The sequence below is a fragment of the Strongylocentrotus purpuratus genome, unplaced genomic scaffold (assembly GCF_000002235.5).
Source record: "Strongylocentrotus purpuratus isolate Spur 01 unplaced genomic scaffold, Spur_5.0 spur5_scaffold_9, whole genome shotgun sequence".
NCBI lineage: Eukaryota > Metazoa > Echinodermata > Echinoidea > Camarodonta > Strongylocentrotidae > Strongylocentrotus > Strongylocentrotus purpuratus.
In genome coordinates, this window is record NW_022145615.1 from 6,853,444 (window position 1) to 6,997,622 (window position 144,179).

General features: G+C 37.8%; 6 protein-coding genes and 1 long non-coding RNA gene across 8 annotated transcripts; 3 read left to right on the forward strand and 4 right to left on the reverse strand.

Annotated features, from left to right (window-relative positions):
• Positions 1-4,824: 4,824 nt before the first annotated feature.
• On the forward strand, positions 4,825-26,083 carry LOC105438491 (arrestin domain-containing protein 4-like). The gene is made up of 7 exons (XM_011666378.2): positions 4,825-5,070; positions 17,553-17,672; positions 21,047-21,270; positions 22,628-22,810; positions 23,555-23,749; positions 24,676-24,817; positions 25,207-26,083. The coding sequence occupies exons 1-7, from the start codon at positions 4,944-4,946 to the stop codon at positions 25,890-25,892; spliced, it is 1,677 nt and encodes a 558-aa protein (XP_011664680.2). The 5' UTR covers positions 4,825-4,943; the 3' UTR covers positions 25,893-26,083.
• Positions 26,084-27,237: 1,154 nt separating this feature from the next.
• On the reverse strand, positions 27,238-37,345 carry LOC100888318. The gene is made up of 3 exons (XM_011666379.2): positions 37,083-37,345; positions 29,830-31,721; positions 27,238-29,371 (listed from the first exon to the last, which is right to left on the reverse strand). The coding sequence occupies exons 2-3, from the start codon at positions 31,703-31,705 to the stop codon at positions 28,965-28,967; spliced, it is 2,283 nt and encodes a 760-aa protein (XP_011664681.2). The 5' UTR covers positions 31,706-31,721; positions 37,083-37,345; the 3' UTR covers positions 27,238-28,964.
• Positions 37,346-46,130: 8,785 nt separating this feature from the next.
• LOC100893521 (thioredoxin-interacting protein-like) lies at positions 46,131-76,131 on the reverse strand. Of its 2 annotated transcripts, XM_030976711.1 has the most exons (9): positions 76,063-76,131; positions 70,158-70,205; positions 66,861-68,343; positions 60,054-60,153; positions 54,477-54,543; positions 50,578-50,728; positions 49,176-49,272; positions 48,321-48,577; positions 46,131-46,309 (listed from the first exon to the last, which is right to left on the reverse strand). In XM_030976711.1, exons 3-9 carry the CDS (start codon positions 67,008-67,010, stop codon positions 46,268-46,270), a joined length of 864 nt encoding a protein of 287 aa, XP_030832571.1. In that variant the 5' UTR covers positions 67,011-68,343; positions 70,158-70,205; positions 76,063-76,131; the 3' UTR covers positions 46,131-46,267. The 2 variants fall into 2 exon arrangements, with proteins under 2 accessions (XP_030832571.1, XP_030832572.1); XM_030976712.1 differs by lacking the exon at positions 76,063-76,131 and having other exon boundaries at positions 70,158-70,294.
• Positions 76,132-77,761: 1,630 nt separating this feature from the next.
• On the forward strand, positions 77,762-84,970 carry LOC581573 (glycosylated lysosomal membrane protein A). Its single transcript, XM_781562.4, has 7 exons — positions 77,762-77,928; positions 80,040-80,315; positions 81,044-81,226; positions 82,221-82,451; positions 82,976-83,086; positions 83,530-83,690; positions 84,686-84,970. Exons 1-7 carry the CDS (start codon positions 77,842-77,844, stop codon positions 84,873-84,875), a joined length of 1,239 nt encoding a protein of 412 aa, XP_786655.3. The 5' UTR covers positions 77,762-77,841; the 3' UTR covers positions 84,876-84,970.
• A 6,115-nt stretch (positions 84,971-91,085) lies between these two features.
• LOC100893225 lies at positions 91,086-116,497 on the reverse strand. The gene is made up of 11 exons (XM_030977062.1): positions 116,005-116,497; positions 109,188-110,497; positions 107,695-107,841; positions 106,284-106,520; positions 97,667-97,747; positions 96,711-96,905; positions 95,728-95,865; positions 94,723-94,857; positions 93,690-93,838; positions 93,120-93,279; positions 91,086-92,486 (listed from the first exon to the last, which is right to left on the reverse strand). The coding sequence occupies exons 1-11, from the start codon at positions 116,066-116,068 to the stop codon at positions 91,086-91,088; spliced, it is 4,017 nt and encodes a 1,338-aa protein (XP_030832922.1). The 5' UTR covers positions 116,069-116,497.
• Positions 116,498-133,470: 16,973 nt separating this feature from the next.
• LOC105440826 (fibrinogen C domain-containing protein 1-like) lies at positions 133,471-135,759 on the reverse strand. The gene is made up of 3 exons (XM_030977064.1): positions 135,595-135,759; positions 134,488-134,704; positions 133,471-133,793 (listed from the first exon to the last, which is right to left on the reverse strand). The coding sequence occupies exons 1-3, from the start codon at positions 135,757-135,759 to the stop codon at positions 133,471-133,473; spliced, it is 705 nt and encodes a 234-aa protein (XP_030832924.1).
• A 2,539-nt stretch (positions 135,760-138,298) lies between these two features.
• On the forward strand, positions 138,299-140,807 carry LOC115920636. The gene is made up of 2 exons (XR_004062442.1): positions 138,299-138,742; positions 140,046-140,807. It is a non-coding gene; the product is annotated as an uncharacterized LOC115920636 (long non-coding RNA).
• The last annotated feature ends 3,372 nt before the right edge of the window (positions 140,808-144,179 follow it).

Sequence of the window (144,179 nt, forward strand, 5' to 3'; positions counted from 1 at the left end):
GTTGAATATTGCTTCAAGGTGAAAAGCTCCCTCTACGGACGAGGGACGGAAATCTATGATTAAATAATGACAAATGTGAGTTATTAGTCTGAAGTCTTATAACTCCGTGTTTAGATAAACACAGAGAAAGATAGATGGTTTTATTGACAGGACTTTTTATGCATGGAGAGAGGAGGGGGTGAGTAATGAAAGAAAACAAAGTAGGAAGGACAGAAAGATACAGATTAATAGACAGACAGACAGACAGAACGACAGATAGGAAGAAAGGCGCACATAAACAAACAAACAAACACAATACCCCCCCCCCCCCAAAAAAAAAAAACAATTCATGTATTCATATATTTATCTACTTCTTTATTTCTTCATTTATATAAATTAATGTAGCATTAAAATGTTTTAATAGATTTTAAAAAGGTGAAAGACGTTGAACAAAATAGTACTATATGATGAACAATTTAGAAGCAATTTTTCTTTATTTTTCTTTATTTTAAAGAGAGAGTATACAAAAGATAAGCATACACCGTTTAGCCTACAAATCCCCTTTTTAGTTCAATGTTTGCATTTGCCAATGGCACAGACGATTATCCTAAGTTGGATTAACGATGGACTGGGAAAGCGCATGATTTATGAAACTGAGCAAGATTGAAGATTCATTATCTCACTTTAATGAGCTTAGTATACACTGGTTGGGTGATTTGGAATTAGCCTTCTGTTAAGCCTGAAACGAATAATGGGCAGCTCATGCCAGTGAAGAGTTAAAATGTGCATTGTTATTTGATTATTGGAATAAATTCATGATTATATTATTTTTGATATCATTGTTATTATTGCTATTATTATAATAATTGTTGTGATTACTACAAGTAATACTAATACTACTACTACTACTACTACTACTACTACTACTACTACTACTACTACTACTACTACTGCTGCTGCTACTACTACTACTACTAGGCTACTCCTACTGTTATTATTATTATCATCATTATCACTGTTATTATTATTATTAGAATTATTGTTAATATTATTATCGCAATTACCTTTGTTATTATTATTAATGTTTTTATCATTAATATTATGATTATCGCTATTAATATTATTATTATTACTATCATTTTTATTATTATTATCATCTTCATCATACTTTATCAGTGATATTAGCAGTATTAGTATTAGTATTAGTATAACGTTATCGGCAGTAACAACGGCATCGATGTACTCGACGTCACCTATGCCTGCGGGGAAGATGGAAGTGAAATAAATCACTATTAATGTAACCTAGTGCTTTCTCTCCCATGTAAATATAAAAAACATTGTAATTTTCTAGAAATTTGCTTAACAATAAACACTAAGGATGATACAGTGTCATGTACGCCTTGAATTCAGACTAATCATTGAGACACATATCTTATCCATATTAACGCTGTTTACGCTGTGTAAGGAAAATTAATCATAAAGTCTTCGCACACTATATCAATCGATGAAAAAGAGTAATAACCCATCTTTGCTTGGTAGGTTAGTCTGCTATTCTAGGCACTTTATCGATTTAGTCATCGCTCACGTTACTTTGCTGCATGCCCATGCTCTCTCCTCTAAATTCCTATGTCGTTTGAAAATATATCATCACCCCCCCCCCCCCCATACTGAAAATTAGTATAACATGTCTTAGATTCCATGTATATATGATACCTGAGCTGTTTTTGAAGAACACAAATTGAATATGCTATATTTAGGCCTATATACCTGTGATAAATCATTCTTACGATTTGTTAGTGTATCAAAATGATGACTTTGTACGAGAAGCATTATTCCGGAATATACTCTGGTATTTTAAATCTCTTTAAAGAGAGAGGGGGACAGAGGGACAGAAGACATAGAGGAGGACGAGGAGGAGGGGGACGAATAAGATTCGGAAGGAGAAGAAGAATAAAAAGAATCAGAGGATGTCGAAGGAAGATATGTGAAGAAAATTAAAGAACAAGAAAGGAAGACAGTGGGCACTTTGGAGCATAGATTGTAATTCACCCTTAAAGGCATTGTTTATCAACATTAAATTTGAGATGCCTACGTGTTATCAGTGTCTGTAATATGTTGTAATATTGAAGCCTTCAAAATGATCAAGAAGTGCCTCAAAATGATCAAGGATTTTGTTTCAAAATCTGAAATAATGTTACCTAGTCATTTTACAAATATGAAGAAGCATGCAAAACTTTCCAGTTTTAAAGCGAATCATTACTTGAGAAGACATCGGCAATTTAAGACTATACATGCATAATCTCCAGGGCAAAAGCAAAAAATCCCCCCCCCCCCCACCCACCCCCCAATACAGACTATAGAAAGCGAAGAAAATATTCTTGATAATATGAATCTTTAACAAAAATATTTATTCTTTGTTTTCAATCATTGTACAGATTGCTGTTCACACAATGTCATGATATCGCATTCCAAACAAATCACATGATAAACCATGACAACATCGTTGCCATGGCTGCAACAATTGTGCTATCATTGGTGTGCACAAACCAAGTTGACAAATTTAATAAAGATAAGTTTTCTACGACCGGTCAGGGATATTAAATTTTCCTATGTGTGTTTTCGCCGCCAGATGCACACGGCTAAACCATGTCAACATGTTGGTTTGTTTTACTGGGATTGTCAATTCTACAGGTAGTGCACAATATTATAAGAGTATCCATGTTATGCACTGCATTTTAGCTTTGGTAGTTCACTGCAATAATGTCTAAACTCCAATCATAGCGATTCATAACTCTTTGTGAGCTTTGTCTTGATCATTTATATTCAATGTACCCGATATCATCACTGCTTTATATTCTGCTTTTTTAGTCTCGACAGCTTTGTAGACTCACAACTATATTACCCTTTGGAGCCATACATGTCTTTCTATCGGCTTAAATTTAGTCTGTAATTTTAAAGTAATTGTTAGCAACACAAAATGATTCACATTTTATGTGATTTATGCTTGATTATAACTCCTTGCAATATATTTCTTTAAAAATTGTATTCATTCTTGTATTTCTTTATTTTTCAGCAAAACTGACAATGTGAAACTTGAAATATGAAATAGGCGTCGCAGTTTTATAAAAAACTTATTTACGAACTTGGCTATTTGTTAATATTTTGTTTAATAGTGAACAAGAGGGGAAAGTTGTGGTCAGAGGACTGGTTTATCAAAAGAATAATATAATTATAATTATGGACTGAAAATTCAACTGATTCAAAAGCAGATCGCCAAAACTCTTGAGAAATCAACGCAAGGAAAATTAGAATATAAATCAGTTTGAATGACAAAACACTTCTGACTTATTGTATTGTGCACATGTTTGGTAGGTTATGTACAAAGCTATTGGGTCTGCTCATTTGGCCTTAAATTGAGTTCTTGAAAGTCTTGGCGATCGCATTGGTCCTAGAGAAGAGGCTTATATCATGTATATAGCGACATTGTAATATTGTATCAATGCATAATAAGCTACTAAATACAATACCATGAGCTACTTAATACACGAATACAAAAGGTCAGTAATTCATGATTTCAACTATCTTTATGATGTTAATGTATGCTCTATTCTGGCCCCAAATTTTAAATACTTTCCTTTGTTGGTGAGTATGATGAGCATAAACCTTTCTGACTATCTATAAAATGCACTTTAAAATTAAAGATTTCAACTCGTTTTGTAGAATATTACTGGTGTAATTGTCATTTTTATGTTTACAGCCTTTTCATGTAGACCTACTGGGATCCGTGGCAAAGAAAAAGAAGAGAAGCATTGGTTATGTACTAATTTAAAATTATTACCATGAAGTAATCGTTGACATATGGGGGGGGGGGCGGAGGAACACGTGCCAGAGTGGCAGGGAAAAAGAACAAGTAAGCACCAAAAAAAAAAGCAACAGCCTCAAAGTGGGGAACAATAATGGGAAAAGAGAAGAATATTCACGTGTCTTAACGGAAATTAAAATACATTCTGCCTGCCTCCCACTCCCCTTAAGAGAAGTATCCTCGATCTGCGCTGCCACGACGAGTAGTGATGTCATCGGTTGCTCTTATTCCACGAGCACACATATCACATACATCAATGTTCCATTTCCTGTTTGCAGAAGAAGACCACCTGTTTATGTGAGTTTGGTCACGCCAGTCACACTGTCAAACCGACGCGTCGCGACGCCACCCGTTCCAAACCCCCGGTTCTTTAGCTCATGATCATGGGGGTTGTGTAGGAGTTTGTGGACGGTCTGGCGTCGGTCCCTTCGGTGTGACTGAGGTGTATGCGATCGAAACCCTAGATGACACTGTCTTTCTGCAGTCACTCGCACCCATCACTCTCTGTTCTTCAGAGTCAGGTCACATACCCGTGGTGATTTCACGATTCATTGATAATGCTTGATAGGTTATATTCAACATTTATAGTATGATTCATGAAATGATATTGATGCTTACATGATGTGTTTATCATTTTTAGTGATGATAATTAACTGAATAAAAGTAAGAAGACATTTAATTGAACAGGAAAACCTAAAAAAAAAAAAATTGTATCATCTTTTCAAATCATTTAGAGATCAAGATGAATTTAGTTCTCATTCTAGTGTAAATTGATATGTATACCGAACACACATGCGATATTACTAATCACAGAGTAAATTGTGCACAACGAATGGGTACCTTTTCTGAAGCTGAAAACTAATAAACCAGAGGCAGTTATATAAAGCCTGAACTTATTAGACTATCACTTGATGGCGCACGCACGCTTTCTACAAACACGACACACACGCACACTCACACACACACGCGACTTCGGTTCATCCCATATCCCCTCAGGGATTCTCTCTCTCTCCCTCTCTATCCTCCTCTTCACCTCACTCGCTCTTCCGACCATGTCACCGAGTACCCACGACCACCACCACCACCATCACCCACTCCCACGATGAGCAGCAAGTTGGAGGTCTTCGACATCGTCTTCGAGAACAATGACGTCGACATCTTCAAACCAGGCGACGTCATTCAGGGATTCGTACTCGTCGTCCTCTCGGCGGAGAAAAAGCACATTCGAGGTGAGTCAAGTTATTTCCCAGGTTTCTTTTTATTAGGAGTAGCGTTATTCACGAACGGGATGATAACATTAACAGTCCTCTTCGTAGGGCTATGGAAGCACTCTCTACACCGGTAATATCTCGGGTAAATATTAACCCCTTCGACCGAACACACCCGTCGATATAATTGGAGAGTTCTTCCTGGACGTGATGGAATTATCAACTTCACCATCCATCCATCCTCGTCCGTGGAATGCATCACATTGGCGATGTTAGTCGGGAGACCACGAAAATCCATCTCCGTTAAAGGGAAAGGTTAAGTAAATCAATAAATGTCGTACCACAAGAAGGTGCATCTCTAGTTGTCGCAATGACACTATTTTGATTAAAACTGGCACTTACAGTTATTCTTAATCGTTGGTCATATTTTTCTAAAGCAATCATAATGAAGTGTTGTTTGGCCAGCAAAATACAAACGGTATTATTCATCAATATAACGAATGGTGTCAATATTATCATAAACTATGGTAGACCCGGCATTCTCATTATCATTGTTTAATTGGCTCACTTTATTAATCTGCTATTTACTTCGCAAATCTAAGTCACACTATGGAAGATTTCATATATTTCTGTAAGCAATGCCAGACGTTCTGAGGGAAATTTGTAAGATTCCTTTACTTTTTCGCTATAGCCAGAAATGAAGATATTATCAACATTATCGAACCCACAATCACATCAATCGAAATTTGATATTATACTCCGGAAAAAAATATTGTTGAGAGTAACCAGATAATCGGAGTAAGGATCGAGAATGAATATTAATATTCAAAGCTCTAAACAAAATCTTCAATAAAATGATCGTTGGAGTAAAACTCAAAGGGATTCTACACTTTTTTGACCATCGCTATATTGTGATATACATAGTATGGGATTATTTACTAGTATTACTAGTAAATAATCCCAACTACTTTGTCGATATGTATTCCTCTAAGCTGAATGATATTCTTAAAGTAAGATAATATGTGTGATACTGTCTTGTTTAACATTTTCTTTGTTTAAACATAAAATAAGACTTTTAACCGTTTTCATCTCTGCTTTTGAGGCAAGAGAAGCACAGGTGATTTCCAATAAGAAAAAAGTTCAAGGACAGCCTACAATATCAATATTTTAGTAGTGTAACGCAAACAGCCAGGATAATAATGTTGTAACAGGATAATATGCTCTCTTTGTTCTACTGTTCTGTCGACATCAGACGTGATTCTACGAAATGTTGTATTATTGTGTCCTATAGGCAAAAACATAAAAACGAAATGTAGTAGATATGTTAGAGTGGGCTCTTTGAATATAATTTTTCCAAATAATCAAAACGAACATTTTTCTTCAAATATACACTAGTTTCGTCACAAATACTTATTATAATTATAGAGCTAGCAGATTAAACTTGGCCCTTTTTCATATATTTAACAGTTATTGTAGCTTGTGTAATATTGATAACAAGTTCTCTGGAACAAGGCCTTGGTCACGTCAAGCTGTCAACCATCAATCTACAACTCAATGCTTAGATAAAATTGCATGACATTACCGTCACTTGCGGGAAGTCTTCAGGTTATTTTGATATAAGTCTAGAGCCCGTGCGAAATCCATTTTTAATTGATTGTCCAGCGTTATGAAAGCAATTATAATTTCACGCATCAGGGGAGCTCGCTTTCAACCAAACGAATCCTTTACGCCATTCTTGTCATGCGGTTGGTCACTTATTTGCAGAAGAAACTTTTGGGATTGAAATTATGCAAATATTCGAGGTTAGTTTCAGTGCCTGATGGTATTATATTGTTCATGTTGTTGTCCTGGTCAACGTAGTAGGCCTATATATATTTTCATTCACCGATGTATGAACTTACTGTGTTCGCATTGCTTTGCTGAGGATTGAAACATGCCAAGTGACCCTCTTGAAAAACACACTGTGTAATTCACACGTCATACTACTAAGGGACAGTGTGTTCTCCCATTAAGGCTACATACAGGGACACGCCGTGTTCGCACTAACGTCGTTCTAAATGGACAAGCTTAGTTCACACTCACAGTCATGATACTGACTTTGGCACACGAAAATAATTTGTCCTTTTGCCACTGATACACCCCACACTGGGTAAACGATGTGTACAATGTGACCTGCATGTCCACACCATTGTTAGACCGTGTTAGACACACCGTGTTAACGTTGCTTCATAGTGTTTTACAATGTGGAACATAACGCTCTCTTTTATCGATATTGCATACACATTGCTTTTTTTTTTTACTGTGGACAACCATACTCCTGTTTCATTGTTCCACACTATGACCACACTATGACCACACAACTCTAGAGCACTGCATGTGCTTATTATAGACGACATGTCTGCTGATTAAATTTCTAGCCCTCTGGTCACGCAGTGGTCATCAAAAGGCACAACCAGAAGAAAATGGAATGTTTTGTCAATTAAATATGGACGTGTGGTGGCCGCATAATAGTTCATTAAAGATAGGTGAGTTCTGGTCATCCGATTGTATTGTGAAAGAAAAGATGTGGAATGGAAGAGAAAAAGTTGATCATGTAGCATATAAGTATTGGTGTGTACTGCAAAGTTCTTGAGTCATCAAAATCATAATAAATTTGGCCCATGCAGTCTTGGTAAAGTAACAAGCACTGTACACAGAAAGATGTACATGGGACTACACAAATGGTGTCGGGGCTACTAACCTTGATTTCCTAATCTTGCTATGCTCATTACTCAGCCAGTATACATTTTCTACCAAAATTGTTTGGCAAATGACATTTATTTGTAATCTTGAACATTCAGTGTAAGTTTCGTTTGATTCTGTGAGAATTCTTCCTTTTTTTTTAAACCAAAACCTACCTTTATCTTCAACTTTATTGTAAATCCAATTGTTCAGGTTTCGAATCTCAGTCCGGCCTTCCGTCCTTTGGGAAGATATTAAACCACATTTACCACTCTCTACCCATGTATTAAATGGCTACCCGGTAAGATGGGAAAGCCACTGCAGTTTGCTCACCATTGTGAGCTCCTGACTAGGATGTACTCCAATGAGGGGAGAATGTGCGTACTTTGTGCGTGGGCAACCGTGAGTACGATGACCGGGTTAATTACAAAGGCTTGGAAACATCGTCGATGGATTAAAGCGCTATAAAACCCAGAATATCATTATGGTTATTAATTTAATGGATTAAAGGGATATTTTGGGCAATCGCATCAATCCTATTAGTAGGCATATTATAGGGAAATAGACTGTTCGTAGGCTGGACGTTATTAGAGATGTGGTCGCAAAACAGTTCATATTTAAAAATTGACCTATGGGACATTAATAACGACTTCATTTACGAGGTGTAAAACCAGATATAAATGTGTATAGGCCTATTAGGGGTGCATTATTGCTTTAGATGTATACAGACATAACGTTATAAATGTCACAGCTTGGATAATCAGAAATAAATTGGCTATTTAAAATGATGGATTATTCATCTCAATAATTATCATTCCGGTCAGTAGATGTTCATGACAGTATAATCATACGAGATAGAAAATGAAAAATGACTATACGATAACTATCTCGTTATGTGATACAAGTAGAACGCGGTAGCAATATCAGTACATTTTTTTTTATAAAGAAAAGGTTTTGTTCTCTAAACATTTTAATTTGATGGTTAGGAAGGCCTCAATTGTTAAACGTCCTATAACATGTATGTATACAATATATAAGTCCATCCGTCTGCAAAGGATCGCATTTACCCCTAGCGAAGGAATTTATCTCCCAACACCTCTATTAAAAACAGACAAACTGTTTCTCTCTTATGCTCTTCTTCCGTCAAATGCGTGGTATATTAGAGCACACAGAGGCGGTCTTACTCTTAAAATGTAATGCGAATTAACTGCCGACCTTTACCTAATGCAATTACATTTTCACCTCACCTTTCCCCTTTATTTCCACTTCATTTGAAGTCATTTATAGATTCTTGATTTTTTACTAGAATATTGTTTCTCCAAATTGATCAATCGTTTGTGTCTCGTCAATTAATATGTGCATTTTAATAAGTTAGATGTTCAAGAAAGGAATACCCTTTCTACGAATAACATGTTTAAAGTTTTAATCAAATTATTGAGGCCCTGCTTGTGAAAAAGCACAGTAAGTTCCATTGAATTTTGTGATATTGTTCTTGATTACCAGAACTCCAGATTATTCTATGTCTATTCTTTTGTTTACAATTGGGGAATAAATCATACAATTACTGACACCCACGTCACGTAGTAACGTCACTTAATGGTGATTATTGTTATTAAAGCTCCGCACGAAAAGAATTAGGCCTTGTTGAGAAAAAAAACACCGCTAACGTCTGCTGCAAGCGATCGATTGCTTCAATTTGAATGACAGTCAATTGCACTAGAAGATGCAGTAATTGTTCTTAATGTGGTTTTAATCATTCTACAGTGGTATGATCTCTAGCGCAGTCGTGGTTATTGGATACAGGGGTAGATCCAGGCTTTGATAAAGAAAATGGGGGCACACTCCATCAAATTACTAAAGGGAGATAATACCAGAGTTGTTGTGCAGCACATGCTTCGTGTACACTGCACCGCGGTCAATACCCACCACTTAACCGACGTCCGAACTTCAACCTTGGACCTGACGTGCACCTAACAGTAACCGTTACCCAAATTAACCCCTGAACCAAATTGCAACCCTAACCATTTGTTCTCTGACGACCGAAATCCCGGGACATTAATCGAAGAATCGAGGTCGGAAATTTGAAAAAGGGTCGCATATTTTTCTTTTGTGTACTTAAGCTATGCCGCATTTGTTTCAAGAAAGGAGCACCGGACGGTTGTGACACCCACCCACCCCCCCCCCCCCTCTCCATTCCTTAATCCGCCAGTCACATGATTGGCTCTGCTTGAAAGTGTGATGCTTTTCTAACAATTTAGTTTAGCATTTATTAACCTTCACGTTATAGTTTAGTGTCTGAATTTAAAGACTAATACGACAAATTGATTAACTATGGTGTACGCTTTTCTCATTTGCTAGATCTCCCACGATACACTAATTCACACATTACTTCTCGTGAAGACCTTACATCTACGGTAGATCTGAACTTAGTCCTATTTCTTGCTCGAGTGAAGGGGAAGGGTTATGTCCCGACGTTCAGTCCGGCGACAATCGCTATGGACTTTATTTCGACATACGTACAATACATGGTCAGGCTTACGGTTGCAATTGTGTTAAAAGGTATAGACCAGTTCTGGTCATGCGATTGCATTGTGAAAGAAACGTTGTGGAATCGATCAGAAAAGGTTGATCATCTAGCATATAAGTAATTGGTGTGTACTGCAAGGTTCTGGAATCATCAAAATGATAAGAAATTTGGCCCAGCCTTGGTAAAGTTACAAGCACTGTACACAGAAAGATGCATATGGGACTACCCTATATTTCTCCAGTCCGTATAGATATAATAATTTACCAAATATATCAATTAGTAGGTGGTTTCCCGGCAAAATTGGTATCGTCACGTATTAGTCAAAACATATTCTTTCACATGATTGGTAATAAGAGCTTTCATTTTCATTTTTTGAGAGGGGGATGTTTCCCAAACTGATCTTTAGTCTTTACCATTAATGTTAGGTTTAGAATTGTTGTAAAGATGTAGTATTTTGTCCTTGTTTACAGTTATAAAGATTAAGTTAAAAATTCGGGTATTATAATGATACTTACCGTAGAGCAACATTCGCCAGAGCATGTGTGTCGTACAACTAGAATGGTGCATCATTTTGTAGATGATGAACAAGAAAATAGTATTAATATCCCAAGCACGAACCAATGCCGATAATATTACAACATCACCAACATTCTAAATGGGGTCTTATGATTCAACTGAATGTTAATGAGTGTACATTATAAAATTGTATTCCATACATGTTACTGTTATCCCGACTCGAATTCGTCTGGAATGACGAGTTGGAGACGGAATGGCAAACGGCAAGAATGCAGAAACATAACGGATGCAAATCAATCCAAACAGCATAAATGAACTAGGCCTATATTTATATATATGAGTTTTGTTTATTTGTTTGTTGCCCTAACAAAAGCCAACAGATATTCCTACTGTCTATAATAAAAGAACAGGTGAACCTGCTCAATACACTTCTCCCCCCTCCCCCTCCCCAAGTCCATTGCCTATCCATACTCTCACCACAAATAAACCGACCGATCTATAGTCGTAACAAAATGCATGTTCGCGAAGTATAGAGAGAAATCAATTGCTGAATACAATTCATCTCCGCAACGAGATAAATTGATATCCATAAAGGTATATTGGATTGTATCTTGGCCACGTGACCTTTTAGGTTTCATCCACTGTAATAGGCAAGGATATGTTCGGATTTATCTCCAAGTATACACAGCCTCTTAGCAGTGTATGCTAGCCATGTAGATATTTCTTGATTTCTATACGTGCTTACGCTTTCTATATTTCTGTTATTTGGAAGAGACTGCCAGACAATATTCAGCAGTTGTTCTTTTTTTCTCATATATCTGTTGCACGTTCTTTGATTCTTATTTGGGGACATGTTTTCATTCTGCTGTCCTTTCGTTTCGTATATTAATGTCTGATTTCTCTATTTCCTCTTTGGAACACTTTTGCCTCTATTTATTTTCAAAAGGCTTGCTCAAATTCATAGCACGTATGGCAAATCGCGTGAGCCTTTGCCATTAAAACTATATGGGAGTCTTGTTATACACCCCCATCTCCAGAATCCGTAATGGGTGTTAGGGATGTGGTGTATTAAATTATCGTTAGATAGAAGATGAAAATTCCCTTAGTAAAATCCACCCCTAGTAGGTCATTATAAGGAAATTGAAATATATTATATTGCCATGTAACATTCTTTTGATGTAATATAAATATTATTATCATTTTTACAGGAAATATCTATTCGAGATATTCATGATATATTTTTAGTTGTTTAGACTTAACTGACACTTGAAATACTGTGTTTTAAGATGAGGACTATCCTATTACAAAAGTTTTTTTGGTACTAGCGCATATTTTATTGTAATCGTCACGCTGGTTTTGATTCCATGTTCCTTGTAGAAGAAAAAATGACTTATTGGATAAATAAATAAATGCATATGTCACCGGTTGTAAGACGTGCTAACGATTACACTAAAAATAAACTGATCTTTTCTCAGCTTCTAATTGTCCTCTGTTGCAATCCACATAACCACCGGAGGTAAGAGTATGAAAGGGTGTCCGTAGGTCATTCCGAGCCAAATCAAAACACAATTAGGAAATCACACCGTGCTCGTCACTCGAAATAAGACAAACGAACATCCAATCAGTATTGATTTCCAATTACGATTAATGTTTACTTAGATTTATCTTTCGCATGTAAAATGGATTACTCAATTGATGCCCGCCTAGAAGGGGTATATTAAATTCAATGATAGGAGCACTGCATCAATATAGGTGTCGCCGTGTAATTCAATAAAGGAGTCACTTTGTTAAGACTTGGATTGAGTCGGCCCTGGGTAAATAGCCTATGCATGTGCCAGGGCATAATTCCTTGAGAAAGTAGCTACCTGAGATTAAAGGGGAGAGCCTATATAGACAGCCCGGGCTCTAATGATAGAAACAGACTCGAGCTAATAATTAGTTAATGAATGAATTATAGATGCGGGTATGGGTAGAACGGTGTACATGTAGAATTATGGCATTGATAATTTATAGGTTAATGAATTATATTATCGTTAGATGTTTTTAAAGCCTTCTGTCGTGGTGTTATTTCCAGGAACTCAAAGCGCGGTGAAAGTTTATAAAATTAAAAGATACAGGTTTAATTAATACATTGATAGATAGATAGATAGATAGATAGATAGATAGATAGATAGATGAATAGATGTCTGGTGATGTTTGGTGGATAGCATGCCTGACATGTTAAGGCCAATAAGACTATAAAGAAGTAGAAACTATACGATAGATCGACAGTAATATATGGCTTGTTGCATAGTTAGATAGACAAATACGATAAATAAATGAATAATTATTGATACGGGGAGAGAAAAAGAGAGGGGTGGGATGGAGAGAGAAAGAGAGAGGATGAGAGAAAATGAGAGAGAGAGAGAGACAGTGAGAGAGAGAGAGGGAGAGAGAGAGACAGAGAGAGAGACACAGAGAGAGAGAGAGAGAGAGAGAGAGAGAGAGAGCAGATTATGATGCAGCAAATTCTCCCGGCTTATAATTTGGTGGATGTCATGTCACACCTATTCCGATACACTTACAGGAGTATCTTTAATAACAAAATAATAAACAAAGTTGTCGAATACGAAAGGGGGCGGGGTTTGCATTGTGATCCCCTTACCATTCACCTTTCACTACGCCGCTGCCCGTCCCTCTCGGGGGCATCTTCAAATTTGAACAGCACCACTATTATGGCCGAGTGAAGTGGGGGAAAGTGTTTAGAATGGCTTATGGGTGTCCGGGTCTTATTTTGTCAGCTTTCTCTCGGCTTACCCTCCGAGGTTCGAGGGACTTCGGCCGTGATAAGGAATTTCTTTTAAAACACTTGATCGAGGGGGAGCAGCGAATAATGACGCAGAGTCTCTCTTTTTATGACCAGTCGTAAGATTGGCGTTTTGTCGCAACTCATCGAAGTCGCGTTTAAATAAAGTGCGGAGGATGTTATATACATCAGCAGATGTATAAAAGGAGAGGTATGAAAAGAAATGAGGAAAGGAGAGGATACAGATGGGAGTATTAATTGGAAATGAAAGAGGAGCAGTTTACAAGAAACCGTCATAAGATAACAGGAATGTAAACAGGGAAAATGAAATAAAGTAGATTGTTAGGGGATCCTGATATTTTACAACAGTCAAGTTGTCGTCTTTGCTGTTCGATTACAAAAATACAAGTAGGTCTCTCTATATACCATGAATGTTTATTCTTATTTGTATAATATCGTCAGTTTTCTTTTGAAAGATTCATAAATGCCGATTGCACATTGACTTGTGCAAATTACCCTCTTAATCAGCTGTCTGAACATGACGACCGGTACGGAGATACAACGTGTACATGGTGGTGTAGTAGAATCAATTTAGAAAGAGGAGAGAAAGAGCGAGAGAGAGAGAGAACGCAAGAGAGAGGGGCGACAGAGACACAGACAGACAGACACAGACATAGAGAGAGGGGCATACAGACAGACAGAACCGAAGGAAGCATTTTGTTAAAAGAGAATATAGTATTACAAGGTACAAAGCTCCAAAGCTCATCCGGTCATATCTGCTTCCTCTCGATGACCGAGTAAAGTTGCAAGCAGAACTTCCTTACCCGAAGGCATACACCATCCATATCAGAAATGTAATTTGCAAAATTGATAATAAAAATTCTTGCTGTCAAGTAGCTGTTGACTTTCGAAGGATCCATTTCAGCCCCCATTGAGAAACTACTTTGCCCCGAATGTGGCGTTTTCATTTACAAACTCCCCGTCGGGACCTTAACCTAGATATTTAGACCCAGAAGGGCGTTAACTCCGTGTTAAAGTATCAGTTAACACCCTTCTGGCTCTCAACATTCGTTGTACAGTTCACCTTGTAAGACTAGTGACCCATCGAGGAATAGGAAGCCAGAATCTTTCGTCTCTTTTATCTTCAGGCTGACGACATTGATATTTCTTTTATATTTAAATTCGTCAGACAAAATACATGTATGCATCGCATGCAATGATGTTGTACGAATGAAATTATATCCCCGTTGCACATGGTGGATTCATTACAAAGTGTATACCCATGTTGATTTGAAGAAGAAGACATCCCACTATGCCCATAGACATTTCGGGGAACACAGAGAATGGAGACTATTGTGACAACGTCCAAGATGCTCTGTTTATAGATGCCTATGTCATTATGCACTTATGTACAAATGTATTACTTGAGTATGTTGATGATATGGAAACACAAATGAAAGATGAATTGAAGAATTGAAAATCGGAGATGCTTTGCAATATAGAAAAATCCACGATTTCTCTTCAATTGATCAATTGAAATTGAATGGTAAACAAAGTCCGTTATCATACACAGATTAGGAGTATGTTCAGTGTAACTTAATTTGTGTAAACGATATGAATTAATTGGTAGAATTATAAAATACAACAATATCTATAGCAATCACTGATCTGTGTGGATTACGCGGATATTAAGTTATTTCCTTGAAAAAGGCATTTGATCTATAAAGATTCTCTTTACCCTGGTGTATAAATGGGTACCCAAGATAGGATTCGAACGTCTCTGTTTTTAATGTGAGCATTAAGTGTGGAATTTTAATGGAATTCAATGATTGGACAATTGGAATTATTGGACGATTTATTTAATAACATTTCAAACACACATCTGACCGGCATTATTGGATGTGTTTTAGCGGTGTAAAGGAACGAAAACACTATCATTATTTCTACTTTAACGTACATTGACCTACCAATTCCCTGGGTGGGTGGATCATCGAGGGTTAAATAGATCGTAAAAAATGAGAACAACTCCTGCGGCCAGGCGTGATGAAGCTCATCTTAGAGATAGGTCATTAGGCCAACGTCTTGGAGAGGGAGAGAGTGAATGAGTGTGTGTGTGTGTGTGTGTGTGTGTGTGTGTGTGTGTGTGCGTGGGTGTGTATGTGTGTGTGAGAGAGAGAGATAGAGAGAGAGAGAGAGAGAGAGAGAGAAGGGAGAGAGAGAGAAAGACAGACAGACAGCAAGAGACAGAGGGAGACATATAGAGACAGACACAGATAAAGAGACAGAAAGACAGATAGATATACGGACAGACAGACAGACAGAGAAGGGGGAGGGAGAGGAGAATGATTGGGAAGGGAATTAAGAGAGAAGGGAGAGAAAGGGCGTGAGAGGAGGGATGGGGGACATCGGCCCGTGCCCCCCCCCCCCCCCCAAAAAAAGAAGAAAATCCCAGGTTTTCCGACCCAATCGGCACACATTAAAGTGCATAATGAAGTAATTCTTCCCCGAATTTTCGGAGTTGTACTTTTTTTTAATACAAAAAGACCTCGATCCGCCCCTGTGTGGGATATTGTGTAATAAACACTGATACAGAAAATGTCCCCACCATCCAGCCCCCCCCCCCCCCCCCTACTGTCGCGGCTTGCATGATGGATCGGTAAGGCAGGTGAGAAGGTGCGCTAAACATAGCTTTTTTCACGGGAATACATCACCATTAATCATCATCTCCCTCAGACTCAGATTCTGAACTAAACTACTGTATAGAGGTTGCTACGTGTCGGTCGAGGGTGGTGCTTAGGGGAATCGGTAGATCAGTTTTAAGTGAACGAGTGGAGGGGGTTTCATTAAAATCTGTCGAAATGTTGTTACGTTCCCCTTTTACCTTCCTCGACACGGCATACTCACACACCCTGCGACAATACCCCTACTTTTCGTAAATTAAATTCCGATGCGTTGGAAATCGAGCCAGAAATACCAAGCTACCTTTTCAAAATAGACATAAGATTCTTTAGAAATGTACTCAAAGTCAACATAAACAAAATGTATGTTGTAGCACAATGGCCAATTAATACTCACGAAAATGTATGTTTCATGATGTCAGGTTAATACATCATTAAATTTTGACCAATTATTTGGTTTATTTGTTTTCCAAAAAATAAATGATCTGCTTGTGCTTTATTTTTTCTTCTTATTGTTGCTGTTCATACATTTCAGTAACATCGATTGGAAATACAATATTTGGATGGAAATAACATTGGACATAAAATAAATACATACTCCATTGACATTCCAATGCAGTAGTGCACTCGCATTATCAGATAAAAATCTCATTAATTCTTAATGTTGTATGCACTCGCAGGGATTTGATTTCAATCGAACTATGATTGAGGCTTTGTTAGACATGATTGTTCAATCCGTTTGCCTGTGAATTGCAAATTGATTGATACTCCGTGGATTGTCAATTTAATGAATCCATGGCCGTCCAGTAAATTTTATTTATTTCGCGCATGTAATAGGTTGGTCCACTGATATGATTGGAATTGTCTATAAATGAAATGAGCTGAAGAAGCGCGAATCGTTGTGGATTTTCATAGTTGCATTGAACTCAACGATAGGTGATAGAAGGGGTATCGCCGAGGATGGGGTAATAGGCGTGGTGGTGGTGAGGGTGGGTGTGGTGATGGTGGTGTTGGTGATGGTAGTGGTGGTGGTGGGGCGGGGTAGATGAACTTATATGAAGTTATATTTTGATGCAAAAATGAACGTGTTTGGCATATACCTTTGCACACACAAAAAAGTTATTCATGCTTTCGTGCCCATTTGACAAGAAAAAGCTGATCAACTTGCTATTAATTTTGTTGTCGTGGTTCATTACTAATTCTTTGATGAATACAATTTTGTATAACAAATGTCATTATTTCGTGTGTTGACCTTTGACCTTTTGTTCTTTGCCAGGTATTCGAGTGAAGTTCAAAGGAAAGACTAAGACGGAATGGAGGAACTTTCACGATGATGGAGAAGACTTCTTATGGAAAGAAGTTTTATTCAAACACACTGCTCTTGTCTTTGGTGAAGGTATTTTCACATATTCTTTTTTTTTTACATTTCAGTTACATTAATTCTTCAAAATAACAATGTACATATGAACATAGGGTTTTTTGGTAAAGAGGTGGATACTGAACTTCTGTCCCCACTCACCCATAAAAAGAAATACTTATACACGCATGTTATTTGTGTGCGAGCGCGATCGGAATCTATTTCCTTGTTTTAAACACCAGAACATGTAATTTCTGCTAGTGAAGCCTCCCACCCCCTCCCCCCCCCCCCACAATTTTTTTTTTTTTTTTTAAATCGTCACAATAATTTGGTATTTGTTTGATTGATTGTTTCTTGCCTTTTTTAAAGTATGCTTTCTTTCCGGGGCCTGTAGATTTATGGTTAACTACGCATTTAGGTCTATGGTGGAAGATATGTTTTTCTCTTTAAAAAATAAATATAAATATACAAGATCCCTTCAAACCACTATTTTAACTGAATAATTTCAACAAAATTTTAAGCAAACTCGAATTCATTCTCGTGACGAACATTGCATTCACTTGTTAAATTCAAGTCTGATAATGGTGTTTCATGAATTATTAATGTTGTATTCAATTGAAATTGGGTAGAATTGTCACTTTGTATTTTCTGGTTGCCCCCTTTAAGTTAATCAAGCTAATTCTTCGTCTCACTGACTGATCATATTAACACGTGCACAACCCTCGCTCTAATGGAAACCAGTCTTGTCAATTCAGACCACTTTCCAAGATGCCCTCATATTTCAAATGAGAATGGAAATAAGATCTCTTTAGCTTGTCGAGGCTGAATGGCTAAAATCTGTCGCAGATGTAAGCTTATAAAAAAAGACATTCTCATATTCTGCCTTGAAATACAGACAGAACTATCCGTGACTGAAAATACATACTAGTCTAAACTTGTCTGAATTGAGAGACTACAATACTTCAACACTAGCTGTTTGGGACACTCATCCAGTAGGTGGTCGTGGCCTAAGTTCAGACGTTAAGATTTATGTTCATTTCGTAGTTGCTGAATGCAACTCATTTTATCCGATATCAGCACATGCTCTCTTTCTCTATTCTATATTTCTTGGCTTTTTACGAAACCATTGAAGTATTTTATGCATTTACCCGGACTTGCATAATTATTATTTTAATTTTTATTCTAGGACACAAATATAACGCGTCGTATTAACGGTATTTCATAAAAATCTAGTAGAGTACTAGGGACAGAGACTAGTCTTGTTGGGCTAGATGACACATAATCAGGGAAGCTGCTTATTCCATTCTTTGCTCAGTTCTTGAGCCCCTCTAGGAGTGAAATTGCAAATATATTAAGCCGATTCCACCGCGGGTCATAACGCCTGTTATTCGTTTATAAATATCCCCGATATTTCAATTTCTTAGAAGTACGCCTACGTATGGGACTACACGTATATACAGTGATGTATACGTGAGATAGAAGAAAGATGATATTATCAGGGAGTTGTAATGTTGTCATCAGAGACAGCAAATATGCATAGATGCTTATTCCTTCGCCATTATGCAGAATGTTTTTACGATCAATGTGATAAGCATAAAAAACTAAGCGTGAAAGTAAAGAATAAACCGGAGAGAGGGAGAGAGGTGGGAGGGTATAAACGAGGGGGAGAAAGAGAAAGAGGGATGGGGGTATTGTGTTCAATATAGTGGTTCTGCAATCACCTATTAATAAATCTCAATCCGAAGGTTGAGGGTTCGAATCCCAGCCGCGGCTATTGGCTAGTGAAATCCTTGCTTCTGATTGGTTATCAGCAGATTTGTCCCTAATTTTTGTAATTTATCATTGGAAAAGGTCTTTGTGAAACAGGTCCCAGATGTTAAGACTGATAGACCTACGTCTACCGTAGATATGAACACATCAATATTTCCCCGATCGGTCCTAAATTTGTTACTCCCTTTTATTTTCATCACGAAATTGTTTCACAATAAAGTCGTACATGTCATTAACAGTCATCATTAGTATCATTATTATCATCAACATCGTCAACATCACCTGCCTCCTCCTCAGCGTTAACGCTGTTTTGTTTTAGATGTCTTTTCAATACAATCATTTCGCACATAACGTTTAGAATTATTAGAAAGATTTGTTTAAATCTATTTTTGCGTTAGTGATTGAAGAATTGAGAATTGGGGGATTCAATCATGACTTAACTTATTTATACGCCCACTCGACGTTTTCCTCATACAAATACACGAACCATCAGAGAGTGCATCGATTTGCCCTCTGTCGTGGGAAACGTTCGATGTCCGGCCAAAGCGTTTGTTCGTTACACCTGAACAACCAATTCCATCAATCAAGCCGTAATTGTTTTCTCGCTTCATTGGGGTCTAAAAGTCATGAAGAAATATTCCCGAATTATACAAAGAGTGGGTAGGAGATAGACAAAGCAACGCCATGCAGCATACATTTTCCGTACCATTTAATTTAAAGGAAGCGTCTACCATTTGAAGAGACATCAACAAGAAATGTGCTCGAACCACTACAATGAGCAACCAAATCTGTAAAAAAAAAAAACTATCACAAAATTTGCGAGAAAACATGATTTGCAATCGTAACTTAATCTACAAAAATAGTTAACCCCTGCGCAACAGTTTCACTTTAAAAAAAAAAACGTCGATCTTCAAAACCAGTGGAAGGTGGTATGTTTCTATCAATATATTTTATCTTTAAATTTACCTTGGGAAGCTTAAGGCTATACCTGGAAAGTCAAATAAAGAACAACCTACCACCATTTTGAATTTTTATAATGCAGAATTCAAGATACTTTTTTTTCGTGGGTACCACGGACCTGGTGGAAGCGTTCAGAAGATGAAAAGTAGCCCATTTAGTAATCACTAGTTGTATAGGGAAAGAAAGAAGAGAAAACTTAAGGGAAAGGAGAAAAGCAAGGTGAAAAGAAGACGATACGACCCAGTGGTGTAGGCTGTGGCGTGAGTCTACCCACTGACAATGCACTTTCATCATTGGAGAAGAGATGGGGAGGGGGGGGGGGCACCGGTCTTGCTCGGGAAATAGAATAGGATTTTACAAGGCTTCTGATTAAGGGGTTGGGGTCCTATCACCCCTCTCTCTCTCTCTCTCTCCAACTCTCTCTCTCTCTCTCTCTCTCTCTCTCTTTCTCTCATTATTTCCCTTTCCCTTCCTCGTTCCCTCTTTTTTTCTTCCTTTTTGTGTTGCAATTCGGTTAGAGGACCCCTTCCTTCACCCTCACCCTCTTGGATGACCTTTACTCTATCTAATTTACTGGTACCCCCCCCCCCCCTCCCCCTATACTGACTGGATCCTTGCTATACCACCATCATAACCATGGCACCTAAACCCCATTTATTTCTTCTCCTCTTTTTACCCCCCAGATGATGCGTGTGATCGCAGCTACATCCTTCCAGCCGGGGAGCACAAGTTCCCCTTCCGCTTCCGTCTACCTCTTGGCCTCCCTCCGGAGCTCTACTGCAAGTTCGCTCAGGTCTCTTACATGGTGAAAGCAGTCATCGACCGTCCTCGAAAGTACGACCACTCGGCCAAGAGAGCCTTCAGGATCAGACCCGTGGTCGACCTCAATATCATCCCTGAAGTCCTGGTGAGTAGCAGTGTGTCCTCAGTGAAGAGTTCGTTAAAGTCCCGCTGCACTACTTATAGCTATTCGCGCCCTCTATATAGCAAACAATGTCTAATCGGTGACCGTTGGTCCCCCATGATCCCCTTTTTCTTATTCTAATTGAGAACTAATTTGATGAGATAAACACCTGTCAGTGACCTTACAGGGAGGTCTAATCCCTCCTGGCTAAACTAGTGCAGATGGGCTTTAAAGAGTCATTAGCATGGGTTCTCATTTGGGAATTGGACACCATTCTGGTGATTACCTGATAACAGATTTTATCAATCACTAGAACTGGCAATCACGTTGACGACAAACGGGTCTCATGTAAGGTTCTGCAATGTCCATCAATAAGGAAACATCATCATCATCATACATGATCCCTACCCCGAAGACTCTCCGTGTGCGAGACTTGTGCACCCATTAATGGTTGTCCCATACCCGGTGTCAGCGAATTATGACATACTGCACATGGAAACTGCCGATATCCCTTTAAATGATTACCAAACTACCTACGACGAGCATGAGCGATAGGAGCAGAAAATAAGTCATACACCAAAGGCGCTCTGATAATATCGCATACTTTCCTTTTATCAAATAATTTTGTATCCTCGGATTTGAAAATTAAAAAAAAATAAAAGTCATGGGATGTCGATAAACCTGTACTTGTGAGATGGTTCGGTGAAACGAAACCCAGATTACCTATAATCGGTTGAACAGCCGGTGAGTTCGACAGAATCAGTCATACCCCAAAATGGCACTGCGATGACAAACACAATTTTATTTAATCAAAGCAGCTTGTATCATCGGATTGAGAAAAACGAAGAGGAAATTAAGCCCCTTTTTTGATATTATAATGATAAAATGTGTTCTTATTCTTTTAATCGCCAAATACTACTATAAGGTGTGCTTATATTACGCTCCATGTCCAACAAGAAGTACAGGGTCACACCCTAATAATTTTGAATTTTCATTGACGTACTATAGAAGACAAGTATCCATTATGCCTGATTATTTAAGTCTGGGACCGACCTTTAACGTCACCATCCAAAGACATATCGCAGATTCGAGTCGGGGTCCGTCCCAGTCAGTTTGTAGGCGAAGAAATAAAGCTGACCGAGTAGACTTACCGTTAGACCAACTCACACCTCCCTGCAAGGTTGGAAAAGTTTTCATTGAACAAACTAAAGGATAAATGTCACCATATCTATAGTAATAACATCACCGTCAATTTAATATTATAAAATCTGTTCAGATTTTGACCTCAAAATGTATGAAAGACCCTCAGTCTGAATTCATTCTTGACGTTTTGTTATATCATCTTCCTTTACAACGTCAGCATCCGATCGGTGATCAGCAGACGACGAACGAGGGATGCTTGTGCTGCGAGACTGGTCCGATCACGCTCGACGTCAACGTCAACAAGCGAGGTTTCGTGGTCGGCGAGTCCATGTGGGTCTCAGGCTGTCTCGACAACCAGAGCAACAGCGACGTGTCTGTCATCTCCTGCACCTTGACTCAGGTATGCCTGCTCTTTCAACGTCTGTATCTGTTCTGATACCGGCGATTGCTTTAATGTAAAAATGAATTATCATTCGCCAATGATTTCTTTTTCTTTTTCAAGAGGCATCAAAAGAAGATGCGTTTACCCCTATCCACACCCTATCCCAATCGATAGCCTATTTCGCTTTTGATCCGCCTTGTACGACCGATGGCCCTCCCCAACACTAGTGCCCTTTCAATGTCTTGATCAGTGCTACATCACTGTTTGAAAGAAAACAAAATCTGAATCGTTAAATAGGTGGTTAATGGATAGTATGAAATATTCATACTTTTTTCATCCAAAATATTATGTAATGCTTGAACTGTAACAAAGGATAATGTTACAAATTTGATCGCAAAGACTTATAACAAATCAACCTAAGGCAATTATAATAGCCTCATGTATCACCGTGTGAAACGTGGGATCATATTACAATAGCATGTTACATAATCCATAACTTGAGATCTGATGGAATTTAAAACATGCTCTTGAAAGTCTTATCGATCATGTTAACACATATTGATTTTGGCAAATGGGCGCTGTACTACTTACCAGCTTGGCTCTTTTTGTTCGTTTCTCTTTTCTTTATCAATCTCTATACTATCTCATCATTGTACATGCATACACCTGTAAGTCTAAATTTTCGAATTTATTTGTGATGTTATAATGATTTGGAATTTAAACTGATTTGATTTGAAATATATTTTCATTCGAACCTTCCAGACGTTGACATTCTTCGCCAAGTCGGGATGGCGAACAGACGACAAGCGCATCAGAGATGATATCGTGGAGATCGAAATCGAGGGGTGCCCGTCGTATCAGAAGAAGGCGATCGAACCCACGGCCTTCAGGGTTCCGCCCATCGTACCCTGCGCTTTCGAGACATGCCCTAATATCTTCCTCGAGTATTCACTTCAGGTCGGTCATTTACAGATTGAACTTTCCAAGTTTAAAAATTAAAAAAACAAAACAAAACAAAACATACAGATCCACAGTAAATGTTTTGAACTTTCATACTCCATCTTCTGCCTAAATTTCACAACATAATTTATTCTTATTATAATTGTACTCTCTGGTGGTAATGTCTTACACAGATTGGGTGAATGGATAATGAAAGAGTAATCAACTCCTTCCCGCTCACTTACATATGTTGTTGTTGCTTTTGTTTTAAAACAGATTAAACTGTGTCACATTTTAACCACTATACCTGTAATTGAATGATGAGAGACAAATCGCTAGTTCATTTTTAGCATTTTTGCACGTTGAGTATAGTATTTATATTAGCTTTCATATCATTTGTGATATTTGAAAAATGATTGACTACTTATCATGTTTATAGCAAGGATCAGCTTGAGTTGATTTGCCCATTTTTCCGCATTCATTAACCTAAATTAAAATAAACCAGGGGCTTATTTTATTAAAAGTAAAAGAATCATGTTGTATAGTATTTTTTTACTTTTGAGAGAGATAGTGGGATGAAAAAACTGTATTAAACAACCAAATACTTACAAAGAACGTGATCCTAACGACTTTCGAAAATCAACTTATGGGCCAATTCGATACCCTATTGTATTGCCTTGAGAAAGTATGTTCTGATTATGCAATACGTCATTTGCACTGTTCGCTAACTATTTTCTACCTTCGACACAACTTTCTATTGAAATTGACTTGAGGCTTTGAAATGATGTACATGATTGTATGAACGAAATAAATATTTGGAACTGCCTCGAAATATTTATCAAGAAACATGGCATAAACTTATAATATACGAGAAATCATTGTTTGTCAGAAATAAACCGATTAAAAATAAATGCTTCTTTTTCAATTCGGTCATATATCTACAGATTTCTGCAATAGTAGGGTTCGAGACTCCAGCGTGTTCATTGAGGTTACCTATATCCATTGGTACCATTGCCGCCCTCAACACCATCCGCAGACCATCGGTTAACATGGCCGTCACGCATCAGTCTGAACTCAAACGAATGGGTACGTGAGAAGTATCATAATTGTATACACGATTGTCACTATAAAGAATTCCCTTTACAAGAAAGGGGAAATGAGAAATGCTGAGATGGGATAGAATGAAATAGAATACATAGAAAGATAGATGGATAGAGTGATACACATTTACATAGATAGAGATATACATAGATCATACAGCAGGTTTACGGTTGCACCATGTGAGAGAGAGAGAGAGAGAGAGGGGGGTGGGGATTGGGGAGTCCTGAAAAGGACTGTTGTTAATCTTTTTTTCTTGAGTGTGTGTAGTCCTGAGAAAAAGACTAGATCATGTAGAAAGATGAATAATAAATAGAAAGATGTATGTGTTTTGTTTCAAATTGATTTTACTTCTTCCTTTTTTCGTTTATTGTCAGTGCCACCACCTCCATCATACGACATTGCCGTATCTGGCTTCAGAGAGGTAGAACCCGTTCAAAGCAACCCTTCAGCAACAAGAACAAATCCTGCGAGACTGTTTCCTGACTTACCCATCATATCCAACTATACCGCATCGGACAGCAACGTCCTACCGGTGTCTTGCAGTCCGCGGTCACCCTCAGGAAAAGGAAAGTACAGCACTTCCCCAACGTCAGAGAAAAACAGGCAACGTAAAACAACGTCGCCGGCTGCAGGGAACTTTGCGACGTTACCAAGTAACCCCTTACCGGCGTCATACAGCCCCATGTCGCCGACATCGAGAGCAATGTATGACACTCTGCCGTCGGCTAATGACAGACGAAGCGGTAAAAGTGCTCCGGTAATGGCCAACCCGGTAACAACGTCACCAGCCCACGTTATACCTCCGCTGAGCAGTCCGAGGTCTTCGACGCCGCGGTTGAGGTATGATTCGACGCCAACGTCGGAACGCGGCGAAAGCGCGTCGCTCCTCTCAAATAGAATGACAGCCCCTGACGCAAACACATATTACGATACGTCGTTGGGTTATGGACAGTTACCTCTTGCCGATCCTTGGCGAACACAGAATCAATTCATCCGGGATGATCCCCAAGATCAAAGTATGGCACGGACTCGGGGAAGAATTGCAGAAGCATTCGTGTGACGATGCATGATTATGACGTGGTATAGTGAGTGATATAGTGGCTCATTCACTTGACTCTCAATCCAAGAGTCTCCGCCTGGTACTAACGTCCTATGGCAAGACGTAAATCCACTTTTGGAATTCTCGACCTAGGTGTATATGGGTACCTTTGTGTAAATTACTGGGGTAATTAAAACAAATTGCAGGGCCCACTGGAAGAGGATAAAACCCTGGTTAAATAGAGTGGTGAAGTGTGACGTCATCAAAAATCTAATTTTAGAATTTCTCAATTTTTTCTTCATTTTCCGAAAGAGCATACAAAATAATGTCCAAATGTCGAAAACCAATTGAAAATGTTATGTATTGGCTGAGATATGACCATCTGAATAAATATATGTCCTATGGGAACTCAGTGTTACTGTATATGCTCTGGCCCCTAGTGGTTAGGAGCCAGAGCATATAACACTGAGCTCCTATGGGGAGTATATTTATTCAGATGGTCATATCTCAGCCAATACTTAACATTTTCAATTGGTTTTCGACATTTGGACATTATTTTGTATGCTCTTTCGGAAAATGAAGAAAAAATTGAGAAATTCTAAAATTAGATTTGTATGACGTCACAGCTTCTGTACTCTATAAGACCCGATTATAATAATTAGCGTGTAAATCTCAGGACGGTAATTCCCATTTGGGCACGGGGCGTCAATGTACTGACGTAGTACCGCGTCAGCGAATGACGCAGTCTTTAGTGTCCTATTTAATTGTAAAACTAGAGTTGGTCTCATTGACGCTGTCACCATTTCAGGATTAGGACGTGTGCCAGTGTCATCCATAATGCCTATGAATCTAGTATTATCAGTGCATTATTTTTTTGTTTTGTTTCTCCCTCTCTCTCTCTCTCTCTCTCTCTCTCTCTTTCTCTTTCTCTCTCTTTCTCTCTCTCTCTCCCTCTCTCTCTCTCTCTTGCTTCTCTCCTCCCGATTCTCGTATCTCTCTCTCTCTCTCTCTCTCTCTGTCTCTGCTCTCTGTCTGTCTCTGTTCTCTCTCTCTCTTTCTCTCTTTTCCATCTCAATCTCTTTCTCTCTTTTTCAGTATTTTCAATTGCCTTCCATTGCGTCAGATAATCTGACTCAAACTGTTTCGAGGGAGTTGCCAAGATTATTCTGGTGGACAGCGCTCATGGTAATCATCCAGGGGTAATTGTCCTGTTGACAGTTGTCTTGGGTAGTCATTCCATATTTTGTCTATTGGCGGTTTACTTAAATCGATTATTCCTATTTTGACGATGAGAAATGAAACTCTGTGCCATGTTTAAATCGACTGTATTCCATTATTGCTCAAGGAAAGAAAATTTGAAATTATCTTGACATGTTTACCATAGTTGTTTTATTAAGAAACCAGGTACAAAAGAGGATAATATGATGAAAGTAAAATAACACATTACTTTATCTTACCCAGACAAATCTCCAAATGGAATTTGCAAAAATGACATGAAATTAATAACATACATAATGAATAATACGTTTCAACGACACCAGTATACTAACCCTAGAATTATAAAGTCCAGAAATATTTTGTTAGCGAATTGTAGTATGTGTAGAATGAAGTGCTTGGTATTCATTGTGTTAATGGTAGTCTATGCAGTTTTATAATTATGTTACGATCTTGAAACATTGCAGGAAGTAATAATGTACATAATGACTAAGTTGTAAATAGCTTTGACAAAATGATAATAAAAACACACTAATGCATTGGACCTTAGACTTTCGATCGCGTTTATCAACGTCTCCACGGCGTGTTTTAGAATCCGATGTGTCTGTCAAAGACGAGTGTGTGGTCAACAAATGCATTTCAGTTTCAATCCATTTCCTATTATCTAATCTACATTGATTTGATTTATATCATCACCAAATTAAAAAAGATTTACAAAACATACTTATTAGAAATGCGAGTCCATTAACATGATTAAACATAACATTCAATTCAATTCAAAATGCAATGTATATTTTCCACTCGTAAATGCTGAGAATGATGCTGCTGTAAGGCGTATTACTCTCTCGAGAAAATTAAAGCACATACCCCAATATTGCATTCTCGTCATTGGCTTCCCATATTTACACCATCGTATAACATTTAAAGTTCTTCTTTTGACATACAAAATTCTCCATGGACAAGTCCCTAAATATCTTTCGGATTTGATTTCCTTATGTTGGTCTAGGTCTTTAAGACCTCTTCGATCATTATCAACTTTAAAGTAAACACTTGGACCTCGTTTTGTTACAAGATATGGCGATCGAGCTTTTTTCAGTAAATGCCTCTATTCTTTTGGACAATTTACCAGCGCATATTCATGATACTCCTTCCCTTGATCAGTTTAAGACCTTGATGAAAACGCACCATTTTAAGTCATGAATGATATTCTACATGGGCTCAGTTGAAAGTCGGTCAAAGGAGGTGTACACCAACGTATTCCTTGTATGATTGATCTTATGTTTGATCTCATTTTCATTATCATATCTGCATGATTAACTGAAAAAGAACAGATTTATAATTCGTGTGTTCATTGGAAGTTTTGGTTAGTAATTTGTAGAGAGACAACGGTGCGCTTTATAGAAACAACCATATTAAGCGCCTGATAAATGTTGTGTATTATTACTATTATTACTTAATTATCAAAATGGATAATGAGTGATGCAAATGATAACGGTCATTTAACGAGAGTTGTATATTATCATCATTGCTAATTTTTACATAGAAACATGAAGACTTGACACTTAATCCAGGGACCGAGGGATCGAATCCCACCCTAAAACTAACACCCTTTAGTAAGACATTAATCCACATTTGCCACTCTCCGCCGATGTGTGAATGGGTACTGATGGTGTTTTGCTCCCCAGGGAGTGGAAAATGTGCATACATTGTGTTGCGGGTAAGGCCTGAATCCGATGACCGGGGCAATAATATGTGCTGCCCCTAGAAACAAAGTATTAGGCTCATTATAAATGTGAGCTATTATTATTATTATCATAATTGCAGCGCCCTCAACTTTTTTTTAGAAACCCTCAACACATTTTACGTTCAGTGGTGTTTTTACAATGAAATCTCTTTGCTACGCTCAGCCCCTTCCCTGGGGTCATCTTCTGGCCCTAACTGAACATGGGTTTCTATCAAAGGAGAAGAGGGTGACGGTGGATCTAGCACTTCCGATGACGACAGCAAAGAAGCAGCAGCTGAGGTTCTGTCCCCGGCATCCCCGGCCATGTCTCGCGGTGGGACGCTTCTGCTGGCCGACGTCGGAGGTGTACCTTGATCTGCAGCTGATCCCTCGGGTGGGTTCGTAGACTGATTGACGGATCCAGCAGGAGCGGCAGGAGCTTGGTCCTGTGTCTGGCCCTGGTCTAGATCCTGCTGATCTGGTTCTTCTGAACAGCATAGAAGCCATGATACCCACCTCTGGAATGACGTCCAGCAACGAGCCTCATGCGGCGGGAATTCACCTGATTTTACATGGAAGAAACAAAAGGTTCAGACCTACTTACAAATGTTCACATCATAATGTTCAGGATCCACTAAGCCACTATGTCTTTTAGAGTATTGCATGTTCCACTAATAACAGATCTTCAATTTTTACCATGTACTTTTTCACTTGCCTACAGGGCTCCCTTGGAAACGGCAGGCCTTGCGACTCAGATTAAGGGACTACCCTGTATTTTAAAGAAGACTGAAGAAAACAAATAACAAATCTACTTTTAAATAAAAAGAGTATGGAAACTTTGATTAAATAAATAAATGATAAAGAAGCTTTTGTATTTTAAATGTTGACAATGCTGATCCATTTATATACAACTTGTAGGGCATCCGGGTGGTTTTACTAATTATCTTCTCTGCATATAACTTTAATTTTATATAGATTTGTTAATTTCAGTTATGTCTTTCAAATTGAGGAATCCCTTACCTGTTTGAGCATACTCTCTGAAATCCTGTTCGAGTATTAAAATTTTGTCCTGTGCACGGTTCTTGGCCCTCCCACCAGCGGTGAGAGCACTTCCTCCAAACTTCCCTATGGCTGCGAAAACAAAGGGTACTGCCGTGATCACGTATTCGACGAATGAAGTGACTTGGGTGGTTCGGTCTATGAAGACAACGACGACGGCGATAACGGCGAGAAATGCGAATCCGACGATGATGTACATGATGGTATATAAGAGATGGCTATGTAAAGGTAGCCATTTCCGGATGATGTCACGAAGAAGACTAGATTTGATCTTGAATACCAGTTGTGGTGATCCGTCATTGGTTTGCTCAAAGAATTTATTCGGGTAATCATCCTTGTCCACTTTTGTTCCAACAGAGTAGATCTTGGTGAAGAGGAATTGGTAGCTGTCGAAGAATTGCATGATGTTTGCGAACAGGAAAAACGTACCAATGATGACATTGACCCAGATGGGGCTTCCATACCTGATATTGATACTTATCCCAATGACAGTTAAAACCACAATCTCGACCAACAACATAGCCGTCGCAGAGAACCGGAAGAAACAAAGAACTGCCACTGCAGTATACCAGAAGAGCCTCACTTTCTTGCTCTTCCAATCGTACGGTTCCTCAATAACCTGAACTTGGTTCCCGACGCGGTACTTGTGAATAAAGTACAAGTACACAATAGCTCCATCGATGTACAAGATGTTTGCTAATGCAAAATCGAGACCCCAGGCATTGGTCTGCGTGAACATCCCTCCACGTAGGTAGCTCCGGTATGTATATTCCTCAACCCTGGTGACGTACCACAGGAAGGCAACGAAATAAATAATGAACGGTATAGCGTAAATCACGGCCCTGTATGTCATGTAGAATATTTTGTGATGCCGTGGATTATTCGAAGCAAGCATGAGCAAAATGGGTGGGATCAGATTGATTCGTAAGATGTTGACAGTAAATGTATCTCCGAAGTCTTCATCCTGGTAGTTAAAAGCTCCAGAGTAGATAACCCACAGCTCATAGATGAGGGCCAAGAAGATCAGTATGTACGTAATCCCAAAAGCTATATTTACTATAGTACAGTAGATAGGAAAGGAAGGATAATTTAAGCAATTGTCCTGGTCACATGTCTTGATATTCATTATACTCCAACATTCGTAGTAGGTGCTCGATTGCAGATCAAACAGACTATATCCCGGGATCGACGTGGCTCGAAACGCTGGCGCGTTCAGGTACCTTTCTTTGCACAAGACGTCGTCTGTGGCATCCTCTAAAACAACACCTGAAATCTGTAATTGCAGTCTAACTTTCCGTACCAGTTTGGACAAGGTGTATCCCAAGCAAGTATCAGAGTAGGAATCGTTTAGTGACTCACTGTTGTTAATCGTGATATAGACCGTGTGCAATCCATAACTCAAGGTGTTCAGAGACAAGGATTTATTGTCGTAAGGGAAATTGAGTAGAGTTCGACCTCTTCCTCCTAAGCCCCAGTGCCAGATCGATGGGTTACTCTGTTCCGAGTCGTCCGGTAGATTGTCATCGGTGAAAGTGATGTTGATTCGGACTAGGCTGACATAATCGTTGGTTACATTGACTCTTGTCACTATGGCCCCTACCGTTCCGTTCCCGAGCACCAGTTCTTGAGTACATGGCAAGCTGAACAGTGTGTCATTGTTATTGAGCAGCATGTCATTATCCGACAGAGAACGGCGGAGTCGGGAAGAATCCTCAAGGTCCGAAGACATCATCTTTCGCTGCGTTGTACACACCATCAGCAGCATAGCGAGGAGAACGGTTAGGGAGATGCATACCATCGACTTTCGTTCAACTTTTGAGAGTCTTCCTCGAGTCATGCTGGATATTCTTAACCTGCGAATAAAAAAGAAACTTTTTAATTTTTTGCCTGGTGTGAATTCGTTTATTAGTTACTCCAATTCTGTTTCAGGATTGAAAAGAACCTTTTAAAAGTAATCAGTCTCCATATCGATTGAATAAATGATTTTATAAGATGATGAAGCGGATCCTAATCAAAAATGATTAGTTGCGAGCGTACACGTGACCAGTCATTTATTTTGCCTCACACCTGATTTTACTAATGCCCGGTTATTAGTAAGTGCTAATGACCGGTCAATAGTTAAATCATGTTATCAAACAAATAAAACATCATCTTATAAAACAAATAATACACATCACTTTGTTCGGGCATAAGTAATATTATCCACACTCGGTACCTTCAAAACAGCCCGAACACCTTCGGCTATCATCTCGGGCGTGTTCGACTGTTCCAAAGGTACCTTGTAGTGTGGTACGATATGTCACTGAAACAGCTCCCGTAGGATTTGTGTGCCAAAGTTGATTTTTTTTTGCTGTTTTGGCTTCAAAAGGGTCCCAATTAGCCAAAAATGATGGGGTGCAAATTTTCAAACCCCTCCTTCATTTCCTGGGGTCCTAGACGACAGGAGAAGAACTTATCAATTGAACTCAGGGCTCTAAAATCCTTTGAACTTTCTGCACTACTAAATGTCTAATCACTTTTGTCCAGTTGATATACCGATATACTGGCAAAAATCAATATCCACAATAAAGCACCTTTTTGGCTCAAAATTTATATTTCACACACTACATCACTCATTGAAATTGATATCAGAATGAAGGTATTTTAATTATCCATCTTTAGACATCAAATACATGGTGATTAGAGGTTTTAGTTCAAAGTTATCTTAAAAACTCGATGTAAACACACCAAACAGGTCCTTAATACACTTATGCACGTTTATGCATACAGTTAATACACATGTGGCCAAATGTTGTTTTTGTGGAAATCAAATCAATAACTTTGGATTGCTATAAATTTTTATTGAAATGATATATAAACCTCTCCCTCGCACAGGATATTGTCGTTGTACATAAGCAAATTCCTGGAAAGTTATGAAAAAATGCAATTCTCCGATTTTGATATATGGAAAATAATGTTTTTTGATAAAATTCAATTTTTCGAAAAAACATATTGCTCCGATTGTCTCATTTTCGCTCGCGTGAACATTGCCAGCTCAAACCACTGACCTCTACCTCCTACACGGATCATCGCACATTCCCATTCACTATACGTTACGTACTAAAAGGCTGTATTGTCTGACCGTTCATGAATATTCATGTTTTTGCTAAACTCGGCAAAATGTTTGCTTTTACTAAATGGAAAATTTACGGTGGGGGTTGGATGAAATGGACAAAACGAAATAGGCAGAAGTGATCTATGATAATTCATGCTTTTTATGTTTCGTGTGCTCGACCTATAATCTTCAAATCGCTTGGTAAACCGAGTCCAAAGTTAGACTTGTTTCACATGTGTATTATAGGCAATGACGAGCTTGCAACCTATTTTGAAAAATTACGGTGGGTGAACTTTCAAAAGTCAATGAGACATGAGGGCTCCAATGAAAGAGCTAGTGATAACGTACGTCGGGGTGGATGTGCTTTTCGTTTAAACAATAAATGAATTTTTAACGATTTTTTTTTAAAAACGTCCATAGGCTAACATGTTAGGCTGCTGAATCTGATCATGCTCTGACGATAGGGGGCGTTGTGAAATGAGACTAAACGGAGCCATATGATCACAAAATCATGTTTTTACTTAAATTTGCGATGTTAATTAATCCCAAATTCTTTGAAATTTAAATCAAAATGTAGATAATTTAACTCTCTTTTATATGACACCAAACTCATGGTGGTTCAAGGTTTCCTTAAAATATTATTTACATAATACTATTTTGTCGTCAAAAGGGCCACTTTTTCGGTTGGGGCGTCCCCCTGGCCACACCACCACTTAGAACATGTCAGACGGTCAATTTGTTATGTGGAGCTATGCGATCTTTACATCTGTGCTCATGAAAATTGGTTTCCATCCCAGCTAGGTTGACCCCCCCCCCCCCCCCCCCCCCCCCCGGCTCCCGGTCTAGGACCCCCCAGGAAATGAAGAAGGGGTCTGAAAATTTGCACCCCATCATTTTGGGCCAATTAGGACCCTTTTGAAGCCAAAACAGCAACAAAATTAACTTTGGCACAAAAATCCTACGGGATTACATACCATACCGCACTATTGTGTGGGTAAATGTTACTAATGCCTTCACTGATGTTTATTATTTCTATACTCTTCAAAGCCAGAAAGGCTTTAACTCTATATTAAAGGTACTATGTCCCTTTTGCAGCCAACCTCAAATTCTGTAGAATTTTGCAGGAATTATGAATATGTCATGTATGTCCTATCTGTGAAATTTAAACGTTAGCAGTGTCCTCATATTCAAATTATGCAAGGAAACCCGTTTACTTGCTAGACTTCACTGTCAGACACTATTGAGTGACTGATTGGCTTTTTTCTTCTTTGGTAATAACATACATGAAAAGAGTTGTAAAGGGTACATGAGCATTTGTCTACATCAATAACCCGCTTCTTGTGATGGCCAAGATTAACTGGTTGAATCTTTGCTCAGCATAAAACGTATGACTATTCGGTACGATTGTCTGAAAATCAAGACTATTACTTTTGGGCTCTATAGCCCTAAAGTCGATTTGACAACTAATAGTCGTTATTTTCCCACTTGAAAACATTTTCAAGCCCCACCTTTTTTAGGGAAGTTCTAAATTAGTATTATCTTTCAAATGCAGTTGGAATTTAACTTTTTCATTTTTTTTGGCCTGTCAAATGGGACATAGTACCTTTAAAGTATATGAATTAACATACTTCTTGCTCCATACAAATGAATGTGAATGAAAAATTTTCATTTATAGTGAGGACTATTTTGCTTTGATTCTCACTCGACAAACACACTCGCACGCACACACCCATACATTTTTTTTTTTTTTTTTTTTTTTAATAATAATTTTGTTTTATTCCTCCAATAGTGTAATACAAACATACAATTGAATAAAATAAATAAACGTTTTCAATATTGATTGCTTATACATAAACATAATTAAACAAAACTCATATGCATTATAATGCAAAAATTGAAAGTAAACTTAGAGTACATAAACAAGTTAGAAGTCAATTGTACATATTATTCACTTATAATAACAACAACAAAAAATCATATATATTAAAAAAACTTTTAAAAATGGAGGTTATTTTACTGGTACTCCCAGGTCCCCCTCCCTCACACAATCACAAAAACACACACACCACATCCATACACACAAGACAAAACACACACCCCAAAACACATCCTATCACACACCACAACAAAAGTTTCCACGCTGTGAACATATTTTGCGCAATCTTATATTCCAAGAGCTCCCCCCCCCCCCCCGTTCCAAATGAAACATAAAACTATTATAGGCCCCTAGTTACAAGCAACCAAATCACATGAACCAACATACATGCACACGCACACATATATCGCACACCCACAAACACACATCTTGTTAGACTGTAAACCACTGTGTCATTATCGTTTGCGGTGTTATCGTTTGTGGTGTTATCAAAATTGTTTTGTGGAGTCAGTAAAGCACTATACAGGACCATGATAGGACTAACCATTATGACTCCTTTCCGTCTTAAACCCATATTTTTAAAATACGTGGATATTAGGAAACATCCTGTTTCCGCGGTATCCAGTACACAATAGCTCATCTGTAGGGTAGTGTAGCAGAACTGCCCTTGCAATAATAAGAGCTCTATTGTTTTTCTACAAAGAGCTATACGTTTTTTTCTTCTCTCAATATTGAATTCGTGCATTATTTACGAAACTTTAACTCAAGGCACACCTCGTACGCACCCCTCCTAAATATTGTTTGTTCAATGTCACGTTGTTAGTAGCAGGTAGCCGTTATAACGATTAGGAATAGTTTAACAAAAATATAGACATCATAATGTTGCAGAAATATCTAATTTAATATATAGTTGTACATACATTATTTTGAAAAATTGCTTTTTCTGGCCATTCGGGTGATAGCCTATAGTAGTATATTAATTAGGGCACGCCCCCCCCCCCCCCCCTAACAGGAATGCCAGAAAACGAAAGAGGTAGAAAGAAAGAGAGAGAGAGAGACATGGAGAATATCTCGATAAGATAACATTATCAATACGACACCCTTTTGCATTTCATTCTCCTATAATTGATACACCACGTCTGCCCTCATTAGTAGACATAGGTTAAGGCACTTTCAAATCGCTTTAAATTTAAGAGGAATTCGTCTGTTGAGAACCAGAAGGGCGTTCCCTCTGTGCTCAGTGATATGAGTTAATGCCTTTCTGCCTCTGAGCAGACGATTTGCTTCAAATCTCTGAACATCTTAAAAGATGAAAACCCTGAAAGGACGTGACCGGTATCTTTTTGTTGTATATTCATTTGGAAATATCGCAATTCGCATACTCTTTTCACACTGGTTTTGCTTAACCCCGTACTTTGCTTAGCCCCGTACTATCCTTAACCCCGGACTATTTTTTTTGGCTTTTCACACTCGCTGTTTTTAGTCCCGTACTAGCGCCTATTCCGGAATAAGAAAATTCCAGCTGTTCTCACTGCATTTCGTTAACCCCGGATATCGTGAATGTTATTATTGGACACACTTCGCATCTGGCCAGCTGCGATACGCTCCATTGCTTATGACTATTTTTCGTTTCTGTTCTCATTCATTTGCTTAGCACCGCAATTGCGGGGTTAGCAGGAGTTAGCACCACAATTGCGGAGTTAGCCCTGCTATTTTGCAGGGTTAGTTAACCCCGTACTATAGGTGGGGTTAGCCAACTTTAGCCCACTTTGGTAAAAACCAGTCTGAACAGAAAGTGGAATAGGCTTAACCCCGTACTATAGGTGGGGCTAAGACCCCCCCTTAACCCCACCTATAGTACGGGGTTAAGCAAAATATTGCCATTGTGAAAAAAGTATGATGAGTTTTATAGGATTTGAATAATAGTGCATAATTTCACCGCACTGCATATTTTTAAAGGATCTAACATCTCCATGACTTGTTTGGAATAATTCCAAATTATATCCCGATGCTTATGGATTGTTTTCCCTTTACCGTCATATAGTTAGGCCTACATTGTATAGTTGAGTGTACACTTTCATGCAATTATGACTATTAACAACATGGATCATATCATTGGATGTCTGCCAAATAGTTACAAATTTACGAACATTTAGCAAAATACACTATAATTCAAGCTGGTGTACTGATAAAGTACATGTATGTCATAGCATAATCAAGTAGGCATATAATTAAGAAACTTACCGCACGCTTGCGCTGAAAAATGAGGCGAAACGAGACAACGACTAGACGTGCAAAATACTGCACTCAATGTAACGGTAATGTTTAGAAGCTATACCAGTAGGCGTGGTGGACTCTCACTATTCAGTGGAGCTGAGCATGCATGGGCCTACTACGATAGCTAGTCCTTGAGCTGACTGATTGATAGTACTTCAATTGGCAGTTTATCACACCACACGACTACTCCAGAGAACATTCGCGTGACTGGCCTCCTGTTATTGTGTTCAAGGAAGTATGATACCAAGCTAGCATAACCGGTTACCAGGAGGTGGATCCAGGACTTGTAAAGTGGAGGGGGGGGGGGGGTGTTGCCGGGGGCATTAAAAAAGAAGAACAGGTCATCCGATTAAAAATGTATAATATTGCCAAAATTCTCTGGCTAGCCGAAAATATAATTTCCAATAAAATGCCACATGGTTCTTTTTAATGCTTTTTTTCAAATTGTTCCCCATCAAAAGGAAATTAAAAAAAAGAAATTCTGATGTGCCTTTTGAACCTTAAATTGAAGGTTTTGTTTGAGGTTTTAAGAGGTCGACATAATTACTGGCCTGGGGGAAAGGCCTTTTGTGCCATTCTAGAGAGAGTAATACGAAATCTTTGAGAGAGATGGGAGAGGGGGATTGAGACAGAAGAGGGAAAGAGGTAAAGGGAGGAGAGAGAGAGAGAGAGAGAGAGAGAGAGAGAGAGAGAGGGGGGTATATATAGAGGGAAAGAGAGGGAGAGGGAGATATCGAGAGGGAGGGAGAGAGAGAGAGAGAGAGAAAGATGTGATCGTATTTACCAGTAATGAGAGCGCAAAGAAAGGTCTTCAGATTTTAGCATCATTGAAATTATGGCTCGACAGAAACATGAGAGCTACCCCCCCCCCCCCCCCATGTCTTCTTTCTCGTTTTTACATGCTAAGGGTGTGACGTTCCCATGACCCGCGTTACTTTTCCATTTGGAAAATCCAATTCACAGTTAAGTAGCTTGAAAACACTGGTATTAACCGCGAAATGAACATGGCCCCGAACTTGGCACACTATGGCTGACGCCTCGACGGGGTAGACCTTTTGACCTCGGTTTTTTTTTTTTCGTTGAACCCCAAGCCAAGAGAGAAAGGAGGATAATTGTGTTTTTGCCATTTCACTAATAAGGGCAGTCCCCCATGTTACTCCCGGGCTGAATGCGGTATGCCGAAGTAAGAAAGCAATTGATTGAAACAGCCAAGAGATTATCATTTCCCATAAAGTATGCATTTTCCTTTTGAGTGACATGCATTATCACACCGTTTTAAATTATTTATTTTATTATTAATTTTCTGTATGTTGCCTCCCCACTCTGTTTTCCCTCTCCCTCTCTCTCTCTCTCTCTCTCTCTCTCTCTCTCTTTCTCTCTCACTTTGTCATTCTCCTCTCACTCATTTCCTCTGTGGTTCTCATCGCTCTCTCACATTCCTTCATGCTTCTCTCTCTCTCTCTCTCTCTCTCTTTCTCCGTCATATATATCCTCTTCCTCACACAATCTCCTCTCTCTCTCTCTCGTAAAATATTTTGTAAAATAGTGGTAGATCTGATATTTATTTATAGTCTGTATAGGTAACTAGTTTAGTATTAGTCCCCCTCCCCCTGTAATATAACCTACTTAAAAAAAAAAATGTTGTTTCTGTAAAGGTGATCTGTGTTTTAACAAGCTGTGCTTTTTTAACAGACCACCTCTTTTTCCACATTTGTTAAAGTCTTTATAACTGTTTCATTGTTAATGTATTTATGCTAGTTTACGATGAACTTGTTACTACTGTTACTGAATGAAATGTTTTTGTATGCAAGTGGAAAGAAATAAATACATCTTGAATCTTGAATCTTGAATCTCTCTCTCATTTGTCAACTTTTTTCTCCCTCCCCCACTCTTCTCTCTCTCTCTCTCTCTCTCCTCCCTCTACTCTCCACCCCTCCTCGCTCTCTCTCTCTCTCTCTCTCTCTCTCTTCTCTTTGTCAACTCTCCCCTCCTCCTCTCTTTTTGTCAACTTTCTCCTCCTTTGACCTTAATACCTCTCTCTTTCCCTCTACCCTCACTCCCCATCTTCGTGTAATCATCTCTTCTTTTCATACAAGATCATATCTTTCCATTTTCAGCTTAATGGATCACCCTTGTTTCTCTATATTTTCTTCTCTGCAGAAATAGGCAATACCATTGCTATATATAGCAAATTAAACCTTGCAAGGAAAATGCATTCTAAAAATACATGAACTGCATCCCATATACTACAGTCAAGTGAAAAAATAACACAAAGAACCCTGAACCACCTCTTAAATCTTCACCAACAATGGGCAAAAAACTGTCACATTATTTGGAGTATATGGTATAGTAGACCGGAAATCGGTTCAGGGTTATTTTCTGCTAAAACTACCAAATCCTTCTAGTCAAACTGAAACAACAAAATATATTTTAAAAAAACCTCCTCCAAGCAGTGAGATTATTTTTCTGATGGTTAATATACGCTGCATGCTTGGCAAAGGTTAATTGTTGCAGTCTAGTGTTTGTTCCATCAGTCGACCAAAGCAAGTCAAATATTGAATAAGAACAAAATGTTACATGGAAGATACTCAGAAGAGATATATTTTAATATTCATGTTATATAGCTGTACACAGACAAAACAAAATATACATAGTAAATCCTTTGTAAATCAACATGATTCCACATCATACCACACATTCAAGTAGTGCATTAATGGAAACACATAAAATAGTGTTAAATGTAAATATAAAAGTTCAAAATGTACAGATCATTCAGCAAAACCTATCTTGCTGCAAAATAATATAATATAAACTGGCTAGCTTAATAGAGTTGTTAAGAGCATATACATTAAATGACCTTTCTGTATTTACAAATATATCTGTATTTATGTTTAGTAGAATAAAAATGTCAACCCATGGGAAATGCCAGTCTGCCCGCCCGGCCTTCTCCTCACCCAACAAAATCCTTTTTGCCCTTCATATGTCTATTTCAAATACTTGATTGTTATTGCTAACCCCCCCCCCCCCCCCTCCCCACTCACACACACACACACACACACACATCACAGAGCAAATAATTATAGGCAAAGCCCGGCTTGAAATATATGAGAGTACATCATTTTTACCACAGCACCGCCTTATTTTTGCTACATCCCTCCCCCCCCCCCCTCCTTCCTCTCTAAAAAAATTATCCTAGACATTTGCCACTGATTGCAAAATGTCTAAAAGGAACAGAAGGTTCTTTTCAGCTTGCAACTTTTATCTTTATATTTTGCTCATACTACAGATAAATGTATAATCATAGCAATGTCAATACAATTCTTTCAAGAAGTACATCATTATTTCCAAAAATGACTTTATTCGAATAGGACATTATAGACTTTTATATAAACTACAATCTGATATACTATTCATTAAAAAAATTGCATTGCACTCTGAGTACATTTTATTGCCCATACCTTGAAATATATTTAAACTTTTCTTCATATACAATAAAACGAAAGTCCAACCATCTTAGCATTATCATTTCATCGATTTACAATTATATAACTGTAGTAAGTGCTAAAACTCTCTGGCTAAAGATTTACAAGAACATGTGGATATATAAGGATGATATATGCATCCACATACAAGATTTGACTTGAATACAACTAAGTCAGAGTTAACTCACAATAAAAAGCATGAGATAGAATTATTTGTAGAAAAATATTGATTTAAGTAGCATCATACAGATATATATTCAGATTCTAATGAAATATGTCAAATTGACTCGTTAATTCTTTACAACATATGTTTTTAACATATTAGTACTGACATTACATACAATATTGAGCTTGATACATAAAAATATGCACACATTATACAAGTGTAAGTATTAACACCTCATATTAGAGCAGATGCCTCACTCATAAGAAAGACGTGTAAAAAAATCTGAAAATAGAAAGTCTTCATTACATTTTTTGTAAAGCATTTTACAATAGCTTAAAGCCTGACTGCACTACTTTTTGTGTGTTGTGTGTGTGCTCTCACCTCAGCATTTTTGTGGGGTTTTATGTGCGCTTCACATACCCCTTGTGAGGCATTTTTACTTTGTGGGGTATTTTTTTCAGGACCCCACAGAGTAAAGTCTTTCAAATGACTGTATATTCGGTGTCCTATGCCCTGCGGGGCATTAGAAGTGGTACCCCATAAATGACATTTTGTGAGCGTGTGCTAAAACTTGCACACTTTTTATGGTAACATCGTAAGCACACCGCCGGGTTGTTTATCGCCAGGTTGTACATACCCCACTAGTAGGGGACCACAAGGTATATCTGGAACGCACAGAAATACCCCATAATCAGGTGCCCCACAAAGGCCCTGATGTGAGAATGCGTGTGTGGGTGTGTGTGTAATTGGGTTTTTACAGACGTATAACAATCAGATATGATTATTTACGTCTGGGGACCGACTTTTAACGTCACCATCCGAAAGACGTGCGCCGTCTATATAGCCAACAATGCCTAAGCGGTACCCGTTGATCCCCATGGTCCCCTTTTTTATGTTAATTGAGAGCTGATTTGATGAGATAACCACCTGACAGTGACCATGCAGGGAGGTCTAATCCCTCCTGGCCAAACTAGTGCAGATAGCCTTTATAGCAGGACTGCACTACTTGTGGCTACTCGCGCCCTTTATATAGCCAACAATGCCTATAAGCGGTACCCAGTAATCCCCCTTGGTCCCCTTTTTCTTACGTTATTGAGAGCTGATTTGATGAGATTACCACTTGTCAGTGACCATGCATTGAGATCTTATCCCTCCTGGCCAAACTAGTGCAGATGGGCTTTAAATATTAGATTCAAGAATAGCTAAATATTATTTGATTCAATATTATTTATAAATTGATGAAAAGTCTGCACACTTTCATCACAGGCCGACACTACTACTTCTACTACTTATAAGAAAAATATGTCTTGTTTACCCAGGGTAGCCTCATCACTGTTAACACTGTTCTCCCTCAGGGCCCTGCAATCAGATCACTACCCAAGATTTAGCAATACTGAAGTATTATTTATAAATCTGTTCCACCCTTCCATTTAATTTGGGGCCATCTTTCCAGGTTTAACACTAAATTTTGTTTAGTTTTGAATCAACATGTAAAACTTACAATATCTTTTGAAGATTTATCAATATGTATCCTTGTATCATGTCAAAGTCTGGATGGTGATGGTGGTTGTGGGGAGGGGGCTAGGGGGGGGGGGGGGGGGGTACTCATTTCAATTCTAGGCAGAGGGATTCCTCAAGTAGTCTAAAATATAAGCTGGCAAATTTTAAGGGAGCAACCTAATCATGCCTCCATTTAAATCAATTTTTAGCATATCATAAATACTCAAAAGCCAAAAAAAAAAAAAAAAAATTGTTATTTTCAACCGAAAAGGCACCCCAAAATCTAAGAACATCAATGTAAAACACTGCACATGGAACCCAAGCCTGACTTGATTTCATTGCGCAAGGTTTATTCAACAGGTTTATTCCATGCGAGTGCATATTTATGCATCGACATCAACAAATATTCTAAGCTCATGTTTTGAAGACAGTTTAGCGACATGGAACCCCTTTTTCTATTATTATTATTATACCAAATTATGCTCAAACTTTCAATAATTTGTTATTTTCATTTTTCTGCTCCTCTTAATGATACTATGTCCCTTTTGCAGCCAATATCAAATTCTGTAGAACTTTGCAGGAATTATGAATATGTCATGTATGTCCTATCTGTGAAATTTAAACACTTGCAGTGTCCTAATATTCAATTATGCAAGGAAACCCATTTACTTGCTAGAATTCACTGTCAGACACTATTGAGTGACTGACTTTTTTCATCTTTGGTAATAACATACATACAATGAGCTGTAAAGGGTACATGAGCATTTGTCTACATCATAACCAACTTCTTGTAATGGCCAAAATTAAACTGATTGAATCTTTGCGCAGCATAAAAAAACACCATTCAGTACAATGGTCTGAAAATGGTCTGACTATTACTTACTGGCTCTATAGCTCCTAAGTCGATTTGACAACTAATAGTCGTTATTTCCCCACTTCAAAACATTTTCAAGCCCCCTTGTTTTTAGGGAAGTTCTAAATTAATATTTTCTTTCAAACGCCGTTGGAATTTAACCTTTTCATTTTTTTGGCCTGCAAATGGGACATAGTACCTTAAAAGCAACTACATTCATGTAATGTATCGGGTGGACCTCCCCTTTGAGTGGGTTAAATGTGGGAGTGTAGTGGCCGAGTGGTTAAAGGCACTTGACTGGAGATGCGAAGGTCGAGGGTTCGAATCCCGACATGGCACTAATATCCTTTGGCAAGATATTAACCTGCACTTGCTACTCTCCACCCAGGTGTTAAATGGTACCAGGTAGGATGCGACCATCATTGTTGGTCAAACAGTTTTGAGCGTCAAGTAACGCCAGGCTGGAATACTCCCTAGGGAGTGAAGATTGTGCGACAATGTGTGCGGGCAAGCATTGAATCCAATGACAGGGGTAATAGTATATCTGTAGAGAGCTTAGAGACATCGTATTAGCGCTATGTAAAAGCAGAATATTATTTTATTAAAAAAAACACTTGTTCCGTTGGCTTGAAGATTTGGCATGGAGTAGGCATAGATTGGAACATAGGTATAGCAGTCTGGATCCTGATCTTCAACATCATCATCATACTCTTCCACCCTTCCTCCTCCCCTCCCCTCCTCCTCTCCTCCACTTCTCCTCCATCTCGTGATCACCTGACGAAAAGATGCACTCCGCATAGGCATGAGCACAGTCTGTGGAAGGAATTTTGAAAAGGAAAATGACATCACTGATAGTATCTATGCGTGAATGATTTAAATCAAAAGAAATCATACACAATATTACCTGTATTATTATTATTATTATGTAAAAACAATATAGCAACATGGACATGCACATGTACTCAATTTAAAGGTAAGACCATTATGGTCATGCGATTGCATTGTGAAAGAAACGTTGTGGAATCGATCAGAAAAGGTTGATCATCTAGCATCTAGCATCTGCAAGGTTCTGGAATCGTCAAAATGATAAGAAATTTGGCCTATTCTTCATAAAGTTACAAGCACTATACACAGAAAGATGTATATGGGACTAGACCATGAGAGAAACAAATTTACCAAATATATGATTAGTAGGGGCGGTTTCCCGGCAAATTTTTTATCATCATGTATTAGTCAACAACATATTCTTTCACATGATTGGTAATGAGAGCTTCAATTTCATTTTTGAAATTGGGGCGTTTCCAATACTGGTCTTTACTTTAACCTTACTGTACTGGGCTATTTTGAGCACCTCCTGACTGGGGGGGGGGGGGGGGGGGGGGGGACCTGGGAGGCCCCCCCCTATGATCTCGGCTATCTCGTGCGGTCGTTGTCATGAAACGAAAATTTGCATGTTTGTAGATATTTACGTACGAACAAGATGGTGTAATTAGTTTTTTGTGAATATGCAATTTTTTGTCGTTATAGCCTAATTAATTATGCAAAATGCTAATTTTATGCATTTTACAGAAAACGTGTCAAACTTCACTTTTTGAACGTTGAAACTCATTATTCATATGAAACTTCTTTTCTAACACAAATATTTATTTTGGATGTAATTAATATGATAAGTTATGCAAATTTGATGCGATTTTCAAATATTTATTTTCTTATTAGTATTTTATTGTTTTTTTATTTCTTTATATTCTATTGTTTTTTATTTCTTATGATTCTTTTGTTCTGGAATACATCAAGTTACTTTGAGAAACATATAAAAGCAATTCGATATCAATTCATATCACCCACTTAGGAAGGAATACATCTAAACCTGTATTCACATTTTCTGCTTGTACATGAATATATGCAATTATAGCATATTTTTGATGACACATGCGCATACTAATTGTTATGTAACACCTCACAGGTATATCCGATTGCGACGAAAATGGTATCAAAACGTGCGTAAGACTTGAGGGAAAAAAGTCATAAAATGACAATTCAAAATTTCAAGCGGTTGCGGCGCAATCTCCGAAAATGTCGAGGGGGGCCTCCCAGCCCCCCCCCCCCAGTACAGTAAGGGTTAAGATGGTAAGATGGTGAACGATGCATTTTGTGAACACACATTAACACATTGTGATGAAGGCAAATAGGTGGAAAAGAGAAAAGGAATAAAGCGTCCTTTGTCAAAATGTAACATCTACTCCTCAATTCTATTTTGATATTTAGAGATTGGTAGATAACTGTTCATATATATATATAGATATATATATATATATATACTATGTTGTACCTATCAACTTTAATTTTTAGTTTTAAACTTGATATTTTTTGTAATTAATTTAATGATTTAAAACAATCAAATAAAATAGAAGGAAGAACCCTGAAAGTTCATGTTTTAACCAAATTGTTTACAAATCTAAATGTATGTTAAGGGACCATTCAGCAATCGATCCAACAAATATTTCTATCATTGAACTCACCATTCCCTCCTTCCTGAAAGATGTGACGACCCTGTAAGATATTTGGCGGAGGTAACTGAGGAGAGCCTTGCTTTCTGCCTTTCGCTATCTTAGGAGCAGGTCTAGTCGGTCTGAGGGGGTTACCATTAGGAGTAGAAGGAGAAGACCGACTTGTCCTCGGTGAGGCGGGCTTGGGAGCGACGGGCGGGGCTCGAGGATGGATCCCCGCATCGTCAAAACCCAGCTGGTAGGAAGGCACCCATTGATCCTGCCTTCGGAGGCCGACTTGGGGAACTCTGGTAGATCAGGGCATTCCGAAGGGGTGTGATTGCCATCCTTTGGATGCCATAAACGTCCCCGACCCGGATTCGTACTCTGGTAGCGGGGGTGCGCTGGGAAGGTTAGGCCCTTCTGGTAGAGGTCCACCGGGGTACTTTGGGGGTGCGCAGGACGGGTAGGGGTTAGGTGCTAGGTAAGTAAGGGGACCAAAGTCTCTGGAGGGCCAGTCTATATGAGTGGATATCTCTACACAGAAACCTCCTGGGTCAGGACCAAGACCAGGACCTGGACTAGGTTGGTGAGCAGGAGGGCTAGGGTGATGGTTGATAGCAGGACCTTGTCTGAATGGGATGGTACCAACAGCAATGGGGCAATCAAACGTCACTTTCTCTTTGGTGCCAGGTACTGACTGTAAACTGTAAGAAAGAATAACAAAACACATTAAACATGTACAGGTACAATGTTAATTCAATTCAATTCAATTCAATTCAAATTAACATTTATTTTTCTCCATTCAATTTGAAAACATATTTGACATCTGTTTAAACAATACAATTGATACATAGGAACATAAATATAATTTCAGGGGGGTGTTTCCAAAAAGATCTTAAGTTGAACTTATCTCTAAGTTGGACTTAAAATTATGGAAAGCCGTTGCATCTTTGAAAATATTTTGTAAAAGTTATTTTGAAAGGCATAAAATGTTGATTCAAATCATTTATTTTTCTATCATCAAGGAGATTTAATATTCTAGATGTGGAATTTATAAAAAGTCTGAAATACTTGAATTTCTGCTTTTGAATATATTTCATTTTAGGCTCCAATGGCTGTCCATAATTTTTGAAGTCCAACTTAGTGTTAAGTTCTACTTAAGATCTTTGTGAAACACCCCCAGAACTTGTATTACAAGTTATCCTGTGAGTAAGGCGGAGCCTCTATAACTGATATGCTACCTTGGGTTTTCAGAAAGATATATATTTCTGTTCATCTTTCACATGGTAAAATATAAATCATGTCCAGGGTCTTGAGCATTACCGTCTACATCAATCATGTTAGTATACTTGAAGACTTTCGGTTTACAGGCCTTTGAAAGAGTGGATAAAAAATATCCCAAAATATGATATATTGTATGTTGATCATCTTCATTAGTCCATTATTCTTAGTAACGTACAGGGCACAAAATGACTACATTTACATCAGCTGATTTCAAACTTAATATCACATCGTCTAATATAACAGACTGTGATGATTCCATGATATAAGTAAAGAGACTCTGAATTCAGAAATAAGTTTCTTTTTTTTTATAAATGTCTTAATTGGAATTTTTTTTTAAAACTTCCCTCAAGAGAAAGTCTTCATGTTATGATGGGATCCAGTTTTTCTACTTAAACAATTTTGTATGGGATATCACAAATTAGATAGCATTACAGATATAAAAAAATTAGTCTGTGGGGAGCACATAACCACAGAGAAAGAAAAGAAACCATCATTCCAATCTAAAAACAGACAGCCTCTAATATCCTGTTTGTCTCTAAATAACAGCTAGGTACTCTTATCAAAATGTTGAAATGTCATCTGAACTTTTGACTTGAACAAAATATGACAGTTGACTCTCATACGAACCCATTCCACATGATATTTATATCAAGCTAACACTAATTCATGATATCCTGAGTGAACCTATCAGGACTATTGCTATGACTATTTCATTTATAAAGGAAGATCGATTAAAGGTAATATGTTTAATTTTGGCTACATGCTAACCCTTTGCCACTGGGAACCCAATGGCTCCTGTATTTAGCCTAGTGGAATAAGAGAATTTGGTAGTCAATGGGCTACACTGCTCACATTCTGACAAAAGCACCATATCTACTATTTTTCCAAGGTCAAAGAAATCCAAACTCATTTGCGAATTTAGATACCATGGTCTTATGAAATTATCACAATGACACATGACTGAAGAAGGCAAATAAAGTGCAAGTTTGTTAGCCAAAATCACAGTCCTGAAATACATGTATGATTACAAACATGGAGGCACTGTAAGTATTCACATTTTTTCAGATTTCTGGATCATGTACATAAAGTCAAAAAGAGCCCTATATAACATCATGAGTTCTTTGGCTAAATCCAATCCAATCCAGGAATTTAGATGTTAAAATCTAGTTGCCCTAATCAAAGGTGCTGATGAGACTGAAAAACTACCAAAATGTCATGATTCTAACTGGGAAATACAAAAAAGTTGTGACTAATTGTAAGCAATCTGAAATAGGTATGTCTTTAGTTGAGTTCTGAAAGTGAAAACTGGTGGCAAGAGCGAGGGATTTGGGGAAGATCATTCCACAATCTGGATAAACAAACTATGGAGGAAATAAATAAAAGAACTTGGAGAAAACAACTCTCAATCCCCTACGAGCGTGAGTTACTAACCTGCAAGACGTAACCGACGGTGATGATCTTACAGGAGTTGATAGGGGGCGCTATGGAAGGAACTTGGATGTAAGTAATTTCCTGAGAACTGGCGCTGCGTTCGCTGCACCAGGCCGAGATCCAGGGCATTGATCTGCTGGGAGTCCGTGTGCGTCCGACCTTTGACCCTGTACTCGATCTTCTGGAGGAACGTCGTCTGGGACTGGAGAGACTTCTTGGTGCCGTTGACGAGCTCCAAGTTGATTTGAATGCCTCTCCTGTAAAGATAGGAATCCCACATTTTTGTTGTATAGACTGAACGTTGAAAATCATTGTTAACACATTTTCTTGTTTCACATGTTATGTTTGAAATAGTAATAATATTAAGAGAAGAAGAAGAAGAAGAAGAAGAAAGAAGAAGAAGAAGAAGAAGAAGAAGAAAGAAGAGAAAGAAGAAGAAGAAGTAGAAGAAGGAGAAGAGGAAGAAGAAGAAGAAGAAGATGAAGAAGAAGAAGAAGAAGATGAAGAAGAAGAAGAAGATGAAGAAGAAGAAGAGGAAACAGGTCTTGTACAACACACATCACTATTCAGTCCCTATGCACTCTGAAGGATAAGGAAATTCAATTCAAATTACATGTACAGTTGTACATACCAAATGAATTTAAACTTATTGAACAATACTCACGAACAAATTAGTTATCAGGCTGTTTTTTAAATGGTCAACTGTGACTGCCTCCAGTTTCTAAGTAGATTAGTACCGGAAAAAAACATAATCCTTTTTTTTTCTCTCTCTTACATGTACTTGCCAGAAGTTTGTGGAAATACCTGCCCCTCCCCCCCCCCCCCCTCTGAATCTGGCCCTAAATATGTACTTACCAGGACAGAAGCCTTTTCTATGCAATGTGACGGTGGCCTGGAATGACTTTCTACATAGACATCCAATGGTATGCTCTCTTGATTCTTGCACTGGCGCCTGCGGAAAGAAAAACAAATCAACAATGAAAATAGTACAATTGAGAGCTTTAAAGATGAAGTTGAGTTCTAGTCATGCGATTGCATTGTGAAATAAAAGGTGTGGAATCGACCACAAAAGGTTGATCATCTAGCATATAAGAATTTGTGTGTATTGCAAGGTTCTGGAATCATCAAAATGATAAGAAATTTGGCCAAGTCTTGGTAAAGTTACAAACACTGTACACAGAAAGATGTATATGGGACTACACGAACACGTGGCGTAAAAATCCTACCCCCAAGTTTTACGATGTTACATAACATATGTAGTATATGAAGGCATTTGAAGAGCCATGCCTTTCAGGGAACATGTCTTATATGATGTTCTTCCACACTTGCATAATAAGAATGATAACGCTCACAAATTATTTTTCACCTCTTCCCAGAACTCAACCTTCTCTTTAAAGGTAATACTACAGGTAGTAGCATATATCATAAACAATTCTCGCTACCCCAAATAGCGATTCTGCCGAGATCCGGGGAAAATCCTGAAAACGCGCATTGCATTATGGGATAGCTTTTCGACATTACAGCTTCCTGTGCAGGCGTTCGTGATCACAACCCTCTCTTTCACGGTAGAGTTTAACGGCCTTTTGTGCTAAAGTCACTAATTCTGCCCGAAGCTTTCCATTGCATATTATAATCTGTACAAATTACACTGATTGGCATCGATTTTAGCGTGCGTGAAAACTCTGCACAGCGAACACAGGCGCTAGCGCCAGCGGGATGGGACTCTATACCGGAAGTTGTAGTGACGACCCGAGAGAGTGAAAATTACCTCGTCTCGCGAATTTCGAGATTTTCGTACCTATTTAGGGTAGCGAGAATTGTGGTACTTTTCTTTAAATGCAGTTTATTTGTTTAATGAATTTTAAAGCCCCACTGCACTACTTATGGCTACTTGCGCCCTCTACATGTATATGGCAAACAATGCTTAAGCGGTGACCATTGGTCCCCCATGATCCCCTTTTTCTTATGTTACTTGAGAGCTGATTTTGATGAGATAACCACCTGACAGTGACCATGAAGGGAGGTCTAATCCCTCCTGGCCAAACTAATGTAGAGGAGCTTTTAGGTCAAATGATGATACAAAGGGGAAATTAAACAAGATAAACATTTCAGCATAGACTGCATTGATTTGAAATTTTGTCTTTTTCAATCCAATTCAATTCAACAATGGCTTATAAGTGCAATCAAAACTTTTTCAATGTACATGTAATACTTGCACTTTAAACTAATATTTTAAACAGAGACAATTTAAACTTACCAGGAGATCTGGATGGTTGACATCGACATGCTCGATGACAGTAAAACCTTGAACAGTCCTCCTCTTGGACTTGAACCATGATGCTCTGATGATGACTGCCTCCAGCCAGTATCGTATCCTCGCATGCTTGGACTCAAAAGATGTCGGCAACCTGCAGAGTATTGGAAATGTAAATGCTGCATTGTTAATTTGAGTTGATTTGATTAATATCAAGATTCACAAGCTAACCCCGGGATTGAAAATATTTGAAGGGTTTAAATAGGGAGATGTGAGTTCGTCTAGCGGTGGGTTCACTCGGTCAGCTCTCTGTCATCGCCTAAAAACTGGCTCAGACGGACCTCAGTTCGAAGCCGAGTCATATCTTTTGGATGATGACGTTAACAATCGGTCCCCAGACGTAAATCATATCTGATTGATACACGTCTATAAAACCCAATTAAATACACATACCGGTACATGAATTGAGACAATTTAAAAGGGACCCCCCCCCCTAATATATATATATATATATATATTGAGAACAAAGAAGACTCCGATATCTTGCAATAAACCCTTAAATAGAATAGTTTCAATCCTAGGCTGATCCTACTTCACACTAATTTGTTTAAATATATTGATGAAAGAATATCATCAATTGCTACAGTCGTGATTAAATCATATGCTTATTTCTATGAATTCACAAAAATGGATGGGCCAATTTCTTGAAGATTTGGTCATATAATACATGAATGTGCACTTCTAAAATACTTCAAAGCTATTTTCTTTTAGCAGGGCAGTTTCTTGTCAATTGACACACACAGATACATGTACAGGAAGAAGCCCTAAATACAAACACATTCCTTTTCCCGAAATGGGAACGATGTCTTTTTTTATCTTCCCTAAATGTCATTGGCAAAACAATTTCAATCTCTTGGCGTCTGTGGGACTGCTCAAGTCCCTATTCGTATTATGAGGTGAACTCATTACGATCCAAGGGGAATCATTATGCTCTCTTTATTGGCAACCCTTGTATAAGATCACATGACCATGTGCATGAGTCATGTTATAAGTAATGACAGATAAAGTGAGATATCAAACGCGAAGCCAGGATTTCATTTTAGGGGGGGGGCGGAAGCGAGCACGTGAAGCATGTGAATCACTTACAAAGCGCGCTATGCGCGCTCCCTAGGTGGATGGGTGCAGGGAGGGGGGAGTTTCCCCCCTCCCGCGCAAAGCGTAAAAGCTTTGTGGTTTCATTAAATTATTAGAGAAAGAAGACGATTCCTTGGACCGTTCTTGACTCTTAATCCTTATCTAAATTCAATTCTTTTGACGTTTCATTAGAGAAAGAAGACGATTCGTTGTACCATTCTCGAATGACTCTTAATCCTTGTCTGAATTCAGTCCCCCCCCCCCCCCTCCCGCGCAAAGCGCGGAAGCTTTGACGTTTCATTAAATTATTAGAGAAAGAAGACGATTCGTTGTACTGTTCTCGACTCTTAATCCTTTTTCTTCCTACGTCCTCTTCCTTTCTTCTTTTTTCTCTCTTTTTTTTGGGGGGGGGGCCAGAGTTTTTTGTTTTGGGGACGACCGCCCCCCACCCCCCCCCCTCCCCTGCATGGTTACACGTCTGTTCTGTGAGATGTGATTCCTTTTTTCAAATACTAACTCCCAGATGTAAAGTGTAGGTTTAAGGTGAATGTTCAGTATACTACATTGTACATATATCTCACAATCCTGAATCCAAATTCACCTACAAATCTCTAAAAGTAAAAATCTACATTTCACTACAATATTCTTTTTTAAAGACAAGTGATAAGAAATCCATGTTTGTAATACTTATGCAGACAGAGGTACTTTCAATGTGGGGTGGCAGGTGTTCACAAGGGGCACATCTGCCCCCCCCCCCCCCCCCCTAACTTAAACCCAAATCTGGCATGCATATGGTAAGTACAGAAACAATGTGCACCCAATAATGTGCTCTAGTGCCCCCTTTAACATTAAGACCTCAAAATGCACCTAAAAATAAATATGTCACAAACCAATCTCTTTATTAGCTTTGCCAGAGATTTTTAAACTAAATCAGCACATACAAATTGTGATTGTCAATTCTTCCCCTCCTTTCCTTCCTTTCTTTTATTAGCACCATAAGTGTGATAACCTTTTTAGATAACCTCAAATCTTTCAGACACTGCCGGGGAGGATATGTCAAAATCACATGACACCAAATGACGCTGCCGGCAAAAATAGAAGACTGGATTCGACAGTAATCTTCTTGTGAATCTGTAAAAGCCACAAATATTCCCACCTTGCCACAGGCTGCATGTACAGGATCACTTTGTTTAAAGAACCCGATCAAACTTCTTAAAAGTTTAGGATGGTAATATTTATTTGGAGGTTAAATCAAAGAATAAATCATGGGTTTTTTATTATTATTGTAATTATTATTTATACCATGCTTTTCCCATTAAAGACCCAAAGCCCTGAGTTTCTTTGACTCCCTCCTTTAATTCAAAATAGCAAGAGGCATGTGTACAGTATGTATGTACATGAATCCATGAAGACAATTTTGAAAGTTATTACAGTCAGTAACAGACTGAAGGTGGAATTGATCTCGGGGAGAATGAATTACTTCATAGAATATGGGACAGAGAGTTGTGGCACTCTATGGTCGCCAACGTCTCAGGATATGGCACGTAGAGAGAGAGAGAACAGACTCATACTTTCACTCACATAGCTTGTAGAAATTGTCTATATGAAATTTTCAAGAGTTAGGACTGTTACAAGAATTTTCTCTACATATTCTTTCTTTATTACTCAGCACAATCTGGGCATATAGACAATACATTTCACATACACTCTTTGAATTTTTCTTTTACACTACATATTTCTTTCACCACAATTTTTTTTTAGATATTTGGCCTCTCTTATTGGTCAGATCTGGAAGCATGAAATTACTTTTGTCATAGGAACAATAATCAAGAAATATCACTTGTAATTCATACTGCCACCATCATCTGCTAGTTTACCTTACAGATAAACTTTAGTACTGGTAATGCGATTGCATTGTGAAAGAAAAGGTGTGGAAAGGATCAGAAACAGTTGATCATGTAGCATGTAAGTATTGGTGTGCACTGCAAGGTTCTGGAGTCATCAAAATCATAATAAATTTGACCGAGTCTTGGTAAAGTTACAAGCACTGTAAACAGAAAGCTATATATTGGACAACACACATGGTGTCGGGGCTAGTACTACCTTGATTTCCTTGTCTTTCTATACTCATTACTCAGCCAGTATACATTTTCTTCCAAAATTGATTGGCACATGTCATTTATTTGTAATTTTGAACATTCAGTGTAAGTTTCGTTTGATTCTGTGAGAATTAATTTTCTTTTTCTTACCAGAACTCAAGTTTATCTTTAAATGTGTCCCCTATATAACTGTACCTTTCAGTATTGTACCGTAAAAAAATGCATACTCACATGATCACATCTAAAATGTACACAGAACTTAATTTGGCATTCTAATCAAATGTCAGGTCTACTCAAGAAAAACAAAGATAACCCACTCTCCCCAAACCAAACACAAACGAAATGTGTCAATTTCAGCCAAACCTGAGTTCCTTAAAAACAAACCCATATCCTCCAATTCATGGACAAAATTAATTGTTCTCAATACTTTGGATTTGCGTCATAACGCAATTATGAATGTATGTACAATTTATGGGCATACCTCTATTTCACTAGATATGTACAGGAACCAAATATCATTTTTATCATACTATCATATTTATATTTTAAATAGTTGCCCCCCCCCCCCTCCCCTGCAAGAGAAACCTAGATCTACCACCAGTTTTCAGAGAATTCCTTTTCAAACCTGTAACAGAAGAAGAAAAAAAATATGATTTTACGATCTCTTACCCTTCTGGCAAAAGAAATGAGAATGGCAATCTGCTCTGTCCAGCTGGTAATGTCGCTGAAGACCCCGCTGTAAATTAAAAAAGTAAAGATAAGAAATGCCTTGCATGGTAAAAAGATAGCTATACAAGTATTTCTTCAAAAAAAAGTGAATATGAAAATTTGACAACTGTAAAACCAGAAACTGAGAAACACAATGTCAATGACAGCCAATATCACAAAATGTTTGCAAACCTGAAACCGTAATCACAAAATTTGCCCATATTTTTTTTTAAAGCCCCTCTAAAGTGTTGGGAGCCCGAAAATTTGAAGGCAAAATTTCACTCAAATTGTATTATAATATGAAAGAGGATGCCATCTATTAGACACATTTCTGCAAGGATTTTCAAACAAATGTGTTTAAAGTCGAATATTGATGAAGGAAAAAATTTAGATTTTCTGCATACAATAGAAAACCAAAATTATGTATTCTTTTATCAATATTTGTCTTCAAACACAATTTTTTTTTTTTGGGGGGGGGATCTTTGCAGAAGTGTGTCTTAAATGACATCCTCTTTCACATTTTGATACAATATAAGTGAATTGTTGCCATCAAATTTTTGGCAAAACTTGGGGCTCCCAACACTTTAACTATTCCATGGTTTAACATTCATAATCATTGAGTTTTGAGCAGATGGGAAATTAATTTGGAGGAAGGAAGATGCAACAAATGTTTTAACCACAAACAGTCAATGACTGGTTCATGATGTTCAAAAGGCCTCTATCTGAACCTGTTCGGAGGCATGCAAAAATCATTATTCACAATCAAATCATATAAAAATAAGTTGAGTTACAAGCCAATTAGCATAACATGATGACCTTTCAAATGACTTCTTTGGGGGAGAAACACATCAAGTGACCGGTGAATATAGAGCCATCCTTAGTGTCATTATTTGCGCTCATATTTATGCCGACATATCAATGTAAACACTGTATCGACAGTGTCAACAAAATTCAGATTTTCTGGGCTGATCGAGAGCATCATTCTGCCCAATGGCCATTACAAGAAAAGAGAAGCATAAAAATCAAAAGCTTGGTCTATTAAAGAGGTAATAATTAATCAGCATCCTATAATAGAAGATAAGTTAGCTATTGACAGCTGTTTTTATAATTGCTTCCTGCAATATCAATCCAGGCCATTGTATGATCAATTGCTAAGCTTTGTTTAAAGAGGTCCTGATATGTATATGTCTGTAAAAAATTGGATTTTTTAAAAGTAACTATATGTAGAGTTTAATTAAACTATTTTGGATTGGCTTTAACGTCATATGTTGCCTATACTTGTTGCTATGGATGTAGGCTCTGTAGTTCCATTTCCGAAACAGATCCTGTGGGATTTGGTGAAGTCAAAAAAGGGCAAGAGGAAAGCACAAAATCTGACCTATTAAATGACTTTTCAAAATCACTGTGTTATTTTGAGAGTGTAGTCTTGCCTGATATCACACGCTACTCATCCTTTTTTTCTTCATTTTAATAGGAAAATAGGACAACCACATACATGCCAACATTTGAAAATCAGAAATCTGTACAAATTATGCTATTTTCAAAAAAAAGAGAAACAATCCTAACTCTCCTATTCAATACTACAGACAAATTTGTACAGGAAGAGGAACACCTGCATTAAAATGATAATTATCTTCTCCCAAAAAGAGGAATGTTCCTCTTTAATCTGAACAGTTGGCATGTATGCAACCATATGTCAAGATACCATTGACAATGCTCTTTTATATTAGCAGCAGGGAGAACTTCTAAAATACTTCATAGGAGCCTTTAATAGGAGATACAGGATTGTTTGTAACAGTGGGGACAAAATGTCCATATTATCTGACAATCTTACCAAAGGGGACAAAATTGAGAGAGCTTGTAAACCCACCGACTACTGAATTCTCTCATCTGCATAGGCTTAATACAGGTAGTATTTGGGTCCTGAAGGCAATGGGTTAAATTAAGCTGGAGTGGGAGGAAGGGAAGGGGGAGTGGGGGAAGAAGGGAGGGGGATTGGGGCACATACATACATGTATATACACATGTGTACTTGTATGAACGTATCTAGCAGATTCATTTTGATAGGAGGTCACATACATGTATATCCTCCCTTCCCCCAACCCCTGACCCCCCCCCCCCATCTCCCCTGCATCCATTATCATACAATGATGATGGGCGCTTTTAAAGGCAGAGTATTCTACCAACACTACAGTACCTCATATTTACGCTCAATGTATGCCTTTACTGAAAGATGTCGCAATTGAAAATACAGCAAGTCAATATGGGTAAAATACCCACCTTTAAATGAGCAAAATGGCCAGACTTTTTTGACACTATTGCCTGCATGACATACTGATGCATTTGTCTTACAATATTGGTCAATAATAAAAAGTGGTCCCAATCTGAAACCCTCATCCCGGACCATCCCAATAATCAAATTTCCCATGTGGCAATGTCTTTATCAGAGTTGAACTTACGACTAATCTACTCTTATAAGGCGTGTCTGCACTATCTCGAGATTGCCAAATATCCAGCTATTTGAACTATCCCGATCGCAAACTATCCATCAATTTGCGGCTTCATTAGAACGAAGTAGCAAATTAGCTGGATAGTTGGTCGGGATAATATCCCAAGATATCTCGGTCTAGTTTGCAAAATATCCCACTATTTCCGAACTAGCGGGATAGTTTGCGACCGTCTTCATTAGACCGAAGTTCGTAGTCAAATATCCCGATCCCATCGTGCACAACGATTTCCGGTTTTCCGTGTTAACTAGTTGTACTAGCGCGCGCACATGCGATCCATACCGCTCAGCGGTGCATGATGGGATCGGGATATTTGACTCTGTACTTCGGTCTAATGAAGACGGTCGCAAACTATCCCGCTAGTTCGGAAATAGTGGGATATTTTGCAAACTAGACCGAGATATCTTGGGATAATTAGCTGGATAGTTTGCGATCGGGATAGTTCAAATAGCTGGATATTTGGCAATCTCGAGATAGTGAAGACGGGACTATACAGTAGGCTTATGTACATTGTGAGAAAGGGGGGAGGTACATGCAGTATATCTACATCACCATACAAGCCAATACTTATAAGCAGCATCTAATCTACTCTTAATTATATATATGTTGATATTTTCTTCCAGTTGCATTATCAGAAAAGTTCAAGTAGTCGTCAAGATTATTGAGTAATTACTGATGAATGACTCAGGAGAGTATTCCCATGATCTGGTTACATGTACTTGTAGTTGGCACAGCTTTTCTAAGCCTCTCGCAATGAGCGAGACAAGACGTTGAATGATATAATCCTCACAGATTTTCCTATATCAAATGAAGTTGGCTGAGCTTAGCAAGACTTGGTTTGAGTAATTGATCAGTTAATGAGAGTCATTTAATCTTTGTTCTTGTGTAATTGGTTTTAAAAGCTGTCCGATGACTAAGATTTCTTCTCAATGATGAAGTATATTGTTTTGAACTCTGTCAAATGATTATGTCTGCCTTTAATCTTAGTGTCCAATTTGTATCTGTTTCTGTCTTTATGAAATCCTGAATTGTAATACATTCTCTTTCTGTGGGTCTGTCTCTGTCTCTCTGTCTCTCTCTGTCTCTCTCTCTCTTTCTCTCTAGCTTTTTTTTATCACTATCTTGCCTGTCTCAATAATATATCCCTACCCATTTTTTTGCCCTCCCCCTATCTCTCCAGTCTCTCTGTCTCTGTCTCTCTCTCCCTCTCTATCTGCCTGTCTTTCTGTCTGTCTGTCTCTCTCTCTCTCTCTCTCTCTCCCCCCCCCCCCCCCCCCTTGTTAAATGTGCCCCTGTCCCGTCTCCCTCTGCCTCTCTTCTCAAAGTAAGTTTTCTCTATCTATTGTCTGCAATAGAGGGTTTTCCCACGCCCAAGTTTATTTTGTCCTCGTTTACAATGTGACTCACAATTTTGCGAGGGCCAAGTAGGGATATAGTATATGATCCCTGCCTTAACAATACATTCATCCAACTGGTTAAGCACGCACACGTACGCACACATGATGCAGTGGACACAGCTAATGCACTTTTGATATAAATGATCTCTATGAGAAGAAATACTCTGACTAAAATCCCACTCTTTGATAACAAAACTTGATAAGAATTTTTTCAGGCTATGACATTTTAGCTGCACTTTCATACTCTTTAGTCCGAGTGACAGATATATCGAGTCCATTTCTGGTCCTGGATTTCAATTGCTAAATTTAGAGTTTGAGGTTTACAAGTACTGGTCTTTATGTTCAATTAAATTCTGTAAAATGAACAATGCTTGTAATATTAAGGATATTAGGATGAATCATAATGGATATTTTTATTCAGTTATATATCAATATATCTATCTCCTCGAGAAATCCAACTAATAAAATGTGTCATCTTTCTATGAAAGAATCAGAAACACCAAAGAAATTGAAAAGATGCTTGAGAAAATTTAATAAAAACTAAGAAAGTTCTACTTTATTGCTTTTGAAAACCACTTAACACATTGGCAACTCCATATCTTTTTGAAACCAAAATAGTATCACAAGATATTCTGAGCACACGTATACCCCGAGTACGCTTTTCTGTGCGGAGCCCCCTTTTAATTTGACCAAAAAGGCACCTGACAATTTGAAAACTTTGTTTTTCGCCTCTCAGAGATATTGTGATTTGTGTGGGATCTAAAATTTTAGAATAAGCATCAAAAAGGTTTTTAAGGTCCCTCAGTTTTAAATAGGCCTGCATGAGAACGTTACTCTACTCGTGATTACAATATTCACGGCTTACTCTTGTATTTCTCTGGTTTCTTTATAGTTCATATACATATCAAAGACATCAAGTGCATATCGATCAAAGAATATTTGAAGTAGTATGGCTCTTACTATTTCCTTCCCTGTTTTATTTCCTGATTAAATCCTAGAATAATCTAGTTATTCAAAGTTAAGTCCAGTGCAAAACTACCAGAAACCAGGAAAATACAGATGAGTGAACGTTTGAATAAAATCCTAAAAAATAAAAAGCAAGTTATAAATTTGTCAGTTGTAATTTGACGACTGCAAAATTATGTGCAATGTGATCTAATAACTTTGTTTTCATTGGATTTTCTTCAAACTTTCCCCTGCTCCGTGTCTTCCATTTCAATGAAATACCAGTTAACTCCTGTCTGGATCTCGCTTGCAAGACTATAGACCTGTTTTCATCAGCTCAAGTTTACCAAATAACCCGCCATTTTACTGATTGCGAAATAGCCAGTTAATTTGCGTCTTTATCAGCCCGTAGTTGCAATTAGTGGGCTAGTTTGCAAATTATCCCGCTATTTGGCAAAATATCCGGATATACATGTATGTCCGGTGCGTCTTCACCAGCCCGAAGACTCGCACTATGCGCGAACGCTTAGCAAAATATCTTGAGCTTGAGTTTCGAGTTTCGAGGTTGAGTCACGAGCTGACGAAGACCCAATTTGTAACTTCAGGCTTATTTCCCAAATCAGAAATAGCGGGCTATTTGGCAATCTCGAGCTGATGAGGACAGGCCTAATGTGTTCTGTTGCTCTTACCTGTAAGTTGAAGCTTCGTGTTCAAGTATTCGTTGACAGCCTGGCCTAGCTTGGTCTTATCCTGCTCTCCTGGTTTCAACAGATTTCCGCTCTTTGTCACCTGCAGAGGATGAAGAAAAAAAGAAGAATTGGTTCAGACCAGTGCAGACTGCCTGTGAATGTTGGACCATCTCAACGATTTATCATAACAAACCGATCGTCTAGGTTCAGAGCCAAGAAGGCATTAAGTTATTAACTCTGTAAGTAATATTATAGAATGTGAATTAAGGCATTCTGACGTAATGCAACAGAAGTTGGGGCAATTGAAACGCCCGCCCATCCCCTCCTATCTCTCTCTCTCTCTCCCTCCCCTCTCCCTCTCCCTCCCCTCTCCCTCTCCCTCTCTCTATCTCTTAATCACTCTCTTCAGGTTCATCTTCTAAACCCATCAATTGTTGCTCTTTACAAATATTTTTTTTTCTTACACACACTTTCGAAACTGAAAATCATTCAATCTTGAAAAATAAATGATCTAGACATCCAAAGCTATGCAAAAACATGCGTGGGCCAATTGAAATAATTTGCTAGACAAATAAGGATATGACATCCTTTGTAAATTTACAGGTTTGTTTGTGCACCTGCACAAAAAAGACCTGCAATACATCGTTTTCAAGCTTCGTACGAACCAACATGCAGGAAGGAAGCATGATGTTAATACAGAGACTGGCCAGTGTCCTGTATGTGATATGGGTCAACCCCAAGATAAAATAGGTTTTGTAACTTTTGAGCTAGCATGTAAAACAGGTGCGAGATGGGCTATCTTCAGTAGAAGGGAAGTTACAGGAACTGGGCAAAAATTCCGGTTTTCAACTGATATTGAAAAAGTAATTGAATTTTAAGGAAAAGTAATTGAATTTTAAGTTAAAGTACCGGTAATTGATTTAAGTTTAGGTTACTATGATATTGATAACTATATCAATATCAATTTTTTTAAAAATCAATATTCCATTAAAAAAAACAAGGCTGAAACCTTCATTTTGCTGTACACTGTTTCACTTTATACAGGGCTAGATACTCACATTTTTTTAAGGGGGTGTAGATTTGCCTGTTTAGAGTCTTCATGCAGGATCCGTATGTAAACAAAAAATTGTAAGTATTTGGGGTCTGGACCTAGATTTTGGGCAGTGGCACCCATGTTTCCCGGGTGCATTTTAGTGGCGAGCCTTGCTTTAAGCAACATTTAACCACAGTCTGACTCAGATTAGACAAAATTTAGTGATACCAGTACGAGTATTCCTATACAATCATTACAATGAATTTCCTTCGTCGGAATGGGGAAGGGGGTAGACATGTAGGATGTGCAGCTCAGTTGGATGACTCTGTCAAAAAATCCAATCCATGTTTATGTCCAAAAAATAAAGGATATTAGGCCTATATGCGAACTTGGCTACAAGTCAAGATCTCATATCTACTCAGCATCTGCTATCAATGCAGAAATCTACATTGTAACATTGTAGGCTATAAAGTATGGAAACCGGGCTTGAAATTAGTCACGCATTCACATGGTACCCCCAAGTGTATCACTGCCAGGCATAATGCGTAATGAAGACGTCACATGCCATGCAATCAAATTGAATCTGACAGCTCTAACTTTGATAAGCACCAATCCTGTTAAATCATTGCAATAGCTCCTGGGCACTGCTACATTGTATCCTTGAAGTAAAGATGAAGCGTTGCTATCAGAGAGTGCAATGTACTATGACAAAGGCAGTTGTTGGTGATGTTGTTTTCTTTTTTCCCCTTTTTTTATCTCTAGTCTACAGACACCCGAAACAAGACAAAAATAATGTCAATTTATGCATTGTGTAAGTCCTTGATTTGGCTTTAAAACAATGAAACCTGTAAATGAGGACCACTCAAGGGAGACAAGAAAAATAGTATTTATGGGCAGGTGGTGTTTAGGTACACGGTTCCTTTAGTATGACAAATACTATTGATTGAAAACAGAAATGGTGGTCTATACAGACAGGTGGTCTTTCTTTTCAGGTGCACTGCAAATTCGTTGTGTAACGATTTACACAACATTGGGTGGTTCACTCTTTACACAGGGGTTGTGGTTGTGTAAAACAAAATTACACAACTTTACAGTTTACACTGCATATTCGTTGTGTAATTTTTTTTTAACACAACTTAACACAACCCCTGTGTAAGGAGAGAACCACCCAGTGGATGCTAAATCAGGTTTCAGAGTTTATGATTAAGATGCTTATTATGCTCATACACCGCCCTTTTTTTTTGGGGGGGGGGGGGGTATGAGTTTTTTTTTCTTATACTGGGTACTTCTATTTCTTTATTCCTTTACTGTCAATAAATTTCAACATCATAAATTGTTGGTTCAAAGCCAGTTAAGCCTAACAATGCCCTTCAGAGGCCAGTTTCTCGAAACCGTCATAAGACTTAGTTCGTGGACATCCCATAGAAACGCGTGTTAATTCTATAAGACATGTTCCAATGCTATGTCCAAGCAGTTAGACTTAGGACGGTTTCAAAAAACAGCCCCCTGGCCCCTAACAGATGATAGACCTATACCCTTATGCCGGTTTATGCCCCTACCCCCCCTCCGTTTGAAAAATCCAAGGTATTCCTTGGTACATTTATCTACATGTATCTCTCCCTGTCAACAGCCACGACATGGATGGTGTCTTTTCAATGTCGTCTCTTGATTAAGGTTAATAGCTGGGAAGCGCCTTACGGCCTAGCCATGCTAAATGTAAACATCTATCACCACCGACAATCACATGCCATACTGTTCGAGGAAATATGTACTGTATTAATTTACATGGAGTACACAACGAATGCACCATTATCACTGAGAAACAATGATTTATGGTACCTTTTGAAACCAACATATTTATAAGTTATTAAATTCTAGTTAATAATCGTAAAATCTCAGAACAGCCATCTTCGTGAGCCATTATACTGTAGGTCTCACAATTCTGGTTCTTACAGTTAACTAAATTATTCATAACCCTTGTAATTTTGTTCTTCTTTTTTCTTCTTATCTCAAGAATAAACGGTGAACTGGTTGAATTAGGGCCTTCAATGAATACTTTGAGATGTAAGCTTTAATACATCACATTCTCAAGAAACATAAATCAGGACAAATCCATTTTTCACATACTTAACAAATTACAAAACTTGGTAAGTGTAAGAATAATTTAGTTGATATAAAGTGTATGTAGTTTGCACAGTGTGCTTGTCTGACTGCCGTGCTATTACCATGGCAACAGTATTTGGTCCATAAACAGGAGATTTAAATTTAGTTACGAGGCCAGACAACTCGCGTTCCCGTCTCAACACTCCGAAATAGCCCGGCCAATTTCCTTCTCCCAGACATTCTGCTAAAGCGGCGCTTCCTTTCAGGGACCCATACTATGACAGTCGGAGCCTTAAGACTAATAACAAAATACATCCCAATCCAATTTGAAAGCAATTTCATGATTGGAGTGTATATATTGGATTTTCACACACATGGAAGGGAACATCAGAGACAGCTGTAGATAATTTGATCACGGATTGTTAGCATGGGAAGTTTGTATTATTTCTTTCTCATGGACATTCTAAAGCAGACAAAATGCTATGTCATCGATACCAGTATTGCAAAGTGACAGTGAACAGGGAACCAATGTCAGTGACACTTTTGTTTTAACACAAACAAAAAACTTCAAGCTTTGGGGCTTGGCAACAACAAAAATATAATTTTGGACTGGAAAAGAAACTACATGTAATTTTGCTAACGTTTAACAATATTTCTTCCTGAATACTCTAGCTTTCATTTCATAAATGTCTACTTTCTCTTGTCTCCAGTGAGTTCGTCACCTCTCTATCTTTCTTTTGATGTCTTTTTCACCTTATCTTCATCTCTCTGTATCTCTCTCTTTCTCTCTCTCTCTGTCTTTCTATTCTGAAAATGTGTTTATCTTCCGTGTATCTCTCTCTCTCTCTCTCTCTCTCTGTCCCTCTCTAAAATAGATGACCAGTTTCTTTCTCTCAAATTGCATCTGATAAAGTCGATCATATTCCAACCACGTCGTGTTCATTCTCAATGTCCTCATATCTCACCTTTATACAGATAGAAGGAAGTAATTATAATCCCATATTGATATCTTGACACATTCCCTCAGCAGATACTAAAAAAAGAAGCTCACAGCAACATGCAGGAAGTATTAAAGGGGCATGTTCCTCGTATTCCAGAGGGCGCTCAAAATACGTACGCGCTGGCGGACGGTGCTATAGCAGCCTATTGACACCAACAGAATACGGCTCTTACGCAGATGGCTTGTTCCGATAACTACACTGGGGGAGACGTGCCCCTTTAAAGCGATATATTGGTAGAATACATCACCTACATTGTAGATCTGACAGGCACAGTAGGGTTATCAGGTGTACAGTATATCAATTTGAAATTTTCATGACAGTACATTCTAAGAATAATGCATTATGAATTGTTGTTGTTGGGTTAATGGGACATTTAAAGAATTACATTACATGATTACATGTAGATGTACGTAATTTATCCCTGCCCCCCCCCCCCCTCCAAAAAAATTAAATTGTTCACACTGCAATACCATGAATTTTAAGTAATTGAGTCAAAATTACGTGTAGCACAACCTCAGGCATCTCAAATCTGCAGGTTTATTTTCTCCATGACGATCTCTGAACTTCATCGAAAAATCAAAGTACAATGCATTAAGGCCTCTTTGCAGAAGACAACTCATAAAAGAGGTAATTTTTTTTTTTTTTTAAAGTGCATTAACACTTTATCTTTATAAAACGTTACAGCTTCTTAGAAGGGCAAGGGTCAATATCCTTTTCAGTGTGAGATATTTTCATTCATGATTTTTAAGAAAACACTCTTCAACCAAAACATTCGTCACATGAAAGAAACAAACAATATTGCTTGAAATTTCTCAGTATTGTAAATTCTAACTGGTACTATAATTCTATGAATCTTGGTTTGCATTTTATGGCACTGCTAATTGAGAGTAATTGAAATAGATGTCTTTGTTTGAAGACCCACACTAGGTCATACCATATGAATTGTTGTCTATTGAATACTGCCCACTGACCTCAAAGTTAACTGGTCTTAGATGTAGTTGTAAATGATTGTATTCATTTTGAAAACATTTGTCTCAGGTTTTCTAGTTATTTATATCATATTTGTTCATGTTTTCCTCATACTTTTTGAAGAAATAATTTTGTTTGTACACTGTATTTAAAACTCTGGCCTACGATATACATACTATGTACATGTATACATTGCATTTACCTTTTTTTTAATAAATATCTTTCTCATCGTGCCATGTCAAATAATTGATGATCTTCTTCATCATATTTTGTACGGAACCTATTCTTTACAAGCGTTGCTTTTTATTAGGTTTCATCATATTTCATTATCAAATATATACGTCTTCTTTTAAAAGCTGTCAATGACTTGATCAATAACTTAATTTGTAACATGTATCTACTTTCTTCTTGTGTGATTAGAATTTACAAAGAATTGTTTTATATTGTAATATTTGTATCGTGTGAAATATGGAAAACAATAAACTGAAACTGAAACTAGATGTACTGTGTATGTCCCCAATTTCTTGTACACATATACAAACAAAATCCTGCCATCTAGGACTCTCAGTCTCTCACCATCAAAATTTACTGGAAAAAATAAAGGCATCAAAACATTTCGAGTTTATTTTATATTTTAGGTTATCTTTTCCTGATGTTAAGATAAAAATTGCCTTCTTTGATATCTTCCTGTGGTTTATAGGAGTTTATGAAGGAAATACCAGTCCTGCCTGACCTGACCTCTGAATAAAGGAGTGAAAAACAATGATCATGACCTGACCTTATTGCCAGGTGACCATGCATCCCTTTTTGATAAGCAAAGGTGTTCATAAAGTGACCAGTTTAAAGGTGTTTGACTATTTACAATAGCAACCCCGTCCTCCTTTTGTAAATTTTGTAATACCATATCAGTCAAAACAAATGATCTGCTGGAAAAAGATTTCCTTGGCACATCTGTGGCAAATAACGGGACAACTTGAATTAATTCAGACAGGTATCTTCGTTTTGATTGAATTCATAATAAACCAGTTACTATTATTACACAGATCCTCTCGTCAAACACTCCAAAGGATTCCTGACATAGCAGTTGTTTTAATGTAATGTTGTGAGGGTGGGGAGGGGTGGGAAAGGGTGGATTTTTAGGGAAAGGGGTGGATTTTTATCGAAGATGATGCCCTTTAAGTTTTTGTGCGTTTGTTTTTATCTCACTGGTTCATACAACCAATCTACTTTAGGATAAACAATCCAGAATAAATCCTAGCAATTTTCTCTCAAAACACGATTCCAATACCAGACCTCAAGACCCTCTAAAGTGTTGGGAGCCCCAATTTCACCAAAAATTTAACGGCAAAATTACACTTAAATTGAATTATAATGTGAAAAAGGATGTCATTTATGACACACTTCTGCAAAGACTTCCCCCCAGAAAATGTGTTTGAAGACAAAATATTGATAAAAGACCACATAACATGGGTTTTCTGTTGTACGTAGAAAACCTCAATTGTGTATTCTTTCACCTAACAAATTTGTTTTGCAAATCCTTGCAAAAATATGTCTTAAATGATATCCTCCTTACAGTACATGTATGATACAATTTAAGACTTTAAGTGAAATTTTGCCATCAAATTTTTGGGGCTCCCAACACTTTTGAGGGGCTTTGACAGACATTGCAATGATTGATTACTTCTTTTTTTTCTTACTTACCTTGGCATGTCCCCGTAAGGTGACCTCCACAGTCTTGACTTTCATGGGTTCAGCCAGCGTGATGACGACTTCCCCGGCAACGTGCTCCTTAGCCGTGAAGACGTCCTTCTTGTTGGCAAATAGAACATGGAAACCTTTGATCACTCCCATTGTGATGTCCTCGTCTAAAACTTTTAATCAGTCCCAGAAAAATGAGACCTTCAATTTGATAGAAGTCGTTAGTGGCAACTGGCAACTCTTGGTGATGTTGCGGTGTTCTTGTCTAAAACTCTAAATCAGTCCCAGAAAACGAGACTTTCAATTTGATAGAGGGTGTTATAGTGGCAACTCCTGGTGATTTGGCGCAGAGTTTCGACAATTGCCAACAAGCCGAATGTTACTTTGTTCTTAGTAAAGAGATAAGAATTAGACTGAGCAGGATGCAGCCACCTTTGCTACAATTCCTTCGGTCATAGATGTATCCAAATATAGAGACAAAGTTTAGTTTGTTTCACTTCTCACGAAATAAGCATGTTTCTCTCATTTACCAGAATATTTAAAGAGGGGTTAAAGAAAAATTGAGAATATTCCTAAAGCTTGTAAATTCTCCTCTGCAACTGGCAGCACAAAATAAAGACTGCGATACAGTCCACACAGACATAGAGATTTATACTGAAATACGAGAGTGATCTGAAAATAAGAACATGGACAGTCGTCCGTCCGGAGCTACAATGTATCGCAATCGTCAAGAGATTAATGTTTGCATGGAGCGGTGTCAAGTGCAAACTAGAGTATCAGTTCCTCCAGTGATGTTCTTTATCATCCACAGCGACTAGTCACAACCTATTGCAACATAATACCCTTATGTTTTATACATATAGCTCGCTTGCTTTTGATGGTGCGTCAGATAAGAAATAAACAGTAGCTGGTATCCATGGAAAACAGTGAAAGACAATTCCCTTTAATTAAAAATCCACCTCTAACGAGTGAGTGATCTCATGCCAGATAAGAGCAGATGGATTAATAGAATATAGCACCATAGTGTCTTGGTTATAATTTGAGAACATTTGATAGACTAGTCACTACAGTGCTACTGGCTGGTTGATTTTATGTAGCTCTTTCTCCTACGCATCGCTTTCGCCTCTTTTGAGCCGTTAATCTCGTCCAATGACTACTGGAACACGAGGAGGCATTTCCGAGGATGATCCTGTTAATGTCAGTGATATCCTTCGAGGGACGTCATCAGAGAAAGTGCGTTCAACGGCGCTAATCCCCTCCTAAAACCAAGGATCTCCCTTTATAGAGAGGATGATCAAGGGAAGTTTTAGATCAGCACAGATCGATTAGCAAGAAGTCCATTATTAAACTGTTTTCCGCCTCAATCTACATGTGCATTGTAGATGAATAGAGGAGCGGTCCAGTAACAGTTTCTTGATCCCTGCTTCACTTGTCACTTTCTCCAGTATATCCGATAGTCTTGTTCAAGAGGCAAAGAGGCGAGCATCTATTTAAAAGGGAAAGTGAAAGATCTCAATGAAAATATGACATAAAAATTGAAGTATAATAAGACAAGGTAGTTTAACAAAATGTACATGTACTTGGCATTTTAAAACACTGCTTTTGAAGAATTTGAACAAAGGAGCACACATTAGTGCATCAGGCACACGCCTGCCTCAACTATTGTTTGAAATATTTTAGAAAGATTTACTTTGAGCTAAACATTCTTTTGAACATAATGCCCAATTTGAAACACCATTGTTTTTTTAAACTACCATATAATTTTAAAACCCATTAAAACCATCATTGTTTGCTCATTTTGTTTGTTTTTTGTGGTTAGTGTGCGTGAGCAACCTGTTGCTGCGTCTGTGACAGCCTGGAAGTAAGGAGAAGCATTTAAACCTGACTAATTCAATGGTGCTTCAGAGTGGGCTTTACACACTAAAAAAAACGGCAGTGTATCGGCCAGTGTTTCATAGAAACCACACTCCAAAAGTGGATTTTTTTAAATTCTAGTCTTTTGTCTTGTTTACGGGCACATGTCGTTGTCTTGCAACTTCCCACGAAGCTCTGAAAACGTTCTATACCAGTGCATGTATTGTAGCACAAAACTAATCACGAGTGAAGAAATATTGCTCGCCTATAGGGTAATAAATCAAGTGTATGACATTTCCCTCCATAATTTCTAGAATACTGTAAATTTTTCATGAAGAAGCTGAACATAAACCATCATTTGAGTCTAAAGAATTAATTTCTGTCACAGGCAGCAAAAACAATGACATAAAAGTGGAGAGCAATTAAGCATTATAATGCTTGATTTAAAAGGGTTTTTGCTAGCATGTACATGAGTAGCTTTGGCAAAATAAACTACAATACATGAAAATTGATGCAAGAAAATATCATTTTTACAAACCAAAAGTAGAAGAAAAAAATTGGCCAGAGTCTGGGGTAACATGAGGATGAATTATATCATATTACTATTTTTAATTCTGTCAACTTGAAGAACTAGGAAACAATTCAAAATATCGTATGATAAGTGATTATAAACACAGTAGAAAGAAATTCAAGTATATATGAATATCATGTTACCAAAACTGATTCTATATTCTTTTTTTATCCTATAAACTAGTCATATTTACTAACAGGACCAACAGATATTTTACCCTTTCTCCATTAATATCATGTCAAACAATGTACAATGTGCAACAAGAAAGTTCTTACCTTATTCTAAAGAATAATTTCTGGCAGAATCCAGTTTAATCTGCTAACTTTTGTTTGCAGATGTTTTGGTTCTCACTCAAAATTTTGTTCTCCTTTTAGGTACATTGTACAATACACATCCATGCCTGTATGTATTGTGACTTGGAAGTTCTGGTGTCAATAGTGAGAAGGTTTTATGAACACAGTACGCATCATGACAATACATCTCAAATTCTATGGAAATATCTCAACTCTCTTTTGTGAAATACTAAAGAGGGGTTTTCCCTGTCAAATATCTTTGCATTCATAGTCATACAAGTACAGTGTATAATAGCTTTTATAGCTTACAGTAGGCAAAAATAGGAAGTTAAAAAAAGTATCTTCAAATTCAATTGATTATCTGCCCAAAAGTAAAAAAAACACTATGCTGAAACTCTAGCAATCTGGCGACAAAGGTGTTAACTGAGTTACTGTAAAGCACTAATTGAATGAGTAATTATGTGAATTTGGAACAGGTTCAATAATCGTACTGCTAACAAATGCTGTAACCAGCTTGTGAATCAATTAATTCCATTTTCCCAGATAGGAATAAACATAAAGCAACAAGTAAGACTAACTCACCTGTCACATGCCTGTACCCGGCTTGCCAATTACATTCAATCCACACACCTGTATTACAAGAAAAAAAGAAAAAAAGAATAAGCAATCGACGAGATCGACTCCGCTAGGTTCGGGCACACCACCACCACACGACACTTAGTCTTGACAAAATGACGACGGAGCTCCGTCTGACACTGACATGAGACCGAACTCTTGGTTCTTTAGTTCAGCGGTGGTTCATACACCCACCGCATTGGCTCGCCAGCCACAGGGAGCCTTATTGTTTCCTGCATGAGGAAGACGGACACATCCCCATTAATTAGGCCTGTCCTCATCAGCTCAAGTTTGCCAAATAACCCGCTATTTTTAACTATCCCGATCGCAAATTATCCAGTTAATTTGCTTCTTCATCAGCCCGAAGTTGCAATAAGTGGGATATTTGGTCAAGAAAATATCCCAAGATATCTTGGTCTTGATTCCAAAATATCCAGCTATTTAGGAAATAGCGGGCTAATTTGCGCCCCTTCGAGCTAGTTTGTGATGAGCGTATCGGTCTGGTGAACATGCAATTTTGAGCTTCGGGATAATATCCTGAGTCTGAAAATAGCGGGTTATATGGCAAACTCGAGCTGATGAAGACAGGTCTCAGTATATCCATCACCAGCCCGGAGACAGACGAACTGGTCTTGTGATACAGCTGGCACTCAAATGGAGAAATTGGCATTTGGGGGGGGGGGGGAGGGGGAGGGGGAGGGGTAGCACAAATTTCCTTTTTTTTTAACAGGGTATGATAAATGGGATTGGGGTGGTTGATATTTTCTTATAAATTAAAGGGATAGTTGACTTCTGTTTTCAGATCGCAAATGCCTTCAAAGTGCATGGTTATTGCTCTTATTCTTATCAATGACATTTCTACATGTAGTGCCCTTATAGGACCTAAAATTGCTAAGAAGATAATTTTAGACCCCAAAATGTGTGAAATTTAGCCAATACAATCATACCAATTCAGCTCCATTTTAAAAAATATGGTGACCGTTAATTAATGAATAAATTAATAATAACAATACATGGGCCAGCTGATTGTGCGTAATACAACCAACACAAAAAAGCCAACATCAGCATTGGCTGAAATACAACGTAAAAGGCGTTTTTTGTTTTTCTTCAACGGCTTTCAACGGCTTTCAACGGCTGGTTCAAATTATCTAATATTTGTGGTGAGTACACAAGTATTAGAAATCATTATTTTTATGGATATTTCAGCCGTCTCTGAACCGATTTTGATCAAACAAAGATGATTTTGTCAAAATTCAAAACAAAAAAATTTTGCGTAGTGCCCTCTGTAACAGAACACAACTATCCCTTTAATCTAAACTTTTAAGATGTTTAACAAAGGACCTGGATGACACACTTTTGTTTTGTTTTGTTCTGTTTTGTTCTATTTTGTTTTGTTTGTTATGTTTTATTACGTGTGGCTTTGTTTTGTTTGGTACTGTTTTGTGTTGTTTTGTTTTCAAAGATACAGAAACAAAGCTTCAAGTGAAATGAACCTAATTCTATTAGGTTCATGGTTATATACATGTATGTATACAAGCCTAAACTGAAAGTAAACATATCACCATAACCTTATAATATAATTTTAAGGTCACAGGACTAGACCGACAGGTGTCAGGTAGACTGATGAGTGACTACCCTTCAAAAGCATTCCAAGGGCCCCGCCTCTTTATGACGACAGCCCAACCTCTCATCACATTCATGCCTGTAGGATGTAAATGTCACAGACAAGTATCTAAGTATTACATGTACACTCTACAAGTGCATGTACATGTACTACACCTCCAAAGTATGTCATGTAAAGTACTCCAAAAAGAAATAACCACAAAAAATAATATGGAACATATATGGTGGTTATACTTGCTGGAGAAGAAAAATTGACCAAAAGGATTACAAAGAGACTGCTCAAAAGTATAGTTTGAATACCTACATGTAAGTCACTTTATATCCATGGTTTGAAATACCTACTGGTCATAAAAGGGAAGACATTGGCTGCAAGAATCAAATAGGAAAATGGGGAATTCTTTAACAGACAGTGGTTGGGGGGCACTGAAATGATTTTTGGAGAGGCTCTGGTCTTATTTGAAAAACAAAATATGGATTTCCAAGGCTTCTAATGGGGGGGGGGTGGTCAAGAAGGTCAAGAAGGTGGTCAAGACACTTTCTTTTTCTCATAATTTCCCCTCCATTTCCATTTCTCTTTTCTTTTCTGTTCACCCTGTGACTATGCCACTGTACAGAGTTAAGGGAAATACAGGGTCAATTAAATCAAAGAACCTCCTGTTATCTTCATCAAACTGTTGTGAAAAGGATCAATTATTAGAAATAAAAAGAAAGAAGAAAAGAAAGAAACAAGAAACAATGAACCAAGAAATGAAAAACTTACAAAAAGACAACTCCTCCTAGATTTATGCATACCAATAAAAACCCTGATGCAACATACAATGTACAGATATTAGAGTTGGTGGAAATCAAAGCAAATTTTGGGGAAATACAACAAAACAATTGGAATGAAAATCTAACCTGCCCTTGATTTACACGTGAACTGAACTTGAGATTATGATCAGAGCAATATCATGTGTTTTTGTCGATGATGAAAGGCCTAGATTTTGACCTGTTTCCTCTGAGTCTGAACCCCAGGCAAGGGGGGAGTTCTGCAAACCTTTTAGTCATTCATGACACAAATTAGTCACTCCTGACTGGTGAAAGCCATTTCCAGTATAAACAGAACATGAAGCGTGGGAATTCACATCAATTTAAAGAGATCCAAATTCCATATAGATTTGTGTATTGTAAACCAAAAATAGGGTATAAATGACCGAATTGTGACATTGTTGACTTTCTGTTCCGATAAAGGTACTTGAATGATGAAAGTAATTTCCAGTTCAAATAAAACCAAAAAAGTTGGGATTCATGATAATGGGGTCAACTTTATATGTATTACAAAAAGGAATAAAGACATTACATGTAACGACAATCCTGAATTTCATGTCTACTTTTTCTGTTCACGTATTTATATAAATTATTAATCACATTCCATTGCATATTTCCAGCAAATTACAACTCTCCTGATGAAATCTGTTCCTATCATTCTTTGGCTAGAGGGATTACTGAGGTTTTATGGTAATTAATTGTTATTGGATCATCATAGAAACATCTTGTCACCTACCCAAATCAATATATCAAGACAGCAATTGGCCAAACCAAGATCAATAATGCAAGAAATATAAGAAATTAAACATTCTGGAAGATATTTTTTTATTAACCGATCGACATCAGCAAAAGTATAGGAATTTCACAAAGTTCAGTTTGCTTTATTCAATACTTTCATTAAAAATATACAACAGTTAACAAACTAAAACAAACACATGAAAGCTAGAAAATAATATCAATATATAGCATGAGAATAACTTTAAGCAGATAAAATAAGAACTAGGAGCAAAGAAAAAACACAATTACTTTAATGAAAGTATTTGGAGACGAGGCAGGGAGGAAGGGCCTTAGGGAAAAGTCTATATCTACAGTGTATGTAACTATAATATAAGATTTTTTAAAACAAAAACTCAGTTGATAATGAGGGAATCCCTCTATGCCTGGCCGGTTTAGAGTGTACCATACAAGCATTTTAGCTGTCTAATTTTGCTTCTTCTTGCAACTGGTATTAAAGCCTTGCGTGTTGGCAAAGTGGAAATGGAGGAGAGGAAGTATTCTCTGTGATGCGTTTCCAAAAGGAAACGAAACAAGCCCTTGAACCGGTCGACGGCAGCTACAGAAGGCCTGTCCTCATCAGCTCGAGATTGCCAAATAACCTGCTATTTTCAGACTCTGGATATTATCCCAAAGCTCGAAATTGCTTCTTCAACAGACCGATGCACTCATCACAAACTAGCTTGGACGGGCGCAAATTAGCCCAATATTTCGCAACTAGCGGGATATTTTGGAAACAAGACAAAGATTTCTCGAGATATTTTCTCTACAAAATATCCTGTTAATTGCAACTGTGGGCTGATTAAGACGCAAATAAGCTGGATAGTTTGCGATCGGGAGTGTTAAAATAGCGGGTTATTTGGCGAACTCAAGCTGATGAAGACAAGCCTAGAGTGTGGGATAATCTCTGGTAGGATCATGACATACTGACCAAGAAAGAATCAGTCAAAAACAAATGTTAAATGTACCAAACAGAAAATGGTGTAGCATGAGCCCAGCTATTGAGGGGGCACTGACATCATACGAAGGGGTAGAGGGGATTACCAGTTTTAATGTGTTTATGAATTGTGAAATTACAAGGCCACGTACTGATTAGTGATTACAGGGTCAAAATCCAAATAGAAAATGGTCCTATCATTTTCTTTTCACGTTCATTTTCTTATCTACCTTTCTTTCTTTTTCCATATTTTTTTTCTTCATTTGTTCAATTGTTTTGCAGTTCAATGTGGGTGGGGTCATATCCCCTGAAAGACAAAGATTTATCTGGGATTGTCAAAAAGGAAAGGGGGGGCAAATGTTAATATCGGTGGTGGAAATCCACAATCGCTGGGTATAATAACCTTTAGCAACTGTAGAGCGAAACCTGTATGAATACAAAGCTGGGTAGTTACTGTTGGAATCATAATAACATGTTTGTTACCTGTCTTTATAAGCAGGTAATCTAAGTACGGATTAATTTTAATTGTAGTTTTAATGAGCAATAATGATCAAAAGAATAATCAAAACAAAGTCTTAAAATAGTGGTTATTTATTTGACAGGTGATCTTTCTAAACTGGTGGATGCTTTTAGAGCAGGAACTGCTTTAATTTTTGTTTAAAAAGTGGGAGGGGTTGCCTGTTTTTCCCTGATGTGGTAGTTCTATCCATATTTTGCCTACATTGTGCGACATATAACACTTTATATGTGAGTGGATACTGTGTGATATATTGTCATCTACTGAAAATAACATCTCACGATTATGTGACTCAGGTGGGGATTAACAGAGTGACTTCATAGTTACTGTAGTGATGAAAACAAAGTTATTAACACATCATAGATGAAACAATGAACAGAGAATCAGAAAATTCAAGGAAACAGTTATCTGTGCATGTATTGTCTATGTAGATCCAAACAAACAAAATAAAAAATCAGATATATACAGTGGTGGATCTAGGGGGGGGGGGGGCACAGGGGGCATGTGCTCAAAAAAAATAAAAAATAAAAAATTAATGCTCACTACCCCCCCCCCCCCCCCCCCCCCCCCCCCCAAAAAAAATGAATGTAAATATGTGTCTCCTCATGCAAATCGATAACTTTCTATTTTGGAAGGGGGAGGGCGTTTGTACCGTCATAAATTTGTCTGTGGTGTCTGGGATTTTTTTAATCAAAAACTCTTCTGAACATGAACACTACGAGAATCCTTTTTAGCCATCAGGAGGCAGACTTGACAAATTTGTTCAGACTTCTACCAAATGAGATAACCATACTTCTTGAGGCATGTATACTCACATCACTGAAAATAATTGTCATCTCAATTTCCACTTCAACTCATCAAATCCACAACCACCAGTGCACCACCATCACCATCATTATAATTATCCCACTCGAGATCGCAGGCTGCACATCTCACTTGCCAAGAGAGCGGAGTCGGAGTGCATACCTCGCCTCGCAACCTGGCGGAGGGAAAGTGCTCACCGTCGAGATCGTGCAGGCCTACTTCCGTATCTCAGCGTCTGAGAGATGATTTAGTCATCTCTAATCCTTGTTTACGTCTAAATTAATGTTTCAAGTTCACTTTAGAAGCTCTCTCATGTTCAAATGTTGCACTATGAAATGTTCAACAAACAAATTGACATAAATTGACAAGAAAGAGAAAGAACGAAAAGTAAGAAGTGATGGAATACTCACAGAGTACGGGGATGATCACAACACTGAACAGGTGCATTGACGCATTAAACAGCCCAGCTGATCTATCTTGGGTCATGTTACACGTTGTGCATGCGACCGCGACAGGCAAATGAATGCAGAATAGCGTCATCTTGAGTTCAAAGCAGTATATCAATCAATCAATCGGATCTTCTTCATCTTCTTCTTCTTCTTAATTCTTCTTCTTCTTCTTTTTTGTCTTCTTCTTCTTCTTTTTCTTCTTCTTCTTCTTTTTCTTCTTCTTCTTCTTCTTATTCTTCTTCTTCTTCTTCTTCTTCTTCTTCTTCTTCTTCTTCTTCTTCTTCTTCTTCTTCTTCTTCTTCTTCTTCTTCTTAATTCTTCTTCTTCTTCTTCCTTTTTCCTTCTTCTTCTTCTTCTCCTCCTCGATCCTTCTTCTTCTTCTTCTTCTTCTTCTTCTTCTTCTTCTTCTTCTTCAATTCAATTCAATTCAGAACTTTATTTCAGACTCAACTACACAAGGCAGAGGCCCATAAAACATATGTTACATAGATATATAGGGAGTATAAACATGATGAGTATAATAACAACAAAACTATACAAAGAGTATAACTAAACTATACTAGGTCTACAGTACGTACAAACAATCTAAACTCTAAGAGTAACATGTAACCTGCAAGGTTGATAAAAAAACACATAATAAACTAACTCTAAGCTGTACCTGTAACTGTAAGATTAAAATAAGTACATGTATAACAATCAATAACAATCTATTGAAGTTGTATCTTGTAACAATCTGTCTCTGTTCAATTAACCAGAACGATAAACCTATAATAAATAACTATTATAAAAAACAAACAAACAAGGATACTGGAATCCTTGGTAACAGGAACATAATGGTCAATTGCCATGTGTCAGCAGGCTATTCAGCCAAAATCTCCAGAGGCCCGATGTGTACCTAAAATAACTATACGAGGGGTTCACTAACATCTTTAAAATACCATTCTCAGACACATCCACTCTCTGGATGAACTTATACATAAGATTTCGTAATACAGCCGAACAGGCTGGAACATTCAACTCAGCAAACATTTGACTAGCACTAAAGTATCTAGGTACCCTATAAGAAGCATTCTCATGGCATCTTCTTCTTCTTCTTCTTCTTCTTCTTCTTCTTCTTCTTCTTCTTCTTCTTCTTCTTCTTCTTCTTCTTCTTCTTCTTCTTCTTCTTCTTCTTCTTCTTCTTCTTCTTCTTCTTCTTCTTCTTCTTCTTCTTCTTCTTCTTCTTCTTCTTCTTCTTCTTCTTCTTCTTCTTCTTCTTCTTCTTCTTCTTCTTCTTCTTCTTCTTCTTCTTCTTCTTCTTCTTCTTCTTCTTCTTCTTCTTCTTCTTCTTCTTCTTCTTCTTCTTCTTCTTCTTCTTCCTTTTTCCTTCTTCTTCTTCTTCTCCTCCTCGATCCTTCTTCTTCTTTTTGTTTTTTGTTTCTTCTTCTGTTTTCCTCATATAATATAAACGGTTTCTCTTTTCTGCATAATTTCTGTGAGCTTAATTAGCACAAACGAGCTGTGAAAATGTCGGGGGTGAATAAAAAAGGGAAGTCAGTTAATTTGTTGGTAATTGCAGCTTATCACAATTATAATATATTATAAAAAATGAAGTTGTTGGTGATTGCCGTATTTCGCTCAACAACAAGAACAACGACAAATACTTTGCATTGTTGGTCACGTTACTTGATGATCACATGACTATTAGTCTAGCGGAAATCAGTCAGCAAACACGAACGAAGTCTCAGATTTACCGACAACATGACTGCCTTTACATTAAGTTTTCTCTGGTTATTAATCATTTCAACTATTACAGTTGGTGTTTTATGTGGCGAAGAGTCAAGAAACGTAAGTTGATATTCATTTTTGTTATTTTAATGACCAATTTTGGTTGATTTTTTCTTACGTTGATCGCGACGTGGAAGGGGCAGATTCTATCGGCTCGCTATTGAGTGGTCGTCGGGAAGCTTTAGTAGGGTGTCTGATCGCGCACCCGATGTTGTGTGCTAAAATTCTTCCCATAGAGATTACACGCATCCCTATGCAGTCTACGTGCATTGCGCGACCATGCAAAAAAAAGTCAATTTTTTTTTTTCAATTCGAGATTCAAACCTTTATCTGTTGTGATCCTGAAGGTGATAATCAATAAATGAGGTGTCATATTAAAGAGCAGGTAAATTCCAATATTTCTAAAGGGGCGTAGCCCCCGAAATTCTAAAAATATCTTGGTCAAAACAGCAATTGAAACATTGTGTCCTGGCTAACTCTGAGGTTTGTCACTTTTGAGATATGACGCCCTGATCGATAAGTAGTCCCAGTCCTAAGGAACAATTCTATGTGCTTATATTTTCGCTAGCCCCCAGGGATCACAACTGATAACAGTATAAAAATACCCTTCTCGCTATTTGGTGGATCAGCTAATTAGGGGGCGTGCGCTCCGCTCAGTCCAAACCATGGTTACATCGCGTAACATCTCCGCGCACGAACGAAACCCCAAATTCAAGTATGGGTGGCCATTCGCGGCATAGAACCCGGAAGTGAATACACGTTATAGTCAATGGCAATATCGCGGAGACATCTCCGCGATATTGCCATTGACTATAACGTGCATTCACTTCCGGGTTTATTGTGCGACGAACGCCAACCATACTAGTCAATGGCACATGTCGCGGAGACAGCGTAGCTCAAGCTGCAAGTCGCGGATTGGCTTAGCAGCATGCGTACGATATGCATACGCTTGCATATCGCGCGATACAGCTGTTTGGCTAAATTTAGCAAAACAACATCACTCTGCGTAGACGTCTTTTTCGTCGATTTTGACCAAAATGATATGAATATACCAGCGTTTTGGAGGGGCTGTAACTTTTGATAGAAACATCGGTGAGACTTGAAATTTGAAATGTATTATTCTGATAACATCTTTTATTCAAATATCAAACAAAAATGGTGAAAAACGATCCCAAATTGAAAATTGAAAAATCGTTCAGACACCCTAGCTTTAGCGACAAGTGTTGTTCAGGGTCCCGCTGCGCGCTGTCGAACACTTGTGTCTGATCTGTGAATTAGGTTCTAGGGTCTATGTCAGAAGATCAGCGTATAATAAGTGAAAGTGGAAAGGGTACATTTGTTTAATTAATGTTATACGTGTGCCTATTTGCCCTGTTTTGTGCATTTTCATGATGTGTGCACGTGTGATGCATTTTTTTAAAACTCTTGTTCAAGTATTTTGAGAGAGAATCTATTATTGTGATTCATTTCATGTTGAGGGTTTTATTATTAAAGTCTGGGTATGTTTTGTAACTTCCCAGGAATAATGAGAAGGAAAAACAAAAGCTCTGCCCCGATAGACACTGTACACAGTCTACACTAACAGGGTCTGACTCTGAGTTGATGGCATTTACGTTTTGCTTATTTGAACAAGACTTCAATTCATGACACGATGTAGAGACTAGTGTCTCTGCGTCAAGTTTAGATTGGATCCAACATAATTGTCTGGGACGAGCTATATCAAATCATCGTTGAACTGCCTTATTTGGAGCAGTTCAAGGTGGCTCTTGAATCAATTTAGTTTCCTTTTCAGGAACTGTACCGCATAGAGCTATATATAACAACTCTATGCTTTATCCTCATCTAGATGCTGAACAGGCGTTGATGAGTATCACCATAGAAGTAGAAGTCTATTGTTGTTTTGCACTAATAATGGAAAGAAATTTGAGAGGATTAGAAAAAAAAGCACTATTCGTATAAGAGTAGGGGGAAACCTCTGTGTAGTGGTCCACCTGCACACCCCAATCAGGGCCATGTATATACATGTACAGCATCTGCAAGGATCTTCAGTATTGAAGGGGAAGATTATCTTGAAGAAGAATAAAGAGTTTTTAAAGGCAATCTTTACATCGGTGCAACTTATCCCCATCGCAATAACATGCACTCTTTCTTTTTCACATTTTATCTCACAGGTAACGGTCACCTACAATGATGGCTGTGACATCCCTGAATGCAAGGACGTAAAAGGGCCTTTTTACAACCTTGTCCACTTCCGAGCGAAAGGGACGACGGACACAATCCACCATGTTTGGAGTTCCATCGGAGCGCCGAGTCTGCTGGTCGCGAGAACGAAGACCACGGCCATAATGAATGTGGATTGGAAGAAAGTCATCGCTAGGGAGGGAGGAGCTATCACTTTCAGCCCCGATGGAGATGTGTTTTCAGTCTCAGCCTTTGTCATATCAAGGGTATACAGCTCTGTTCCTTCTAGAATCATAAACTAACATTTGGTTGTTTTTATTTTTCTTTTATTATTATATATTTTAAAGAACCATTATGATATAGAGTACCGAAGTGCTAACGTCATATTCGGCCGTCATTCAGGTGACTGGTTCCAAACAACAGAGCCTACGCATGAGGTGTACCTTGATATTATTCAAGCAACAGGCTGGAGCAGGGCAAATTCAATGTTTGGCACAAAATTGTTTGGAACCAGCAACCTTGACAACGTGGCTAATATGATGTTGCACTTTGGTACTCTATTGTAAGGCGTGCTCATATGTTTCAGGATTTCATGATTATCTTATTCTTTAAATGTTCTTGAGCTCTCCCTCTGGATCACCTCCCATCTTCCAGATGGTACTAGTAGGTCCGTAGAATCTATTAAAAAAGAATTATTAGAATTGGAAGATAAATATGCTCAGATACATAGACTTAATCAGAATAATATAGTATAAGAGGTAAAGAATGATGAGGGTTTTTTTTTTTAATTGCTGATACATCATATTCCTCTTTAGATTCTTTTGTAACTTAACATCATATTCCTTTCCCAAACAACCTGTACACTGGTCACTGGATACTGGAAAAATACATATCTGATTAAAAAATAAGTTGAAATATATTCATATGTACAAGTACAAGTGGTTGCTTGAGTAGTTTCTTTAAAAAAATCTAACTTATTTATTTTTTGTTACAGCTGTTGGAGTATGATGATGAAAAGGATACAGCAGACATCACAAAGGTCAACGTTACGCGGACAGTGGACGTATCTGATCTGATGTGGTCAAATGTCACCATCAATAGCACAGAAAACACAGCCCTCTTTAGCACAGTGCCAAGTATGCCGCCAGCAGCTGAGAATGGATCCCTGGCTTTAAAGGTATATAGTGTAAATGCAGAAATATATTTGTGGTACATTAATTTTTCTTGAATTTCGTGCTAAGATCGGCAAGCGCAAAATTTTAGAACTTGCGAAAATATAAGCACGACTTCTTATGCATGTTTTGAACGAGCTGAATTGCGTGCAACATGAATTTAAGGACCTGCAAATATGTTTTGGGATCGCTCAGCAGTTTTTGGGGTCACTCCTCTAAATGTTAATGATAATTTCTTGAAAGAGATACAGCAGGATCCTTTTAGAAAATAGTCCTTTTACTTACCGGATGAAAGATTGAATCGTGTACTACTTTCATGATTACTTTCAGATTCTATGATTGCTCATTTCATGTTATAATGTTTCAACTGTATGTGTAAGTTTCATTCTTTTGAATAGGACAAATTGAACAACCTTTTAAAAACAAAAGATTAATGTTCCATCTGTTTCAGAATGACCCTTAACCTTTTAAATGTCTGCGTTGTTATTATGAACCTCAAAGCCTATGATCATGGCAATGATCTGTGGTCCTTTTCTTTTGCCCCCATATTTATATTTTATCTGGGGTATTTTGCGATATCTCAAAGAGTACATCAATAAGCCTTATTTACATTCAAGCTTATTATACTTCACATGTCTGTATCTTGTAACGTACAGATAATTGAGTAGGATTTGTGTCCTACTTTTTTCATCCTCACTAGCCATAAAATTTTATTTTCGCCATGGCCTTTTTAAAGCCTATATACACTAGTTTGACCAGGAGGGATTAGACCTCCCTGCGTGGTCATTGGCAGGTAGAAATCTCATCAAATAAGCTCTCAATTAATATAAGAAAAAGGGGACCATGGGGGATTGACGGGTACCGCTTAGGAATTGTTGGCTATGTAGAGGGCGCAAATAGCTACAAGTAGTGCAGTCCCACTTTAAAGGGAGTTTACCATGTGTGAACAATGCTTTTCCCCCATCTATTTCAACATTCATCTTGTACATTCCACTCTAGGTTCAATGCTTTGGTGTCGAAGGCAGGAGCAAAGATCTACCTCATTTACAGCACTTGCCCAACACCACCGAGTTTGCGCTGGTCCTTGACAACCTGGAACAGAACTACAACAGCACCCGGTATGCATTGGAGATGCTTCTCGTGAGGGATCAGCAAAAACCTAAGCAATCGGGCATCAATCTCAAGAGTATAGCCACCATAGATGATGAATACACACCTGCTGTCTTTAAAGTAAGTAGACTCGGTATATATAAACATGTGTATATATATATATATATATAGAACAAATGATTAAATTTAGATAATCCTCCTTCACGGCAATATACAAATAATAATTAAAACGATTGAAATAAAAATCAGCAGTTAGAGGCACAGGGAAAAATTAGTAAAACTTGTTTTTTTAATTAGTCAACCCCCCCCCCCCCCCCCCTCCCTCCCCTTCATACAGAATACTAGATCTGCCCCTAAGTAGATATTATCTGTTAAACAGGCACGGTTATTGCTAGATGTTGGTCTGTGTGGATGTAACAACCCCCATTCAAATTTTCCGTCAGAATATATAAAGTTTGATTTTTCGTAACTTTTTCATTGAAACATGCATCAATGGAACCTGAGCATGAAGACCACTTGTCTATTAAGATCCTTTTTTTTTTCCTGTTGTCTGCTTTCTGTTCTTTTGTACAGGTTTCACTGTATTATTTTATAATTGGTCCCCTTGAATTCATCTGTATATTTTCTTTTTTCTGTTTGAACAGACATATGAAGTGGTATTAAACAATACCAGTCCGTCTGACAAAGGAAGTTTTATTCAGTGGAAACCAATCACATACACCAGCACCGACAGGAACACGGAAGCTTCCAAACCTGTAAGTTTTTTTATTTATTTATTTCTGATATGTATACAGGGTGGCACATATCACCTATTTGGTGGTCTTCCGTGAGGCCCTCATGTCAATGTTGTTATGACTTTGGCTAAGATGTCCTTTCAAACTTTCTTTCATTCAACTTGTAAGGGCTAACAAATAACAGTAATTGACACATACATCAGTGCATTTGATTGGCTGTGAACACATTTTGTGATACAAGTAGCATTATGTTGTGGGATTTGATATTGCTATGAAACAGCCCTGGAGGTTGATTGCAACATTTTCTTACACGTCACCATTTTCTGCTATTCTAGTACTCTTGCAGTATTATTCCATCCAAAGTCTTAATAATGTTCCCTCCCAGTTGGTTCTTGGTTTCCCTCTTGGTAAACAACTGCAGTAATATTTTCCCATTATTTCTTTCTTCAATCTCAAACATTTAGATTAAAACCTATGCAGTAAATTCTACCAATCACTACATCAGCAATTACAGCATAGCACATTCCTTCTTTGATGATCTGTCTGCGTTGGATTTGGGAAGCCTCAATATCTCGTTTGGTATCGGTAAAGATGGCTTTTACAAAGCTACCAAATATTATGTGTGGTAAGTGAACCTGAATTATTTACAGTAGGCCTGTCTTCATCAGCTTTAGTTTGCCAAATAACCCGCTATTTTAACTATCCCGATTGCAACCAGTTAATCAGTTTACCAGTTAATTTGCGTCTTCATCAGCCCGTAGTTGTAATGAGCGGTATATTTGGTAAAGAAAATCGCCAGAGAAATCTTGGTCTTGTTTTAAAGATATCCCGCTATTTGAGAAATAGCGGGCGAATTTGCGCCCGTCAGAGCTAGATTGTGATGAGCGTATCGGTCTGGTGAAGACATACAAGCTTGGGGATAATATCCCCGAGTCTGAAAATAGGAGGTTATTTGGCAAACTTGAAGCCGATGATGACAGGCCTAGTTGCAATGTGGACGTAGACAAGAATTTATTGTTGTTGTTTTTGAGATACTATAGTACATGGACACCCGAAAAAGTTGTATTAAAAATGTGACAACCAGCTCAAAATCACCAATTAATTGCTATATTTTAATTTTTCTCTCTAGCTTTCAGGTAAGATAAGCACATGTAGCCCAGGATCCATGTTACTAAAAAAAAATGTAAAAATGTCTTGTTGAGTAGACTACTTTATGCACGCACATTTTCAGCTATATACATCAGAATCTAAGCAAACAAATACCTGTGACCATGGGAGGTGGAGGGGGGGGGGTGGATTGATAGTGCCCCATCCACTGTGCTTTTAGGTATAGTATGACATATTCTTCTGATACAATTAATCTATGGACAATTTTGAACACTATTCAAATTCCCATCCAGAACATGTATTGATGCCCTTCTCCTGGCCCCATTTCACAAAACTTGTCATCAGTGACAAATGGCAGTTTTTTTTATAAGCTAGTGAAATCCTTGCTTCCGATTGGTTATCAACAGATTTGTCACTGATTTTGTCATTTATCATTGATAAAAGGCTTCGTGAAACGCCCCCAGGTCTCTACTTCTCAATCTTCCTCCCTCTTTGCTCACCAATTGTTTACAGGAACAGCGTGGCCGGATACGGGACCCCGCCTAGCGACGGCCTCTCCATCCTCATCATCTCCATCATCTCCGTCGGTCTTGGTATCCCTGTCCTCCTCATCTTCCTAGGAGGAATCATCGTCGCCTGCCAGAAGAGGAGCGCTCTCAGTAAAGACAATTCCTTGACCAAGTATACCTCCATAAACAGCTGAAGTCGTTGTTTAGTGTGTGTGTGAAAGGGGCTTTCCTTATGATTATGAACACAGCAAGTGTGCGCAACATTGAACTGTACATCAAGGCCCCATTTCATAAAACTTATCATCAATGACAAATGACAGTTTTTTTTTATAAGCTAATGAAATCCTTGCTTGTAATTGGTTGTCAGCAGATTTGTCACTGATTTTTGTCATTTGTCATTGAAAAAAGGCTTTGTGAAATGGGTCCCAGGTGCCAGTTCCTTGAAAAGTTCCTAAGTCTAAGTTCATGGACATCTCTTAAAAGCTTGTGTTAATTAGATAACAAATTTTCCTATGGGATGTCCTAGAAGACTTCTGACAGTTTCGAGAAACTGTCCCCAGGTTGATTTTCATACACTTTTGTTTTATTGGCGCTCACTAAATTTGCATTTCATCAAAAGACTGTCGAAAATGTCATCTGTTGAGAGCCAGAAGGGTGTTGATTTATATACTTACTGGGAAAAGAAAAATCTCTATTTTGTGAGTGCTTAAAAGTAGACCCCATTAAAATCAAGGCGGTTTTTTGTTTAAACATCAGATAAAGCTTTGATTTTTATTTTATAGGCCTTACGCATCTCAACAAAATTGACTGTTGGGAGCCAGGAGGACATTAACTCTTTACTATAACATATATGTAATAACACAGAGATAGCCCCCTTTTGTTCTGAATAGACATTGTGACATTTTTTTCATTAAGATACATACTTACCCATATATATTTTGTTCTTAATTGTGAATCTCATTTCCAATTTTATAGACTTGCTTGTCTTTCAGGTGTTTTTTTTTTCTTTTGAATGATGCAATTTATGTACAGGTAATTTTTTTTTTTTTTAAATATTAAACATGCTCATGTGTCGCCAGTATTGCAAGATGTGATCTTTGTGCCACAGACATCACATACATGTAATTATGAGACTGTGTATGCTGTGGACAACTTTATGTTTATGTAGATTAATTGTATATGTATATCAGTATTTAAAGGTCATTATGTAACTTGGAATATTCGAATTGAAAACCAAAATGAAATGTCTTGAATAGTTTTGCTGCAAATATTAGAGTAACAATGGCAGTACTATATCAGGTACCTGTAACCTTTATTTAAGGTAAAAAAGTAAGAAATTGATTTCAACAGAATCAAACAAAATTTCCATCAAAGTATTATAGAATAAAGGTAGATAATGTGTACTAAATCAATGATAATAACAATAATATAGGGTTCTTGTATAGCGCATATCACATAATATAACGTCTTTATGCGCTTCCAAAGAGCTTTGGAAGTTATTACCCTAGCTTTAGCTCTGGCAGCCGTTATCAGTGCACAGTGCATGTCAAGGAATAATCCTACCAGGTACCCATTTATCTCACCTGGGTCAAGCGTGGCAAATGTAGATCAATGTCTTGCCAAAGGACATTAGTGCCGCGGTGGGATTCAAACAGCGAACCGTGTGATAGACAGTCCGGTTACATATCCACTCGACCAATAGTAAATTGTACATGAGCGATTTTATCAAAGATATCTTTTCTGGAGTGTTCAGTGCTCAAACTGAATCATCATATTCAACATTATCTTTAAATTTGTTTCAATAGACTTTCAGATTTTGGTGATACTGTGTTTAACTCCCACAAACATTATTATGAGGCCTTAAAATTGCTTCAGCCTTCTTTTAGTTTTCTGCACTGAGCCACAAAAGAATAGAGCGTTTATCCTCCAGATGAAAATCAAGAGATTTCCAACAATTTCTGAAGAATGAAATTTCATTTCTAGTACTCAAGATCTTGAAATCGGACTACTTGCTGAGAGCCAGAAGGGTGTTATGTGTTTTAAAATCATCCTTTAACAGAGTTACATGTATTGCCCTTCTGGCTCTCAAAATGGTAACGGCCAATCAAGATCAATGTTGCATGCACTCATTGTTGGCAAGGCTGACTATTAACCAATCAGAATTGTTTTTCAACTTTGCACTTGATTGCAAACCTTTGTGTCATGAGGACCTGTATATGTACGTCAAAACAGTTCTGTAGAAAGTAGAAAGTAAATCTAAGTTTATATGCAATACCATGATTGGAGTTTTCTGGTAATTAAGAGGCTATTCTGTTGACAACCCCCATGTCATTTATAGATACATGTGTGTACATGTAAATCTAGTTTAATTTTGTTGTAGTACTTAGATTTCTGTGGACTGTATTTAATCAAGGAATCATGAAATCTGTCAGGAAATTTTCTTTTAATCTTGCCAGGTAGAGTTTTGATCATTTTCTAGTACAAAGCTCATGTAATCAGTTTTATTTACAAATTTTGTACCGGTATATGCATTCACTTTCATGTTTTTTTTTCCTTCTCTTTTTTTTTCTTCTTCATTTTCTTTATTTCACTTCAGTATACTGTGCAATGTATGAATGAAGGTTTCAGGTTGTGCATTCATGATATGCAAAATAGTAACCAGCAATTATATTGTTAAGAAATGAATAATTCTGAAATGTAGCTTGCTGATGGCTGCCATTTTCATGTAGGATTATTTATAATTCTTCTTTTTTTTGGGGGGGGGGAGCATTTTTTTTCTATTTTATGAACAAAAATATATTTGTTTCTAGGGATTAGATACATATCTTAATACCCAATATATATCAATACCCAATTGTATAATCTCAATATACAGTAGAAACTTTTTAATATTAAAAGAGAGAAGTTATAACAATCTCTCATTGTATGAAGGTAATTTTGCTAGTTTCTCTTCTTTAAAAAAAACATAATTAAACCCCGATATATTACGTGTCTAAATAATTTTTGTTGTTCTAAAAGAGTTTGTTATGACAAGATTCTAAAAAAGTTATGAGCAACATGTACCTATTTGTTTTATATGTTACGTCTCTCTGCGACTTAAAAAGTGCCTACATTTTGCAAATTGTCTTGTACAGGTACATTGTATACATAAAATGTTAAATTAATCTGAAAGAGGCGAGATGATTTGTGTATATCATTTGAAATTTGAATGCAATGAATAAAGTATGATTTTTGTAATAAAATATACAAAAACTGTATCTGTATTTTCACTCTTATTTTTGAAAATTTGTGTTGAGTTGTTGATATAATTAGATTATTATCGCTAATATAGTAATGTCTCTGCTGTACATTTTTTATTTAAGCTTTTATACAAGTATGTCACATCTTAAAGAAATTACAAAACTGGCAAGTGTAGGAATAATTTAGTTTTCAATTGTATGTGCACGCACTTTGTGACCAGTTCTTGCGTTACCTTTTTACAATACCACATGTTTGTTGAATTGTATATTATGTAAAGAAAATATTGCTGAAATCTTCAAATTAGCGACAGATACTGACAAAAAACTTGACACAAATGTTGTCATCACAAAATATAGATCAATTTTTATTTAATGAATGAATACTTTTTTTTATAATATAAAGGATTACTTATTAATCATCAAAGTGATAGAAAAAGTGACTGTCTTGAATAAAATATTTTACTATAATTTCATATATTTTCATAAAATGTCTCTTCTCGCAGCACACAGGTGATGTTCATGAAAGAAGCATAAAAATCACAGATTTTCCTTCTTTGGAAATGATCATATACAATAATTATAAGTCTTCAGTTACAATCTATAAAAGTGGCAAGAAACCCTCTTAATTTTATAAAAAATTTGTGTCTGAATTGTTATTTTCAAAAGACATTTTCATCATTTTATATTCGTCATGTAGAATGAATCTTGTGTGATCAAAATTAGACTGGCACTATCATTCTGTGGTAATAGAGAAAGAGAAAGAAAACAAAAGTTCAATCTTTCGTTGAAAAATTACAAAAACACATTTGGCAAGGTCTTCAGCAATAAGAAGAAAAGAAAGAAAAAAATATCAACATAAGCAATAAAACCATGATTAAACAAAAGATTGCATATTAGTTAAATATATGCATCATTCATGACATTTGAATTGGGTAGAAGAAAATAATGTGCGTAGCATGGTCTCCTAAACAGAAATACTTGTCGTTTAAAATCAGCTGATCGGGCAATAAAGTGTTTTATTAATGTTCTTCTGGGTACTCTGAAATAACCAACAACAAATTATATATGAGTATGAATATACTTAAATTCTATACAGGAAGGAAAAAAAGCCAGTATTTAACCCCCAAGTCAGATGGTCACTCCATCAAACGGGCTCTAAACCAACCGACTAAAAAATCTTGGGCATTATAAGGTTACTATAAATTTCTGTTCTGTTTTCGACTGACCGGTCGGTGTTGGTCTTGTCAGTGTGACACGGGTATCAACCTATTGCATACATTTATTAATGGAAAATACATGTACATACCAGGAGGGGTTCTAGTAGAAAAATTAGGTGGGGGGGGGGGTGCCATCATTTTCAACATGCCTTGCAGAAAATTAGGGGAGGGGGCTTGACCTCCCCAAACCCCCATACAATTGCTATACTAATACATACATCCATACAATGCACACACCCAAGTTGCATACAAGATGAACAAAATACTATAAATGAAGTAAAAGTGAAATTCTCAAATTTGCTATTGATGTGCGTTAATTGCATATTCTATAAACCTTAGGAAATAGTGGACTATGTAGGCTAAATATTCCTTTACATTTTTTTCAATACTGATAATGGAAGATATTTTCTCATTTTTCTAACATCATATTTTCTAAAAAGTGAGTGTAGAATGTATTACATTTGAACATTTCATTCATTAATTCATTATTCTATTCAATTTTATATTCATCTGATAAATATCACTTCTTTTGTAGGAAAAAGAAAAACTTTATATTTTCAATCTTCACTCTGCGTTCATGAATGTCAAAGCATAATTCATTTGATTTGTTTCTTTATACGATGTATACGATTTCAGTTCATAATTGTAATGCATGATTTACGTGAGCTGATTATAGAATTACATTTGGCAGTTTAATTTGGCCAACTTTTAAAGAGTTCTTATACAAAAAATTAGATCATTTCTACAAGCAGTTGTAACGAAAAATATCTACATGAATTTCCATATGACGTCCACGTCCTGTACTTATTCAAAGAAGTTAATCATCATATGAACAACATGATGCAAAATTACTCCAAAGATGACAAATGGGAACAAAGAAAATAAACAGCAACTAAAATACCTCTTGAACAGAAATGAGACATGTTCTTATGTATCTATTGGACTGTTTTTCAAAGTATGCTTTTACAAACAAACTTACACGCAGTGGACAAAGCAGACCGGTATTTTCATGGTTTACATGTATGTATTCACCTTGTACAATGTCTGGAGTGTCTGGTATTGTTTATCATAAATGCATGATCAGCTGGCCCTGCAAAGCTAAGGTGCGCACTAACATTACCGCAGAATGTCCTCAACTTTTTTTTGTACATACTTGTAACACTCACTTCCTCCTAGTCCTAGACGCACCTTTCAACAGTCAACACATAATTTCATGTACCAGCATCATGGCATAATAAATGTGCATGAAATGGAAGATGAAAAAAAAAAACTTATATAATATACACACACACAATGAAGTTGTTCATGTTCCTGATTCAAAACATTAGAAGCATATGAGCAGGAACACAAGAAGCACACCTTTATTTCTAATTTCATCATGATCAATCGACAAATGTCCTGCTGTCTTTCAACCTTCAACTCAGTCCCAATAAACTGTGTGGTATTAAACACCAGAAACTGTTGTGTATAATGACAATATAAACAAAATACAATGAATATGTATACATGGTGCAGGTATGAAGATCATGTATGTCTTATAAAATGATGAATAAAGTAATGACTTGAGTTGTTTAAACATGTAGTACTGTTCCAAAACAAGTGCAGAACATGGAATCGATCCAAGGCCACTGGAAAAGGTGAGGCTCAGTGGGTGCTCAAGCTTTTTGAACAAACAGAACTTTGAAAATAGATATATATGCATTGGCTGTAATATGATGATTTCTTTAATATCTCCAATAATTTTAAAACCCAACAGATAATTCGTTTTTTTTTCATGTACATGTAGGTAATACATAGAGTACTGTAAGGATACACAAGGAATAAAGTACAAACTATGAAACAAGACATATTGTCTATTCAGAGTCAGATTGGCATTAACTGTAGTCTGCATGTCATAGAATACAAGTTAATGCCCTTCTCATAGGTCACTATTTCTTGATTGTCCATGCTAGGTAAAACTTTCTTCAGCCGAGTCCATCCAATCATAATCAAAAGGATTCTGTCCATCAGAACTAGCCTGTCCTTCTGTCCGTCCACTTTTGGCTTTGTTTTGTTTACGAGGTACAGGCGCAAGACGTAGCGCGTTAGAGGCTCCTCTCTGACTGGAAGGCAACGGGATCCTCTGAAGACTTCCGCTTTCGTCAAACGGGTTAATGCCCTTGGGATACGTGCCCTGGCGCTCAAAATTCCCTGCGGTGTCGGGGTACGAGACAAAGGCAAAGGCACTGTTGAGCGAAGAGCCACTCTCTGAGGATTGGGCAAAGGCATCCCCAGTTTCACTAGGAGCCTCAAAAGGATTGATCTCCTTGGGGTATTGACTGTCAGGGTTACTTGAGCTGGGTTCACTAGGGAAGGGGTTGGAGTTTTGTCGAGAATGTGAGTGGTTTTCTGAGGGATCATAGAGAGCGGATGGGACAGAGGAAGATGGGGGATACGAGGTGAATGGACTGTCCAACTGGGTTACAGTTTGTGATGATCCAAAAGGGTTCATATCTGTTGGATAGGAAGGCTCACGAGCGTGTTGAACGACAAGAGCATTTGGTTGGCTTGCGCAGAGTTCATGGTGAGATTCCTCAAACTTGAAAGGGTTCGTACTGGCCAAGCTATCGCTGAACCTCCCAGACTCACAGGTGGCACTTCGCTCCCTGTTGCTCTTTGAGAGTTCCTCCACCCGAAGGTCTGTCTTTGGCGATGACAGAGACTGTGGCAAGTTGGACTGGCCTGGATTTCCAAACGGAGGGCTCCACTCCTCGTATGCTTTGGACCCTTCGATACTACTCATGGCCCTACTACCCCTGCAGAAGGCAGATACAGGCCTTGCGCTAACCACACTGGTTTCTCTCTTTAGAGGTCTTTGGCCCACAGTGAAATGTCTACCGCTTCCTTTAGGGACGAGCCTTGCACTATCATTGTGACTTATAGCAAACACATCATTCTGAGTACAAAAGCTTGTCTGATCAAACGGCGAATGATGCGAGGAGGCTGAACTGTTCCTGTCGCCCTTCTCCGATCCACTCAGTCCCGAAACCACGCTCATGTCCAAATTTGTGGAATTCGGACTGTTGATGACGACAAACTCTCCGGTTGAGATGCGACTGGATATGGGGGAGAGTGGGGTTGGCGGACTGATGCCCAGGGAAGGAAACTTGAGGGCAAGACGGCGCTTGACGCTAGAAGACAGGTCACCAAGATAACTGGAGGTTCGACTGCTGTTGGTTCCTTGTGATGATAGGTCCTCGTTACCTGTATCGCTGACACTATCATCCGGGTTATCAAAGACCACACTTTCAGTGTCACTGGTCTCCTTTGTCCCTGAGCTACTCAAGAACTTTGAGAATTCATACAGAGTCTGAAATGAAAAGAGACAGAACATAACGATTCAAACTTGAGAAGGATCTGATGCTGTTTACCTAACTTCTCCCCTCCATCAACCCCTTGTCCACTATTTTTATTCAGAAAATCTAATTTACAACCAAAGTGGAAATGTAATCGCAAGATTTGTTGATGACTGGTACCCCTTTTCAACACAGTCGCCATTCGGCACATAAATATTACAATTGAAGCAAACTGTTGCTCCCAAGCTTGTAACAAAACTGTATCACCTTTATAAGTTCCTTATAAGTTGGTGCTATGGCAGGGATTCAAACCTTGTGCATGAACCTGCAGCTTTGTACTTTAAAGGTAAATGACTTCTCCCCTAGAGTAGACCATGACAAGATATTTTCAAAGAATTATAATTGGCAAGATTATCTACCAAGAAACATAAACCAAGCTTTAAGGTATGGCTTGCAAAATTAACCTTTTCTTATGTAGATCACAATTTCATTTACCCCCCTAAATAACTATTTTTCCAAATTATTTTTTAGTATTACTTTGTACTTTCTATAACACCATACAGATATAATATATATATATATTTCTAATTGTTTTTTAATCATTGTTTGTGAAATAAATATGAAATTAAATGAAATGAACTTATTACCCTGTAGATGAAAGCATACTGGTCAATATTGAGGATGGCTTGACCCCTGTCCTGCCGAATACTGGACACTGTATGAGGGATGTCCACCGTATGAGACTCCTCCAGTCTCTGCATGTTGATATCCGTAGCTATCACCAATCCAGTCCGACCAACACCATCACTGAAAACAAAACAAAATACCCAAATCAATGTTTCATATAATTTACACCATGTATAAGAACTAATAATGATTCTTGTAAGAGGGAGATGGGAAAAGAGAAAGAGAGGGATGAAGAGAGGCAAATGAGATAAAGAAAAGAAAGGAGATGAGGGAGAGAGACAGACAGACAGACAAAAGAAAAATGAGAAGAGAAGGAGAGACAGACATTCACATAGGCAGACCGAGGTATACTTCATTATACTCTAGGGCCCCGCTGTACTTGTCATCAATAAAGTTCCAATAATTGTTGTACACTACGGAAATTGTGGCATTTGATTGGCCGAGAGCAAATTTCTCATAGGAATTTAGTATTTATTATTGAAAATAAGCTTTATGAAACAGGGCCCGAGAGTAGAGATATTGGAACTAACCTGCAATGGACTACGACTGGACCATAGCTTTCCTGATGTGTATTATGGACCTGCAGAAGCATAGACATCAGAGCTTGAGGGCTACTGGGTATCTCACTGTCAAGCCAGTTGCTGAACCAGTAATGGGTCACCGGTCTGCACAGCGATTTCTGTCGGGAGAGAGAGACACAAGGGGGGTGTTTCACAAAGATCCTAAGTTGGAATTAACAACTATATATGGAAAGCCATTAGCATCTTTGAAAATGTTTTGTAAAAGTTATTTTAAAAGGCATAAAAGTTCAAGTTCAAATTAGGATCTTTGTGAAACACCCCCAAGGTCAATAGACCGGTTTACTAACATATTTAAATAAAGGTCGTTCTTGACAACCTGAAAGCTTACCTGAGTCTTACCCAACATAGCAACAAGTAATGTATGCAGACTGGATTCCAAGTATTGTAGTACATTAAGTAATAACAGGTTTAATGGAATATCTTGTCAGTAGGTCCCCAGGAAAGAAACGTCCATAAATTTGAATATGTTAGTAAACTGGTCTATCCAATCCAATTCCAAATAAACTTATTATACTACAGATAATCTTTTTGGGGTAAGAACTGAAATTAATAGTCAAGCCTGCTTCAGCAACCACCTGTAGTAGACGGAGATCACTTGTATTTAAGTCCACATTTTTGTTTTTTCCTTAAAAAAAATGTTATCATTGAAATGTATATGAAAAGATCAATCACCTTACTTCAATACCATTTGCCCCAAAACACATGTTTTGACTCTCTTGCAAGGTAGACATGCCATTTTTGTCCTGTACTTGCATTCATATTCACAGATAGCTACCAGTAGATGTATAATTTAGTTTAACTCTTGAAATAACATTGTAGAATGTGGAAAAGAGGAAAAAAAAGAGCATCAAAGATGAGTTTTAACAGATGGTTGAGAAATGTAGAAAACAAGTTAACAAAAAGTGTAAGGTAGGAATGGTTCTAGATGCTGTTCATAATACTCCCCTTTATTGTTATGCTGTTAGAGGGTCTCTGAACTTACCTCTACGTTTCTAATCAGCAGAGTTGAGGTGAAGTAGTGTTCTCCACTGGCCCCTCCTTTCAGAGTTACGAGAATGTTACCATACAGCTGGGTCCCTGGACCTCCTTCCTTTGTGGGCCAGTACTGGGGGCACACCTGGAGATGGGGTCAAAGAAAATATTACCAGTCTCTGAGAGCAAGTGCTGCCAATTGATCCTTGCATTAAAGTGGTTAGGTATTACAGATAATGAATGATATTAACATCTTAAACCAACACTTCTTATCTTTTTTAACCATATATTTGTTTACAAAATTTTCTGTGAATCACTGACATTTAGAATTAACAGCCTGAATGAATTAAATTACATAATCAAAGTTTTATTATGCCAACGTCTTTGGATTAAGATGGGGGGGGGGGTTCAGATGGTATTCGACATGGAAACTAAAACATAAAAGTATTCATTTTGCTGTCTTGTCAGCAGTAATTGCATGTGATGCAAGGAACTGCATTAGTCTATCCCCCTTTTTCACACAGGGGTAAAGTCTTTAAAGCTGATTAGTTTAAAGAGCTTTAAACTAATCAGCTTTAGATACAACATCATTCACACACAGATAATTTTGGTGTGGTCGTTTGAGATTCACTGCTCTTTAAACGCTCAGTAGGGCCATTGCGCATTTACGAGCAGTGACTCACTTCTCGTAAATGCGCAATTTGGCCCTACTGAGCGTTTAAAGAGCAGTGCCCGGTCTAGTTAAGGACGTATATCTGTTCACACACAAAATGTCTTGCTCTCTAGATACAGGCTTCGTATCTGCAGCCTGCTTTGACAAGCATATGAATCGCGACTTTGTATCTGCTCTTACATCGTATTAACGACGTTGACACAGGAAAAAATTTCTCTAAAGCTAATCAGCTCTAGATACGATGAATTTTACCCCTGTGTGAAAAGGCCGTATAACAACTGCACAAATGTGCAAAAGTATGATCTAAGTTTAATCCTTCAACCATCAAATCTCCCTGGTTACCTTTCCAAGTTCATAGGGTGAGCAAAGGCATACGATAGTCCTGGACTGCTGCTCCCAGACGGTTCTCCAGAAGGCTGTACTAGAGTCTCCGCCACTCACCGTGGCCCCTATGTAGCTACAGTGACTGGAGTCATAGCCCTGTAACATGAGAAAGCAAACAATCAAATAATGTATAGTTAGTTCCCTGTTAAAAATTTCCTGTACATGACTTTGCTAGGATCTGCTGTGAAGTACTGTGAAATTTACAAATAGAAGAAAATTATTTCATCATGATGGTTTCACATCTACAGATTACTTTATGCATTGGTATCCGTCCTGGCAGATTTTATTCCCTTGATGTACAGTGAGTGTTGATAATGGCTGCTGAAGCTATGCCAGGGTAAACATCCTAACCCCTTTGCAAACATATGGGAACATTATATGGGAATATGTATGCACTATACAAAAACAGCTCATTATCATTATTATTCTTTGCCAAAAGTATATTCTTCACAAATCACAGAGATGTACAGTAAACAAAAGAAGGTTGTTTTTTGTAGATAGCAGGGCTTGTCATCACTCTACTTTCTTCCTTCTTATTTCTTCAATCTCCTCTTTCCACCTCCTCCCCCTTCCCCCTTCCCCTCCCCCTTATTCTATGATGTTACATGTACATGCCATATTTAGAATATTAAGCCATTTGAAGAGCCATGCTTTTCAGGAACATTTTTTCTCTGATGTTCTTCCACACTTGCAAAATACAATGATAATGCTCACAAATTATTTGTCACCTCTTCCCAGAACTCAACCTTCTCTTTAAGTGGCGTGTCTTGGACTCAAAGCGCAAACCCTTTGATCCACAGTCTGGAACGTATCCACTAGACAACAACACTGCTGTCCAGGAATTCCCCCCCCCCCATTTGTTTTTTCCATATTTAAAAAAGGGCTACTTGTACCAGTTTACTGGAAAAAGTTTGCAGGGTGTTACCAAATAAAATACTCACCCTGATAAAGCTTGCATCCAAGAAAAGGTCAGCTGGTTTAGATGGGATACTTGGGCTAGTGGGGCTAGTAGGAGGTATCGGAACCCTGGTCCTCTCGGGCGATTGGACGACTGGCGACCGTGGTTTGGATGTCACTGGTACCGCAATCCTCTTCTTGATATCTGATGAGGCAATCAGTTGATGCCCTGGTAGATTCTAATAATCCATGTATTTTAAAAGCAAGAATAATAGAATTAATTAAAAAAGAAACAAAGCATAACAATTAGCGCAATAAGAAATCCCATGCAAATTGCAATAAAAAAACAAGAAGAACATATTTTACTCTATCAATATAATGGATGGAGATGATCAATTATGATTAGACAATAAAATTTAAAGTAGTATAACAATGATGTGTACAATTTACTTGGAACATGTCTTAGCGCAGTTTTTTCTCTATTTCCAAAAAAAAATGTCATTATGTCTAAAATTATTATGTATAATTTAATAGATTAGATAATAAGTTGTACTTATGAAACATAATGCTCAGACTGACAAACTTCTCAAGTGCTGGCTCGATCACAAATGTTGATTGTTAACACTAACTTAGGTTTTAAAAGCAACAAAATGATTTAATCCCATTAACCTAGGGAAAAGGAGTAGAACTGAGATTTCTAGACACAAGACTTCTCCTACTTCATGCCAAAATTACACATGGACTACCAGGTTGTTGGTACTTTTAATTACAAATATTTCATTATTACTTTTATTTATAAACTTTTCTTCTTTTTTTTTCCCTTAATTTTAAAATGAAAAAAGTTTACTTCAAAGTTTTACAAGGCAATGGTAAATTACACATACTGTACATATATAAATATGGAAAAATATATACAGGATGTAGTATTTTAGATTTCATTCTCTTTATATAAGGCAAAGAGACAACAATATAATCAAAGTATCCTATAGCTAATAATTACCTCAAACTCCTCGGCGATGGCCTCTCTGTAGCTATAAAACTTTGCGAGAGCATTGCTGGTTAGGGTGTGGGAAGGCAACGCCTGTAAAAGGAGAAAACCAACAAAAACAAGCACATGTATTAAAGAAGCCATTACCCTTCAATACAATATGATAGTACCTATCAAATAGCAGACATAAAATGATACTACTGATCCACTTTCGTCTCTGTTCTGTGAATTATTAGGGGTGAATATGATAGTCACCACAGAAACATAGACCTATTTATAGAGAAAGATTCTTAAAATGTCCGACATTATAAGACACTTGATCTATATATCACTGTCATTCATTACAATCATAAATACTAGGTCAAATAATTGAAAAGATGTCTTTCTAAAATTCATATGTTCGCTTAGAACCAGGAGACATAATAACATCAATGTTAGAGTTTGTATAACAACTATAGAATAACATTGCTCAAACAGCAAATCTGCATATGGTTATCGAATTATACAAATGTTTTAAGCATGAATATAAACATTTCTGAATATCTAATAAGAAACCTAGCAACATAAACAATTTTGAGAAACAATTTGTTTAATCTAGCTTACCCATACCTTCAAAACTGAGGGTTAGGAAATTATTCCTCTAATTGAAACAAATCTTGGTAATCAAAACAGAATGTTGCATCATAGTTTTTCATTGAAAGTTTCCCACAAAATTAATAAATTGATGGCAATTAAAAAAATATAATTAAACAGCTGCCTGCCCACAATTAAGTCAAAACTGAAACATTGCAACTGACTGACATTATTCAAAGGGGATTAACGTATTGCAAAACTTGGCAATCATGTGCTCTTTCAAAACCAATAATTAAATCCTCAAGCAAGAAATGGTATGAAAAAAATATGATTATACCACATACTCGGTTACAATGTGGTCTATTAAACAATTTTTATATCTGTTTTAGTAAGCATAATACAAATTGTCATTGTTATAATCTGATTTGTAAATATGTGGCCAGAAAATAAACAACTGCAAGCTATACATGTAGGTCAAATAACGAATAATTGTAACATTAAAAAAAGCAAGGGAAGTAATATAATACCACATAATGATGCACATGTAAATGGACCTTCAAATATCATATATTTTCAGAACTCAACTTTATACAGTATTGACAAACTTCAAACAAACGTGTTGAGGTGAAGCACACCACATTTCCTGTTTCAGCAAGGGAAATGGTGTTAAATTTAGGTAAAGATAGCTAGCTACACACTCACAATCTTTGCTTTTTGGTAGTCTCCCTTTCCTCTATCAATAATGTATAATATATTACACATGGAATATACTATCACATTTGTTTGATGGGATTTTGAAAGTAGAAAGCAATTTAAAGTAATTGATTTGAACAGTTGTAGCAAAATGGTTTTGGAGAAATATATTATAAAAGAACTCTGCACTTTGCAATTCATATAATTATGAAAGTGCTCTTCAAATATACATGTATGGGGATTCTCTTGCTTTTTTTTTTATATCTCCAAGGTCCTGCCATTTTCTGCCAAAATGATCCCTAAGATTTTACTGTGATTATTTAGACACTTTAAAATGATTAATGAAAATAAATAATGTTCATTTCATATTTATTCTTGGGAACCTACAGAAAACAAGCCATAATGCTTTCCAGTAGGTTCCTGTTTCATTTCATAAGTTTTTAACTTACTTTGTCAACTACATGTATGTTCTTTATTGTACAAACAATTGATATGAAATGGAATAAATTTGAATCAATCAAGATAGATATGTGTTTGGGCGTTAGCCCCTCTCCCTCTCTTCCTTGCTCAAAACTGCTTATTCAATACAAAAACAAACCCTTGAAACTGTATCAGATAGTACATGGCGTAACTAACCAAATATTGAATGTGTAAATACAAACTTTGGAGGGAATTTTGGAGGGAATGTATTGATATCTAATGGTGTTCCACATGAAGTCAAAGGGCATGTATATAAACTGGGTCTATTAAAATGGGAGTTGGGACCTTGATTGTATTTGCAGATCTTGACTAAAGCTCTAAAAAACCTGTTTACTCAACAGATAATACAGGTGCAATGGATATGGTGTATAAATGGCTTCAAGATTAATCTGCAACTCAGCAGTGATCTATAATTACATCATCACAACATCAAAAATATGAACATATTATGTGCTACCTGTAGTCTAGAAACACAGACTCTAAATAAGCACTTTTCCATAATAAAGTGAGCCCTAAAACTAGCTGTGTTACAAATGATACTAGAGCCTATAGTGTCGATGATAGTCTTGAAGTTGATCAGTTCAGACCCAGTATTATAACTGACAAATAAAAAATATATTAGAAAAATGAATAAACGTATTAGAGAAACATAGACAGAGAGAACCATGAAACAAGAATGATAACTGCTTGTTTATCCTCATATTGCTCCCCCTCCCCAACCCATGACAAAATATTGTTTGATTAAGTCTGGAGAATTTAGACTATACTAACCAAAGTTACTGCTCAAAAGGGTATTAACTTGCATTGTATCACAAATTCTAGTTAACGCCCTTCTCGCTCCAAACATACACATTCTTCTTGAGTGAAACTTGTAGGAAAACAGCCTTGGAGGCAGACTACTAATAATCTATGCAAAACATACAATGAATGATATTTCTGCTCTATTCCATTTGGGTTGCAGTGGTTAATGTTGTAAAGTGCAAACCACTTGTAAATGTCCCAAAGATCAGTTACATGATTAAACATGTACCAACCGACACCTTGATCCAATTGATTTTATAGCTACGCGCCAGTAGCTAATCTTTGTTTACTTTAAAAAGAACACTCAATCATCACAATTATAAGTGTGAAGGTCAACTTTATATGTATACAGCAATGAATATAACACTCATTGAACTCTACTTATGTATCTATTAAATCAGATGTGTTGAAAAGGTCTAGGAACAGGGTGATGTAATGATGCATTTTTATTAGTTTTTATCATTGCTGGTCCAGTTTAAAGGTAATTCTCAGTTCTGGGAATGGAAATGTATACATATACCAAAGTGTTGAAATTGTTTTACCAATAATTCTTGTCCATTATCAAACTGGAAATGATTTCCCAGACGAATAAACATCAATTAACCAAAGAGGGTTACTTGGTACTGTTTCAGGAAGCAAACCTAGCCATTTTAGTCCCAACATATATCTGTTCTACATTCAGATTCAAGTTTCAAGGTTTTATCAGCCACTTCACAGATTAGATCCATGCATGCGCTTCATCTAAGGCCTGTCATCATCGGCTCGAGTTTGCCAAATAACCCGCTATTTTAACAATCCAGATCGCAAATTATCCAGCTAATTTGCATCTTCATCAACCCATAGTTGCAATTAGCGGGATATTTGGTCGAGAAAATATCCCGAGAAATCTTGGTCTTGTTTCCAAAATATCCCGCTATTTGGGAAATAGTGGGCTAATTTGCGCTCGTCCAAGCTAGTTTGTGATGAGCGTATCGGTCTGGTGAAGACCCAATTTCGAGCTTCGGGATAATATCCTGAGTCCGAAAATAGCGGGTTATTTGGCAAACTTGAGCTGATGAGGACAGACCTCTAGATTCATTCCAATCTTGATAGGTGCATTACTAATACTGCCATTGATCCCTCTAAATCCACAGATAAGGGATCAATAAATATACATATACTGCACTTTAGAACAGTTAGTAACGCTTAAATCCCCCTATCTGATTTAGGTCTCACAAATTTCTGACGTGCATACAGTTTAGCATTGCCGTCTAGACAATTTGCAAGCTCGCTGGTGCAGTTTATATACAATGTATTGTATCATTATTATTATAAGGAAGTGTTAAAGGAACTATTACTATTCAACTTATATTATCAACATATTGATAACAAAAAGTGTAGCAAGAATATAGTGTTGGCAGTCCCTGATCGTTTTTGAAATGCAACAAAAATATATGTTGGGCTATTTTCTCCATATTTCTATGGATTTTTTAGAAAAGTTTGATACTTTTATTCTATTTTCTTATGAAAAAAAAATAAACAATAGACAAAAAAGACATATTCTTAGGATAAGGATTTGGAACAAAAGAGATGAAAAATATATTCAGAGTTAATAGCTGTTTTAAAAACTATTTTTCGATTAGTTTTGGACTCTTTTGAATTTGACCAGGGGTAGTATGGAATTCCTTTGAACTTAATTTTCTCTTTATGAGGTCATCTATAGTTTTTAATTTGAATAAAGTGGTAGCAATTCCAATTACTCTTCTTAAAAATCAACATTCATGTTTCCCTCAATATATCAAATTCATCATTTTGTCAATAATAGAGGAATATTTAGTCTCATTCTTCAAAACAGATAATTAAATCATTCAACTACCTTATACGCTCACAATCGTATCCAATGCTGAACACTCCCTTTAAGGTTTCACAAGTCTGTTGAAATTGAGCCATTCAACAAGTCCCAGTCTGTCTGCGCTTTAATTCAAGTACAAGGGCTATCAGCTGTCATCCCATCTGATATAATGTAACAATGCTTGACCTATAACCCCCAGTTTCTGTATACTTTGATGTTGAAGCAATTGACATTATATATCGTCAGCCTGGAACAAGAAGGGCGTATCTCATCTATATTTAGCAACCTTTTGACGCTCAGCGGACGATATGTTGGCAGAAAGAGGTCATATAATCGTCTGGATTATAAATTTCCCTCTTTGCTTTTTAAACGGCTGTTTTTTTTACCTCATGGGTAGTTCCTACAGCCTATAGGTATCGATGTAAATGTAATCTACATAGAACATGTGTATGTACTTGCCAAAAGTGTGGAGGGAACGCAAGGTAGATATGATTTATAAGTGTGTCGGCACATTTGTTTCACTACTCTGAATGTTTAGTATGACATACATAATGATTCAGCATTGTGCAACAACAACACTACATGCACCTTACACAATGAGATTGAAAACCTATGTCAAAATGCCCCTCAATATCTCCTTTCATTTATGATCAAATATTGGAGCTTTTCCAACTTTTTCACAGTAGGCCTAGATGCCATGTATGTACACTGATGTTGCTATATCTTCGAAACGAAACTAAGTTTTATCCACAATAAGGAAAACAAAACAGAGCATTTGAGGGCCGTTTAGCATTTTAAAGCTCACTCAGATCTCTGGAACAAAAGAAAAAAAGTCTCTCCTGAGAATTTTTTTTTTTCTCAACATGTACAGCTCATATTTTGCAGGAATCCATTCATGAGTCACTGTTGCATGTGGGAATACAAGTCTGAATGATGTCCACACAAATTCTGTCACTAAATGTCAAAGTTACCAAAAGCGCAATGTCCGGCTCATATATGACATTGACGTCATTGAGGTCAACTTATAACCATGTACACGACAGGATACATTTACACATAAACATGTCATGAGCATGCAAGGATGTTCTAGATCAGGCCTTCTCAACTGGCGGCGCGCGCGCCACTTGTGGCGCTTGCGGTTAGTCGGAGTGGCGCGCGACTGTTGCAACAACAAAACAAAAAACAGAAAAAAAGAGAATGCCTGTTTTATTAACAAACAGATAGAAAGGGGGAATTTATCGTTTTTTACCATTTTATACGAATCTAAAAGGTCTGAACAACAATTAGCTTACGATGAGATATTTCAACATTGCCAATATCTGTAAACCTCTCGTTTTTGTTTGTTTAATTTCACTTTATTTTGACATTTCCCGTGTTTATTGCACACAAAAAACTACATATAAATATACCTCCAGTGTACTAAGGAATTTTACTAATTTTTTCACATCAATATGAAATTATGATTGATTATATTGTGGAATGAAATGGTGCTAAAAATGCCCCATTTGGGCCTTTAGAAAGCCCTAAATCTACCAGCTTCAGGTGGCTCAGCCCCCTGCTACCCCTGTTAGGGCTTCGCCCCTGGACCCCACCCATTTTCGGCCCGGTCACTACGCTCCCTCGCAGCACAGTCGACCTTACAGGGTGGCACTTCAACTACAAATTCTTTTCGTTTTGGCACTTCTAATAAACTAGTTGAGAAGGCCTGTTCTAGATATTCCCTATTTCCAAGCATTAAATGTATCAAGTATCATCTGTTTTCATTTTTTTGTTATTATTTTGGATTTTTTTTAAATTCAATATATAGCTCGAATAACACCCTTCAGGCTCTGACAAAATAATAGTTTTTTTTAAATATCTTGTGTTTCTGTGAATTCAGCTTCAATAAACATTACGAACGAACACAAACTAATTCTTATTGTTTCTACCTTCTCAGAAGGCAAACCACTTCAAACTCTCCAAACACTTTCCTTCTTTGAGACAAACAAGAGTTTGATTTCAATGCTCATAAATGATTAGACATAACAATGTTTGCATGTCTCACAGAATTAGCTTCAAAAAGTGAACTGATATTTTACTGACAAGCCAAGGAATTATCAATAAAATTGTTTACACTTTTCCATTTAGTCCAACAAAATGTGTATACCTGAGCAACAATTAAACTTGCCTAATTCATAGGACAAGTTTAACTTCAATTTACTTGCCCCTCTGCTCGAATTGGTTGCCCCAAAGGGCCAAAGCTAATACATGAGGATCAGAAGTTTTGTAGCGATCCTCTGCTAGTTGTAACATTAATCCTGTTTTGGTCAAATTCCAAGTTTCATCATTCAGATACTCGCAGTTTCCCTACTCACATTGTGCTATGGATTCCTGGCATCAAAAACATTTCATTTTCATCAACCAAGTAAAGACTCTGTCAACATGAATCAACATTTGGCTTTGCTGCTAGCCCCATTAGACGGGAGAGGCATTCACAGATTTATCGGCCATGGAGTACTTGAATGCCACTAGTTAAGTCACTACCATGGCTTAATTAACTAATTATGCAAGGGTTGCCTGATGTGTACCTTGATTTCAGACAGAGTCATTGTATCGGAACACATGTCAAGTCAATGTCGAAAAGCATTAGGGCTGAATGAGTTTCTATGATGTAAAACAAACCATCAAAAATTGATTATTTTTTATGACCAAAAATCAAAATCAATGCTTATACTTAGTATCGGCATTGCTTTATACATATAGATTGTTTTGTTGTTGTTTTTGTATTTTTTTATAGGAAGCTCCTTTCAGATTTGTAGTACAAACAAGATTTCATCACTGAAATTTGTTCATGTATTTTATTGATGTTGTATACCGGTAACCAGAGCTTTTTCAGAGTTTTCAGAGTTTTCACAGCTTAATCTCTCAAGGCTCCTGTGTACTTTTTGGCATTGATGCATGAATGGCAAGCCAACATTAATGCTTATCGGTGATAAACTGTTTTTTGTGTGCGATGTACTTAATTTTTTGAGCGACATACCAAGTTTTTCACTGATCAACTTAGATTTTCAAAGCAGTAAACAAAATATATTAAGAAACTCTGCTTATGGAGTGAAAAACTAAAAACCATGTTTATCGATGGTATCATTCGATAAACAGAGTTTCTCTTTAAAAACTAAAGTTTATCGGAAATAAACTTAGGTTATTGCTCAAAAAACTAATTTCATTTGCGATAAACTAAGTTTATTGCTTTATTAAAGATAAAGACCAGTTACATGTATGGTCATGCGATTGCATTGTGAAAGAGACGTGAAATCGATCAGAAAAGGTTGATCATCTAGCATAGATGTACTGCAAGGTTCTGGAATCATCAAAATGATAAGAAATTTGGCCAAGTCTTCATAAAGTTACAAGCACTGTACACAGAAAGATGTATATGGGACTACGCACACGTGTGCGACACATGCGTTTTTATCTCTCACACTGTGAGAGATAAACTAATTTACCAAATATATCAATTAGTAGGCAGTTTCCCGGCAAAACTGTTATCATGTATTATTCAAAACATATTCTTTCACACGATTGCAAGAGCTTCCATTTCATTCTTTTGAAATTGGGGCGTTTCCAATACTGGTCTTTACCTTTAAGCAATTGGATTGCTGTATGCATGACCTTGATCCATGATATTATTTGCAGACAGCTGTGGGGGCATTAACCTCTACATAAAAGTGGTTTGTTGGTTATTAATGCCCTTCTGGCCCTCAACAGATGATATCGTCTGTTCAAATTGTGTAAAATTATATGGGTCAATGCGCTAATTCTGGCTTGCAACAGACGATGTAACATCTGTTTTGAACAGAAGGATGGTAATGCATACTTTCACAAAAAGTTCACCCTTTAGTTGCCTTCCTTGCATCTCTGCATGGTCACTTGTTTACCACATGTGTAATTTTGCACACACATTTATACCAGTAGGCAATAATATTGATGGAAGGACTGCTTTGTGCAATATAAGGCTTTCCAAATGCATGAAAATAACACTCTTTTATTTGTTTTGCATTGAACTCTATGCACATTTTTTTTTTTTTTTGGGGGGGGGGCTTTTTTATGACTCTTTTTATGCTCTTTTTAGCAATTCAGGGGCTACTTCGCCCCAAGCTCCTGTGTATTTTTTTCACTGGTTGGATTGCCTTTTAAATAATCTTGAAGCCTTTAGAATATCTATTCCATGATCAATACAATGTGGCATATATGAAGGCATATAAAAATTACCTCTACTGCATCCACCTCCACTGTCATATCCTCATCGTCCAACACCAAGCCCTTGTTGATGGAAGCCAGGATGTACTCCCTGTAGCTGGGGGCAGGGTGGCCACCCCCTCCCGTGGCCCTCCCCAGGGGCGACACCCCCGCCATCTGATGCGACTCACTGAGGGCATCCTGGAGCTGCTTGCCATCGAAGTAGTAGCGGTCCGTGATGCCAGCATGGGACTTGCGCACCCTATACACCTAAGGATTACAAATGGAATTGATTCAAATCACTTCAAATCATTTCAAATCAATTCATTGGAATAATTCCAATATTTTGGATTATCATCAGATACAAGAAAAAATCATCAGAATCAAGAGAGGTTTCAAATTAATGATAAACAAGAATATATAATCACAATGAGGATTTTGTAATTAATTAGATTGTATACTCTTTATACCACAAAAACTTTAAAAAGAACCAGAAAGAATGAGATAATAATAATCATAATAATCATATTTTGAAATACAACTGTATACTTTTTTAGAGTTAGTGAACAAATTTTATGTTTTAAAAGTTTCTAGAACATCAGTAACTTAGAACAGTTAGCATTACACCATAATGATTGTGCATACATGTACATGTATGTTAGCATACCTTTTAACTCAATACCAAAATACAATTACAGATAGAGGAGTGATGCAACATAAGTATGTTAGTGTTTATGTAGGGCATGACACTGCAATGTTATGGTAGAAGGCACAAAGAGAGAAAGCAAAAAATAACATTATCCGTCAGAGTTTTTTTATCAGACAGTTTCACCTGGCAAGCAGACGGCATTGAAAATAGTAACCATGACAAGAGGTGTTTGATCTGTTAATAGTTTTCTATCCATGTCCTAAATCTACCAGGCAGGCCTTGAAAGACTGGAAACTGGTGCCAGGTTCAACCCACACCCGATTAACATACAGTACGTTGTAGATTTGTATTCAGAATACTTTAACCTTTTTTCTTCCAAACCCCCTAAAAAATCTGATCTGTTACTTTTTCTTCTGATTCCTCCTTTCCCTTTTTTTCCATTAAGTGTTTATCAAAGATTACTTCACCTTATTGTATACTACAAATAATTGATTCTCATTTAATTAATCTTATTCTTAATTAAAATCATAATATTTCTAATAAGATCCATTTCACACAATGTTCTCTCTCTCTCCCTCTCTCTCTCTCTCTCTTGTTCTCTTATTCTCTCCCTCTCACTTTCTATCTCTCTGTACCCTTCTCTCTTTCTTACACACACACACTCTCTCTCTCTCTCTCTCTCTCTCTCTCTCTCTCTCTCTCTCACTCACTGTCTATCTCTCTCTCTCTCGCTCTCTCTTTCTCTATCTCCTCAGTGCATTCAGAACCAAACACGTTCATCATGCTTCTCATTACCTTCATTCCAATGAGAGAAAGGATGACCCCAAAGACCAGAGCACACACTGTCAGAGTTGCGCCAATCACCGCACCCTGGCTGCTCCCATCATTGGGAGGTGCAGGAGTGGCTGCCTTGTTGATAACAAGCACATGGGCAGAGATAATCTAAGAGAGAGAAGAAGAACAAAAAGTGAATGAAAATTTCTTCATAATTACTAAAGCTACTGCAGTGAGAAAAAATCACTATGGTAAACTCCCACAGAGCTGCAGAAACAATTAAATCCACAAGAAATATTGCCTGAACCAAAATATTGTTTCAAAAGAATCTTTTCTGTGGCGACCAAATTTCTGATACTGTAGAGTGTGAGGAAATTTCCTTTCCTTCGTTTTTTCTTCATTAAACCACAGTAATACAATTGTTTACATTATACATACATGTCAATATATATATATGCCAGTCAGCTAAAGTATTTGTATCCTTTCATGGTTTGTGAAAGTTGTACCAAACAGGACAGATGAGAAGATAAACCTGTTCACTAGAAAAAAACAAATCAAATCAACGTCAATCAACTGAGAGGAAATGATTCCTCTTGGTTTCCTACTTCCTTGTGAAAATAGTTGTCTTCATGATTTAAACAAATTATAAAAACAGAAATGTTTTAAAAAAATAAGGAGTTCCATTCCATTCATAATGCAGTTAGATTACGGTTCCAGCCATTTCTATCATTATTTTGTGAAATTCTCTTTGCTCATTGAACATTTCAGATTTAACGCGAATTCTCTAAGAATGCGGAAGCCGTTATCAACCAGGAAGTCTTCCAGATAATTGAAATATACATGCGCATAATGAAATGAACTAATCCATAACCTTCAGTTCCATCTCTTCTCATTTCAGATCTGTTTCATGATAGCTACATGTAGTCATCAATCAGTCAATCACAGCTACAAAATTACAAATAATCAATCAGGCAATCACAAATACTAAACTACTTGACAATGAATTAGTTAATCCATGAAAGATAAAAGCAACTTCTGTCTCCTGCAATCCTCGCTCAAAACTTCTGTCTGTTGCTTCGATATAAGCAAAGACTACGGTAATTACAAATAGCCCTGTTCATCCCATACCCGAAATAAAATCCTGTACTAATATGTCATAATACTGATTGTCATGAATTCAGAATTAGTTACCATTCAACTGAATTCAATTAATTTCATTGTTTTTGCCTGTAAATACAGTTATTTTTTTCTTGATATGTGCGTTACATAAATATAGAGACACGGTCACATGGAGAAGGAATTATGGTAATTAATTTGGCCATATATTTTACTGATACATGCATGATTGATTTAGTAATGTTTGAAATGGAGAAACATATTACTATAGCTGATCCCAATTTATGGAACATAGGGTATGCGATATTAACATAAATTTGGGTACATAAAGGAGATGATTTTAAAAGAGACAATTATACTTATGTGTAAAGTTGAATCATGGTTTAGCATGCACTTACTTGATAAGAAATGTCTTCTTGTAGCATTGAATGATCAAGAACGAGCTCAGCTCCGACCTTTTGGGTGACGTTCTCATAATAGGAGCCATTTACAGTGACAAAAAAGTCAACGGGAGTCACTTCTACAAGCAAGGTCTTCTTGAATCTGTTCACTGTGGCTTCCCGACAGTGGTCCCTGACATTCAGGTAGGGTACTTCCACTCTGTCGTAAGGGGACTGACCCAGAACTTGGCGGGCAAAGTCAGCAAGGGATTCCTGGACGTTGGCGCTACCTTTGCAGAACCTTGGCCAGGTGGTACTGAGGCGGAGCTGAAGGTATGTGGGAAGCTTGTAGGACGCGTTGGCGACAGGAGGGGCCAGGGTGGTGATGGGATACAGAGTAGGAGTTCTGACTGGGTGCTCTTTAGATGGAGTGTTTCCTGGCTCTGTGGATTGTCCAGTAGATACCTGACTTGCAGTAGTCACCAAGGTTGTTGTTTGGGTAGTAGTTGGGAAGGGCCAGTGCCAAGGTATCGTTGTTGGAGTGGTTGGCATTGCCATTGTTGTTGTTGTTGAAACAGTTCCAGATGTTCTATTTTTGTTAGGTAGAGCTTGGGTGGTGGTAGCCTTAGGCTGAGTCACTACTGTAGTAGGCCGAGTAGTTTGAGGAGACACTTGGCTTGTGGTCCAGGGAAAGCTTGTAGTTTTTCGAGGGTAGGGGGTTGTCTGCCGGTGAGTTGTCCTGAGTCTTGTCGTAAGGATCGTTGCTCTCGCTGTAGGTGTCCTAGTTCCTGTGGCCGCTTTTGTCGTAGAGTCCCACCACGTCCACAACGGGGGTGTGGAATACAGATCAACAGGACCGGTATTGTTCTCGTTGGTTGTCCCCTGTTGAATAGGAGCTGTTGGTGCCACTGTACTCTTGTCTGTAGATGCAGGAATTCCAGAGAGGGGTGTATCTGCCGAGGGTGTTCCTGACGCGGTGCTTCTTGATGTCTTAGACACTGTTCCTGTCGCGTTGGGAACTGTCAAAGAGGGAGTCAACCTCCTGGTCACCGAAGTAGCTGTCATCGAGCTCGCTGTCATCGTTGAGTTGGGTTTCGTCGTGGCTACCGTGGCATTGGCTTCCATCGTGTTGGCTACTGTGGTGGAGTTGGTCGGCGACGGCGAAGGTGTCGGACTTGGAGTCTCGACTGGTGCCGACCTGGGAGTGGATGCATCTCTGATAGGAGGAGGGGTAACCAATGGTTGTCCAGGTTCCACCATGGGGCCTTGAGTGTCCGCTGGGTCATAGCCATCCACATGGTTAGGAGGTTCCAAAGCCACGGCCAGTCCTGAAGAAGAAAAGAATTGGAGAGTCATAATTACTCTACTTTAAGTTTAAATACAGTCAAAGCTGCCTACAACAACCAGTACAAAAAGGCCATCGGTCTTATGGAGACCACATATTTTGTTTCCCTTCAAAATTATTTCCGGTTAAAATATGTGCTTAGGCAACCTGTCTATAAAGGCCACCTGCCAATAAACACCACTTTTCTTGCTTCCTACATGTATGAGTGGGACTGGGAGTAATATTTCTGTACAGGTCATGTATTTCATCAATTCATGTGAATTTATTGTATGGAGCAAAATCCTTGCTCAATACTTAATACTACATATAATCATCAAACAAAATCAAGCAACAATATCTGACATTAATTACATGTACCCCCTGCCTAAACTGGCACTGTTTCAATATCTGAAGAAAAGTTAAAGTTAAAGTGCAATAACCCTATTCAAAATGTTCTACAAAATGATACCCTGCCTCTACAGAGTAACTAAATGTAAGATAGTAAGAGTAGTAAAGTCGTACCTCACTAGGGAAATCCCGGCTTTTATTATTAAGTCTTGTTCAGATATGATACAGTAAACCGCCGAAGAAAAAAAAAAGACGTCTCAGGTTATTTTTTAATGGGGAAATGAATGGCAACTCCGGTTAACACAGGTCCAGCACATATTAACCGAGGTCTGTATTATAAGATTCAGAAATTTGAAGCTTATCACACTTTTAATTATGTCATGACAAAAAAAAACTAACTTGGTGTTACTGCATCATATCTGAACGGGGCTTTATCTGTTCCTGATGATGATTTTAAACTATTGATCAAAAATTCGAACTTGAAATATCTCTAATGTGGATTCAGTTTCTTTCGGATACAGTCAAGTAGATTCCAAGTGACAAATGTCAAAAAAATAAAAAGTATAATGATGAGTAAAGCACAGTACTTGCCCCCATCCCCAACCGACAGTGTTTCCCTGACACGACCGAATACAAGGTATGACCCGCTATTCTGCTTTGTTTTGTGTGCTGAGCCCTTTACAAGTCCCCTCCCCTGGGGAAAAAAGTCAATGTCACAAAAATAATGGAATTTACAGGGTTTTCTTGATTAAGAAGTTGAACAGTCTAGGCAGAGGGATCTGATCTTGAGGGACGGGGACAGGAGCTGGTGAGTCAGACATAAAGACAAATGTTTTACTTTCTAGAAAAAAATTGCATTACTCTATTCTTTTGTGTGTGGAGTGGATTACTTTATATGCTTCTTCTAAATTGTAAACTTCTAAATTGTAAAACAAATATTAATGAAAATATCAGGATACATCTTCTAGAACCCTGAGATCTAGTGATAATCTAATCTTATAATTTAAAAGTAATTCAGAATATGTCAGAGGTTTGTTTGGAACAATGAACTATTAACAGTAAAAAATATCAAGACAGATGTATAATTTACAAGCCACTTTGGGCAATTAAATCAGTGAAATTTCTTTTTGATGAATTATATTATTTGTTTTCATGGAAATATCTTTTATTTAAATTGAATTATTTAATAGTTTTCATTAAAAGTGCCAATTAAAATTGTCAATTTTGATCAGAACACAGATTATGCAGATATACGACTTTGGAATTCTTGGCACTATATACAATGTGGCCTGCCTTGGGAAGATCAAATCCAATATATCCGAATTTCATTTTAATGGCTGATATACACTTTTAATCATATTCTCTAGAGTAGGCCTATATTCCTTTGGGTTCTGTAAGAATTTCATTTATGGTGTGCCAAGAATTCAGGATTACATTTGGCAACTATGTAGTCCTCGTCTGCCCTGACTAGCAGTATGCATGCTGCTTCAGCGTCCTATTAAATTACAGTATTAGAGATCAGAAAAACAGTGAATCATCGACGACGCAGGCATCCTCACTCCCACTTCTAAAATATCAAAGAAGACAATCTCGTCTTGACTCGATGAGCCACACTTTCTCGAGATAATATCTGACTCGTGAAGTTTGAATTACAATCTTCTCAGTTAAAGCCAGAAGGATGTTAACTCTGTGTTACAGTATACAGTGTGTGAGTCGCTGCCCTATTGGCTCTCAACATTGAGAGCACACAGAGACATAAAGTTACTCATGACTGCATGGGTGTCCATGTAACTGTCAGATCATTTTCATGACGCGAAAAAAAAGGAATGTCTCGGTCCTTCTTTACAAATAGGCTGACTAAAGCTGGTTAACTCCCTCTTTCCTCTCTAGATTCATCCTCCAATCTCTAATCCCCCCCCCCCAACCCCATCCTCTCTCTCTCTCCCTCCTCCTCTCTCTCTCTCTCTCCCAGTTCCCTCTCCCTCCCTCTCTGCCCCTCTCTGACCCGCTCTACCTCTCCCTCTCACTCCCCAACACATATATACTATCCCTATGGGGTGGCTTTTGACAATTACCACATAAAACAATACATTAAAGGGAAAGTCCACCCTGATATTTATTTGGTTTCAATGAAAAAATTAAAATAAGAAAAATAGATTAGGGACAGTCTGAGCAAAATCAGATTAGAAATGAGAAAGCTATAAATTGTTCAAGTTGTATTTGACATAATTGTGAATTACTAATATAATTTACATTTCTATACAAGTCTATAAGCTTGCAAACTGAGGCTTGAAAAATTCGGACAGACTTGGCCATCTGAAGTCATTGTGACAATATCAACGACTCAACACTCTAATTTTCATGTAATAAGACTCTCAATAGCAAGAGGTCACTTTTAGAATTCTACCCAAAAAAAAATCAAGATTGTGTAGTGTGTACTTTCTCCAAACGGAATGATTATTCAAACATGGAGGTCATTCTGAAGTTTCGAGTCATTTGGGTGTCACTTAATTGGGCACTTGGACTTTCAGTCAGAGATTGAGTGCTTCAATATCAAAACAGAGACTGTGGATACAGACTATTAAATATAAGGAGTGAGAGAAGAGTGCCATAGCGTGCACACAAAATTATCTGAAACGCAGCTGAAATTGGATCTACCCTTGGTGTGGATTTAGCTGAAAAATCACATTCTTAAAGTATTTCCTACATAAATTATTTCTGTTTCAAACTCTCTTATTTTGACTGAATATGTTAATAAGTGATAAAACACAACACTTCCTTTCGATCTGCTAGTTTCCTCATAAATATGTGGATGTCTTAAAGACTATTTTTCATGGAGTTGAATCATGATTTCTCTGAAGTTCTTTTTATCAAGATGTTGTGGTAATTATTGATTTAGAAATGATATTAGAATCAATATCAAGTTCATGGCAGTCTGTCTTCCAGACCAATACAATAACAATGAACTGTCATTTACCGTATTGCATTATTTATTTAACCTATATATTTTAATTTTTATTTTAGCCCTATACTTCATCCAGGGATGCCAGTTAGAAATGATCAGAAGGCCTGAAAATGACCTAGAATGAGCCATTTTGTACACAAAAAAGCCTTAACTATGGTCTGAAAATAACTCGCCAGGGCCTGAATTCAGGCTATTGCCTGAAAATTGGCATCCCTGTGTAACATCATAGGAGAGTGTACATCTGAACTTAAAAAAGGAGCACATCGTAGTTTTCTGTAATCAAACTTTAATCAATCATGTATCAAATTGCAGGCTCAATACTATCACACAAGAGTCAGACTTGACAATATTAGTTTACATTCATCATACACGAGGAGAGACATAATTATAAAGATATCGTAAATTCACAAATACATTAGAGAAATATGCCCAGGATCAACTTTCATGGACAACTTTGGGGTACTCTACATTTACTCTTTTATTTTACACACAAACAAGGTATTTGACCAGAACATGCCTCAATATGCCATGTCTAATTTACTTAGCAATTGTATTTGCAGATATATTGGTCAAGGATACCCACAAAACACACTTTTACTATACTAAGTGGAATAAATGGTTTTAAAAAACAACAACTGCACTTCACTTCCTCTAACCTGGCACTTCCCTCAATCACTTGTGGAGTTCTTTTTTTCACATGGCCTCTTTCTCATGTTATTTACTGGCAACCTAATCCAGCCTGTGCACCCCCCCCCCCCCCCCCCAAAAAAAAAGTCTCAGAAGTTGTAATGTTGGTATGATAAACTTTTGGCAATGGAACTTCAAAATTATCATTTCACAAAAGGTACATGAGAGATAGTGAGATGGTGGGAGATGGTGGGGGAGGGGGGCAGAGAAATAGGGGGAAGGAGGGGGGAAGGAGGGAAGGGAAGGGAAAGAGAAGAGGGGTGGAGAGAAGAGGGAGAGGGATCAAGAAAGAGGGAGAGACATTGAAAGGGAAGGAGAGGGTGAAGAGATGGAAAAAGAGGTAGGCAGAAAAGAAGAGGGGAGAGAGCTAGGGGAGAGATAGAGAAAAGAAGAGAGAGAGAGAGAGAGAGAGAGAGAGAGAAAGAAAGAAGGGGGGGGAGGGAGAGATGAAGAGGGAGGGAGAGAGAGATGAAGAGATGGACATTCACATTGGATTGTAGACCTTGAGTAGACCTTTCCTAGACAAGCCCCATTCACACCGGAAAATAAGAGTTACATTTATTTGAATTATCTTGACTGAGTGTGAATGAGTATGGAGGGTCCTTGTACTACAATGTTATAAACTATGTGTAACTTTTTTTTTGTTCAGAACATAGCACATTTCTGGGTTAAAAACAATAAAATAAATCTGATTTTCATTTTGAAAACCGAAAAATGCAAAAGTGGACCCACTTCCGTTGAAAGAGTAAACCAGAATTCCATTAACCCAAAAATCTTATTACAAGTAATTAACCTATAGGCATACTGGAAGTCGGTTTAGTCCGATTTCCTTCTTGGATAGGGCTGCCTGTAACTAGTGTAAGGTACACTGAAAAACAGTTTTGGGTTTCTTAGTTTTTAACCCAAAACATAGTTGATTAACCATAAATCATGAGCTAAAGGGAAATTAGACAGGAACTTCCCTTTCCAACAGGATCCAAAGTTGAATGAACACTTGTAGTGTATTTACCCCCCCCCCCCCCAAAAAAAAAAAAACACTCTCTCTCTCTCTCTCTCTCTCCCACTTAAGCACATACATTCTTTACATCCCTTTTGTTACTTACTTTCTTTTTCATCTCATTTCAATACCCCCCCTCTCTTCCTCTCTCTCTCTCTCTCTCTCTCTCTCTCTCTCTAAATGATCATGCTCTGTTGTGATTGATATTCAATTATGAACTTAAATTTCTAAACTATAGTATAGCATCTCAAATTAAAAGACAAAAATATTAGGCCTATACTGTATCACACCATGTAGATCTCTTAACCTTTTCATTTTTTGGACTGCAAATGGGACATAGTACCTTTAAAATGATATCAGTTGATGATCCACTTCAAAAGGCAACTTGATACAATAGTATTATGTTGAACCAAAACAGAGTATATAATAATGGCAATATGAAATTAAAAATATATTTAAATTTGAACTATTATGACTGCTCGAAAAATTCGAACATTTTAAAAGCTAGACTTACTTGGCACACTCACAACCAAAACAACAAGGCTGAATAAACAACTCCATATAAATCGAGAATCCATTTTAGTCCGGCATGCGGATATCAGAAAGCGGGAAGAGATTCCATGAATTTAGTTCGACTGCCAGCAAAACTGGGTACCACTTGCGCGACTCATCACCAACAAAATTGTGCCGCAATCCGGAATCTGTGTACTGGTACCGCGCGTAGCAGCTGTCCGTTGGTCGGTGACCGAGATCGCTCTTCCCCGAAAGTCAAGGGTCAGGGGGCGTGTATGTTCGAGGTTGAACTCGTATCACAACTGGTTTGATTGTCGTAAATAAAAACGTTTGCAAGTCCTCCAAATGTTGAGCCTTGAGTGCATGAAATCAAACAGTATGGCGAGATTTATGCCACTGTAATTTCAAACGGAGCTGAACCATCTATGTTTAGGTTACGAAAGTGTGTCGAATCCACAGGTTGCCAAAAAGTTGAACTGCAGGCGTGCTACGAACGCGCGCAGTATCCGTAATAACTTGTATGCATGCCGCGTGCTGGGACGAGTTTTGTTTACAAACTTTGATGTTGACATTGATGCGATCCGAGCCCATCTCATACGTCATCCATAATCAGTTACTAAGAAAATTCTGGCCTGCATGACTTCTAAGAATAAATTACCTCTCTATCGCAACGAAAATTTGTCTCGGAACTATTGAAGAGGCTATTATATAGAATGGGCCGGAGGGGGAGGGGGGAGGGGGGAGGGGGCACGGAGCGGGGCTCTAGGGACATGCACAGGCGATCTTCTTTTTTTCTTAGCCCCCCCCCCCCCCCTCCATTGCGACGATAAAATGATCGCTTGGTGACTATCAATGTATATGATGATTGATCGGGGCGCATTGCCCCCCCCCCCCCCCCCCCCCATCACTCGCCTGTGTCAAGATGGAGATTTGAGTGTGTGGTATTTTAGCCAGGGTAGCTGACGTCTAGCTCTTTCAACTTTTAGTTGTTTTTTTTTAATTTTTCGAAGCACGAGAGCAAAAAAACGCCCAAAAGGATGGTGAAAAGGATAATGTCTTTAAATGGTAGGTACAAGTAAGTAAGTATGTAAAACACTTTTTAGATATAAAGATGGTTTAATATTCACATTCCGAATACGCAGGTGCAGGTTGTCCGACTAATGGTAATTCAAAAATTCTCCCTTGGGGGGGGGGGCAGGCCGGCAGGGAGTCATTCTAATAATAGGACAGTGGAAGAGTGGGGCCTGTTGTTCATTTTTAGCTTCTTAAACATGCCCATTGGACCTTGTTATCATTGCGCCATCATATTTCGTGTTTGATATCAAGAGAATACATAAAATAACTTTTGACAGTTCTTAATCACTTCAAGGAAGCATACACAAAGGAATCGTGACAATATCGAAGTGAATGGGGACTTGGCGATTGACATTTTAAAAAAATTTATTGATGGATAAAAATGGGCGTATCTTCACTACATGAGAAATCGTTCCCCCCCCCCTCCCTTTTTTCTACTTTTTTTTGGTGACAAAAATCACGTACCTGAAAAATATGATAAATTTTGCATTTTAGTCTCTTCCCCTTTTTCATTTCATTTATGATAAAGCAATCCAGCGCAGATATCTCCAGAACCCCGTTTAGTGTTCACTAATCCAGGTATTAATCATCTAACATGTTTTTTTATTGCCTGGTGGATAACATTATAAACTTGCACCCATCATAATCATTGTCAAACGGTAGACAAGCCTTGACTAAAATTTCCTTTTTTATCTTATACAGGTCAATCGTTTTCAAGTTGGTTTCATGATATATATGCAATAAGTTTAAGGGATTGAACTCACATCTGGTAAAACGTTTTTAAACTGTCTGTCTATCAAAACAGTGGCGTAGGATAGGGGTAGGCCCTACATGGGCACATGACACCCCCATTTATCGAATAGTGGAAAACGGGGAATGAGAGAAAGAGAGAGTGCGTTAGAGACAAACAGACAGACATACAGGCATGGAGAATAAAGGGAAAGAGGCGTACACAAATTAAAAATTTAGAATCTCCTCCCACTCCTTACCCTCCCCTATATGCTGATCGTTAGAATCGGGAAAATTAATTCGCATCACAAAATTCTACCTCACAAAACTACCCCTATTACTTGTACCCCTCAAGAACGAGTGCAGCCATGCTGCGCCATTGTCTGTAAATGGTAATTCGTTCCATTCTTTTGTCTTTGGGAGCGCCAGGTCTGGTTCAGGCTTATCTATACAAAAAATAAAAAAGGATAGTCGAGGTTTGAACTCATTTAAAAATGAACGCAATGACCCTCAAAAAAGGTACACCTTCTCGTGAGAACCTCTTGAAGAAAAAAGGAGAAACGCAGCATTATCCCGAAAAGGCATTAATTATGGTACGACAACTCAGGCGATACACCACCACAATATCTCTCTCTCTCTCTCTCTCTCTCTCTCTCTCTCTCTCTCTCTCTCTCTCCTCTCTCTCCCTATTTCCTCGGCCTTCGCTTGTAATAATAGATACAGGGTAAATCCTCTGCTTGTCAAGTCAGTGGCGGATCCAGGGGGGGGGCCGGGGGCCCGGCCCCCCCCCTTGAGAAAAAAATCATGTAAAATCACGTGATTTTTACCTTTTTTGGGGGTGCAAATTGAAATTTTTTTGAGGATCAAAAAAAAAAAAAAATGTGCTCACTACCCCCCCCCCCCCCCCCCCCCCCCCCCCCCCCCCCCCCCCCCACTAAGCGACTTTTCGGCCGGCGCGATTTTCAAATTTTCGGGAGCAAAAAAAAAAAAAAGTTGGGCTCCCTCCCCTAAGAAATCCTGGATCCGCGCCTGTGTCAAGTACAATAATTATTATGAATGAAAAAATGATATAAAAACATGTCGGATTATGTTGAAGAGGTAAGATTGCGAAGTAATGCACAGGTGCCAGTTGAGCGTGGAGGGCGCAGGACCAAAATAGGCAGCGATCGGATTGAGTGAAGAGATTTGAACGACTCGAAAGCCACGAGAACTCTAACTGGTAGTCTGGAAAACTGATTGTTCAGTTGTTGTTGTTGTTGTTTATTGCATTTTTGTTTGTTTGTTAACCTGAAAATCGGTAAAATTCGGGGTTTTATATATCAAGATGAATGAGCCATTTGCACAGGAATTCCCGGAAAAATATTGAGGCATCTGTTGTCATCATGGCCCTATGTTTCTTAACTTAAGAATTTTAAGTCACCACCCCAAAAAGAGTTTAGCTGCGATGTCTTTTCTGACTACAAAAGTTAAAAGAGAAGCACAGTGTTGAAATGGGTGATTACTTTATTCTCTAACGCAAATTCAATTCTCTTTTTCTATTTATTAATCTGCTTAAATACAGAGATTGAATAGTTATAACTTTGCCTGAATGTGGCTAACACAGGAATACATATGCATAAAAAGACATGATTGGCAGAATCAAACTTTTTAAATACAATCAAAACTTTTGTGAATAATCACTTGGAAAGGATATACAAAGGCATATTATAATTTTTTTCATTCCTCTTTTATGCAACATACAGTAAGGAATATTTTCCTACCCGTTCTCGTTAACACATGGGTACAGAGAGTGGCAATATTTAAATTAATGTCGTACCCCTTGCGGAAAGAAACAGAATAGTCTCAAGTGCCACGCACCGGTGAACCTCTCCATCCACCCCACCCCCTGGCAAACTTGCCGAATTCACAAAGGAGGTTTGTCGACAAACCGAGGTTTATGTACGTCATAATTATGACGCGTTTTGACGCGTTTTTTACAAACCTGGTTTGTAAAACACAAAAGGAGGTTTGTCGACAAACCTCCTTTGTGAATTCGGGCCATAATGTCGCACCGCCAAACTGAATTTAATGAACTAATTTTTCACTTAGCACGTGACTTTACTTCCATCGCAAAAAAAGTGCTATCTTTTCAACATCAGCTCTGCAAAGTGATGAATAGTGCACAAATACATTAATTATTTCGTTTGCTGTCTACCATTATTGTCACAAGAAAGTAAATTTACTACAGATTGAAAATGTATTACATGGCGTTAAGCCGCTGCATCAGCAAAGGAATGGCGAGCATGTCATATGATTTGGTTTAGTTTATTTTCGTATTTCAACTCTTCAATATGATATGCAGTGAACTTCCAATATAAAGAGTAGTTAGTAAAGTTAAAATGATGATTATAAGGAAATGTATTATTTCATTTTATTTGACAATTCAGAATTAAAGTCACATATACACAAAATTTGCACACAATATATATTTCACATGATTAAAGAGGCCGGGCTAATTTGAACAGACATTATAGTTACAATTATTCAAAATGTATATAGACAATCCTATATCCGCTACAAAGAAATTCACACCAATGCATTTAAACTGATTTTTATCCAAGTGGAAATCTGCTTATGAAGTATTATCATTTCCCCCACGCGTGTACTGTAGTCTATAAGTCACGTAAAATCATATTATGAACTAGTATATAAAATCCACATAATTATGCGGGAATTTTTATTTTATTTTAGTCCATTCAAAATAATGAAGAATCAAAATAAGTCACAAATGTATAATTGAAAATCACTAGGAAAACCAGCTACGCATTTTTTGAGTCAATACTTTTTAAATATGTTGGTACTTGATTCGATTTTAAAGGCCCTGAATTAAAAATGAATTGTGGCCCACATATTTTGTTCCAATTTTCAGTCTCGTAACGTCTTTTAGTCCTCGTTTACTTGACTTATTATGAATGGCAATAGTATGTTTTTCCTACTTTAGAAACAAAAATCGATCATTTTGAAGGGAGAGGGGGTTCTTGATTCATCTCCCCGTCCCCGCCCCCCCCCCTCCCCCCCCCCCCCCCCTCCACACATACATGCACACTCTGTCGAATCGTCACGGCTGAAGTTTATCAGTGAGGGAATAAATTGCTGCCAATGCCTTTCGGAATGAAGGGGACCATTTTCATCACCGCTTAATCTATTCGAAAGGGGAAAAGGGTACAAAGAGACAAGAAAATGAAAATATGCTACGAAACGTCTATGAATTATTGTAGAAACACGGGAGAAAAGGGAATGTTTTAAATTCGTCATCCAGTGGACATACATGTAGCATTGACAAAATAAGGATTGGGAGTACAGTTCCACTGTCCAGGACAATTTTCAAACTGAAGGCCCATGCAGGTTAAATAAAGGTTAGCATGAGAGATCTGAGGTTCTCATATACATATTTATACATATTTATGATTTATGATATATATATTTACATGTATGTTACAAATCTCTGATAAACAAAGGTGTAATTTTTAAAAAAAGGAAAAGGCGTGTTCAAACATGTCAAATACAGACATCTGGGGCTACAAATTTGTAAACTCCCTGAAAAGAAAATAAAGCGTTCTCACAATTTTATATGAAGCGTAATTTGTCCAAAATCTCTTACAAACAAATAAAGTGTTAGAACTTTAAAAAATAAGGGTATTACTTTATTGGGGGTAAATTCGTGCAAATTGTATGAGACAATAAACCCTGCACATACCCCCACCCCTCCCGCAAAATTTCTCCTGCTTCTTGCATCTGCGATCTAATAAAAAATATAAATGATCTCATCAATCAAATCGGGCTTACCTTTAAAATACAGACCGTCTTTTACTCATTTATGCACACATAGCCATCATACGTCTCCTTGCACTGTTTATTTTCCATGCAGGATTTCGATGAACAGTCTGAGATAAAGAATATGCAACAATTATAGATTTTTTTTTCCTTTTCATTTTTAAATACGTACTTGGTGTCTCCAGTTTCTGTGAATTAAATCGAGTCATGTTTAAAAAATGCATGCAAGAACTTGAGAATCCCTTAACAATTATTGTTTAAAAACAGCTACTTGGATCGAGGTTTTATTAATAGTCAACAGGGATATAATAGTCAACGGGGATAGGACTGCAGCACCAGCCGATTAAACTTTTGTTTGGATATTTCGACCAACCTTTGGACCAATTACGCTTCGGTCTTATATATCAGGATACAAAACCTCATTTAACGATGATTGTTCAAAATTAATTTTAGGGAAGATTACTGGACGAATCCTTATGGATGTATGATAGGTGCAATGCTGAATGAATATTTTGTTTGGGGGGTCTTGGTGTTCTTAAAATGTTTCAAAATTCAGTTATGAACGTACATGTATAAAGTTTAAATTATTATTGTGCTAACCTACACCTAACCAGCATAGCTTCCAAGTAGGTTCGTTTTTCATTTCCTGAATAATTTTGCATTACAAGATATAAAAAAAACAATGTCAAAGATATTTCAATGCTAATTTTCTGTGATTTTGTTATCGTGATTATCTTGTCATTGTTTATATTATGTGGAAAATGAAATAAATTCGCTCTATAAAGTATAGAGCGACTACTACTACTATTACTACATTGTCTACATGTGCCTCTCTTAAATTCATTTAAAATGAAATTATTAGTCTGTTTTTGTGTATGGGGGAGACTTGTCTTGAGCCCTCAAGTTCCCTAAGAACAGTTATCTCTGTAAGATGTCTTACCTGGCGTCTGGCATGCATACTTGTTCTTGCTATCGTCCAGTCCAAGACTCTTCAACAATTGGGGACTTCCTCGGACTCTCTTCGGCACCCTCTCGATAGTCCCAAGTCCAGGTACCTGGACCGGGGAGCAATGGAATGTAGAGACGCGGGGGCATGATGGTTTCCAAACAGGGAAGCTGTCAAGATCTGTGAGGGTATATTCCGAAGGCGAGACTACTAGGCCTGTTTTCATCAGCTCGAGATTGTCAAATATTCCGCTATTTGAACTATCCCGATCGCAAATTATCCAGTTAATTAGCGTCTTCATCAGCCCGAAGTTGCAATTAGCCATTAGCGGGATATTTGGTCGAGATAATCACCTTTACTTTAGAATTAGGAAAGATATCTAGGGCTAGTTTACCAAAAGTAGTTTCTATTATGTATTTTACATTTATATTTTTTATCTGATTTATTTTCTCAACAAGATTGGATTATTTAAGATGATTTAATATTAGCTAAATTCGATTTGGCTATGAGTTAGAAAAATTTTGACAAATCTTTGCATGGTCAATACCAGAAGCAGCATTCGGGAAAGGAGGCAGGGGGAACAGTGCCCAATCCTTTCAAGTGCCCTAAAATGCTCCCTTTTTCTCCTGAAAAGTACTCCGTTTTACATCCGATAGATAGATATTTCATTTATTATGTGCCTTTCTACATAGTTGTACTCATGTACTTTCCTTTAACCCCCCCTCAACTATCCCTCTTCAACCGCTACCCCCCCCCCCCAACACACACACACACACGCACACGCACACACACACGCACACACACACACACACACACACACACACACACACAACCATTGGCTTATAACAACGAGCACTGTAATTCAATTATTAACTGATTTAAAAAAAAAAATTAATTGTGATCAATCGAAAACATTGAAATTTTGTAAAAAATATAAAACTTTACCTTCACACAATGTCTGGGAGAGCAACAAGGATAGTAACAAAATCGAAGTACGGTGGGGTGAGATCTGGAGAAAAAAAAGAGAAATTGTTAATAAGCATTAAATTCAATCCCATTATATCCCTTAGATATTCAGCATGTTTTAAATAGAAAATCACACAGATTAACCTATACCATGTTGATTCTTATTAAAAAGAAAGAAGAAAGGAATAAAGAAAACGAAATGAAGTGAGGAAGACCAATAACTACATGCCTGGATGGAACCACAGATAATGACCTAAAAAAAAACAGAAATAAAACATGGAATCAAACTAAATCAAAAGCCCAAGACAAAACGGAGTTAAAGAAAATTGAGATCGATGTCTTCCCAAAGAAGGCTCCGTACTTACGGTCATCCTATAAATGTTTTAGGCATCTGCTCAAATTTGCGATTTACTGCATGGCTTACGCTCAATAACGCCGATGGTAAATGTTGCTAACAGACTTTTAAATAATATAAAAATGAACAGTAACACGCTTTGAAGTTCAATTCACAAGATATAACTTCGCACGGACAGCAAAATCTGGATAGCGTTATGGCAACGAATCAAACTGATGAGGCTACTCTCACAGTGTTTGATCAAAATTGAAACACTTTTGTCTTTTGTCTCGTAGCGTGAATCGAAATTCTTGAAGGGGTTGGCGGTATGGGGGGGGGGGTCACTCCTGTCTCACTTGGAAAATAATATGCTAATTGAGAAGGCCACTAATCACGGGGGAGTGCCTTGAGAGGGATCTGTCCTCTTCTTTTCTGGTCCATATCTCTCTCTCTCTCTCTCTCTCTCTCTTTTATTTTTTTCTCCATCTTTTTCACTCTTTTGTCTTTGTCCATTCGATGGGGTACGTGCCTCCGTTTATCTACGCCTCTGCCGCACTTAGTCTGCCGATGGTGCGAATAGCACGTACGATTCTATAAATCATGAACGGTCGCGGCTCCATCTAAAAGAGCATCGCACGAAATCCAATTATCTTTTTTTACCAAATTGGGAATTATGGGATTGATTTTTAAGTGAGTGGTCAGCGTGGCTAAGGCACATCTAAAAAATTCCATGAATCTTCGAGAAGAAAACAACAAACAAACAAGAAAAGTTAAAGTTTACGCTAACATAGTTATGTCTATTCCATCTTTCTGACAAGTAAACAGACAAAGCATAACAACAACAAAAACATACAAACAAACAGCAACAACAAAAACAATAAGAGAGTTCTCAAAATCGAACTGAGCCAGGGGTGCATGAACGGGGGGGGGGGCTTATTCGTATGAGAATATTTGAAGTATTGGACATCTTTGGTTCTCACACTTCATATTCTACTCAACCACACTATCAACACTATCTTCAAGAGCGCCGTCGAATGAACGTTTCCACCTTTGACCACGAAATTGCAACTCTGTGTATGTCTATTTTTGGTACATGACTGTATATCAATCATTTTTTTTTATTTTTTTTAAATTTTTTCAAGACGGATCACTTGCTTCAGCCAATGGCTGTTCTTCAGCAAGTCCGTGCATACATAATACAAAATCACATACAAAATATATACAATTCAAAATAAGACGCAATACAAATTAAACAATTACAACAATAAAAGAAGAGCGGATTTGAAATCAATTGAATAAAATATAATGAAAATAATGATAACGAGCGTAATGAACAACATAATATAATAATTAATAAAAACATATATAGAAAGAACTGAAATAAAGGAAAAGTTAAGTTAAAATTAGGAATTGAAAATTAAAAATTGATATATATTTAAATGAGCAAACTGGCAAACATTGATTATAACTATATTGAAAAGGCAGCTAGTGTGATTGCACAGCATATTGCACAGATTGCGAACAAGAGGCATAAGAGAGAGAGAGAGAGAGAGAGAGAGAGAGAGAGAGAGAGAGAGAGAGATGTGAGGGAGAGAGAGAGAAGAGTGAGGGAGAGAGATAGTTAGAAAGAGAGAGAGAGAGAGATGGAGAAAAGGAACCAATATAGTACTAACAGGCGCGGATCCAGGATTTCTTAGGGGGGGGGGCAAATTTGAAATTATGCGAGCAAAATATTGGTACGTAATGGTGACACCGGCAGTGGCGAAACGAGCAAAAACGTTTGGGGACAGGGGGGAACAAAACATCTGCACCACCCCACTCTTACAAGTCATGCAGGCCCCGCTGAACGTTTCTCTAAGTAGGTGGGGGGGAGGGGTAGATATTTACGATCAGGTGGAACGTTGCGTAAATTGGCGTGGGGCCTGCAAGGGTCAAGGGGTAGAGCCCCCAGTAGCCCAGGGGTATAGGCATTTAATGACGGTCAGATAAGCATATTTAGATACCTTGTTTGTGACACTGGCAGGACACAAATTAGTGTCAGGTCCAGGGGCGGAGCCCCCAGAAGCTCAGAGATTTTATACATTAAATTACCGTAATATGAGCATATTTTGATACCTTATTTAGATGACCACATTTTGTACCTTATTTGAGACACTGGCAGGATACAAATTAGCGTGGGGTCGAGGGGCGGAGCCTCGGAAGCTCAGGGTTTGGGGGGCATTTAATTATGGTCAGATGAACATATAATTTTGATACCTTATTTGTGACACTGGCAGGACACTAATTGGCGTGAGGTCCAGGGGGCAGAGACCCTAGAAGCTCATGGGTTTTAAGCATTAAATTACCGTCAGATTAGCATCCAGGTGCCCGCCTTAGGGCCCTAGGTGGAATCCAGGGAGCAGAACCCCCGGAAGGTCAGGGTTTTAGGAATTTAATCACGGTCAGATGAGCAAAGTTTGACACCATCTTTTTTTTGTTACAAAGGCAGGTCACTATTTTTTCTTCTTTTATTATGAATTTGCCATTTTTCCAACAAACGCATAAAAAAAGTATAATTGACTAAACATTGAGACAAAAAATGTCGGAAAATTATGTGATTTCAGCAACATTTGTGAATCACCGGTTTCGAATTAGAAATAAACCACGTTTGAATTATATTTGGGGGGATCTGTCACCCCAAAGCCCCCCCCCCCTTCCCCCATCAGTACGCCAGTGACCCCCCCCCCCCCCGATCTACACCTTGTTGGCGGAAAAAATCTCCCCTACCTTTCTTCTTTCTCTTTTTCTTTCCCTTTCTCTTCTAGTTTCCTTTCCTTTCCCTTCCTTTTCTCTGTTTTAGGTTTGCTGGGGGAGGCAAGGGCCTTTCGCCCCCCCCCCCCCGATCCACACGTTGCTGGTGGGATTAATCGCAACTGTTCTCCCCTTCTTTTCACCCTTTTCTTTTCTTCTTCCTCTTTTTTGTTCCATTTTAGCTCTTCTCTTTCCCTTTCCCTTACTCCCTCCCCCCCCCTTTTTTCGGGGGGGGGGGCGGGGATGGAGGAGGCAAGGGCCTTTAGCCCCCCCCCCCCAACTACAACTTGTTGGCGGGAAAATTGCAACTGATATCCCCTTCTTTTCTTTTCTTCTTCCTCTTTTTTCCTTCCCTTTATCTCCTCATTTCCTTTTTTCTTTCCCTTTCCTTCCTTGTCTCTTATATTTTGATTGGGGGTGGGGGGGGGGGTGGGTGGGTAACAGCTGGGAGGCAAGGCATTTTCGCCCCCCCCCCGATCTCCTTCCTTTCTTCTCCCTCTTCTTTCTTTCCCTTTCTCTCCGCTTTCCCTTCTTTTTCCTCCCCCCCCCCCTCTCCTCTCTCTCTCTCTCTCTCTCTCTCTCTCTCTCTCTCTCTCTCTCTCTCTTTTTTTTTGCGGGGGGGGGGGGGCAAGGCCCGCTCGGCCCCCCTGGATCCGCGCCTGTATAATTATCCTTTAGTGGCCATGTTTGGTTATAGGGTGCTTTAGTTTTTCCTTCAGACAGGGTCTGACACCCTGTTCCTGATGGGGCACCGCCTATATGGCTGGGTTGATAATATTTATGTTTTTTGATTTGGGCAAACGATTATGATGGGGGTATCTGTTTCCCCGGGTCTGTTTCGCGACAGGCTCAGGACTAGTCGCCTGTACTGCCAGTCATAATAATCATATGATTTTGCTGTTGTTGTTGGTTTTGATGCCGTGTTCCATCGTCGTTGGATGATTTTCGCCAGGCTATGTGAGAGGGCGTAGTTTGACATGAACAGTTTTTTTAGTAGCAGTAAGTTTTTTTTCATGCAGTTAATGTTCACGTCAGGGTCCAACATTTTTTGGATCAAAACATTTCAATATTGAGTTTTTTTTTAAAAATATGTCTGTTCTTTGATCTTAATACATGGTGATACCTTATTATTCGTTTCAGAGATAGGAGAAACAGGTTCATTGTGTTTTTAGTATGTTTTATCTGTGCAGATAATCATATACAGTTATACACAGACAGGTTTGTGCTGAATATTGCATTAAAACTCATATTACAAAACTTGGAGTATTTTGATGTTTGTTGAATACGATAATACCTACACACGCACGCTTCAATATGACAGACCTCTTCGGGCCTAATTGAATTGAATTGAATTTTGTTTTATTCACCACCATTGAAAACATTGAAACTTAAGATATATGAATGTACAATTACAATGTCAATATAACATAAATATAAAGATGACATTGAAACATAAGATAAGATATATGAATGTACAATTACAATATCAATATAACATAAATATAAAGATGACATTGAAACATAAGATATATGAATGTACAATTACAATGTCAATATAACATAAATATAAAGATGACATGAATTAGAATACATGTTCTACAGCGATTATTAAACAAAAATAGTTATGAGTCAAAGGGATAGTTGAGTTCTGTTTTCAGACCGCAAATGCCTTCAAAGTGCATGGTTATTACTCTTATTCTTATCTATGACATTTCTAGTGCCCTTTTAGAACCTAAAATTTCTATGAACGGTTAATTTTAGACCACAAAATGTGTGAATTTAGACAATACGATCATACCAATACAGCTCCACTTTCAAAAAAACACGGCGACCGTTAATTAATTTTTTAATTAAAAATAACAATACATGGTCCGTCTGGTATTGCGTAATATAAGTAACACGAAAATGCCTACAAAAAAGATACAGCGGCATTGGCTGAAATACGACGTAAAAGCCGTTATTTCGTTTTTTTCAACGGTTTTTTCAAATTTTTCAAAATATCTAATATTTGTGGTGGTACGAAATCGTTAAATTTATGGATATTTCAGCCGTCTCTGAACCGATTTTGATCAAACAAAGATGAATTTGTCATCTAAATATTATGTTCTTTCAAATTTGACACTCAGTTTTTCAATATCTCACAAAAAAATATTTTGTGTAGCGCCCTCTGCAAGAGAACTCAACTATCCCTTTAACTTAGTGTCAAGAGTAAAACAATAAATGAATATTTACAATGAGTTTGTAATCGATGTTAAATAGAGTAAAAGTTGCACACTGGCTAGCCGAGCCTGACTCTCGTTATCTAAAGCCTAATATAAAGTTAAATAGAAATACACGATGGTTTTCCAAATCCTATAAATGTTGTGAGTTTTTTACGAAAAGAGGTTCTTGATCTCTCAATTCTTAGATCAGTAGGGAGCATAGTCCAAAAATTACTTCCAACAAACGAAACAGAAAACTTTCCTTAATCTGTTTTGAATAAAGGAGGACGTAATTGTCGACCCGTGTTTTGTCTTGTGGAATATTCATGTATAGGGGCGGCGATTTCTTTTCATGACCTGGGGGACGCAATGCGAGGGACGAGGGTGCAGTGGCGTAATGATAAAACACTTTAAGGGGGGGTGGGAGAAAAAAATCCGCATCACCCCCACTCTTACAAGTTATATGCAGGCCCCGCGGAGCGTTTTTTAAAGTAAGGGGGGCTAAAGTATTTACGAATGGGTAGCGCAAAGCGATGAGCATCAAGGGGCCCGCCTAGAGCCCATGGTAGGGTCCAAAGGGGCGGAGCCCCCGGAAGCTCAGGGGAAAGCCATGCCATATTTCAGCACCGTTTGTAAATCACTAGTATCGAATTAGAAATAAACCACGTTTCAATTTTATCAGGGGGGGCAACTGCCCCCAACCTCCAATCATTACGCCATTGCGAGGGAGCATAGTGAATGAGAGGGCTGAAAGTGTCTGAAGTGACTACCCCCCTCACAGATTTTTGAAGTTTTGTTGTATTAAAAATTTACTTTCCTTAGCAAAACTATAGTGTGAAAACAAGCAATATACCTTTTTACACTTCTCTTTTCTACAACTACTGAACACTTCGAAGGATATTATGCGAGGGAGCGTAGCTACCGAGCGAGAAGAATTTTGCATTTTTATTTGTCTAAACGCTGCACTCTTAGGCCCTCCAAAGCTATACGTTTGTTGCAGTCTTTAATCAGTATTTGCTATACACTTTTGGGGGCACTTTTTTCAAATTGTCCGGGGGACGATCCCCCCTAAAACATTGAGGGGGACGTGTCCCCCCGCCCCCCCCCCCCCCCGGGATCACCATCCCTGTTCATGTTGTAGTATAGTACAATAATGTTTTAAGGAATGTGGTAATCCTTCATTTATCAAATCAAACCCCAAAGTACAATTAGATAATTTATGCAATTTGAAAACATTCAGCATTTGGAAGTAATGAAACAGTGCATTAGTATGAGTACGATGTGGCTTGAAAGTTATAGCACGTACAGCCATCTTTTGAGTATAAAATATACAATTCAAGTGTGATTTATAAGTACTACCCCAAACCTCGATGCCTCTTAATTCTGCCCCAGATATTTCAATTCTCCCTCTAAGCACGGCCTTTCTTTTACGACTACTAAAGAACATGAAATTATTTTGTGTCGCATTGATAGTAAGTTTATTTGCAGTGCACCAATTTTGTATTGATTTTAATTTTCATTTACTTCACAGTCACACTCATCTATTTGATCTACACCTTTGGAAAAAGTATGAAAAACATTAGAATCATCTGCAAATGGTCTGAAATTGAAATAATTTGTCACAGTTAGTAAGACATTTATATAGATTAAAAACAGAGTTGGTCCTAAGACAGAACCTTGTGGTACACTACATTTGATGTATCTACTTTCTGATGATGACTCTCTGTATTTCACAAACTGCATTCTGTCACTAAGATAGCTTTCGAGCCATTTCAGTGCATGACCCCAGATGCCATAATAGGATAGCGGTTTAAATAATATGTTATGGTTTATTGTGTCAAGTCAAAAGCCTTTTGAAAGTCAAGAAATACACCGAGCGTCCACACATCCTTCGTCTATACTTTTCAATACCGTATTCTTAAGTTTAATTACTGATAATTTAGTACTATATTTTTTCTAAATCCGTACTGATGTTAATATAAAACGTCATGCGTTTTTAGGAAACTGGTCAATCGAACATTAACTATTTTTTTAAAAACTTTACCCAAAATTGGTAAGACAAAAATGGGTCTATAATTCCCTGTTTCATGTTTATAACCTTTCTTAAACAGTGGAGTGACTTTAGCAATTTTTATTTGATCAAGGAAATTTCCCGTTTCCAATGAAAGATTGGAGAGATGTGGTAATGGTTCAAATGCACCATCATTCATCAGGCGTACTGGAATGTTGTCGTAACCACAATATTTCTTCTCGTCTAGAGCCAACATGTGGTCATGAACTTCCTTCATTGTGACCAGTTTCCAAAAAAGGGATTGCCCAACTATATCATTCAAATAATCTTTAGATAACGTGCGTTCATTTGGTATCGCTGATGTTAGATTTGGACCGATGTTTAAAAAGAAATCATTAAATTCATTGGCAATTTTATATACATTTAATATAATCTTACTCAGAATAGAGCGAGGAGATATTATATCATTATCAGACATTGACAATGCGATTTCTGCTTGATAAAGTTGATACTTCTTAGAACATTAATGACCAATCTAAAGACTCACAGAGATGGATCTATGTAGTTCTAGGATAATTATAAACTATTCCAGGAAGAAGAAATCATTTCAAATTCATTACATGAAAAGAGGTCAATAAAAATCATTCCAACTTTATGGGCAACAGTATTATATACACACAGAATTATTAATTTCCAATCCACTGAATTCAGCAAAAACAAATCAATAATTTTCAAGTTTCTCTTAAAGCCCCACTGTCCTACTTGTAGCTACTTGCTCCCTCTATATAGAAAACTTCCCCAATCGGTTCCCCCATGATCCTCTATTTCTTATGTTATTTGAGAGCTGAGTTGATGAGATAGCCACCTGCTAGTGACCTCGCTGTGTGGTCTAATCCCTCCTAGCCACACTAGTGTTGATAAGCTTTAAAGAGTGGATTATCAGTGTTGTAGTACTTGCGCTGGACTTGGACTCGAGTGGGTGGTATTACATATACACTCTAAAAAATATTTGGCAAAAAATTGCCCAATTTTTACCCAACATGAGGACGATTATGTGTCCAACCAACTGTTGGGTAAATTAACAATTTTGCATGATTGGATAAAAAGAAAATACCCAACTTTTAACCAACAAAAATTTACCCAATCAGAAATTCACCCAATTCTCACCATAATGTGTAGCATATTATATTAGACACTAGTTGGGCAAATAAGTTGGATAAAATATTATATGCAAAATGACATTAGTACCGGCGGGACTCGAACCGCGAACCTTGTGATCCACAGTCGATCCAATCGACCACGAATCGTCTAATATAAGAATATAAACCTATATTGTTTGATAATAATGTTGCCCGACTTACGTTTGCCCAGTTACATCTGCCCAACTTATATTGCACATGTAATTGGGTAAATACATGTAGTAAATGGCTGGGAGAAAATAACCCAAATGTTGGACAAAAATGGTCCAATTCTAATTTGCCCAATAACATTACCCAATTATTTCATCGGTTACTACATGGTTGGTAGGAAATAACCCAATCGTTGGACGACATTTGCCCAACATCGATTTGCCAAGTAACACCTACCCAACCTATTTTTTACCTTTCATGAGGTAACTTCATATACAGTGTGAGTCAAAAAAAAGTTTACACCTAGAAAATTGCTAATTATTTTAAAAGTCATAGAAGAACATTAAACTGTTATATGTCTTATGAAAGAGTGTTTTATCCCAAATCATTTGGTACCATTTTTGTGTAGTATGTGTTCACGCTTGGATGAACAAGAGACATTGTTTGCGAGAGTGCAAAAATCGACTTGCGCCAAAGTTGCATAATTATGTGATGTTTGAATAAAACAATTGGGATTTGGGTATTAATTCGGTCTTTGCAGATCCAAATAACACCCCTAACAAAATTAATCATGCCACACATATCAAATATCGAATATCAAGTATCAACGAACACTTGTGCGCGTGTGTGTGGGTGTGTGTGACTTTGCCCTTTGCACAAAACATATGCAATGCATTTCATTCGATACATTCAATCCATTCTCTCACTCCGCTAATTCCAACATAATACAGACTGTAGGCATCACTTTGGCGCAAGTCGATTTTTGCACTCTCGCAAACAATGCCACCTGTTCATCCAAGCGTGAACACATACCACACAAAAAAGGTACCAAATCATTTGGAATAAAACACTCTTTCATAAGATGTATAATAATTTACTGTTCATAGATGATTTAATTAGCAACTTTCTAGGTGTAAACTTTTTTTTGACTCACACGGTAGTAAACGGTTAGGAGAAAATAACCCAATTATCGGACGAAATTTGCCCAACTTCGATTTACCCAGTGATATCTACCCAACTTGTTTAACAGTGTACAAAGCTCAAGTTAAAATCTATACAAGCCGCATTAAATATATTGTCAGGCCTTTGGACTTTCACACAAGGCATAATTACCGCTATCCGTATATACATAATCTCTCTCTCTCTCTCTCTCTCTCTCTCTCTCTATATATATATACCGTATATGTTACCGGAATGTATTTCGAAAGCTCACATTCGAGATAAGACTAAACAAATGGCGCAAACGTGAATGAATTAAGAGGATTCTCTCAACTTCATCTCTGTAGATTTCATGAATATTGATTCATACATGTAGTTCCATGCAATCCCCGGAACCTCGTAAATTCCATAAACGCCATTTAAATTTGAGCTGTAACAATCGCCATACCACCAAGCCCCTCGGTAGACAATTGCACAGTTACTGTTTGAATTATCATTGTCCATGTCATAGGTCGAGAAGCCTCTATTTTTGCCTATATAGAGTGCTTCTCCTGCATTACCAGAATATGATGCGAAATCGAGTTGGTAACTGCATTGGAAAGAAGGACAAGTAATAAACAGATTAGCCTGAATGTAGTCTTGAAAGGGTCCATACAAACGAAAATAAAAGTACATTTTCTTTTTAAAAGTGCGTGGGAGTGCCACGGTTGGAGTATAGCACCCTTTTGCGATTGTTTTCATCGATCAGCGCTCCTTCAAACACAAGAATGCGGAGAAAGTATTAACATTGTTCTATTATTGATCAATACATAAGGATGAAACAAAGCAAACACAAACAAACAAACAAACAAAACAGTATTTCGATTGTGAGTGAGCATTTAAGGTTTTCGCATGAATGGACAGATTGGACACACACAAACAAAAATGTAAAACGTTTTGACCCCTTTTACAAACCAGTGCTGAGGAGTGGGACAGGATTAAACCAAAGAATTAAGTAATTGGTTATCTCTGCACGGATTACAGTTAATACAGTTATTGGAAACAATGGTGACCATACAAAGTTTTGACATTTATTCCAATATGTTTATGCACAGGGGTGTACTCACTTTTGTTGTAACTCTTTTTTACAATTATCTTTCATGCGCTATACTTTTCGAATGGAATTAATATTGTATAATATTTCATAATATATATATATATGTATATATATATATATAAAATAAGTAATAATTAAAACAGTAAAAATAAAAACCCTTGTGTGTACAATTCGTGAAGGGGGATTTTTGTATTAAATATATCGAATGGTTGTATAAGAAATGAGAATGATGGAACCATACTTTGTGATAGGGCTTCCAATGCTGAATTGACCATAATGTGCATAGAGTTGAATGTTGCCGTAATCCACCATATCGACTCGGAGCTCGACCCCACCTTTGGACAGCAAATGAATGATATCTAACCCCAACCAGTATTCACCGCTGACGTCACCAAATCCTTGAACATACTCAGAATAGTTGCGGTAGAAATTGACAGACCCATCATAACGTTTCTGCATTGTATGACAAATAATATAGAATTCACTGATGAAATCGGTGAAATTAGTCTTACACTTTGAAGCCAACTTAAAGGGCAAGTCCACTCCAAAAATAACGTACTTATACCAGAAGCAGACAAATCAGACGAACCAATCAAAAAAAGGTTTGATCAAAATCGGATAAATCATAAGAAAGTTATGAATTTTTGAAAAAGTATGTAAAACCATGGACAGTGGAAATCACTACACAAATTGCCAATTTGGTTATCAGTTTGTGACGTCATGTCTTCACTATTTATCAATTGCTTTATATATTTTAATCCCATTAATTTCCCTCTTTATCCCCCAAAACTTGATTCCCCCATACCTTTGCTCGGGTTATATGATTTGTATCATATTGCGTGCATGACATTTCACAACATATTTTATGAACTTCTAAAAATTGATACTATTTTCTGAATATTGTATATTTATATAAATTAATAGTTTATCAAAATTCACATTTTTCATGATTTAACTAACAAATATTACTCTCTATAAGTGCATCCACACACAAACATATTACTATAAATCTAACTTGGATGCTGGTGTGAAGAAATAAGATTCTTAGGGGGAAATTTGGAAATTCATATTATAAATGATAAATTATATATTATCAATATAAGAAAATAATTAGTGGATAGTGAGGCAATGGCGCCACAGAATCATGAGTTAGTTGCCAATTATTTTGTCTTGTGATTTTCAAAGTTTCAAACCCCCTCACACCATCCTAATCGCATCAGGGAGATCCCCTCCCACCATCCTACTCGCATAAGGGTGACCCCCTCCCACCATCCTACTCGCATCAGGGTGACCCCCTCCCACCATCCTACTCGCATCAGGGAGATCCCCTCCCACCATCATACTCGCATCAGGGCCGGGTGACCCCCTCCCGCCATCATACTCGCATCAGGGTGACCCCCTCCCACCATCATACTCGCATCAGGGTGATCCCCTCCCACCATCCTACTCGCATCAGGGTGACCCCCTCCCACCATCCTACTCGCATCAGGGTGACCCCCTCCCGCCATCATACTCGCATCAGGGCCGGGTGACCCCCTCCCGCCATCATACTCGCATCAGGGTGACCCCCTCCCACCATCATACTCGCATCAGGGTGACCCCCCCCCCCCCCATCCTACTCGCATCAGGGAGATCCCCTCCCACCATCATACTCGCATCAGGGCCGGGTGACCCCCTCCCGCCATCATACTCGCATCAGGGTGACCCCCTCCCACCATCCTACTCGCATCAGGGTGACCCCCTCCCACCATCCTACTCGCATCAGGGTGACCCCCTCCCACCATCATACTCGCATCAGGGCCGGTGACCCCCTCCCGCCATCATACTCGCATCAGGGTGACCCCCTCCCACCATCCTACTCGCATCAGGGTGACCCCCTCCCACCATCCTACTCGCATCAGGGTGACCCCTCCCGCCATCATACTCGCATCAGGGTGACCCCCTCCCACCACCCTACTCGCATCAGGGTGATCCCCTCCCACCATCCTACTCGCAGGAGGGTGATCCCCTCCCACCATCATACTCGCATCAGGGCCGGGTGACCCCCTCCCGCCATCATACTCGCATCAGGGTGACCCCTCCCACCATCCTACTCGCATCAGGGTGACCCCTCCCACCATCCTAATCGCATCAGGGTGACCCCCTCTCACCATCAGACTCGAATCAGGGAAATCCCCTGCACCTTCCTTCTCGCATAATGCGAGAGACGAAGAATTTCGTTTTCACTACAAATTAAACAACACGACATGGCATCATTTGACATAATCATAAACTTCAATTACATAAAAAGAAAAGATAATGGAATGCACCTGAAAAACTGTCCATCCTCCGCCGTCGGTTATCATATCACAGTAAACATCAATCGCATCCGCGCCACTAGGAATGGTGGAGTAGACACCACTTGTATGATAGCCCATTGAATAGAGCATCTTGCACGAATTTGGCAGAGTGCACTCAAAATGGCGCCCGGATGCAAGTTTCCCCATACTAGGGCCGGACTTGTTTGGCGTTAATACCAGCCTTGGGCCGAGTTGTATAGATCTCCCGTCAGGTAGAGTTATATTGCCACATGATGCAGGGCCTAGAGTGCAGAGCTTACTGCATTCACCGACTACACATGAAAATCAAGAAGTTCACAAATTAAGTTAATTGGTAATAAATAAAAAATTGCAACGCAGATCGAAACTCATGAATCTCTTTAAAGCCCCACTGTCCCACTTGTAGCTACTTGCTCCCTCTATATAGAAAACTTCCCCAATCGGTGCCTGTTCTTCCCCCTTGATCCTCTTTTTCTTATGTTAGTTGAGAGCTGAGTTGATGAGATAGCCACTTGTCAGTGACCTAGCTGGGTGGTCTTATCCCTTCTGGCCCAGTAGTATTGACCGTCTTTAAAGGCCATCTGTACTTGTTTACAGGAGGGATTAGACCACCTTGCAAGGTCACATCAAATCAGCTCTCAATTAAGAGGATCATGGATAGCGCTGATCTTTGATTTGTTATTAAAACCTTATGCCCTATACGTGCTTAAGCAATGGCTGTAAAAACATCTCTTCTCTTACTTTTACTACATGTTTATGTTTATGTAATAATTTTTGTAAAATATTGATAATAAGTCACAATTAAAAAAACAAGGAGAATCACAATTCACACTTACCAAGAAGGAAACTCGCCCAGATAACGATAAGATACATAACCAGACCTTAGTAATAACGATGTTCGCTTTTTCAAATATGCAGATGATACTGCAAGCAGGGGGATGATGATCAGATGCGATGAAAATAACTATCGTTCGAAAATCGAGCAGTTTATCAAATGGCGTGATGAAAATTACCTTCAACTAAATCAGTCCAAACGAAATAAATATTGTTGACTTTAGAGTTGCTACGCAACAACATTAACCGGTGAAGCTTAAAGATTGAAACATTGTGCTACTACATAACAACACGAACCAGTAAAGATCAAAGATTCAAACATTGAGTTGCTACATAACAACACAAACCAGTAAACATCAAAATTTAAAACATTGAGTTGCTACATAACCTGGCAGAAGAATGGAAGGCATGAATCCTCCAAAAAGCTAAACAGATCATTGCGATCATTGCTTTCAAAGAAAGGGAACATGCATACGCGTACCCAAGCTAACACTGAGTGAGGGCGGGGGGGGGGGACGTCGTGTGAGAAAGGTGGAAAGACAAGGAAATGGCGCTTAGTGACAGTAACGACGAATAAGGGAAAAACTTTTGGGACACAAAAAAATGTGCTCTTACCCCCCCCCCCCCCCCCCCCCCCCCGCTTATTCAGCGGCTGGCCGAGTCGTTGTAAAATTTTCGGCCCGATTTAAAAATGTTAACCCCCTCCCCCTCGAAAATCCTGCGTACGCCACTGTCAGCATTCAACATTGCAAAATCTCGCTTGGTCGATACACCCCTCGCCCAATAACGCAGAACTATGATATGACACTCCGCCCACGCTCCCGGCCGTGATTTATCCATGGCTGGTGTAATAATATTTTTTCTTTTTTATTTCCACTCACATAATATTGTGCACTGTAAAAATTTGCTGTAACTCATGCAGTAAAATACTGTGATTTACAACAGTAATATGTTGTAATAACGATTTTACGATAATTAACTGTATAAGTACGTTGCTGTACAGTATATTGCTGTAAACATCAGTGTCGTAGAGCATGGGAACAAATATCTACAGTAAGCTAGTGTAAAGGAGCGTGCAAAAAGCATTGTGGGATACAGCGCACATGCGCATTAGGCGGATCGGCTGCATATGCGCGTATGCGTTGCACGTGATTGGCTCCCGCGCTAGCCCGCCACGCCGCGCCGCCATTTTTAATTTTCTGCAAAGATTTGAGCTGAGATATATAGCTGAGCTGGCCGGCCTGATCCTGAGCAACGAATCTGAATCTGTTCTGTTCCTGGTCCTGATCCTCGAGCTGGGATATTGATGACCAATAAGTCAATTCCAAGGGGATCCGAGGTAAGTTACAGATTGCCAATTATCAGAGTCATGATTTGATTTGTATCCCGCTGAAGTGAAGAATTGTCAGACTGTGGAAAGTATAGGGATTGTGTTTGTAATTGTTCCGTCTACGGTATATGTGTACTGTACGTGCTGTGCTGTGGTGTGTGGGACAGAGTCGGTAGTGTTAGTGCAGCACATGACACTGTACTGCAGTACCAGCGTACAGTGTCACTGTCAATGCGATGCCATTGCACATGGATATGCATGCTCACGTTAAATTGGAAATGTCTAACGTCAAGACCATCAAGACTTATAACTTATAGGACACCGCACACACTACGATCGACTACAGCATCAGTCCATCATGAGCACACTGCGTGATCAGTTGAATACGCACAAGTCTAAGCTCATGTAGTGTAGTCTACAGCACGTTACTGAAGAAATTACAGCAAAGTACTGGCAATCCTGCTGCATAGTGTAATTTTACTTAAAAGTTAAAATATGAAATAAAATTACAGTAAGTTACTGTAAAATTACTTAGTATTTTACTGTTACTTAGTAATTTACAGTAAGTTACTTTAAAATTACTGTAATTTACTGTAAAATTACTGTAATTTACTTTTTTGAAGGTCGCAGCGTTGTCATAGCAACCAAATAGGCCATTCCGTAACTGGCAGTAAGTTACTGTAAAATTACTGAGTAATTACTGTAAAATTACTGTAATTTACAGTAACTTACTGCTAGTTTACAGTAAATTACAGTAATTTTATTTCATATTAATTTTGAGTACTTGTCTACTGTAATTCACTGTAATTTTATTTACAGTAACTGTAGGTTATATCTACAGTAAGTTACCATCAATTTTTACTCAAAGTATCTGCCTGTAAACTTTCCTACAGTAAATCACTGCATTTCTTAGAGTAAATTGCTGTTACCGTAGGTTCTTCAAATACTAACAGTAAATTACAGTAATTTTTGTCTTTAAGGATTGTAAATTTGTTTTACAGAAATCTATTGTAGTTTCATTTACCGCAAATGAATGTTAATTTCACTTATGTAGTAACATTCATAGCCGTGAAATCAAATGTTTTTTGCTGAAGGTTTCGCATACAGTCATCATCAGGAGGCTCGTGACAACTGGTTATATTTGATGAATTTATGTTTTTCTTTCGATTTTCTTTTGTATTTTTTGTCCTTTATCTTTTTTTTTATTATTCATTTATCATTTAAAAACTTTTAATCTGTCAATGCTGTACATAAAAAGTTATGTGTACGTATGCATATTAAAGGTATTGTTTTCCGCTCTTCTTTCTTGCAGTATGCCATGGATTACTGCTGAAGTCACACAGTGTGCATGCTGAAACACTAATCAGACGGATGCTCTACATGGACATCATATACCCATGTACGTTTGTAAGCTATGTAATCATTCTTCTGGATCATTGAAGCGGTTTTCTGAACACTTTTCAGTCCATAGAAATGTGGTGAATTTCGATTTCCCGTGTGGTGTTCCTGGCTGCAATCGAACATTCAGAAATTATTCATCCTTCAAAACCCATGTGCATAGGGATCATCAACCATTTTCAAGAAAAAAAGATGCCCAGTTTTTCTGCGTTTCTACCTGGAATTGTCCACTCTGTGCTGTAAAATGTGAGGAAATCCATGACATACTTTCTCATCTTAGAGTTCATATCAAACACGGAGTTGAAATACGCTGTCCTTTTGCCAATTGCAAAAAACGTTTTTCAGTGAGGTCGTCTTTTGCGTCACATATATCAAGAGTTCACAATAAGTTAGACCAGATTCAGTTAGACTCAACTTCAAGTGAAACTGGTACTGTGTTAACTGAATCCGCCCAAGAAAATAATCAGGAGTTTCCTGGAAGACTGCACTCAAGTGACGAGGAAAGTGTGACAGATGATGAAGTAGATGTATCCGCTGACTCATTCAAACACAGCTTATCCTTGTTTTATCTGAAGTTGGAGGCAAAATTACTACTGCCCAACTCTACAATTCAGGAAATAATTGACACAGTTCAGGATATTCATGCATTAAGCCAACAAAATTTGATACCAAAATTGTGTCTAGCGGTCATTGAACTTCCTAGACAAAGCATTAGCACATGTATTCTGTGAGCCTGGCATGTGTGCAGCCTTGTCATCATAAGCATTGCTTGATTGTTTACTTACTGTTTTCCAAAATATGTTTTACATTACTTGCAATTTAGCATTATTTTACCTTAGTGAATTTTCATATATTTTAGTCTGTACATGCAATACACCTTTATTTTAATAAATTTAATAAGTCATGAAATAAATGAATTTGCCAAATATTAGGCCTATATTTAAGTAACCTATATTTTATTTCGACATATTTCAAGTTATATAATAATTTTTTTTTTTAAGTAACTTATATTTTATTACGATATATGTTACGTTATATGGTAATATGTTTTTTTATCATATTTAATACGTAGCAATATTGTAGCTAAACGAATTTCATAATTTTATGTTTTCATTTTACATGTACACAAATTGATCATATTTTCTATTTTCTTTGTTCATTGTGCACATTGGTAATTCTATTTCATTAATTTCTGTATATCATGTATATTTTCTTATTGTCAAGTATGTTTTACGGTTTTTGTTATTTTGCACAGCCCCTTTGTAAACCAGCCGAGTAGCTGAATAGGGCTTTTACCGTCAATAAATCAATCAATCAATCAATTGAATGACAGCTCATGAAGTTGAAACAAGTTTCTGTGCAGAATTGGCATGTAAATGAGACAAAAATACAGAAGAATATGAAACACGTATTAAAGATTACAAGTTTAATATAACAGAGCAACTCAAATTAAATGGGGTATTAGTTCAAAAGATAAATTAAACAAAAATAAAGTGAGTAATGTCTTTTGGAGAGATTCTACCAGGTATAGAGAGTTTTCCTTGATTCTGCCAGGTATATGGAGACTTTTCATTGATTGTATTCTGATAGTAGTTGTCGTTTAATAGTGGCTTTAAAGGAAGATAAAAGTGTATAAAATATGTCTTGTAAATTGAAGATAATTCTTTACAATAGTTTTTTACAATTCAGAATTTTAAAGTGAACATATTGTTGTCTGTTCGACAAATAATTTTTGACCCAAGAAAGTGCAGTGCCCCTAAGCCATACGTTGTGATTTAGCATATCAATGCCTTAAAGCCGCTATGTCTGCACAATTGCATGTGTTATTCTGTCGTATAATTAAATTAATGCTAGGTCGGGTGAATGATTTTTTTTAAAGCCATATTGGTTGGGATTAAGCAAGTTATGTGTATTTCAGATTGGTATAATCTAAACAATTTTTTCAAGAATTTTTGAGATACTGGAAGGATGACTATGGGTCTGTAGATTCTTGAGTACTTGAACTTTTGGAGTTTTTAGTGGTTTTACTTGTTTTAATGTTTTACTTGATAGTTTCTTTGCAAGCATTTTCATAATGTTACACTATTTGAGAAACTTGTTTTATGGAGCGTTGATTACCCAATAAAGACTTTAATAATGATTTTTTGTGTTCAGAAAGCTTGTTTTTTCCTCAAATTAACAGGATGATGCTGCTAATGTCAAGTTAGAATACTGTACTTATTACATTAACTTAATGTAAATGAGAGAAATAGATTAAAAAAAATAACAGGATGATACTGCTAATGTCACAGTAGAATACTGTACTTAATACATTAACTTAATGTAAATGAGAGAAATAGATAACAAAATAACAGGATGATACTGCTAATGTCACAGTAGAATACTGTACTTATTACATTAACTTAATGTAAATGAGAGAAATAGATACAAAATTAACAGGATGATACTGCTAAAGTCACAGAAAAGCTGTACTTATAACATTAACTTAATGTAAATGAGAGAAATAGATACAAAATTAACAGGATGATACTGCTAAAGTCACAGTAGAAAAGCTGTACTTATTACATTAACTTAATGTAAATGAGAGAAATAACATTAATTTACTGTAGAGAAAAACTTACAGTACATAACTGTAAATACATTTAAATTACTGTGAATAAAATTACATTAATTAACTGTAAGAAGAACTTACAATAAATACTGTAACCTTATACATGAAAAATTTACAGTAAGCTTACAGTATTTTAATGTCTTACAGCAAGTTACTGAAAAACTTACAGGAAGTTACTGTAATGTCAAAGTTACAGTAATTTACTGTGCAACAAAGTTGCCAGTAATTTACTGTAATTTCTACAGTGAAATTTTTAACAGTGTGTGCTATCACAATCATGATTGTTTCATTTTCCCTTTAAAGCAGGCGCGTAGCCAGAGTCGAGAATGGAACAACGAATCGTCTTCTTACCCTAATAATTTCATTAAACTATGAAAGGTCAAAGCTTCCGCACTTCGCGCGGGAGGGAAAAACTCAATTCAGACAAGGAAAAAGGGTCGAGAATAGCACAACGAATCGTCTTCTTTCTCTAATAATTTCATTAAGCTATGAAAGGTCAAAGCTTCCGCGCTTCGCGCTGGAGGGGGGGGGGGGGAAACTAAATTCAGACAAGGAAACAGGGTCGAGAATGGTACAACGAATTGTCTCTTTCTCTAATAATTTCATTAAACTATGAAAGGTCAAAGCTTCCGCTCTTCGCGCAGGAGGGGGGGGGGGGACTTAATTCAGACAAGGAAAAAGGGTCGATAATGGTACAACGAATCGTCTTCTTTCTCTAAGAATTTAATAAAACATCAAACCTTCCACGCTTTGCGCCGTAGGGGAAAAACTGAACTCAGACAAGGATTAAGAGTCGAGAATGGTACAACGAATCGTCTTCTTTCTCTAAGAACTTAATGAAAAGTCAAAGGGATTATAACTCATGATCTGTGGCCCATCTTTGCTATAGTGTACGTAAGAAGGCCGTACTAGCGATCAGATCGAGCCATGGTGATCTCATAAGACGGCCCTATATAAAAGACCGAATCTGTCACCAAAGAGAACTGATACGGCTCTTTCTGCTTTATCAGAGAACGCAATATCGAGAAGATGGTAATCGTTATCCTTCCAAATATCAAGATTGTCAACAGCCCCACCCCCCCCCCCCCCCACCTCTGTGTGTCTGGAAATGCACCTTCTTTTCCGGGTAAAAACAAATTGTCAGTCTGAAGCATGACCTGCCCCACCCCACCCCCATTAAAACAAACATCGTTCCTGTCCCTCCTTAAAGGTACTATGTCCCTTTACAGGCCAAACAAATGAAAAGGTCAAATTTCAAAGGCATTTGAAAGATAATACTAATTTAGAACTCCCCTTAAAAAATGAGGCTTGAAAATGTCTTTAAGAGGGAAAATAACGACTATATAGTTGTCAAATCGACTTAGGAGCTGTAGAGCCAATAAGTAATAGTCTTTATTTTCAGACCATTGTACCGCATGGTCGTACGTTTTATGCGGC

Bases quoted from the DNA above. Each gene is read 5' to 3' on its own strand.
- LOC105438491 (XM_011666378.2), top strand. From the start codon at position 4,944: ATGAGCAGCAAGTTGGAGGTCTTCGACATCGTCTTCGAGAACAATGAC. The intron at 17,673-21,046 runs GTATTTTCACAT...TTTACCCCCCAG, and splicing joins TGCTCTTGTCTTTGGTGAAG to ATGATGCGTGTGATCGCAGC. The intron at 23,750-24,675 runs GTCGGTCATTTA...ATATATCTACAG, and splicing joins TCCTCGAGTATTCACTTCAG to ATTTCTGCAATAGTAGGGTT.
- LOC100888318 (XM_011666379.2), bottom strand. From the start codon at position 31,705: ATGACTCGAGGAAGACTCTCAAAAGTTGAACGAAAGTCGATGGTATGC. The intron at 29,372-29,829 runs GTAAGGGATTCC...ATGTAAAATCAG, and splicing joins CAGAGAGTATGCTCAAACAG to GTGAATTCCCGCCGCATGAG.
- LOC100893521 (XM_030976711.1), bottom strand. From the start codon at position 67,010: ATGGGAGTGATCAAAGGTTTCCATGTTCTATTTGCCAACAAGAAGGAC. The intron at 60,154-66,860 runs GTAAGTAAGAAA...CATCCTCTGCAG, and splicing joins CCTTACGGGGACATGCCAAG to GTGACAAAGAGCGGAAATCT. The intron at 48,578-49,175 runs GTAAGTACATAT...CTATCTTTACAG, and splicing joins TAGAAAAGGCTTCTGTCCTG to GAGAGGCATTCAAATCAACT.
- LOC581573 (XM_781562.4), top strand. From the start codon at position 77,842: ATGACTGCCTTTACATTAAGTTTTCTCTGGTTATTAATCATTTCAACT. The intron at 77,929-80,039 runs GTAAGTTGATAT...TTTATCTCACAG, and splicing joins GTGGCGAAGAGTCAAGAAAC to GTAACGGTCACCTACAATGA. The intron at 82,452-82,975 runs GTAAGTAGACTC...CTGTTTGAACAG, and splicing joins ACACACCTGCTGTCTTTAAA to ACATATGAAGTGGTATTAAA.
- LOC100893225 (XM_030977062.1), bottom strand. From the start codon at position 116,068: ATGGATTCTCGATTTATATGGAGTTGTTTATTCAGCCTTGTTGTTTTG. The intron at 106,521-107,694 runs GTAATGAGAAGC...TGTAATCCTTAG, and splicing joins TTTCTCTCATTGGAATGAAG to GTGTATAGGGTGCGCAAGTC. The intron at 93,839-94,722 runs GTAAGTTCAGAG...CTCTCCCGACAG, and splicing joins TGCTGATTAGAAACGTAGAG to AAATCGCTGTGCAGACCGGT.
- LOC105440826 (XM_030977064.1), bottom strand. From the start codon at position 135,759: ATGGCGGGAGGGGGTCACCCTGATGCGAGTAGGATGGTGGGAGGGGGT. The intron at 134,705-135,594 runs GTATGATGGTGG...CATACAATGCAG, and splicing joins GTCACCCGGCCCTGATGCGA to AAACGTTATGATGGGTCTGT. The intron at 133,794-134,487 runs GTTCCATCATTC...GACCCTTTCAAG, and splicing joins AAGCCCTATCACAAAGTATG to ACTACATTCAGGCTAATCTG.